At 42.9% G+C, this 118,592-nt stretch overlaps 1 protein-coding gene across 1 annotated transcript; it reads right to left on the bottom strand.

Annotated features, from left to right (window-relative positions):
- Positions 1-9,863: 9,863 nt before the first annotated feature.
- On the bottom strand, positions 9,864-81,565 carry LOC124022034 (CUB and sushi domain-containing protein 3-like). The gene is made up of 3 exons (XM_046337083.1): positions 81,347-81,565; positions 44,473-44,695; positions 9,864-9,975 (listed from the first exon to the last, which is right to left on the bottom strand). The coding sequence occupies exons 1-3, from the start codon at positions 81,522-81,524 to the stop codon at positions 9,864-9,866; spliced, it is 513 nt and encodes a 170-aa protein (XP_046193039.1). The 5' UTR covers positions 81,525-81,565.
- Between the last annotated feature and the right edge of the window lie 37,027 nt (positions 81,566-118,592).

Genomic DNA, 118,592 nt, shown 5'->3' with positions numbered 1-118,592 from the left:
AATAGAGTATTCTATTACAGAATATTCACTACCGAATAGAGTATTCTATTACAGAATATTCACTACCGAATAGAGAATATCTTCAATAACAAGTTCAATGTCAAGTGGCCAACAACTAGCAACACATAGGCAGGTATGAAAATACATTTCTAAGCCCCGTCTGCTACACAATATGTTAGCATCAGAATGTGGTGAAATGTTGAATCAAGCATATGTCTCCCCACACCAGCTTCTCAAACCTCTTTTCAAAGTTAGCTACAGTATATAACTACAAAAGTGAAAGGAATTTGCTCGTAAGGAATAGTTCTGTAATCCTGGCCCGGCCCATTCCCCATTAAATCCAAGAGGAACCATGATTTACTGGTTGGTAATGGTTCTGGTTTAAAGCAAGGGAGGCATTTTGCTAAAATTATAACAATTCAACTCAATTACCTTTTGGTGTATTGAAATACATTATATGGTGATAGAGTCTAAGAATGGATGGATACACAATATGTTAAAGACAAATGTTATGCATTTCTTTCTGATAAAGTCCTATATTGGCCCACAGAAGCCATTCCAAACATGGCCTGTCAGAAGGCAGACTAAAGTTAAGCTGATTTTTTTTTTTAGCTCAAATGTCAAACTGAAAATATGGAAAGTCATCTTTCAGTCGCAACGTTTGCCAAGTTTGAAACAAACACATATAAACACTCATTATAACTCTAGGGGCGTGGCTACGTTTCATGACAAACACTCATTATAACTCTAGGGGCGTGGCTACGTTTCATGACAAACACTCATTATAACTCTAGGGGCGTGGCTACGTTTCATGACAAACACTCATTATAACTCGAGGGGCGTGGCTACGTTTCATGACAAACACTCATTATAACTCGAGGGGTGTGGCTACGTTTCATATAAACACTCATTATAACTCTAGGGCGTGGCTACGTTTCATATAAACACTCATTATAACTCTAGGGGTGTGGCTACGTTTCATATAAACACTCATTATAACTCTAGGGGCGTGGCTACGTTTCATATAAACACTCATTATAACTCTAGGGGCGTGGCTACGTTTCATATAAACACTCATTATAACTCTAGCCATTACGGTTATGGGCGGAGCAGCGTCGTACCAGGCGGTGAGTGTTTTTGGTGAGAAGTCAAATTTCTTCTTGGGCCTTCACCAGGCTGTCTGTGTGGGTGGGACCACCAGTTTGGGTCCGTGATGTACGCTGAGGAACTTAAAACTTCCCCACCCTCTCCACTACTGTCCCGTCGATGTGATGGGGCTGCTCTCTCTGCTGCTTCCGAAGTCCATGATCATCTCCTTTGTTTTGTTGACAGAGTGTGAGGTTATTTTCCTGACACCACACTGGAGGCCCTCACCTCCCTCCCCCTGTAGGCCATCTCGTCGTTGTTGGTAATCAAGCATACCCTGTAGTGTCGTCTGCAACCTAATGATTGAGCTGGAGGCGTGGCGACCACGCAGTCGTGGATGAACAGGAGTACAGGAGAGGGCTGAGAACGCACCCTTGTGGAGACCCAGTGTTGAGGATCAGTGGGGTGGAGATGTTGTTACCTACCCTCACCACCTGGGGGGTGGCCCGCTTAGGAAGTCCAGGACCCAGCTGCACAGGGCGGGGCCGAGACCCAGGGTCCTCGAGCTAACAGACGAGTTTGGAGGGTACTGTATGTTAAATGCTGAGCTTGTAGTCGATGAACAGCATTCACATAGGTATTCCTCTTGTCCAGATGGGTTAGGGCAGTGTGTGAAAAGTGGCGATTGCTGCCTGTGGTCCTATTGGGGCGATAAGCAAATTGGAGTGGGTCTAGGGTGTCAGGTAGATGGAGGTGATATGGTCCTTGACTAGTCTCTCAAAGCACTTCATGATGACGGAAGTAAGTGCTACGGGGTGGTAGTCATTTAGCTCAGTTACCTTAGCTTTCTTGGGAACAGGAACAATGGTGGCCCTCTTTGAAGCATGTGGGGACAGCAGACTGGGAGGAAGGGGATTGATTGAATATGTCCGGTAAACACACCAGCCAGCTGGTCTGCGCATGCTCTGAGGATGCGGCTGGGGATGCCGTTTGGGGCCGGCAGCCTTTGCGAGGGTTAACATGTTTAAATGTTTTACTCACGCCGGCTGCAGTGGAAGGAAAGCCCGTAGGTGTTGGTAGCGGCCATGTCAGTGATACTGTATTGTCCTCAAAGCGAGCAAAACGTGTTTAGTTTGTCTGGGAGCAAGACATCGTGATCCGCAACAGGGCTGGTTTTTCTTTTGTAGTCCGTGATTGGACTGTAGACCCTGCCACATACCTCAGTGTCTGAGCCGCTTAATTGCGACTCCACTTTGTCTCTGTATTGATGCTTAGCTTGTTTGATTGCCTTAAGTGGATGGAATACACTGTCTGTATTCGTCATGTTTCTGGTCACCTTGCCCCTGATTAAAAGCAGTGGTTCGCACTTCAGTTTTGCGGGAATGCTGCATCAATCCACAGTTTCTGGTTGGGAATGTTTTAATAGTTGCTGTGTACAACATCACCGATGCATCTTGTTAGTAAACTCACACACCAAATCAGAGTAATCATCAATGTTGTTGTTCGTCGCAATGAGGAACATATCCCAGTCCACGTGGTCGAAGCAATCTTGAAGCGTGGAATCCGATTGGTCGGACCAGCATTGAACAGACCTGAGCGCGGGAGCTTCCTGTTTTAGTTTCTGTCTATAGGCAGGAGCTTTGTTTTCAGTTTAGTTTCCTTGTTAATATCCCCAGCTACAATAAAGGCAGCCTCAGGATATGTGGTTTCCAGTTTACATAGACTCCAATGAAGTTCTTTCAGGTCCGTCAGGTCAAGTTTGGGGAAGAGTACATTTACCATGATAATGATCGAAGATAATTTACCTGGTAGATAATGTGGTCTGCATTTCTGATTGTGATGAATTTCAAGTCATGTGAACAAAGGACTTGAGTTCTGCATGTTATTATGATCACAACACGCCTCGTTAATCATAAGGCAAACACCCCCGCCCTTCTTCTACCACAGAGAGATGCTTGTTTTTGTCGGCGCGATGCGTGAAGAACCAGGTGGCTGTACCGACTCCGATAGCGTGTCTCGAGTGAGCCATGTTTCCATGAAGCAAAGAACGTTACAGTCTCTGATGTCCCTCTGGAATGCTACCCTTGCTCTGATTTTGTCTACCTTGTTGTCAAGAGACTGGACATTGGCGAGTAGTATGCTCGGGAGCGTTGCGCGATGTGCCCGTCTACGGAGCCTGACCAGAAGACCGCTCCGTCTGCCCCTTCTTCTACGGAGCCTGACCAGAAGACCGCTCCGTCTGCCCCTTCTTCTACGGAGCCTGACCAGAAGACCGCTCCGTCTGCCCCTTCTTCTACGGAGCCTGACCAGAAGAACGCTCCGTCTGCCCCTTCTTCTACGGAGCCTGACCAGAAGACCGCTCCGTCTGCCCCTTCTTCTACGGAGCCTCACCAGAAGACCGCTCCGTCTGCCCCTTCTTCTACGGAGCCTGACCAGAAGACCGCTCCGTCTGCCCCTTCTTCTACGGAGCCTGACCAGAAGACCGCTCCGTCTGCCCCTTCTTCTACGGAGCCTGACCAGAAGACCGCTCCGTCTGCCCCTTCTTCTACGGAGTCGTTGTTTTGGGTCGCTGGCTGGGATCCGATCCATTGTCCTGGGTGGTGGTGGCCAAACAGAGGATCTGATCCATTGTCCTGGGTGGTGGTGGCCAAACAGAGGATCCGATCCATTGTCCTGGGTGGTGGTGGCCAAACAGAGGATCCGCTTCGGGAAAGTCGTATTCCTGGTCGTAATGATGGTGAGTTGACGTTACTCTTATATCTAATAGTTCCTCCCAACTGTATGTAGTAAAACCTAAGATTTCCTGGGGTAACAATATGTATGAGACCTGTATATAAAATACTGAATCAATACAGTAGTATAAGACCTGTATATGAAATACTGAATCAATACAGTAGTATGAGACCTGTATATAAAACACTGAATCAATACAGTAGTATGAGACCTGTACGTAAAATACTATATCAATACAGTAGTATGAGACCTGTATATAAAATACTGAATCAATACAGTAATATGAGTCCTGTATATAAAATACTGAATCAATACAGTAATATGAGTCCTGTATATAAAATACTGAATCAATACAGCAGTATGAGACCTGAATATAAAATACTGAATCAATACAGTAGTATGAGACCTGTATATAAAATACTGAATCAATACAGTAATATGAGTCCTGTATATAAAATACTGAATCAATACAGTAGTATGAGTCCTGTATATGAAATACTGAATCAATACAGTTGTATGAGTCCTGTATATAAAATACTGAATCAATACAGTAGTATGAGACCTGTATATAAAATACTGAATCAATACAGTAGTATGAGACCTGTAAATAAAATACTGAATCAATACAGTAGTATGAGACCTGTACGTAAAATACTATATCAATACAGTAGTATGAGACCTGTATATAAAATACTGAATCAATACAGTAATATGAGTCCTGTATATAAAATACTGAATCAATACAGTAATATGAGTCCTGTATATAAAATACTGAATCAATACAGCAGTATGAGACCTGAATATAAAATACTGAATCAATACAGTAGTATGAGACCTGTATATAAAATACTGAATCAATACAGTAGTATGAGACCTGTATATAAAATACTGAATCAATACAGTAGTATGAGTCCTGTATATGAAATACTGAATCAATACAGTAGTATGAGACCTGTATATAAAATACTGAATCAATACAGTAATATGAGTCCTGTATATAAAATACTGAATCAATACAGTAGTATGAGTCCTGTATATGAAATACTGAATCAATACAGTAGTATGAGACCTGTATATAAAATACTGAATCAATACAGTAGTATGAGTCCTGTTTGTATAATACTTACACTTGACTCATATAGCAGATGCTCTTACCCAGAGCGACTTTTAGTTAGTACATTCATCTTAAGATAACTAGGTGAGACTCAGACAACCACATATCACAGTCAACCCAAACAGAACACTAGGGGTTGCAACCCAAACGAACACTAGGCTGCAACCCAAACGAACACTAGGGGTTGCAACCCAACGTGAATTAGGGGTTGCAACCCAACGGAACACTAGGGGCTGCAACCCAAACGAACACTAGGTTGCAACCTCAAACGGAACACTAGGGGCTGCAACCCAAACGGAACACTAGGGCTGTAACCCAACGAACACTAGGGGCTGCAACCCAACGAACACTAGGTTGCAACCCAAATAGAACACTAGGGCTGCGCAACCCAAATAGAACACTAGGGGTAACAACTCAAACGTGAACACTAGGGGCCGCAACCCAAACGGAACACTAGGGGCTGCAACTCAAACGGGAGCACTAGGGGTTTTAACCCAAACGGGAACACTAGGGGTTGCAACCCAAACGGAACACTAGGGGCTGCAACCCAAACGGAACACTAGGGGTTGCTACCCAAACGGAACACTAGGGGTTGCAACCCCAAACGGGAACATCAGAAGCTGTAACCCAAACGGAACACTAGGGTTGTAACCCAAACGAACACTAGAGGTTGCAACTCAAACGGAACACTAGGGGCTGCAACCCAAATGGAACACTAGGGTTGCTACCCAAACGGAACACTAGGGGCTGCAACCCAAACAGAACACTAGGGGCTGCAACCCAAATGGAACACTAGGGGCTGTAAACCCAAACGGAACACTAGGGGCTGCAGCCCAACGGAACACAACTCCTATTATAGTGCAATTACATTTGACCAGGGCCTTGTTGCACGGAGAGACACAGAGGGGAATAGGGTGCCATTTGGGATGACACCGCATGAGTTATGTGAACAAGTAAATGAGGTAGTTGGCTCAGAGGTCTTCTAGGGGAGAGCTATTTATTTCCCTGTATAGCTAATGACTGTGTAGCTCCTTTGAAGAATATGAGGGTGTGGAGGCACTGTGTGTGTGTGTGTGTGTGTGTGTGTGTGTGTGTGTGTGTGTGTGTGTGTGTGTGTGTGTGTGTGTGTGTGTGTGTGTGTGTGTGTGTGTGTGTGTGTGTGTGTGTGTGTGTGTGTGTGTGTGTGTGTGTGTGTGTGTGTGGCAGTGTGTGTTTTGAGCAACATAAATCTCCCCACAGGAGCCCTGCACCACCATTGCTGGGAATGGCTGGGGTTTCATAGCAGCAGAATTAGTCAACCTCATCACCCACACACACACACACACACACACACACACACACACACACACACACACACACACACACACACACACACACACACACACACACACACACACATCACACAGGGCTAAACAACTTGTAAACACAGCGCGGAGAAAGTTTTCACTAATAGACAACATCCACTGAGATGTCAACAACAAAAACATGAAGTATTTAGATTTACATTATGGATCGACTGTGATCCAGAAACCTGGCTCTGAGGAAGACACATGTCCCGCGCTTATACACTAGATAATAGGTCTGCAGGGGTGCCATTAAAATACAGACACTTCCAAGATAGACACACGTCTTATCAAAGCTACAGTCTATAAGTATAGCTAGCTAACCAATCTCTACAGAAAACTAGCATATACAGTCCATAAATATAGCTAGCTAACCAATCTCTACAGAAAACTAGCATATACAGTATATAAATATAGCTAGCCAACTAATTTCTTCAGAAACTAGCATATACAGTATATACATATAGCTAGCTAATTCTCTACAGAAAACTATCAGATACAGTCCATAAATATAACTAGTTAACCAATATTTTCAGAACTACCACATTCAGTATATAAATATAGCTAGCTAACCAATCTCTTCAGAAAACTATCAGATACAGTCCATAAATATAACTAGTTAACCAATATTTTCTGAGAACTACCAGAATCCAGTATATAAATATAGCTAGCTAACCAATCTCTTCAGAAAAACAACAGTCCATTTCAGGGCAGTATGGAGAAGCACACATTCAGTATATAAAACAGGGGGTTGAGGTAACCAAATCAAATCAAATTGTATTTGTCACATACACATGGTTACAGGTTGAGGCGGTGTAGTTAAAGTGTTTGAGACACTTTAACTAGAGGAGCGGAGACGACAGACGGGAGACAAAGGACTGCCTGAGACACATTATTAACTGGAGGAGAGGAGAGAGAAGAGGAGAGGAATAAGCTTGAGACCCATTAATCAGTATAAACACACTCCAGAGTCGAATTGTTTTTCCTCTGCTCCTTCGATGGATGAATGACAGGTAACACAAATGAGATCCCATCACCTCTCCCTGTGTCCCGAATGGCACCCTATTCCCTCTATAGTGCACTACTTTTGACCAGGCCTCTGTAGAGCACCAATGAGCTAAAATAATATCTGAGTAACTAAGATCATCACTGAGCTAAAAATCATATCTGAGTAACTAAGACCATCACTGAGCTAAAATCATATCTGAGTCACTAAGACCATCACTGAGCTAAAAATCATATCTGAGTCACTAAGACTCATCACTGAGCTAAAATCATATCTGAGCAACCCATCAATGAGCTAAAATCATATCTGAGTAACTAAGACCAACACTGAGCTAAAAATCATATCTGAGTAACTAAGACCATCACTGAGCTAAAATCATATCTGAGTCACTAAGACCATCACTGAGCTAAAATCATATATCTGAATCACTAAGACCAACACTGAGATAAAATCATATCTGAGTCACTAAGACCATCACTGAGCTAAAAATCATATCTGAGTCACTAAGACCATCACTGAGCTAAAATCATATGAGTCACTAAGACCATCACTGAGCTAAAATCATATCTGAATCAATTAAGACCATCACTGAGCTAAATCATATCTGAGTAACTAAGACCATCACTGAGCTAAAATCATATTCCGAGTAACTAAGACCACTCAGAGCTAACCATATCTGAGTCGCTAAGACCAACACTGAGCTAAAATCATATCTGAGTCACTAAGACCATCACCTAGAAACTATGACCTGAGCAACTAAGCACCAACACTCGAGCTAAAATCATATTCTAAGTCACTAAGACCAACACTGAGCTAAAATCATATCTGATCACTAACATTCATCACTGAGCTAAAATCATATCTGAGTCACTAAGACCATCACCGAGCTAAAATCATATGAGTCAATAAGACCACTCACTGGAGCTGGGCACCACATCTGAATCAATGCAAGACCATCACTGAGCTAAAATCATATCTGAGTAACTGCGAGCATTACTAAGCTAAAATCATATCTGGAGTCACTAAGACCATCACTGAGCTAAAATCATATCTGAGTCACTAAGACCATCACTGAGCTAAAATCATATCTGAGTCACTAAGACCATCACTGAGCTAAAATCATATGAGTCACTACACCATCACTGAGCTAAAATCATATCTGGAATCACTAAGACCATCACTGAGCTAAAATCATATCTGAGTAACTGCAGCATTACTAAGCTAAAAATCATATCTGAGTCACTAAGACCATCACTGAGCTAAAATCACAAGAATGAGAGGGGTGGAGAGGATAGAGTAGAGAGGGGATAGAGAGGAGAGGAGAGAATAGGAAAACGGGATCGGGTAGAAAGGGAGGCAGGGGTGAGAGGAGAGGGAGAGGAGAGGAGAGGAGAGGAGAGGAGAGGAGAGGAGAGGAGAGGAGAGGAGAGGGAGAGGGGAGAGGAGAGGAGAGGAGAGAAAATGAGAGGAGAGGAGAAGAGAGGAGAGAAGAGAAGAGAAGAGAAGAGAGAGAGAGAGGAGAGGAGAGAGAGGGAGAGAGAGGAGAGGAGAGGAGAGGAGGAGGAGAGGAGAGGAGAGGGGCTTAGACATAACCTTACTGCCACAGAGGATATCATATTTAGACAGTTCCTGCATTTCTGCTCTACTTCTGCACCCGTTTCATAGAGATGAAAGCACATCCATTAGTTCAGCTAATTCCCTTGCACCATCTGCTGTGTGATATAATATGCACCTCTGGAAAGAGAAATGGTTTGGGACAGAGGGGAAATGTTGAGATCCGGGTCAATGGGACCAAATGTTGTCATAATACATGAGCCAGACAGAGATGAAATGAGAAAATGTTTAGGATGATGTACATTTACACTTTCCGTGGAGATGTAACGTTTCTAATTAAATGCAAATTCAAATTTTGTGACGAAAGACGATAATTTTAACCTCTGAGTATCATTTGACTGAATACAAAAGTTATGTGTGTTTGACCGTGACCATCTCTCTCTCTCTCTCTCTCTCTCTCTCTCTCTCTCTCTCTCTCTCTCTCTCTCTCTCTCTCTCTCTCTCTCTCTCTCTCTCTCTCTCTCTCTGTCTCTCTCTCTCTCTCTCTCTCTCTCTCTCTCTCTTCTATCTCTCTCTCTCTCTCTCTCTCTCTCTCTCTCTCTCTCTCTCTCTCTCTCTCTCTCTCTCTCTATCTCTGTCTCTCTCTCTCTCTCTCTCTCTCTCTCTGTCTCGTCTCTCTCTCTCTCTCTCTACTCTCTCTCTCTCTCTCTCTCTGTCTCTCTCTCTCTCTCTCTCTCTCTCTCTCTCTCTCTATCTCTGTCTCTCTCTCTCTCTCTCTCTCTGGCTCTCTCTCTCTCTCAACTCTCTCTCTCTCTCTCTCTCTCTCTCTCTCTCTGTCTCTGTTTTTCTCTCTCACCTTCTCTCTCTCTCTCCTGAGCGCTCTGCAAAGTCACTGGTAAGCTCTATCTCTCTCCTCTCTCTGTCCTGTTAACCTCTCTGAGAGAGGGGAAGACTCTCTCTCTCTCTCTCTGTTTCTCTCTCTCTCAACTCTTACAAGAAACAACAGTGAATGTTTTTTCTCTCACCTTCATAGAGCCATCTTAAATCCATGAGCGCTTACTGCAAAGTCACTGGTAAGCCGTAGTGAAAATATGGACCCTGTGCTGGTGACGGGAGGTGGGATCTGAAATCCTGTTAACCTGTTGAGAGGGGAAGACAAAAAGGGGGACATCTTAGTTATAATGTGTTTCACTGAATGCAGAAACCAACCTACAAGGTCAAGCAAAACATCACAGCACACTTTTTCAGTTGGAAATTTAATAGAGTAATGTTACATCCGTCTTCTTCTAAATGTGGTTTTAAAGTATTCAGCATGTATGTAGTACAGTATGCAGTATGTATGCAGTACAGTATGCAGAATGTATGAAGTACAGTATGCAGTATGTATGAAGTGCAGTATGCAGTATGTATGAAGTACAGTATGCAGTATGTATGAAGTACAGTATGCAGTATGTATGCAGTACAGTATGCAGTATGAATGTAGTGCAGTATGCAGTCCAGTATGCAGTATGTATGCAGTACAGTAGGAAGTATGTATTACATATGTATGCAGTATAGTATGCAGTACAGTATGCAGTATGTATGCAGTCCAGTATGCAGTATGAATGTAGTACAGTATGCAGTATGAATGTAGTACAGTATGCATTATGAATGGAGTACAGTATGCAGTATATATGCAGTACAGTATGTAGTATGTATGCAGTAAGTATGCAGTATGTAGGCAGTACAGTATATAGTATTATGCAGTATGTATGCAGTACAGTATACAGTATAAATGCAGTACAGTATAATGCATGTATGTAGTACAGTATGCAGGATGTATGCACTTCAGTATGCAGGATGTATGCAGTACAGTAGGAAGTATGTATGCAGTATGTATGCAGTATGTATGCAGTATGTAGGCAGTACAGTATGTAAGTATGCAGTACAGTTTGCAGTATGCAGTAAAGTATGCAATATGCAGTACAGTAGGCAATATGTATGCAGTACAGTATGCAGTACAGTATGCAGTATGTATGCAGTATGTATGCAGTCCAGTATACAGTATGTATGCAGCATGTATGCAGTATGTATGCATTCCAGTATGCAGTATTTATGCAGTACAGTATGCAGTCCAGTATGCAGTATGTATGCAGTACAGTAGGAAGTATGTATTACATATGTATGCAGTACAGTATGCCGTCCAGTATGCAGTATGTATGCAGTACCGTAGGAAGTATGTATTACATATGTATGCAGTACAGTATGCCGTCCAGTATGCAGTATGTATGCAGTACCGTAGGAAGTATGTATTACATATGTATGCAGTATAGTATGCAGTACAGTATGCAGTATGTATGCAGTCCAGTATGCAGTATGTATGCAGTCCAGTATGCAGTACAGTATGCAGTATGTATGCAGTCCAGTATGCAGTACTATTTCTATACCATTAGCTCTATAGAAGGTCAAGTTTAACATCACTTGAGCACTACCTCAACAGTTAGATATATAGTTGCCAGACGCTTCATTGTAACAGCCAGGATTGTCCTACTCTTGGTTTCCTTTAAGTGAGGTATATATTAAGCCATTCATTTTCACAGTGTGGTTTAAGAAGTGTTGCTGACCACACTTTGACTGGTCGTACTCCAAAATCCAATCGACCATTTCAATCAGAGCAAGATCGAAGAGTGAAAACGGGCTGTGGAGAGTGGACAGAACTAACCAGGAATTAGATTGCCGTCGTGTCCTTCAATAGAGAGCCGCGGATATATTTCAACTACCACATTGTTCCGTTTCACAGCATCCCACGTGACCGAGGCTTTTACGGGGTACTTCACATGTAAAGAAAACACCTCTGACCTACAAAAGGCAGTGTTTTTTTGGGAGGCACCCAATTCCCTTTGCACAAAGGGCTCTGGTCGAAAGTAGCACACTATATAGGGAATTAGGTGCCATTTGGGATCCAGTCCCCAAAAACACACTGCCTTTTGTAGGTCAGGGAATTAGGTGCCATTTGGGATCCAGTCCCCAAAAACACACTGCCTTTTGTAGGTCAGGGAATTAGGTGCCATTTGGGATGGATATTGGGTGTAGCTGTTCCACTTACTAAAACATACAGTAAGATTTACCCGAGTATTGCCCTCTCTGACAGTTATGACACAACGTCCATCTAACGTGTGCGGTTGTGTTTGTGGTTATATGACCTACCCATGACTTACCATTGTATTGCATTGTGGGGTATAAGATGCATTGGAAAACAGTTTCTGTCTGACATACCATTGTATTGCATTGTGGGATATAAGATGCATTGGAAAACAGTTTCTGTCTGACATACCATTGTATTGCATTGTGGGATATAAGATGCATTGGAAAATGGTTTCTGTCTGACCTACCATTGTATTGCATTGTGGGATATAAGATGCATTGGAAAATGGTTTCTGTCTGACCTACCATTGTATTGCATTGTGGGGTATAAGATGCATTGGAAAACGGTTTCTGTCTGACATACCATAGCATTGCATTGTGGGATATAAGATGCTATGGAAACTGTTTATATCTGTGGCAGAGAATGCAGCCCAGTGAGAGATAAAGACTGAAGAAACATTACCGAGACTGGTAGTAAAACTAGAGACTGGTATTATAGTACCACTAGAGACTGGTATTATAGTACCACTAGACACTGGTGTTGTAGTAACACTAGAGAGTGGTATTGTAGTAACACTAGAGATTGGTATCATAGTAACACTAGAGACTGGTATTATAGTAACACTAGAGACTGGTATTATAGTAACATAGAGACTGGTATTGTAGTGACACTAGAGACTGGTATTATAGTAACACTAGAGACTGGTATTATAGTACCACTAGAGACTGGTGTTGTAGTAACACTAGAGAGTGGTATTGTAGTAACACTAGAGATTGGTATCATAGTAACACTAGAGACTGGTATTATAGTAACACTAGAGACTGGTATTATAGTAACATAGAGACTGGTATTGTAGTAACACTAGAGACTGGTATTATAGTAACACTAGAGACTGGTATTGTAGTAACACTAGAGATGGGTATTGTAGTAACACTAGAGACTGGTATTGTAGTAACACTAGAGACTGGTATTGTAGTAACACTAGAGACTGGTATTATAGTAACATAGAGACTGGTATTGTAGTAACACTAGAGAGTGGTATTGTAGTAACACTAGAGATTGGTATCATAGTAACACTAGAGACTGGTATTATAGTAACAATAGAGACTGGTATTATAGTAACATAGAGACTGGTATTGTAGTGACACTAGAGACTGGTATTATAGTAACACTAGAGACTGGTATTGTAGTAACACTAGAGATGGGTATTGTAGTAACACTAGAGATGGGTATTGTAGTAACACTAGAGACTGGTATTATAGTAACATAGAGACTGGTATTGTAGTGACACTAGAGAGACTGGTATTGTAGTAACACTAGGGGTGGGTATTGTAGTAACACTAGAGACTGGTATTGTAGTGACACTAGAGAGACTGGTATTGTAGTAACACTAGAGATGGGTATTGTAGTAACACTAGAGACTGGTATTATAGTAACACTAGTGACTGGTATTGTAGAACAACATAGAGACTGGTATTGTAGAACAACATAGAGACTGGTATTGTAGAACAACATAGAGACTGGTATTATAGTAACACTAGAGACTGGTATTGTAGTAACACTAGAGACTGGTATTATAGTAACACTAGAGACTGGTATTATAGTAACACTAGAGAGACTGGTATTATAGTAACATAGAGACTGGTATTATAGTAACACTAGAGACTGGTATTATAGTAACACTAGTGACTGGTATTGTAGAACAACATAGAGACTGGTATTGTAGAACAACATAGAGACTGGTATTGTAGAACAACATAGAGACTGGTATTATAGTAACACTAGAGACTGGTATTGTAGTAACACTAGAGACTGGTATTATAGTAACACTAGAGAGACTGGTATTATAGTAACACTAGAGACCGGTATTATAGTAACACTAGAGAGTGGTATTATAGTAACACTAGAGACCGGTATTATAGTAACACTAGAGACTGGTATTATAGTAACATAGAGACTGGTAGTAACACTATAGAGACTGGTATTATAGTAACACTAGAGACTGGTATTATAGTAACACTAGAGAGTGGTATTATAGTAACACTAGAGACTGTAATTGTAGTAACAATAGAGACTGATATTATAGTAACACCAGAGACTGGTATTATAGTAATACTAGAGACTGGTAGTGTAGTAACACTAGAGACTGGTATTGTAGTAACACTAGAGACTGGTATTATAGTAACACTAGAGACTGGTATTATAGTAACACTAGAGACTGGTATTATAGTAACATAGAGACTGGTATTGTAGTGACACTAGAGACTGGTATTATAGTAACACTAGAGACTGGTTTGTAGTAACACTAGAGATGGGTATTGTAGTAACACTAGAGATGGGTATTGTAGTAACACTAGAGACTGGTATTATAGTAACATAGAGACTGGTATTGTAGTGACACTAGAGACTGGTATTGTAGTAACATAGAGACTGGTATTGTAGAACAACATAGAGACTGGTATTATAGTAACACTAGAGACTGGTATTATAGTAACACTAGAGACTGGTATTGTAGTAACACTAGAGATGGGTATTGTAGTAACACTAGAGACTGGTATTATAGTAACACTAGAGACTTGTATTATAGTAACACTAGAGAGACTGGTATTGTAGTAACACTAGAGATGGGTATTGTAGTAACACTAGAGACTGGTATTATAGTAACACTAGTGACTGGTATTGTAGAACAACATAGAGACTGGTATTGTAGAACAACATAGAGACAGGTATTATAGTAACACTATAGAGACTGGTATTATAGTAACACTAGAGACTGGTATTATAGTAACATAGAGACTGGTAGTAACACTATAGAGACTGGTATTATAGTAACACTATAGAGACTGGTATTATAGTAACACTAGAGACTGGTATTATAGTAACACTAGAGACTGGTATTATAGTAACACTATAGAGACTGGTATTATAGTAACACTATAGAGACTGGTATTATAGTAACACTAGAGACTGGTATTATAGTAACACTATAGAGACTGGTATTATAGTAACACTAGAGACTGGTATTGTAGTAACACTAGAGACTGGTATTATAGTAACACTAGAGACTGGTATTATAGTAACACTAGAGAGACTGGTATTGTAGTGACAATAGAGACTGATATTATAGTAACACTAGAGACTGGTATTATAGTAACACTAGAGAGTGGTATTATAGTAACACTAGAGACTGGTATTGTAGTAACAATAGAGACTGGTATTATAGTAACACTAGAGACTGGTATTGTAGTGACAATAGAGACTGATATTATAGTAACACTAGAGACTGGTATTATAGTAACACTAGAGACTGGTGTTGTAGTAACACTAGAGACTGGTATTATAGTAACACTGGAGAGTGGTATTGTAGTAACACTATAGAGACTGGTATTATAGTAACACTAGAGACTGGTATTGTAGTAACACTAGATACTGGTATTATAGTAACATAGAGACTGGTAGTAACACTATAGAGACTGGTATTATAGTAACACTATAGAGACTGGTATTATAGTAACACTAGAGACTGGTATTATAGTAACACTAGAGACTGGTATTATAGTAACACTATAGAGACTGGTATTATAGTAACACTATAGAGACTGGTATTATAGTAACACTAGAGACTGGTATTATAGTAACACTATAGAGACTGGTATTATAGTAACACTATAGAGACTGGTATTATAGTAACACTAGAGACTGGTATTATAGTAACACTATAGAGACTGGTATTATAGTAACACTGGAGAGTGGTATTATAGTAAAACTAGAGACTGGTATTGTAGTAACACTAGAGACTGGTATTATAGTAACACTGGAGAGTGGTATTATAGTAAAACTAGAGACTGGTATGGTAACATGGTAACCACCATGGTAACTACCATGGTAACATGGTCTCATCAGGTGGTATTTAACTACCATGGTAACATGGTCTCATCAGGTGGTATTTAACTACCATGGTAACATGATCTCATCAGGTGGTATTTAACTACCATGGTAACATGGTCTCATCAGATGGTATTTAACTACCATGGTTACATGGTCTCATCAGGTGGTATTTAACTTCCGTAGTAACATGGTCTCATCAGATGGTATTTAACTACTGTGGTTAACTACCATGGTTACATGGTCTCATCAGGTGGTATTTTAACTACCATGGTTACATGGTCTCATCAGGTGGTATTTAACTACCATGGTTACATGGTCTCATCAGGTGGTATTTAACTACCATGGTTACATGGTCTCATCAGGTGGTATTTAACTACCATGGTTACATGGTCTCATCAGGTGGTATTTAACTACCATGGTTACATGGTCTCATCAGGTGGTATTTAACTACCATGGCAACATGATCTCATCAGGTGGTATTTAACTACCATGGTAACATGGTCTCATCAGATGGTATTTAACTACCGTGGTTAACTACCATGGTAAAATGGTCTCATCAGATGGTATTTAACTACCATGGTAACATGGTCTCATCAGATGGTATTTAACTACCATGGTTACATGGTCTCATCAGGTGGTATTTAACTACCATGGTAACATGGTCTCATCAGATGGTATTTAACTACCATGGTAACATGGTCTCATCAGGTGGTATTTAACTACCATGGTAACATGGTCTCATCAGGTGGTATTTAACTCTGGTCTGACATTTTCCTAATAAAATAGGTCTGTCTCTGGTCTGGCTTAGTAAACAGGGCCCTAGTCAAATGGCCCTCTATTCCCTATGGGCCCTGGTCAAATGGCACCCTATTCCCTATGGGCCCTATTCCCTATGGGCCCTGGTCAAATGGCCCCCTATTCCCTATGGGCCCTATTCCCTATGGGCCCTGGTCAAATGGCCCCCTATTCCCTATGGGCCCTATTCCCTATGGGCCCTGGTCAAATGGCCCCCTATTCCCAATGGGCCCTGGTCAAACGGCACCTTATTCCCTATGGGCCCTATTCCCTATGGGCCCTGGTCAAATGGCCCCCTATTCCCTATGGGCCCTATTCCCTATGGGCCCTGGTCAAATGGCACCCTATTCCCTATGGGCCCTGGTCAAATGGCACCCTATTCCCTATGGGCCCTGGTCAAATGGCCCCCTATTCCCTATGGGCCCTGGTCAAATGGCACCCTATTCCCTATGGGCCCTATTCCCTATGGGCCCTATTCCATATGAGCCCTGGTCAAAAGTAGTGCACTAAAGTAGGGAATAGGGTTCCATATAAGACTTAAGTCAGACAATAACGCCCACTACTTCTCACTGGCCAATCCTCTGTCATTATCTTCCCTCAGAAAAGGGCTCCGTGTGAAAGTGTTATTTCCAATTAGTCATAACATGCTGTTTACTCTTTAAACCAGATCCACAGGGTGGTTTGGACCAACTGGGGGAGTAATTACCGACAGAGCAGAACAGACAGGTACAGAGAGGAGAGAGAGAGAGACAGAGAGGGGGAGAGGGAGGGAGTAAGTGAGAGAGAATGAGAGACAGCCACTCTTCCTTCATTTACCCCATGGTGGGTAGACTACAGTCCCTCTATCTCCATCTACCCCATGATGGGTAGACTACAGTCCCTCTATCTCCATCTACCCCATGATGGGTAGATTACAGTCCCTCTATCTCCATTTACCCCATGATGGGTAGATTACAGTCCCTCTATCTCCATCTACCCCATGATGGGTAGATTACAGTCCCTCTATCTCCATTTACCCCATGATGGGTAGACTACAGTCCCTCTATCTCCATCTACCCCATGATGGGTAGACTGCAGTCCCTCTATCTCCATCTACCCCATGATGGGTAGACTACAGTCTCTCTACCTCCATCTACCCCATGATGGGTAGACTACAGTCTCTCTACCTCCATCTACCCCATGATGGGTAGACTACAGTCCCTCTATCTCCATCTACCCCATGATGGGTAGACTACAGTCCCTCTATCTCCATCTACCCCATGATGGGTAGACTACAGTCCCTCTATATCCATCTACCCCATGATGGGTAGACTACAGTCCCTCTATCTCCATCTACCCCATGATGGGTAGACTTACAGTCCCTCTACCTCCATCTACCCCATGATGGGTAGACTACAGTCCCTCTATCTCCATCTACCCCATGATGGGTAGACTACAGTCCCTCTATCTCCATCTACCCCATGATGGGTAGACTACAGTCCCTCTATCTCCATCTACCCCATGATGGGTAGACTACAGTCCCTCTCCCTCCATCTACCCCATGATGGGTAGACTACAGTCCCTCTATCTCCATCTACCCCATGATGGGTAGACTACAGTCCCTCTACCTCCATCTACCCCATGATGGGTAGACTACAGTCCCTCTATCTCCATCTACCCCATGATGGGTAGACTACAGTCCCTCTATCTCCATCTACCCCATGATGGGTAGACTACAGTCCCTTTACCTCCATCTACCCCATGATGGGTAGACTACAGTCCCTCTATCTCCATCTACCCCATGATGGGTAGACTACAGTCCCTCTATCTCCATCTACCCCATGATGGGTAGACTACAGTCCCTCTACCTCCATCTACCCCATGATGGGTAGCCTACAGTCCCTCTATCTCCATCTACCCCATGATGGGTAGACTACAGTCCTCTACCTCCATCTACCCCATGATGGGTAGCCTACAGTCCCTCTATCTCCATCTACCCCATGATGGGTAGACTACAGTCCCTCTATCTCCATCTACCCCATGATGGGTAGCCTACAGTCCCTCTATCTCCATCTACCCCATGATGGGTAGCCTACAGTCCCTCTTCCTTCAGACTCTCAGCAATGTGGTAGAATAATCAATCAAATGTATTTATAAAGCTCTTCTTACATCAGCTGATATCTCAAAGTGCTGTACAGAAAACCCAGCCTAAAACCCCCAAACAGCAAGCAATGCAGGTGTAGAAGCACGTTGGCTAGGAAAAACTCCCTAGAAAGGCCAGAACCTAGGAAAAAAACCTAGAGAGGAACCAGACTCTGTGGGGTGGGCCAGTCCTCTTCTGGCTGTGCCGGGTGGAGATTATAACAGAACATGGCCAAGATGTTCAAATGTTCATAGATGACCAGCAGGGTCAGATAATTATAATCACAGTGGTTGTCGAGGGTGCAACAGGTCAGTACCTCAGGAGTAAATGTCAGTTAGCTTTTAATAGCTGATCATTCAGAGTATCTCTACCGCTCCTGCTGTCTCTAGAGAGTTGAAAACAGCAGGTCCAGAACACAGTCCCTCTTCATTCACTCTCAGCCCTGTGGTAGAATACAGTCCCTCTACCTTCACACTCTCAGCCCTGTGGTAGAATACAGTCCCTCTACCTTCAGACTCTCAGCGCTGTGGTAGAATACAGTCCATCTACCTTCTGACTCTCAGCCTTGTGGTAGAGTACAGTCCCTCTACCTTTTCAGACTCTCAGCCCTGTGGTAGAGTACAGTCCCTCTACCTTCAGACTCTCAGCCCTGTGGTAGAGTACAGTCCCTCTTCATTCACTCTCAGCCCTGTGGTAGCATACAGTCCCTCTACCTTCAGACTCTCAGCCCTGTGGTAGAATACAGTCCCTCTACCTTCAGACTCTCAGCCCTGTGGTAGAGTACAGTCCCTCTTCATTCACTCTCAGCCCTGTGGTAGAGTACAGTCCCTCTACCTTCAGACTCTCAGCCCTGTGGTAGAGTACAGTCCCTCTTCATTCACTCTCAGCCCTGTGGTAGAGTACAGTCCCTCTACCTTCAGACTCTCAGCCCTGTGGTAGAGTACAGTCCCTCTTCATTCACTCTCAGCCCTGTGGTAGAGTACAGTCCCTCTTCATTCACTCTCAGCCCTGTGGTAGAATACAGTCCCTCTACCTTTAGACTTTCAGCCCTGTGGTAGAATACAGTCCCTCTACCTTCAGACTCTCAGCCTTGTGGTAGAGTACGGTCCCTCTTCATTCACTCTCAACCCTGTGGTAGAGTACAGTCCCTCTACCTTCAGACTCTCAGCCCTGTGGTAGAATACAGTCCCTCTGCCTTGATGTAGCGAGCTAGCCCATGACAGGTAGTCGGGTAGAGACTCAGAGCAACATCTCCGGTTTGGCAGTAACACCGTAGGAGGAGGAGGAGGTTGACCATACCCTATAGAACCCTATTCCCTATATAGTACACTACTTTAGACCAGGCCCTATGGCACCCTACTCCCTTTAGTGCACTACGTTTGACCATACCCTATAGAACCCTATTCCCTATATAGTACACTACTTTAGACCAGGCCCTATGGCACCCTACTCCCTTTAGTGCACTACGTTTGACCATACCCTATGGCACCCTACTCCCTTTAGTGCACTACATTTGACCATACCCTATGGCACCCTACTCCCTTTAGTGCACTACATTTGACCATACCCTATGGCACCCTACTCCCTTTAGTGCACTACATTTGACCATACCCTATGGCACCCTACTCCCTTTAGTGCACTACGTTTGACCATACCCTATGGAGGAAATAGGGAATAGGGTGCCATTTTAGACATACTCTCTGACTCCCAGTCCCAGACAGAGAAGTCTGACTGTCAACACCACACCAACCCAGACAAACACAACAAGCTGGGTGCAGATCGTTGTTGGCAACAGGGGAGAACATAATTTCAGGGCAGAATTGTGTGGGGGGAAGGGGGGGTCCCCTACGGTGAAATCTCAGGAGGAACATTTTGACAAGCCATACTTTTCTTAGCTGTGGGGTGCATGGAGACTCAACAATAGCTAGTGAAATCCCAGAGTGCATTTCTTTTTTAAATTCCACCCCAGAGAAGTTCAGCCCATAACATGTCTAGGGTACATTTTTATCTAACCTTCTCGCTCTAGTTAACGTCGAATGGGATGCAAATGTAGAACCTACAGATGTCAAATAGACGTTACATGAGAGGCTGATAAATCAATGTGTGTGTGTGTGTGTGTGTGTGTGTGTGTGTGTGTGTGTGTGTGTGTGTGTGTGTGTGTGTGTGTGTGTGTGTGTGTGTGTGTGTGTGTGTGTGTGTGTGTGTGTGTGTGTGTGTGTGTGTGTGTGTACGTGTGCGCGTGCGCGTGTGTGCGTGCGTGCGTGTGTGCGTGCGTGCGTGTGTGTGTGTGCATGGACAAGAACAAGCTAGGGAACCAGAGACCTTGTGGTCTTTAACTAGATGGCTTTTAGTAAGTCCTGGACCCACACAGACCCCCACCACTCTGCCCTATTGGAAATCTATTAAAGGACACTGAGACAACAAACTGACTCGTTCATTAAGGAAAATGAACCACTGACCACCTGACAACAAACTGACTCGTTCATTAAGGAAAATGGACCACTGACCACCTGACAACAAACTGACTCGTTCATTAAGGAAAATTAACCACTGACCACCTGACAACAAACTGACTCGTTCATTAAGGAAAATGAACCACTGACCACCTGACAACAAACTGACTCATTCATTAAGGAAAATGAACCACTGACCACCTGACAACAAACTGACTCGTTCATTAAGGAAAATGAACCACTGACCACCTGACAACAAACTGACTCGTTCATTAAGGAAAATGAACCACTGACCACCTGACAACAAACTGACTCGTTCATTAAGGAAAATGAACCACTGTCCACCTGACAACAAACTGTATTGAAATTACCTTTTGTCATACTGGTGTATTGACTGGTGTATTGACTAATGTATTATATAATAATATAATAATATATGCCATTTAGCAGACGCTTTTATCCAAAGCGACTTACAGTCATGTGTGCATACATTCTACGTATGGGTGGTCCCGGGAATCGAACCCACTACCCTGGCGTCACAAGCGCCATGCTCTACCAACTGAGCTACAGAAGGACCGCATTGACTGGTGTATTGACTGGTGTATTGACTGGTTTATTGACTGGTGTATTGACTGGTGTATTGCAGACTGGTGTATTGACTGGTGTATTGCAGACTGGTGTATTGACTGGTGTATTGACTGGTGTATTGCAGACTGGTGTATTGACTGGTGTATTGCAGACTGGTGTATTGACTGGTGTATTGACTGGTGTATTGACTGGTGTATTGCAGACTGGTGTATTGACTGGTGTATTGCAGACTGGTGTATTGACTGGTGTATTGCAGACTGGTGTATTGCAGACTGGTGTATTGACTGGTGTATTGACTGGTGTATTGACTGGTTTATTGACTGGTGTATTGCAGACTGGTGTATTGCAGACTGGTGTATTGACGGGTGTATTGACTGGTGTATTGACTGGTGTATTGACTGGTGTATTGACTGGTTTATTGACTGGTGTATTGACTGGTGTATTGACTGGTGTATTGACTGGTGTATTGACTGGTGTATTGACTGGTGTATTGCAGACTGGTGTATTGACTGGTGTATTGACTGGTGTATTGACTGGTGTATTGCAGACTGGTGTATTGACTGGTGTATTGACTGGTGTATTGCAGACTGGTGTATTGCAGACTGGTGTATTGACTGGTGTATTGCAGACTGGTGTATTGCAGACTGGTGTATTGACTGGTGTATTGCAGACTGGTGTATTGCAGACTGGTGTATTGACTGGTGTATTGCAGACTGGTGTATTGCAGACTGGTGTATTGACTGGTGTATTGCAGACTGGTGTATTGACAGGTGTATTGACAGGTGTATTGACTGGTTTATTGACTGGTGTATTGCAGACTGGTGTATTGACTGGTGTATTGACTGGTGTATAGACTGGTGTATTGACTGGTGTATTGCAGACTGGTGTATTGACTGGTGTATTGACTGGTGTATTGACTGGTGTATTGCAGACTGGTGTATTGACTGGTGTATTGACTGGTGTATTGACTGGTGTATAGACTGGTGTATTGCAGACTGGTGTATTGACTGGTGTATTGACTGGTGTATTGACTGGTGTATTGCAGACTGGTGTATTGACTGGTGTATTGACTGGTGTATTGACTGGTGTATTGACTGGTGTATTGACTGGTGTATTGCAGACTGGTGTATTGACTGGTGTATTGACTGGTGTATTGCAGACTGGTGTATTGCAGACTGGTGTATTGACTGGTGTATTGACTGGTGTATTGCAGACTGGTGTATTGACTGGTGTATTGACTGGTGTATTGCAGACTGGTGTATTGCAGACTGGTGTATTGACTGGTGTATTGCAGACTGGTGTATTGCAGACTGGTGTATTGACTGGTGTATTGCAGACTGGTGTATTGCAGACTGGTGTATTGACTGGTGTATTGCAGACTGGTGTATTGCAGACTGGTGTATTGACTGGTGTATTGCAGACTGGTGTATTGACTTGTGTATTGACTGGTGTATTGACAGGTGTGTTGACTGGTGTATTGCAGACTGGTGTATTGACTGGTGTATTGCAGACTGGTGTATTGACTGGTGTATTGACTGGTGTATTGCAGACTGGTGTATTGACTGGTGTATTGCAGACTGGTGTATTGACTGGTGTATTGACTGGTGTATTGACTGGTGTATTGCAGACTGGTGTATTGCAGACTGGTGTATTGACTGGTGTATTGCAGACTGGTGTATTGACTGGTGTATTGACTGGTGCATTGACTGGTGTATTGACTGGTGTATGGACTGGTGTATTGACTGGTGTATTGACGGGTGTATTGCAGACTGGTGTATTGACTGGTGTATTGCAGACTGGTGTATTGACTGGTGTATTCCAGACTGGTGTATTGACTGGTGTATTCCAGAATGGTGTATTGACTGGTGTATTGACGGGTGTATTGCAGACTGGTGTATTGACTGGTGTATTGCAGACTGGTGTATTGACTGGTGTATTCCAGAATGGTGTATTGACTGGTGTATTGACGGGTGTATTGCAGACTGGTGTATTGACGGGTGTATTGACTGGTGTATTGACTGATGTATTGACTGGTGTATTGACTGGTGTATTGACTGATGTATTGACTGGTGTATTGACTGGTGTATTGACGGGTGTATTGACGGGTGTATTGACGGGTGTATTGACTGGTGTATTGACTGGTGTGTTGACTGGTGTATTGCAGACTGGTGTATTGACTGGTGTATTGACGGGTGTATTGACGGGTGTATTGACTGGTGTGTTGACTGGTGTATTGCAGACTGGTGTATTGACTGGTGTATTGACTGGTGTATTGACTGGTGTATTGACTGGTGTATTGACTGATGTATTGCAGACTGGTGTATTGCAGACTGGTGTATTGACAGGTGTATTGACTGGTGTATTGCAGACTGGTGTATTGACTGGTGTATTGACTGGTGTGTTGACTGGTGTGTTGACTGGTGTACTGACTGGTGTATTGCAGACTGGTGTATTGACTGGTGTATTGACAGGTGTATTGACTGGTGTGTTGACTGGTGTATTGACTGGTGTATTGCAGACTGGTGTATTGACTGGTGTATTGCAGACTGGTGTATTGACTGGTGTATTGCAGACTGGTGTATTGACTGGTGTATTGCAGACTGGTGTATTGACTGGTGTATTGACTGGTGTATTGACTGGTGTATTGACTGGTGTATTGCAGACTGGTGTATTGACTGGTGTATTGACTGGTGTATTGCAGACTGGTGTATTGACTGGTGTATTGACTGGTGTATTGACTGGTGTATTGACTGGTGTATTGCAGACTGGTGTATTGACTGGTGTATTGCAGACTGGTGTATTGACTGGTGTATTGACTGGTGTATTGACTGGTGTGTTGACTGGTGTGTTGACTGGTGTATTGCAGACTGGTGTATTCCAGGCTGGTGTATTGATGGTGTATTGACTGGTGTATTGACTGGTGTATTGACTGGTGTATTGCAGACTGGTGTATTGACTGGTGTATTGACTGGTGTATTGCAGACTGGTGTATTGACTGGTGTATTGACTGGTGTATTGCAGACTGGTGTATTGACTGGTGTATTGCAGACTGGTGTATTGACTGGTGTATTGCAGACTGGTGTATTGACTGGTGTATTGCAGACTGGTGTATTGACTGGTGTATTGCAGACTGGTGTATTGACTGGTGTATTGACTGGTGTATTGACTGGTGTATTGACTGGTGTATTGACTGGTGTATTGCAGACTGGTGTATTGACTGGTGTATTGACTGGTGTATTGACTGGTGTATTGACTGGTGTATTGACTGGTGTATTGACTGGTGTATTGCAGACTGGTGTATTGCAGACTGGTGTATTGACTGGTGTATTGCAGACTGGTGTATTGACTGGTGTATTGCAGTTTATTTCACAGCCACCAAAGCAGGTAACGTTCCTACATGTATCGCTCAAAATAATGGATGAAAAAAACCCATTATACCTGAGACATGATGCATTTCCACACATCCACAGCCTGGCATCAGTGAAATGACACCCATTCACCCATCTTCATTCAAGTGCGTATCCCACCACAATAAAGCCATAATGTCAGCGTGATGAGTAGGGAACCTGAATGTCTGAGCCTGTCTGATCCCGCCGGAGCCGCAATGGTCGTCTAGTTTACAACCCGGCAGCTGAATTACTATGAGGGATGCTGCAACTGATTGCCTGAACACGAGCAGCGCTTTCAAACACCTGAACACACTACACATCAGAGGCGAAACTACCTGTCGCAGAGCCACCGGTCTGATTACTGACTTACTGAGACACAAGCCACAGAGAGAGCAACATGCATGGCCCTAACCCTCTCTTCCTCCCTCTCTCTGTCTTCCCCTCTCTTTATCTCTCTCCCTTCCTTCCTCCCTCCTCTCTCTCTCTCTCTCTCTCTCTCTCTCTCTCTCTCTCTCTCTCTCTCTCTCTGTCTTTCCTCTCTTTACCTCTCTCCCTTCCTCTCTCCCTCCCTCCCTCCCTCCCCCACTCTCTCTCTTCTCCCTCTCTCTCTCTCTCTCTCTCTCTCTCTCTCTCTCTGTCTTTCCTCTCTTTATCTCTCTCCCTTCCTTCCTCCCCCACTCTCTCTCTCTCTCTCTCTCTCTCTCTCTCTCTCTCTCTCTCTCTCTGTCTTTCCTCTCTTTACCTCTCTCCCTTCCTCTCTCCCTCCCTCCCTCCCTCCCCCACTCTCTCTCTTTCTCCCTCTCTCTCTCTCTCTCTCTCTCTCTCTCTCCCTTCTTTCCTCTCTTTATCTCTCTCCCTTCCTCTCTCTCCCCCCCTCTCTCCCCTCTCTCTCTGTCTTCCCCTCTCTTTATCTCTCCCTTCCTTCCCCCCTCCCCTCTCTCTCTCTCTCTCTCTCTCTCTCTCTCTCTCTCTCTCTCTCTGTCTTTCCTCTCTTTCCTCTCTCCCTTCCTCTCTCCCTCCCTCCCCTCCCCCCTCTCTCTCTTTCTCCCTCTCCCCTCTCTCTCTCTCTCTCTCTCTCTCTCTCTCCCTCTCTCTGTCTTTCCCTCTCTTTTTCTCTCTCCCTTCCTCTCTCTCTCCCTTCCTCTCTCTCTCCCCCCTCTCTCTTCTCCCCCTCTCTCTCTCCCTCTCTCTGTCTTTCCCTCTCTTTTTCTCTCTCCCTTCCTCTCTCTCTCCTTCCTCTCTCTCCCTCCTTCCTCTCTCTCTCCCTTCCTCTCTCTCCCTCCCCCCTCTCTTTCTCCCCCTCTCTTTCTCCCTCTCTCTCTGTCTTTCCCTCTCTTTTTCTCTCTCCCCTTCCTCTCTCTCTCCCTTCCTCTCTCTCTCCCTCCCTCCCCTCTCTTTCTCTTTCTCCCTCTCTCTCTCTCCCTTCCTCTCTCTCTCCCTCCCTCCCCCTCTCTTTCTCCCTCTCTCTCTCTCTCTCTCTCTCTCTCTCTCTCTCTCTCTCTCTCTCCCTCTCTCTCTGTCTCTCTCCCTTCCTCTCCTCCCTCTCTCTCCCTCTCTCCCTCTCTCTCTCTCTCTCTCTCTCTCTCTCTCTCCTCTCTCTCTCTCTCTCTCTCTCTCTCTCTCTCTCCCTCTCTCTCTGTCTTTCCCTCTCTTTTTCTCTCTCTCTTCCTCTCTCCCCACTGGGCACACACTAGTTGAATCAACGTTGTTTCCACATCATTTCAATTAAATTACATTGAACCAATGTGGAATAGATGTTGAATTGGCATCTGTGCCCAGTGGGTCCTTCTGTCTCTGTCTCTTCCTTACACACAGAAATACCATAACCCCAAGCACATAGCCCATAACCCCAAGCACATAACCCATAACCCCAAGCACTAATCAAATACCACAAACAAATGGTTCATTGACAGGGATGCAATTCATTTTTGTATTACTTCTGAAACAAAATCTCATTCACCAGACTGGCATTTAATTTATAATAACTATAGTACATTATGTTTACCAGACTGGCATTTAATTTATAATAACTATAGTACATTATGTTTACCAGACTGGCATTTAATTATTAATAACTATAGTACATTATGTTTACCAGACTGGCATTTAATTATTAATAACTATAGTACATTATGTTTACCAGACTGGCATTTAATTATTAATAACTATAGTACATTATGTTTACCAGACTGACATTTAGTTATTAATAAATATAGTACATTATGTTTACCAGACTGACATTTAATTATTTAGTGGTCCTTCTGTAGCTCAGTTGGTAGAGCATGGCGCTTGTAACGCCAGGGTAGTGGGTTCGATCCCCGGGACCACCCATACGTAGAATCTATGCACACATGACTGTAAGTCGCTTTGGATAAAAGCGTCTGCTAAATGGCATATATTATTATTATTATATTATTAATAACTATAGTACATTATGTTTACCAGACTGGCATTTAATTATTAATAACTATAGTACATTATGCTTACCAGACTGACATTTAGTTATTAATAAATATAGTACATTATGTTTACCAGACTGACATTTAATTTTTAATAAATATAGTACATTATGTTTACCAGACTGGCATTTAATTATTAATAACTATAGTACATTATGTTTACCAGACTGGCATTTAATTTGTAATAACTATAGTACATTATGTTTACCAGACTGGCATTTAATTTGTAATAACTATAGTACATTATGTTTACCAGACTGGCATTTAATTATTAATAACTATAGTACATTATGTTTACCAGACTGGCATTTAATTATTAATAACTATAGTACATTATGTTTACCAGACTGGCATTTAATTATTAATAACTATAGTACATTATGTTTACCAGACTGGCATTTAATTTGTAATAACTATAGTACATTATGTTTACCAGACTGGCATTTAATTTGTAATAACTATAGTACATTATGTTTACCAGACTGGCATTTAATTTGTAATAACTATAGTACATTATGTTTACCAGACTGACTTTTAATTATTAATAACTATAGTACATTATGTTCACCAGACTGGCATTTAATTATTAATAACTATAGTACATTATGTTCACCAGACTGGCATTTAATTATTAATAACTATAGTACATTATGTTCACCAGACTGGCATTTAATTATTAATAACTATAGTACATTATGTTTACCAGACTGACTTTTAATTATTAATAACTATAGTACATTATGTTCACCAGACTGGCATTTAATTTGTAATAACTATAGTACATTATGTTTACCAGACTGGCATTTAGTTATTAATAAATATAGTACATTATGTTTACCAGACTGGCATTTAATTATTAATAACTATAGTACATTATGTTTACCAGACTGGCATTTAATTATTAATAACTATAGTACATTATGTTTACCAGACTGGCATTTAATTATTAATAACTATAGTACATTATGTTTACCAGACTGACATTTAATTTTTAATAACTATAGTACATTATGTTTACCAGACTGGCATTTAATTATTTAGTGGTCCTTCTGTAGCTCAGTTGGTAGAGCATGGCGCTTGTAACGCCAGGGTAGTGGGTTCGATCCCCGGGACCACCCATACGTAGAATCTATGCACACATGACTGTAAGTCGCTTTGGATAAAAGCGTCTGCTAAATGGCATATATTATTATTATTATTATATTATTAATAACTATAGTACATTATGTTTACCAGACTGGCATTTAATTATTAATAACTATAGTACATTATGTTTACCAGACTGACATTTAGTTATTAATAAATATAGTACATTATGTTTACCAGACTGACATTTAGTTATTAATAAATATAGTACATTATGTTTACCAGACTGACATTTAGTTATTAATAACTATAGTACATTATGCTTACCAGACTGACATTTAGTTATTAATAAATATAGTACATTATGTTTACCAGACTGGCATTTAATTATTAATAACTATAGTACATTATGTTTACCAGACTGACATTTAGTTATTAATAAATATAGTACATTATGTTTACCAGACTGACATTTAGTTATTAATAAATATAGTACATTATGTTTACCAGACTGACATTTAATTTTTAATAACTATAGTACATTATGTTTACCAGACTGGCATTTAATTTTTAATAACTATAGTACATTATGTTTACCAGACTGGCATTTAATTTTTAATAACTATAGTACATTATGTTTACCAGACTGACTTTTAATTTTTAATAACTATAGTACATTATGTTTACCAGACTGACATTTAGTTATTAATAAATATTAATAAATATATTATGTATAGACTGTTTAAACTGTTTTAACTGTAAAGGCAATATAAAAACAACCTGATGAAGGCCATAGGCTGACACATGTAGTTTTAACTGTAAAGACAATAGAAAGACAACCTGATGAAGGCCATAGGCTGACACATGTCGTTTTAACTGTAAAGACAATAGAAAAACAACCTGATGAAGGCCATAGGCTGACACATGTCATTTTAACTGTAAAGACAATAGAAAAACAACCGGATGAAGGCCATAGGCTGACACGTGTCGTTTTAACTGTAAAGACAATAGAAAACAACCTGATGAAGGCCATAGGCTGACACATGTCGTTTTAACTGTAAAGACAATAGAAAAACAACCTGATGAAGGCCATAGGCTGACACATGTCGTTTTAACTGTAAAGACAATAGAAAAACAACCTGATGAAGGCCATAGGCTGACACATGTCGTTTTAACTGTAAAGACCATAGAAAAACAACCTGATGAAGGCCATAGGCTGACACATGTCGTTTTAACTGTAAAGACAATAGAAAGACAACCTGATTAAGGCCATAGGCTGACACATGTCGTTTTAACTGTAAAGACAATAGAAAAACAACCTGATTAAGGCCATAGGCTGACACATGTCGTTTTAACTGTAAAGACAATAGAAAGACAACCTGATGAAGGCCATAGGCTGACACATGTCGTTTTAACTGTAAAGACAATAGAAAAACAACCTTATGAAGGCCATAGGCTGACACATGTCGTTTTAACTGTAAAGACAATAGAAAAACAACCGGATGAAGGCCATAGGCTGACACATGTCGTTTTAACTGTAAAGACAATAGAAAAACAACCGGATGAAGGCCATAGGCTGACACATGTCATTTTAACTGTAAAGACAATAGAAAGACAACCTGATGAAGGCCATAGGCTGACACATGTCGTTTTAACTGTAAAGTCAATTGAAAAACTAAGGGCTGAAACATAGTTTTTTTTATCAACAAAGAAGCTTCTTTTTTTTTAACTTCCTCTGTCCTCCAAGGAAATGTCCTGTTCTCTTCCGTAAAGCCAGTGGAGACATTGATTTCTTTAATGTCATCTATTTCCAAGGTTTTTCTGATGCAATAATATTTCTAACACTGTTACACAATAGAAGGCAATAAAAATGGCTACTTGCAGCGACAGTCTTAAATTACTTTACTGTTCTGTAGAGCTAAGTGGGGAATCACTTCCAAATTCATAAATACAATTATTAATCAATTATTATTAATTATTTCTATGTGGACCAAAATTACTAATACCTCTAAGTTCAACTTCATTGCAGTGATGGTTGCAAACACTCAATCGGCTGGGGGCACGTAAAAACTCACACGTAACAAAACAATGGGCTTCAATAGAATGAGAATGTATGATAGATTACTCCCTAACTACTGTATACTTCAAACAGAGTGATTACTCCCTAACTACTGTATACTTCAAACAGAGTGATTACTCCCTAACTACTGTATACTTCAAACAGAGTGATTACTCCCTAACTACTGTATACTTCAAACAGAGTGATTACTCCCTAACTACTGTATACTTCAAACAGAGTGATTACTCCCTAACTACTGTATACTTCAAACAGAGTGATTACTCCCTAACTACTGTATACTTCAAACAGAGTGATTACTCCCTACTGTAGACAGGTAACGTGAAACAGAGTGATTACTCCCTAACTACTGTAGACAGGTAACGTGAAACAGAGTGATTACTTCTCTACTGTAGACAGGTAACGTGAAACAGAGTGATTACTCCCTAACTACTGTAGACAGGTAACGTGAAACAGAGTGATTACTTCTCTACTGTAGACAGGTAACGTGAAACAGATTGATTACTTCTCTACTGTAGACAGGTAACGTGAAACAGAGTGATTACTCTCTACTGTAGACAGGTAACGTGAAACAGAGTGATTACTCCCTACTGTAGACAGGTAACGTGAAACAGAGTGATTACTCCCTACTGTAGACAGGTAACGTGAAACAGAGTGATTACTCCTAACTACTGTAGACAGGTAACGTGAAACAGAGTGATTACTCCTAACTACTGTAGACAGGTAACGTGAAACAGAGTGATTACTTCTCTACTGTAGACAGGTAACGTGAAACAGAGTGATTACTCCCTAACTACTGTAGACAGGTAACGTGAAACAGAGTGATTACTCCCTACTGTAGACAGGTAACGTGAAACAGAGTGATTACTCCCTACTGTAGACAGGTAACGTGAAACAGAGTGATTACTCCCTAACTACTGTAGACAGGTAACGTGAAACAGAGTGATTACTCCCTAACTACTGTAGACAGGTAACGTGAAACAGAGTGATTACTCCCTAACTACTGTAGACAGGTAACGTGAAACAGAGTGATTACTCCCTAACTACTGTAGACAGGTAACGTAAAACAGAGTGATTACTCCCTACTGTAGACAGGTAACGTGAAACAGAGTGATTACTCCCTAACTACTGTATACTTCAAACAGAGTGATTACTCCCTACTGTAGACAGGTAACGTAAAACAGAGTGATTACTCCCTACTGTAGACAGGTAACGTAAAACAGAGTGATTACTCCCTAACTACTGCAGACAGGTAACGTGAAACAGAGTGATTACTCCCTAACTACTGTAGACAGGTAACGTGAAACAGAGTGATTACTCCCTAACTACTGGTAGACAGGTAACGTGAAACAGAGTGATTACTCCCTAACTACTGTAGACAGGTAACGTAAAACAGAGTGATTACTCCCTACTGTAGACAGGTAACGTGAAACAGAGTGATTACTCCCTACTGTAGACAGGTAACGTGAAACAGAGTGATTACTCCCTACTGTAGACAGGTAACGTGAAACAGAGTGATTACAACTACTGAGTGAAACAGAGTGATACTCCCTAACTACTGTAGACAGGTAACGTGAAACAGAGTGATTACTCCCTACTGTAGACAGGTAACGTGAAACAGAGTGATTACTCCCTAACTACTGTAGACAGGTAACGTGAAACAGAGTGATTACTCCCTAACTACTGTAGACAGGTAACGTGAAACAGAGTGATTACTCCCTAACTACTGTAGACAGGTAACGTGAAACAGAGTGATTACTCCTCTACTGTAGACAGGTAACGTGAAACAGAGTGATTACTCCCTAACTACTGCAGACAGGTAACGTGAAACAGAGTGATTACTCCCTACTGTAGACAGGTAACGTGAAACAGAGTGATTACTCCCTAACTACTGTAGACAGGTAACGTGAAACAGAGTGATTACTCCCTAACTACTGTAGACAGGTAACGTGAAACAGAGTGATTACTCCCTAACTACTGTAGACAGGTAACGTGAAACAGAGTGATTACTCCCTAACTACTGTAGACAGGTAACGTGAAACAGAGTGATTACTCCCTAACTACTGTAGACAGGTAACGTGAAACAGAGTGATTACTCCCTACTGTAGACAGGTAACGTGAAACAGAGTGATTACTCCCTAACTACTGTAGACAGGTAACGTGAAACAGAGTGATTACTCCCTACTGTAGACAGGTAACGTGAAACAGAGTGATTACTCCCTAACTACTGTAGACAGGTAACGTGAACCTCCCTATTTTACTGCATCACTGATAGACATATCATTTCAACCTCCCTATTTTACTACATCACCTGTAGACATATCATATCAACCTCCCTATTTTTACTACATCACCTATAGACATATCATATCAACCTCCCTATTTTACTACATCACCTATAGACATATCATATCAACCTCCCTATTTTACTACATCACCTATAGACATATCATATCAACCTCCCTATTTTACTACATCACCTATAGACATATCATATCAACCTCCCTATTTTGCTACATCACCTATAGACATATCATATCAACCTCCCTATTTTACTGCATCACTGAGAGACATATCAATACCTATTTATATGTTCACTAATTACAGTAGTAACATACCTGTGTGTCTATATGCTCACTAATTACAGTAGTAACATACCTGTGTGTCTATATGTTCACTAATTACAGTAGTAACATATCTGTCTGTGTGTTCACTAATTACAGTAGTAACATACCTGTGTGTCTGTATGCTCACTAATTACAGTAGTAACATACCTGTGTGTCTGTATGTTCACTAATTACAGTAGTAACATATCTGTCTGTGTGTTCACTAATTACAGTAGTAACATACCTGTGTGTCTATATGCTCACTAATTACAGTAGTAACATACCTGTGTGTCTATATGTTCACTAATTACAGTAGTAACATATCTGTCTGTGTGTTCACTAATTACAGTAGTAACATACCTGTGTGTCTGTATGCTCACTAATTACAGTAGTAACATACCTATGTGTCTATATGCTCAGTAATTACAGTAGTAACATACCTGTGTGTCTATATGCTCACTAATTACAGTAGTAACATACCTGTGTGTCTATATGCTCACTAATTACAGTAGTAACATACCTGCGTGTCTATATGTTCACTAATTACAGTAGTAACATATCTGTCTGTGTGTTCACTAATTACAGTAGTAACATACCTGTGTGTCTGTATGCTCACTAATTACAGTAGTAACATACCTATGTGTCTATATGCTCAGTAATTACAGTAGTAACATACCTGTGTGTCTATATGCTCACTAATTACAGTAGTAACATACCTGCGTGTCTATATGTTCACTAATTACAGTAGTAACATATCTGTCTGTGTGTTCACTAATTACAGTAAAAACATACCTGTGTGTCTGTATGTTCACTAATTACAGTAGTAGCATACCTGTGTGTCTGTATGTTCACTAATTACAGTAGTAACATACCTGTGTGTCTGTAGGTTCACTAATTACAGTAGTAACATATCTGTCTGTGTGTTCACTAATTACAGTAGTAACATACCTGTGTGTCTATATGCTCACTAATTACAGTAGTAACATACCTGTGTGTCTGTATGTTCACTAATTACAGTAGTAACATACCTGTGTGTCTGTAGGTTAACTAATTACAGTAGTAACATACCTGTGTCTGTATGTAGGTTGAATGTGGGTTGGTAAGTTTCTAGCTGCCTGAGGCTCAGTAAGCCTTCTGTTATGTACTGTAATTATCATTATGTGGCACAACTCACACACTACAGCGCTGTCACAAAGACATCCTGGGTCAGCGTCCCAAATGGGCCCCCTATTCCCTACACAGTGCACTACAATTTACCCAGAGCCCTGGGATAGGGCCCTGGTCTAAAGTAGTGCACTATATAGGGAATCGGGTGCCATTTGGGACTGAACACTTCAAAAGTCTTCTATAAAAAGAGTGTGACTAAGACACAAAGAACAATGTTGCTATTTAGAGATAAAGGACGGATCTAGAGGAATCCATCAATAGCAGACCATTTATTTTGTCTCCAATGTTTTAGTCTCGCTGTTTTCCACTGTCGTTGACGAGCACGATTAGTTCTAAGTCTAGGAGAATGCAGAAGTCCTATCAGTATGCAAATGTTGTTGCCTGCATTCACAAAATAGTTACCGCTTCTCCTTGACGATAAGATGAGCAAAAGTACCTAGGAGATTCTAACCAAGGATGTGAACTAACGTAAAATCTATTTTCTATTCAGAAGTTAGACCAGTCGCGGAGCAGCTCGGTCTGCAGCAGACATGGGGGTTAAGTGCCTAACATAGGAGACGATAGGAGATGGCATCTAAGATACTAATGCCAGCAAGAAACCATTTTTTATACTGAGAAACAAATGATGGAGACAACAGACTAACAGTCATTATACTGTTAACAAGACAGAGACAACAGACTAACAGTCATTATACTGTTAACAAGACAGAGACAACAGTCATTATACTGTTAACAAGACAGAGACAACAGTCATTATACTGTTAACAAGACAGAGACAACAGTCTAACAGTCATTATACTGTTAACAAGACAGAGACAACAGACTAACAGTCATTATACTGTTAACAAGACAGAGACAACAGACTAACAGTCATTATACTGTTAACAAGACAGACACAACAGTCATTATACTGTTAACAAGACAGAGACAACAGACTAACAGTCATTATACTGTTAACAAGACAGACACAACAGTCATTATACTGATAACAAGACAGAGACAACAGACTAACAGTCATTATACTGTTAACAAGACAGACACAACAGTCATTATACTGTTAACAAGACAGAGACAACAGTCATTATACTGTTAACAAGACAGAGACAACAGTCTAACAGTCATTATACTGATAACAAGACAGAGACAACAGTCATTATACTGTTAACAAGACAGAGACAACAGTCATTATACTGTTAACAAGACAGAGACAACAGTCATTATACTGTTAACAAGACAGAGACAACAGTCATTATACTGTTAACAAGACAGAGACAACAGACTAACAGTCATTATACTGATAACAAGACAGAGACAACAGTCATTATACTGTTAACAAGACAGAGACAACAGACTAACAGTCATTATACTGATAACAAGACAGAGACAACAGTCATTATACTGTTAACAAGACAGAGACAACAGTCATTATACTGATAACAAGACAGAGACAACAGACTAACAGTCATTATACTGTTAACAAGACAGAGACAACAGACTAACAGTCATTATACTGTTAACAAGACAGAGACAACAGTCATTATACTGATAACAAGACAGAGACAACAGACTAACAGTCATTATACTGATAACAAGACAGAGACAACAGTCATTATACTGTTAACAAGACAGAGACAACAGTCATTATACTGATAACAAGACAGAGACAACAGACTAACAGTCATTATACTGATAACAAGACAGAGACAACAGTCATTATACTGTTAACAAGACAGAGACAACAGACTAACAGTCATTATACTGATAACAAGACAGAGACAACAGACTAACAGTCATTATACTGTCAACAAGACAGAGACAACAGTCTAACAGTCATTATACTGTTAACAAGACAGAGACAACAGTCATTATACTGTTAACAAGACAGAGACAACAGACTAACAGTCATTATACTGTTAACAAGACAGAGACAACAGACTAACAGTCATTATACTGTTAACAAGACAGAGACAACAGTCATTATACTGTTAACAAGACAGAGACAACAGTCATTATACTGTTAACAAGACAGAGACAACAGACTAACAGTCATTATACTGTTAACAAGACAGAGACTAACAGTCATTATACTGTTAACAAGACAGAGACAACAGTCATTATACTGTTAACAAGACAGAGACAACAGACTAACAGTCATTATACTGTTAACAAGACAGAGACAACAGTCATTATACGGTTAACAAGACAGAGACAACAGACTAACAGTCATTATACTGTTAACAAGACGGAGACAACAGACTAACAGTCATTATACTGTTAACAAGACAGAGACAACAGTCATTATACTGTTAACAAGACAGAGACAACAGTCATTATACTGTTAACAAGACAGAGACAACAGTCATTATACTGTTAACAAGACAGAGACAACAGACTAACAGTCATTATACTGATAACAAGACAGAGACAACAGACTAACAGTCATTATACTGTTAACAAGACAGAGACAACAGTCATTATACTGTTAACAAGACAGAGACAACAGACTAACAGTCATTATACTGTTAACAAGACAGAGACAACAGTCTAACAGTCATTATACTGTTAACAAGACAGAGACAACAGACTAACAGTCATTATACTGTTAACAAGACAGAGACAACAGTCATTATACTGTTAACAAGACAGAGACAACAGTCATTATACTGTTAACAAGACAGAGACAACAGACTAACAGTCATTATACTGATAACAAGACAGAGACAACAGACTAACAGTCATTATACTGATAACAAGACAGAGACAACAGTCATTATACTGATAACAAGACAGAGACAACAGACTAACAGTCATTATACTGTTAACAAGACAGAGACAACAGTCATTATACTGTCAACAAGACAGAGACAACAGTCATTATACTGTTAACAAGACAGAGACAACAGTCTAACAGTCATTATACTGTTAACAAGACAGAGACAACAGTCTATACAGTCATTATACTGTTAACAAGACAGAGACAACAGACTAACAGTCATTATACTGTTAACAAGACAGAGACAACAGACTAACAGTCATTATACTGATAACAAGACAGAGACAACAGTCTAACAGTCATTATACTGTTAACAAGACAGAGACAACATTCATTATACTGTTAACAAGACAGAGACAACAGTCATTATACTGTTAACAAGACAGAGACAACAGACTAACAGTCATTATACTGTTAACAAGACAGAGACAACAGACTAACAGTCATTATACTGTTAACAAGACAGAGACAACAGTCATTATACTGTTAACAAGACAGAGACAACAGTCATTATACTGTTAACAAGACAGAGACAACAGACTAACAGTCATTATACTGTTAACAAGACAGAGACAACAGTCTAACAGTCATTATACTGATAACAAGACAGAGACAACAGTCATTATACTGTTAACAAGACAGAGACAACAGACTAACAGTCATTATACTGTTAACAAGACAGAGACAACAGACTAACAGTCATTATACTGTTAACAAGACAGAGACAACAGACTAACAGTCATTATACTGTTAACAAGACAGAGACAACAGACTAACAGTCATTATACTGTTAACAAGACAGAGACAACAGACTAACAGTCATTATACTGTTAACAAGACAGAGACAACAGTCATTATACTGTTAACAAGACAGAGACAACAGACTAACAGTCATTATACTGTTAACAAGACAGAGACAACAGACTAACAGTCATTATACTGTTAACAAGACAGAGACAACAGACTAACAGTCATTATACTGTTAACAAGACAGAGACAACAGTCATTATACTGTTAACAAGACAGAGACAATTATACAACAAGACAGAGACAACAGACTGTTAACAAGACAGAGACAACAGTCTAACAGTCATTATACTGTTAACAAGACAGAGACAACAGACTAACAGTCATTATACTGTTAACAAGACAGAGACAACAGACTAACAGTCATTATACTGTTAACAAGACAGAGACAACAGACTAACAGTCATTATACTGTTAACAAGACAGAGACAACAGACTAACAGTCATTATACTGTTAACAAGACAGAGACAACAGTCATTATACTGTTAACAAGACAGAGACAACAGTCATTATACTGTTAACAAGACAGAGACAACAGACTAACAGTCATTATACTGATAACAAGACAGAGACAACAGACTAACAGTCATTATACTGATAACAAGACAGAGACAAAAGTCATTATACTGATAACAAGACAGAGACAACAGACTAACAGTCATTATACTGTTAACAAGACAGAGACAACAGTCATTATACTGTCAACAAGACAGAGACAACAGTCATTATACTGTCAACAAGACAGAGACAACAGTCATTATACTGTTAACAAGACAGAGACAACAGTCTAACAGTCATTATACTGTTAACAAGACAGAGACAACAGTCTAACAGTCATTATACTGTTAACAAGACAGAGACAACAGACTAACAGTCATTATACTGTTAACAAGACAGAGACAACAGACTAACAGTCATTATACTGATAACAAGACAGAGACAACAGTCTAACAGTCATTATACTGTTAACAAGACAGAGACAACATTCATTATACTGTTAACAAGACAGAGACAACAGTCATTATACTGTTAACAAGACAGAGACAACAGACTAACAGTCATTATACTGTTAACAAGACAGAGACAACAGTCATTATACTGTTAACAAGACAGAGACAACAGTCATTATACTGTTAACAAGACAGAGACAACAGACTAACAGTCATTATACTGTTAACAAGACAGAGACAACAGTCTAACAGTCATTATACTGATAACAAGACAGAGACAACAGTCATTATACTGTTAACAAGACAGAGACAACAGACTAACAGTCATTATACTGTTAACAAGACAGAGACAACAGACTAACAGTCATTATACTGTTAACAAGACAGAGACAACAGACTAACAGTCATTATACTGTTAACAAGACAGAGACAACAGACTAACAGTCATTATACTGTTAACAAGACAGAGACAACAGACTAACAGTCATTATACTGTTAACAAGACAGAGACAACAGACTAACAGTCATTATACTGTTAACAAGACAGAGACAACAGTCATTATACTGTTAACAAGACAGAGACAACAGACTAACAGTCATTATACTGTTAACAAGACAGAGACAACAGTCATTATACTGTTAACAAGACAGAGACAACAGTCATTATACTGTTAACAAGACAGAGACAACAGACTAACAGTCATTATACTGTTAACAAGACAGAGACAACAGACTAACAGTCATTATACTGTTAACAAGACAGAGACAACAGTCATTATACTGTTAACAAGACAGAGACAACAGTCTAACAGTCATTATACTGTTAACAAGACAGAGACAACAGACTAACAGTCATTATACTGTTAACAAGACAGAGATTATAATAACAAGACAGAGACAACAGACTAACAGTCATTATACTGTTAACAAGACAGAGACAACAGTCATTATACTGTTAACAAGACAGAGACAACAGTCATTATACTGTCAACAAGACAGAGACAACAGTCTAACAGTCATTATACTGATAACAAGACAGAGACAACAGTCATTATACTGTTAACAAGACAGAGACAACAGACTAACAGTCATTATACTGATAACAAGACAGAGACAACAGACATTATACTGTTAACAAGACAGAGACAACAGTCATTATACTGTTAACAAGACAGAGACAACAGACTAACAGTCATTATACTGTTAACAAGACAGAGACAACAGTCATTATACTGTTAACAAGACAGAGACAACAGACTAACAGTCATTATACTGTTAACAAGACAGAGACAACAGACTAACAGTCATTATACTGTTAACAAGACAGAGACAACAGACTCAGTCATTATACTGTTAACAAGACAGAGACAACAGACTAACAGTCATTATACTGTTAACAAGACAGAGACAACTGTTAACAAGACAGAGACAACAGTCTAACAGTCATTATACTGTTAACAAGACAGAGACAACAGACTAACAGTCATTATACTGTTAACAAGACAGAGACAACAGTCAGTCATTATACTGTTAACAAGACAGAGACAACAGTCATTATACTGTTAACAAGACAGAGACAACAGACTAACAGTCATTATACTGTTAACAAGACAGAGACAACAGTCATTATACTGTTAACACAGAGACAGAGACAACAGTCATTATACTGTTAACAAGACAGAGACAACAGTCTAACAGTCATTATACTGTTAACAAGACAGCAACAACAGTCTAACAGTCATTATACTGTTAACAAGACAGAGACAACAGACTAACAGTCATTATACTGTTAACAAGACAGAGACAACAGTCATTATACTGTTAACAAGACAGAGACAACAGACTAACAGTCATTATACTGTTAACAAGACAGAGACAACAGTCATTATACTGTTAACAAGACAGAGACAACAGTCATTATACTGTTAACAAGACAGAGACAACAGTCATTATACTGTTAACAAGACAGAGACAACAGACTAACAGTCATTATACTGTTAACAAGACAGAGACAACAGTAACATCATTATACTGTTAACAAGACAGAGACAACAGTCATTATACTGTTAACAAGACAGAGACAACAGACTAACAGTCATTATACTGAACAAGACAGAGACAACAGTCATTATACTGTTAACAAGACAGAGACAACAGTCATTATACTGTTAACAAGACAGAGACAACAGTCATTATACTGTTAACAAGACAGAGACAACAGACTAACAGTCATTATACTGTTAACAAGACAGAGACAACAGTCATTATACTGTTAACAAGACAGAGACAACAGACTAACAGTCATTATACTGTTAACAAGACAGAGACAACAGTCATTATACTGTTAACAAGACAGAGACAACAGTCAACAGTTATACTGTTAACAAGACAGAGACAACAGACTAAGAGTCATTATACTGTTAACAAGACAGAGACAACAGACTAAGAGTCATTATACTGTTAACAAGACAGAGACAACAGTCTAACAGTCATTATACTGATAACAAGACAGAGACAACAGACTAACAGTCATTATACTGATAACAAGACAGAGACAACAGACTAACAGTCATTATACTGTTAACAAGACAGAGACAACAGTCATTATACTGTTAACAAGACAGAGACAACAGACTAACAGTCATTATACTGTTAACAAGACAGAGACAACAGTCATTATACTGTTAACAAGACAGAGACAACAGACTAACAGTCATTATACTGATAACAAGACAGAGACAACAGACTAACAGTCATTATACTGTTAACAAGACAGAGACAACAGACTAACAGTCATTATACTGTTAACAAGACAGAGACAACAGTCATTATACTGTTAACAAGACAGAGACAACAGACTAACAGTCATTATACTGTTAACAAGACAGAGACAACAGACTAACAGTCATTATACTGATAACAAGACAGAGACAACAGACTAACAGTCATTATACTGATAACAAGACAGAGACAACAGTCTAACAGTCATTATACTGTTAACAAGACAGAGACAACAGTCTAACAGTCATTATACTGTTAACAAGACAGAGACAACAGACTAACAGTCATTATACTGTTAACAAGACAGAGACAACAGTCATTATACTGATAACAAGACAGAGACAACAGTCTAACAGTCATTATACTGTTAACAAGACAGAGACAACAGTCTAACAGTCATTATACTGTTAACAAGACAGAGACAACAGTCATTATACTGTTAACAAGACAGAGACAACAGTCATTATACTGATAACAAGACAGAGACAACAGTCATTATACTGTTAACAAGACAGAGACAACAGTCTAACAGTCATTATACTGTTAACAAGACAGAGACAACAGTCATTATACTGTTAACAGTCATTATACTGATAACAAGACAGAGACAACAGTCATTATACTGTTAACAAGACAGAGACAACAGTCATTATACTGTTAACAAGACAGAGACAACAGTCATTATACTGTTAACAAGACAGAGACAACAGACTAACAGTCATTATACTGTTAACAAGACAGAGACAACAGTCTAACAGTCATTATACTGATAACAAGACAGAGACAACAGACTAACAGTCATTATACTGATAACAAGACAGAGACAACAGACTAACAGTCATTATACTGTTAACAAGACAGAGACAACAGTCTAACAGTCATTATACTGATAACAAGACAGAGACAACAGACTAACAGTCATTATACTGATAACAAGACAGAGACAACAGACTAACAGTCATTATACTGATAACAAGACAGAGACAACAGACTAACAGTCATTATACTGTTAACAAGACAGAGACAACAGACATTATACTGTTAACAAGACAGAGACAACAGTCATTATACTGTTAACAAGACAGAGACAACAGACTAACAGTCATTATACTGTTAACAAGACAGAGACAACAGACTAACAGTCATTATACTGTTAACAAGACAGAGACAACAGACTAACAGTCATTATACTGTTAACAAGACAGAGACAACAGTCTAACAGTCATTATACTGATAACAAGACAGAGACAACAGACTAACAGTCATTATACTGTTAACAAGACAGAGACAACAGACTAACAGTCATTATACTGTTAACAAGACAGAGACAACAGACTAACAGTCATTATACTGATAACAAGACAGAGACAACAGTCATTATACTGATAACAAGACAGAGACAACAGTCATTATACTGTTAACAAGACAGAGACAACAGACTAACAGTCATTATACTGATAACAAGACAGAGACAACAGTCATTATACTGTTAACAAGACAGAGACAACAGTCATTATACTGTTAACAAGACAGAGACAACAGTCATTATACTGATAACAAGACAGAGACAACAGTCATTATACTGTTAACAAGACAGAGACAACAGTCTAACAGTCATTATACTGTTAACAAGACAGAGACAACAGACTAACAGTCATTATACTGTTAACAAGACAGAGACAACAGTCATTATACTGTTAACAAGACAGAGACAACAGTCATTATACTGTTAACAAGACAGAGACAACAGTCTAACAGTCATTATACTGATAACAAGACAGAGACAACAGTCTAACAGTCATTATACTGATAACAAGACAGAGACAACAGTCTAACAGTCATTATACTGATAACAAGACAGAGACAACAGTCATTATACTGTTAACAAGACAGAGACAACAGTCATTATACTGTTAACAAGACAGACACAACAGTCATTATACTGTTAACAAGACAGAGACAACAGTCATTATACTGTTAACAAGACAGAGACAACAGACTAACAGTCATTATACTGTTAACAAGACAGAGACAACAGTCATTATACTGTTAACAAGACAGAGACAACAGTCATTATACTGTTAACAAGACAGAGACAACAGACTAACAGTCATTATACTGTTAACAAGACAGAGACAACAGTCATTATACTGTTAACAAGACAGAGACAACAGTCATTATACTGTTAACAAGACAGACACAACAGTCATTATACTGTTAACAAGACAGAGACAACAGTCTAACATAATCTCCCAGAATGCTCGTTAGATTGTTTATGTCTTGAATACTTAATTTTGCTTCCGCTCTTCTTCTCTGAAATAATGCCGTAGTTAGTGTCTGACCTGTGTCTGATTTCAGAGAACTCCAGGCATGCTGGAAATAAATGAGAGGGCATTTTGTTCCTCTGTGCCATTCTTCTGGAGTGTTTCACTATGAGATCTCTGCCACAATAACACCTCATAGCAGGGCTTGGTAATAGAAGTGTCTCATCAGACACTATGAGATCTCTGCTACAATGACACCTCATAGCAGGGCTTGGTAATTTAAGTGTCTAATTCTCTAATTCTCACCTCGTCCGGAAGTGTGCCGGATGTGGGTGTCCATCATACAAAGATAAAAAATCGTACTCCTCTTCCACGGCGAAAGATTGAAAAACGATGTGGATCCTGTTCATCTGTTCCGCTACGATGACCCAGGTACAGTTGGCACCGTTGGGATATCCGTACGGGAAACCTGGGCTTTCTATGGTACCGTTCTGTCCTTTTAACGTCCCTCCACACGTATTTATGAACCCTGGAAAGACAAGAAAACAAAACACCATGAGATCAGACACTCCCACACGTACAGGAAACACATTTCTTCAACACTCCACACGTTACAGGAAACACATTTCTTCAACACTCAACACGTACAGGAAACACATTTCTTCAACACTCCACACGTACAGGAAACACATTTCTTCAACACTCCACACGTTACAGGAAACACATTTCTTCAACACTCCACACGTACAGGAAACACATTTCTTCAACACTCCACACGGAAACACATTTCTTCAACACTCCACACGTACAGGAAACACATTTCTTCAACACTCCACACGTACAGGAAACACATTTCTTCAACACTCCACACGTACAGGAAACACATTTCTTCAACACTCCACACGTACAGGAAACACATTTCTTCAACACTCCACACGTACAGGAAACACATTTCTTCAACACTCCACACGTACAGGAAACACATTTCTTCAACACTCCACACGTACAGGAAACACATTTCTTCAACACTCCACACGTACAGGAAACACATTTCTTCAACACTCCACACGTACAGGAAACACATTTCTTCAACACTCCACACGTACAGGAAACACATTTTGAACGCTCAACACTCAAAAATGTATCCAATACACTGTAGCATTTCCCCAATCCCCTTCACAGTAACACAGATGTTTTGAGACAAACAACAAGTCTGGTAAATTGGTACCTCCAGCTGTTCTGCATTTTCCCCATCCTACCCTCTACCCCCTCTCCTGGTCTGTACCTTCCCCACCCTACCCACTACCCACTACCCACTCTCCTGGTCTGTACCTTCCCCATCCTACCCTCTACCCACTCTCCTGGTCTGTACCTTCCCCATCCTACCCACTACCCACTATCCACTCTCCTGGTCTGTACCTTCCCCACCTTACCCACTACCCACTACCCACTCTCCTGGTCTGTACCTTCCCCATCCTACCCACTACCCACTCTCCTGGTCTGTACCTTCCCCACCCTACCCACTACCCACTACCCACTCTCCTGGTCTGTACCTTCCCCATCCTACCCACTACCCACTACCCACTCTCCTGGTCTGTACCTTCCCCACCCTACCCACTACCCACTACCCACTCTCCTGGTCTGTACCTTCCCCACCCTACCCACTACCCACTACCCACTCTTCTGGTCTGTACCTTCCCCATCCTACCCACTACCCACTCTCCTGGTCTGTACCTTCCCCACCCTACCCACTACCCATTCTCCTGGTCTGTACCTTCCCCATCCTACCCACTACCCACTCAGGGTATTCCTAATACATGCACCAGTCTTCCCTCTTTTCTCCTACTCTCTGCAGGCAGGCTGGCAAAACATCACTGCCTTGACAGATGGGTCAGACACTGGTCAGACTACACTGGTCAGACACTGGTCAGACTACACTGGTCAGACACACTGGTCAGACTACACTGGTCAGACTACACTGGTTAGACTACACTGGTTAGACTACACTGGTCAGACTACACTGGTCAGACTACACTGGTCAGACCACACTGGTCAGACTACACTGGTCAGACTACACTGGTCAGACTACACTGGTCAGACCACACTGGTTAGACTACACTGGTCAGACTACACTGGTCAGACTACACTGGTCAGACTACACTGGTTAGACTACACTGGTTAGACTACACTGGTTAGACTACACTGGTCAGACTACACTGGTTAGACTACACTGGTTAGACTACACTGGTTAGACTACACTGGTCAGACTACACTGGTCAGACCACAAATACTTTGATTATTTGGGTTAGGCTTTGTGGTGGAAAAATGTAATTTCCATTAATTAGGAGATTTTTAATGCACAAACACACACAGTCACATACACACAAAAACACACACACACACACACACACACACACACACACACACACACACACACACACACACACACACACACACACACACACACACACACACACACACACACACACACACACACACACACACACACACACACACACACACACACACTTTGCCTATGACAAGGACAAGCCAAAGCTTAGCTGTTTTATTGAAAGGCAACTCTGCAAATTGTCTATTAATAAAAATCCAAGTGTAATTATGATGCTTTATCCCCCTTCACTGCCTCTCCCCTACAGGAGTAATTACCGTCCATCTTAATTAACAGGTCAATTATGTTGAGGTTTCCATTGTGTTGACCAGAAGACAGATTCTACTGTCTTCTCCCTTGAGATTCCAGTCTAGTTGGGTACCAACTGGCACCCTGTTTCCTCTACTGTGCATTTGGAAAAGCATTCAGACCCCCTTCCCCTTTTTACACATTTTGTTACGTTACAGCCTTATTCTAAAATTGATTGAATTTTTTTTGCCTCATCAATCTAGACATAATAACCCATAATGACATCACAATACCCCATAATGACATCACAATACCCCATAATGACATCACAATACCCCATAATGACATCACAATACCCCATAATGACATCACAATACCCCATAATGACATCACAATACCCCATAATGACATCACAATACCCCATAATGACATCACAATACCCCATAATGACATCACAATACCCCATAATGACATCACAATACCCCATAATGACATCACAATACCCCATAATGACATGACAATACCCCATAATGACATCACAATACCCCATAATGACATCACAATACCCCATAATGACATCACAATACCCCATAATGACATCACAATACCCCATAATGACATCACAATACCCCATAATGACATCACAATACCCCATAATGACATCACAATACCCCATAATGACATCACAATACCCCATAATGACATCACAATACCCCATAATGACATCACATAATGACATCCCAATACCCCATAATGACATCACAATACCCCATAATGACATCACAATACCCCATAATACATCCCAATACCCCATAATGACATCACAATACCCCATAATGACATCACAATACCCCATAATGACATCACAATACCCCATAATGACATGACAATACCCCATAATGACACAATACCCCATAATGACATCACCCCCATAATGACATCACAATACCCCATAATGACATCACAATACCCCATAATGACATCACAATACCCCATAATGACATGACAATACCCCATAATGACATCACATAATGACATGACAATACCCCATAATGACATCACAATACCCCATAATGACATGACAATACCCCATAATGACATGACAATACCCCATAATGACATGACAATACCCCATAATGACATGACAATACCCCATAATGACATGACAATACCCCATAATGACATCACAATACCCCATAATGACATGACAATACCCCATAATGACATGACAATACCCCATAATGACATGACAATACCCCATAATGACATCACAATACCCCATAATGACATCACAATACCCCATAATGACATCACAATACCCCATAATGACATCACAATACCCCATAATGACATGACAATACCCCATAATGACATCACAATACCCCATAATGACATCACAATACCCCATAATGACATGACAATACATAATGACATCCAATACCCCATAATGACATCACAATACCCCATAATGACATCACAATACCCCATAATGACATGCCAATACCCCATAATGACATCACAATACCCCATAATGACATGACAATACCCCATAATGACATCACAATACCCCATAATGACATCACAATACCCCATAATGACATCACATTACCCCATAATGACATGACAATACCCCATAATGACATCACAATACCCCATAATGACATCACAATACCCCATAATGACATCACAATACCACATAATGACATCACATTACCCCATAATGACATCACAATACCCCATAATGACATCACAATACCCCATAATGACATGACAATACCCCATAATGACATAATGACATCACATACCCCATAATGACATCACAATACCCCATAATGACATCACAATACCCCATAATGACATCACAATACCCCATAATGACATCACAATACCCCATAATGACATGACAATACCCCATAATGACATGACAATACCCCATAATGACATGACAATACCCCATAATGACATGACAATACCCCATAATGACATGACAATACCCCATAATGACATGACAATACCCCATAATGACATCACAATACCCCATAATGACATCACAATACCCCATAATGACATCACAATACCCCATAATGACATCACAATACCCCATAATGGCATCACAATACCCCATAATGACATCACAATACCCCATAATGACATCGCAATACCCCATAATGACATCACAATACCCCATAATGACATCACAATACCCCATAATGACATCACAATACCCCATAATGACATCACAATACCCCATAATGACATCACAATACGCCATAATGGCATCACAATACCCCATAATGACATCACAATACCCCATAATGACATCGCAATACCCCATAACGACATCACAATACCCCATAATGACATCACAATACCCCATAATGACATCACATTACCCCATAATGACATCACAATACCCCATAATGACATCACAATACCCCATAATGACAGGACTGTGTCGGGGAACAGATCTGGGGAAGGGTAACAAAACATGTCTTCAGCATTGAAGCTCCCCAAGAACACAGTGGCCTCCATCATTCTTAAATGGAAGAAGTTTGGAACCACCAAGACTCTTACTAGAGATGGCTGCCATGCAAAACTGAGCAATCAGGGAGAAGGGCCTTGGTCAGGGAGGTGACCAAGAACCCGATGGTCACTCTGACAGAGCTCCAGAGGTCCTCTGTGGAGATGGGAGAAACTTCCAGAACGACAACCATCTCTGCAGCACTCCAAAAATCTGACATTTATGGTAGAGTGGCCAGACGGAAGCTACTCTTCAGTAAAAGGCACATGACAGCACACTTGGAGTTTGCCAAAAGGCACCTAAAGGACTCTCACACCATGAGAAACAAGATTCTCTGGTCTGATGAAACCAAGATGTAACTCTTTGGCCTGACTGCCAAGTGTGACATCTGGAGGAAACCTAGCAGCATCCTTACATGGTGGTGGCAGCTTCATGCTGTGGGGATGTTTTTCAGCGGCAGGAAAGGGGAGACTAGTCAGGATCGAGGGACAGATGAAAGGAGCAAAGTACAGAGAGATCCTTGATGAAAACCTGCTCCAGGGCGCTCAGGACCTCAGACAGAGCCGAAGGGTCACCAACAGGACAACGACCTTAAGTACACAGCCAAGACAAAGCAGAATTGGCTTTGGGACAAGTCTCTGAATGTCCTTGAGTGGCCCAGCCAGGGCCCTGACATTAACTCGATCGAAAATAGCTGTGCAGCGACGCTCCCAACCTGAGAGGATCTGCAGAGAAGAATGCAGGTGTGCCAAGCCTGTCATCATACCCAAGAAGAATTGAGGCAGTAATTGCTGCCAAAGGTGCTTCAACAAAGTCCTGAGTAAAGAGTCTGAATTCTTATGTAATTGTGATATCATTTATTTATTTTTTATAAATTTGCTAAATTTTCTAATAACCAGTTTTCTCTTTGTCATTATAGGGGTTATTATGTGTAGACTGATGAGGGGGAAAAACAATTTAATCCATTTTAGAATAAGGCTGTAACCTGACTAAATGTGGAAAAAGAGGACAGAATACTTTCCAAAGGCCCTTTATGTTGACCAGGACCCATAGAGTAGTAGACTACTGTTGACCAGGGTAGTAGACTACTGTTGACCAGGGTCTATAGGGTAGTAGACTACTGTTGACCAGGACCCATAGAGTAGTACTACTGTTGACCAGGGTAGACCAGGACCAGGACCCATAGAGTAGTAGACTACTGTTGACCAGGGTCTATAGGGTAGTAGACTACTGTTGACCAGGGTAGTAGACTACTGTTGACCAGGGTCTATAGAGTAGTAGACTACTGTTGACCAGGGTCTATAGGGTAGTAGACTACTGTTGACCAGGGTAGTAGACTACTGTTGACCAGACCAGGGTAGTAGACTACTGTTGACCAGGGTCTATAGGGTAGTAGACTACTGTTGACCAGGGTAGTAGACTACTGTTGACCAGGGTCTATAGGGTAGTAGACTACTGTTGACCAGGGTTGTAGACTACTGTTGACCAGGGTAGTAGACTACTGTTGACCAGGACCCATAGAGTAGTAGACTACTGTTGACCAGGGTCTATAGGGTAGTAGACTACTGTTGACCAGGGTCTATAGGGTAGTAGACTACTGTTGACCAGGGTCTATAGGGTAGTAGACTACTGTTGACCAGGGTCTATAGTAGACTAGTTAACCAGGACTACTGTTGACCAGGGTAGTAGACTACTGTTGACCAGGGTATAGGGTAGTAGACTACTGTTGACCAGGGTCTATAGGGTAGTAGACTACTGTTGACCAGGGTCTATAGGGTAGTAGACTACTGTTGACCAGGGTCTATAGGGTAGTAGACTACTGTTGACCAGGGTCTATAGGGTAGTAGACTACTGTTGACCAGGGTCTATAGGGTAGTAGACTACTGTTGACCAGGGTAGTAGACTACTGTTACCAGGGTCTATAGGTAGTAGACTACTGTTGACCAGGGTCTATAGGGTAGTAGACTACTGTTGACCAGGGTAGTAGACTACTGTTGACCAGGGTCTATAGGGTAGTAGACTACTGTTGACCAGGGTCTATAGGGTAGTAGACTACTGTTGACCAGGGTAGTAGACTACTGTTGACCAGGGTCTATAGGGTAGTAGACTACTGTTGACCAGGGTCTATAGGGTAGTAGACTACTGTTGACCAGGGTAGTAGACTACTGTTGACCAGGGTCTACTGGGTAGGTGACTACTGTTGACCAGGGTCTATAGGGTAGTAGACTACTGTTGACCAGGGTAGTAGACTACTGTTGACCAGGGTCTATAGGGTAGTAGACTACTGTTGACCAGGGCCCATAGGGTAGTAGACTACTGTAGACCAGGGTAGTAGACTACTGTTGACCAGGGTCTATAGGGTAGTAGACTACTGTTGACCAGGGTCTATAGGGTAGTAGACTACTGTTGACCAGGGTCTATAGGGTAGTAGACTACTGTTGACCAGGGTCTATAGGGTAGTAGACTACTGTTGACCAGGGTCTATAGGGTAGTAGACTACTGTTGACCAGGGTCTATAGGGTAGTAGACTACTGTTGGCCAGGGTCTATAGGGTAGTAGACTACTGTTGACCAGGGTAGTAGACTACTGTTGACCAGGGTCTATAGGGTAGTAGACTACTGTTAACCAGGACCCATAGAGTAGTAGACTACTGTTGACCAGGGTCTATAGGGTAGTAGACTACTGTTGGCCAGGGTCTATAGGGTAGTAGACTACTGTTGACCAGGGTAGTAGACTACTGTTGACCAGGGTCTATAGGGTAGTAGACTACTGTTAACCAGGACCCATAGAGTAGTAGACTACTGTTGACCAGGGTCTATAGGGTAGTAGACTACTGTTGACCAGGGTCTATAGGGTAGTAGACTACTGTTGACCAGGACCCATAGGGTAGTAGACTACTGTTGACCAGGGTCTATAGGGTAGTAGACTACTGTTGACCAGGGTCTATAGGGTAGTAGACTACTGTTGACCAGGGTCTATAGAGTAGTAGACTACTGTTGACCAGGACCCATAGGGTAGTAGACTACTGTTGACCAGGGTCTATAGGATAGTAGACTACTGTTGACCAGGACCCATAGAGTAGTAGACTACTGTTGACCAGGGTCTATAGGGTAGTAGACTACTGTTGACCAGGGTAGTAGACTACTGTTGACCAGGGTCTCTAGGGTAGTAGACTACTGTTGACCAGGGTCTATAGGGTAGTAGACTACTGTTGACCAGGACCCATAGAGTAGTAGACTACTGTTGACCAGGGTCTATAGGGTAGTAGCCTACTGTTGACCAGGGATGAGGGGGAAAAACAATGTAATCCATTTTGACCAGGGTCTGAATAAATGGGAAAAAGAGGACAGAATACTTTCCAAAGGCCCTTTATGGACCAGACCCATAGAGTAGTAGACTACTGTTGACCAGGGTAGTAGACTACTGTTGACCAGGGTCTATAGGGTAGTAGACTACTGTTGACCAGGACCCATAGAGTAGTAGACTACTGTTGACCAGGGTCTATAGGGTAGTAGACTACTGTTGACCAGGGTCTAGTAGACTACTGTTGACCAGGGTCTATAGGGTAGTAGACTACTGTTGACCAGGGTCTATAGGGTAGTAGACTACTGTTGACCAGGGTAGTAGACTACTGTTGACCAGGGTCTATAGGGTAGTAGACTACTGTTGACCAGGACCCATAGAGTAGTAGACTACTGTTGACCAGGGTCTATAGGGTAGTAGACTACTGTTGACCAGGACCCATAGAGTAGTAGACTACTGTTGACCAGGGTAGTAGACTACTGTTGACCAGGACCCATAGAGTAGTAGACTACTGTTGACCAGGGTCTATAGGGTAGTAGACTACTGTTGACCAGGGTAGTAGACTACTGTTGACCAGGGTCTATAGGGTAGTAGACTACTGTTGACCAGGGTCTATAGGGTAGTAGACTACTGTTGACCAGGGTAGTAGACTACTGTTGACCAGGGTAGTAGACTACTGTTGACCAGGGTCTATAGGGTAGTAGCTACTGTTGACCAGGGTCTATAGGGTAGTAGACTACTGTTGACCAGGGTAGTAGACTACTGTTGACCAGGGTCTATAGGGTAGTAGACTACTGTTGACCAGGGTCTATAGGGTAGTAGACTACTGTTGACCAGGGTAGTAGACTACTGTTGACCAGGGTCTATAGGGTAGTAGACTACTGTTGACCAGGGTCTATAGGGTAGTAGACTACTGTTGACCAGGGTAGTAGACTACTGTTGACCAGGGTCTATAGGGTAGTAGACTACTGTTGACCAGGGTCTATAGGGTAGTAGACTACTGTTGACCAGGGTCTATAGGGTAGTAGACTACTGTTGACCAGGGTCTATAGGGTAGTAGACTACTGTTGACCAGGGTCTATAGGGTAGTAGACTACTGTTGGCCAGGGTCTATAGGGTAGTAGACTACTGTTGACCAGGGTAGTAGACTACTGTTGACCAGGATAGGGTAGTAGACTACTGTTAACCAGGACCCATAGAGTAGTAGACTACTGTTGACCAGGGTCTATAGGGTAGACTACTGTTGGCCAGGGTCTATAGGGTAGTAGACTACTGTTGACCAGGGTAGTAGACTACTGTTGACCAGGGTCTAGGGTAGTAGACTACTGTTAACCAGGAGTAGTAGACTACTGTTGACCAGGGTCTATAGGGTAGTAGACTACTGTTGACCAGGGTCTATAGGGTAGTAGACTACTGTTGACCAGGACCCATAGGGTAGTAGACTACTGATGACCAGGGTCTATAGGGTAGACTACTGTTGACCAGGGTCTATAGGGTAGTAGACTACTGTTGACCAGGGTCTAGGGTAGTAGACTACTGTTGACCAGGGTCTATAGAGTAGTAGACTACTGACCAGACCATAGGGTAGTAGACTACTGTTGACCAGGGGATAGTAGACTACTGTTGACCAGGACCCATAGAGTAGTAGACTACTGTTGACCAGGGTCTATAGGGTAGACTACTGTTGACCAGGGTAGTAGACTACTGTTGACCAGGGTCTCTAGGGTAGTAGACTACTGTTGACCAGGGTCTATAGGGTAGTAGACTACTGTTGACCAGGACCCATAGAGTAGTAGACTACTGTTGACCAGGGTCTATAGGGTAGTAGCCTACTGTTGACCAGGGTCTATAGGGTAGTAGACTACTGTTGACCAGGGCCCATAGGGTAGTAGACAACTGTTGACCAGGGTAGTAGACTACTGAACCAGGGTCTATAGGGGAGAAGACTACTGATTGACCAGGTAGTAGACTACTGTGACCAGGACCCAAAGGGTAGTAGACTACTGTTGACCAGGGTAGTAGACTACTGCTGACCAGGGTCTATAGGGTAGTAGACTACTGTTGACCAGGGCCCAAGTAGACTACTGTTGACCAGGGTAGTAGACTACTGTTGACCAGGACCCATAGAGTAGTAGACTACTGTCCCCACCAGGGTCTATTAGTAGACTACTGTGACCAGGGTAGTAGACTACTGTTGACCAGGGTCTATAGGGAGTAGACTACTGTTGACCAGGGTAGTAGACTGCTGTTGACCAGGACCCATAGAGTAGTAGACTACTGTTGACCAGGGTCTATAGGGTAGTAGACTACTGTTGACCAGGTCTATAGGATAGAAGACTACTGTTGACTCAGGGCTATAGGGTAGTAGACTACTGTTGACCAGGGTAGTAGACTACTGTTGACCAGGGTCTATAGGGTAGTAGACTACTGTTGACCAGGGTAGTAGACTACTGTTGACCAGGGTAATAGACTACTGTTAACCAGGGTAGTAGACTACTGTTGACCAGGGTCTATAGGGTAGTAGACTACTGTTGACCAGGGTAGTAGACTACTGTTGACCAGGGTCTATAGGGTAGTAGACTACTGTTGACCAGGGTCTATATGGTAGTAGACTACTGTTGACCAGGGTCTATAGGATAGAAGACTACTTTTGACCAGGGTCTATAGGGTAGTAGACTACTGTTGACCAGGGTAGTAGACTACTGATGACCAGGATAGTAGACTACTGTTGACCAGGGTAGTAGACTACTGTTGACCAGGGTAGTAGACTACTGATGACCAGGGTAGTAGACTACTGTTGACCAGGGTAGTAGACTACTGTTGACCAGGGTAGTAGACTACTGATGACCAGGTAGTAGACTACTGTTGACCAGGGTCTATACGGTCCACCGACTACTGTTGACCAGGGTAGTAGACTACTGTTGACCAGGGTAGTAGACTACTGATGACCAGGGTAGTAGACTACTGTTGACCAGGGTAGTAGACTACTGTTGACCAGGGTAGTAGACTACTGTTGACCAGGGTAGTAGACTACTGATGACCAGGAATAGTAGACTACTGTCTGACCAGGGTAGTAGACTACTGATGACCAGGGTAGTAGACTACTGTTGACCAGGGTAGTAGACTACTGATGACCAGGGTAGTAGACTACTGTTGACCAGGGTCTATAGGGTAGTAGACTACTGTTGACCAGGTCTATAGGGTAGTAGACTACTGTTGACCAGGGCCTATAAGGTAGTAGACTACTGTTGACCAGGGCCCACTATAGACCAGGGCCCACTATAGACCAGGGCCCATGGGGTAATAGATTAGGGAATAAGGTGCTATTTGGAATAGAGTCCGAATCAAACCTCAGGGGAGAAACTCTGATTGTGTGTGTAACTATTGAACAGCCAACAACCAATCAGCGCTGAAATAATTTCACGTGTTCGCTGATGCTGCTAGATACTTGTTGTTGTTTATCCGGGGAAGAAATACGAAATACGAAATGTACGCCAACACATCCCCAAATCCATTGAACAAAGTGTAACTAAGAAGATTAACACATCTCAATGAGGAGCGCACAGGCCAAGGTTGAGTTGTCAAATGAGCTTAAATGATGTGACGCTGTGACTATTCAAAGGTGAGATTACATTATAGTCTCTTGTCCTTAGGGAGAGACTTTAACTCACAGCTCAACCTCTCTCTCTCTCTTCTCTTCTTTTACTCTCCTTCCTCAACCTCTCTCTCTCCTCTCTTCTCTCCTTCTCTCTCTACTGGTCTCTAACCTCTATCCTCTCTCTTTTCTCTCCCAGCCTCAACCTGGTCTCTAACCTCTCCTTCTCTCTCTCTCTCTCTCTCTCTTATACTGGTCTCTAACCTTATCTCTTACAGCTATCTCTCTTCTCTCTCTCACCTCTCTCTTCTCTCTTATCTCTTCTCTCTATACTGTCTTCTCTAACCTTCTCTCTTACTTCTATATAACTCTCTTCTTCTCTCTCTTCCTCAACCTCTCCTTACAGCTCTACTGGTCTATAACCTTCTCCTCTCTCCCCCTATCTGCTCTCCAGTCTATCCTGGTCTTCTAACTCTTTTCTCTTCAGCTTCCTCAACCTCTCTCAGCTCTACTCTCTCCTCTCACCTCTCCTTCTCATCTCTGTCTTCTCTCTCTTTATACTCTCTTCTCTCCCCTCTCTTCTCTTACTTCTCTATCTCTGTCTTCTCTCTCTTCTCTCTCTCTTCTCTCTTCTCTATATCTTCTCTCCCTTCTCTACTTCTCTATCTCCTTCTCTCTCTTACTCTCTCTTCACTCTTCCAGCTATCTGGTCTCCCCTCTCTTCTCTCTCTTCTCTATCTCTGTCTTCTCTCTCTTACTCTCTAACCTTATCTCTTCTCTCTCTCATCTCTTCTCTCTATACTCTCTCTCTTGTCTCTCTTCTCTCTCACACCCAGTCTCTCTGGTCTCTCTCTTTTTCTCTCCTTCCTCAAATCTCACCCAGTTATACTCTCCCCTTCACTCTTTATCTCTCCCTCCCTCCATCTCTGAGTAAGCCATCTATTATGTGCATTTGAATCAGGTTCCTTCTCAACACAGCAGTGAATTAAAACGCTTGTAATGTCTTCCACGCTGGCGTTTCTATAAAACCTTTTGTATCTATAAAAATAAATTGTAAACATTTATCTTGTTTATTCAACTTCAAAGGAAACACATGAAACAGCATTCTGGTCTTTCAGAGGAGAGGACATGCATGAATTCCATGAAGCTGTGTTTTGTGGTACAGTATGTGTTCATTTGTGGGTTAATGGTCTAGAAGGCTTCGTGCTCCTTTCATCCATCACCCCAATAATCTAGATTATAAGAGTTCTCCCTGGGGCAGCCGAAGACACACAAAGACAGAGTCCATAAACCCATCCCTACCACTAAAACATTTCAAATGAAACCGTTATTTGGCCGCGATATTTAAAGGGGAGATATCATTATAGTCTATTGATTTCAAGTATGTGTACACCCAGCTATTCTGGTCTATAACCTTATCCTTACAGCCATATCACACCCAGTTATACTGGTCTATAACCTTATCCTTACAGCTATATCACACCCAGCTATACTGGTCTATAACCTTATCCTTACAGCCATATCACACCCAGTTATACTGGTCTATAACCTTATCCTTACAGCTATATCACACCCAGTTATACTGGTCTATAACCTTATCCTTACAGCCATATCACACCCAGTTATACTGGTCTATAACCTTATCCTTACAGCTATATAACACCCAGCTATACTGGTCTATAACCTTATCCTTACAGCTATACTGGTCTATAACCTTATCCTTACAGCTATATAACACCCAGCTATACTGGTCTATAACCTTATCCTTACAGCTATACTGGTCTATAACCTTATCCTTACAGCTATACTGGTCTATAACCTTATCCTTACAGCTATACCAGCTATACTGGTCTATAACCTTATCCTTACAGCTATACTGGTCTATAACCTTATCCTTACAGCTATACTGGTCTATAACCTTATCCTTACAGCCATATCACACCCAGTTATACTGGTCTATAACCTTATCCTTACAGCTATATAACACCCAGCTATACTGGTCTATAACCTTATCCTTACAGCCATATCACACCCAGTTATACTGGTCTATAACCTTATCCTTACAGCTATATCACACCCGGCTATACTGGTCTATAACCTTACCCTTACAGCTATATCACACCCAGCTATACTGGTCTATAACCTTATCCTTACAGCTATATCACACCCAGCTATACTGGTCTATAACCTTATCCTTACAGCTATATAACACCCAGCTATACTGGTCTATAACCTTATCCTTACAGCTATATCACACCCAGTTATACTGGTCTATAACCTTATCCTTACAGCTATATCACACCCAGTTATACTGGTCTATAACCTTATCCTTACAGCCATATCACACCCAGTTATACTGGTCTATAACCTTATCCTTACAGCTATATAACACCCAGCTATACTGGTCTATAACCTTATCCTTACAGCTATACTGGTCTATAACCTTATCCTTACAGCTATACTGGTCTATAACCTTATCCTTACAGCCATATCACACCCAGTTATACTGGTCTATAACCTTATCCTTACAGCCATATCACACCCAGTTATACTGGTCTATAACCTTATCCTTACAGCTATATCACACCCAGTTATACTGGTCTATAACCTTATCCTTACAGCCATATCACACCCAGCTATACTGGTCTATAACCTTATCCTTACAGCCATATCACACCCAGTTATACTGGTCTATAACCTTATCCTTACAGCTATATAACACCCAGCTATACTGGTCTATAACCTTATCCTTACAGCCATATCACACCCAGCTATACTGGTCTATAACCTTATCCTTACAGCCATATCACACCCAGTTATACTGGTCTATAACCTTATCCTTACAGCCATATCACACCCAGTTATACTGGTCTATAACCTTATCCTTACAGCTATATCACACCCAGTTATACTGGTCTATAACCTTATCCTTACAGCTATATCACACCCAGTTATACTGGTCTATAACCTTATCCTTACAGCCATATCACACCCAGCTATACTGGTCTATAACCTTATCCTTACAGCCATATCACACCCAGCTATACTGGTCTATAACCTTATCCTTACAGCCATATCACACCCAGCTATACTGGTCTATAACCTTATCCTTACAGCTATACTGGTCTATAACCTTATCCTTACAGCCATATCACACCCAGCTATACTGGTCTATAACCTTATCCTTACAGCTATATAACACCCAGTTATACTGGTCTATAACCTTATCCTTACAGCTATACTGGTCTATAACCTTATCCTTACAGCTATACTGGTCTATAACCTTATCCTTACAGCTATACTGGTCTATAACCTTATCCTTACAGCTATATAACACCCAGTTATACTGGTCTATAACCTTATCCTTACAGTTATACTGGTCTATAACCCTATCCTTACAGCTATACTGGTCTATAACCTTATCCTTACAGCCATATCACACCCAGCTATACCGGACCTTAAAGGTAAGTCAGCCAACTGAGAGATCCCCATCAGACTCTCTCTGACTACAGTAGTAGGATACAGTAGATAGATAGTCTTTATACTGAGAGATTCCCATCAGACTCTCAATTCAATTCAATTCAAGGGCTTTATTGGTATGGGAAACATGTGTTAACATTGCCAAAGCAAGTGAGATAGACTATAAACAAAAGTTAAATTAACAATAAAAATGAACAGTAAACATTACACATACAGAAGTGGCAAAACAATAAAGATATTACAAATGTCTTGTTATATATATATTCAGTGTTGAAACAATGTACAAATTGTTATAGAACACACGGGAAAATAAATAAGCATAAATATGGGTTGTATTTACAATGGTGTTTGTTCTTCACTGGTTGCCCTTTTCTCGTGGCAACAGGTCACACATCTTGCTGCTGTGATGTCACACTGTGGAATTTCACCCAGTAGATACGGGAGTTTATCAAAATTGGGTTTGTTTTCAAATTCTTTGTGGATCTGTGTAATCTGAGGGAAATATGTCTCTCTAATATGGTCCTACATTGGGCAGGAGGTTAGGACGTGCTCTCTCAGACTACAGTAGCAGGATAGACAGTTGGAAAGGTCAAGCTTATCTTATAGTGGATTTATCTGTTTCTCTGTTTCTCTGTCTCTGTCTCTGTCTCTGTCTCTGTGTCTCTCATTCTCTGTTTCTCTGTCTCTGTGTCTCTCATTCTCTGTTTCTCTGTCTCTGTGTCTCTCATTCTCTGTTTCTCTGTCTCTGTGTCTCTCATTCTCTGTTTCTCTGTCTCTGTGTCTCTCATTCTCTGTTTCTCTGTCTCTGTGTCTCTCATTCTCTGTTTCTCTGTTTCTCTGTCTCTGTGTCTCTCATTCTCTGTTTCTCTGTCTCTGTCTCTATCTCTCATTCTCTGTCTCTCTGTCTGTATCTCTCATTCTCTGTCTCTCTGTCTCTGTTTCTCTGTCTCTGTCTCTCTGTCTGTATCTCTCATTCTCTGTTTCTCTGTCTCTGTCTCTCTGTCTGTATCTCTCATTCTCTGTTTCTCTGTCTGTATCTCTCATTCTCTGTGTCTCTGTCTCTCTGTCTGTGTCTCTCATTCTCTGTTTCTCTGTCTCTCTGTCTGTATCTCTCATTCTCTGTTTCTCTGTCTCTGTCTCTCTCATTCTCTGTGTCTCTGTCTCTCTGTCTGTATCTCTCATTCTCTGTTTCTCTGTCTCTGTCTCTCTGTCTGTATCTCTCATTCTCTGTTTCTCTGTCTCTCTGTCTGTGTCTCTCATTCTCTGTGTCTCTGTCTCTCTGTCTGTATCTCTCATTCTCTGTTTCTCTGTCTCTGTCTCTCTGTCTGTATCTCTCATTCTCTGTTTCTCTGTCTCTCTGTCTGTGTCTCTCATTCTCTGTTTCTCTGTATCTCTCATTCTCTGTTTCTCTGTCTCTTCCCCCTCCTTTAGTGATACAGGTTAGCACATTAGCACAATGAGAACGGATATCTCCGTGTGATTACCTCTGTCTCAAAACGTCTCCAGAAAACTGATCTCCACAACCAATGTTTCAGTCCCCTTCAGTCTTATTTTCCTCCTAAATACAACAAAACACAGATCCGAAAACGAAGCTCTCCAACAGGAGTGTTTTCTACTCCAGCGCTCAAGCCAATTGATTAAACAGAGGCCAGGTAATCTCACACAGGATCGGTTAGTTAAATACCCTTCAAATAGAATTCACAACTAAAATTAAAAACTGTCATAAAACGATAAGAGTATTGACCATTTCCCCCCCAGTGTAACGGCGTCAATAAAATATTTCACCGTAGTATTGAACGTCTATTGTCATCAGCCCAGATGTCTTTTGATCCCAATTTCTTTTCAAAAATCTTGTGTATCTTGTAGAAATAATACAGGGTAGTAGACGTCAAAGACCCCCAACTCTCCTCAGACAGCCTGTAGTGTAAACTAAAAAAGGCCCCCAACTCTCCTCAGACAGCCTGTAGTGTAAACTAAAAAAGGCCCCCAACTCTCCTCAGACGGCCTGTAGTGTAAACTAAAAAAGGTCCCCAACTCTCCTCAGACAGCCTGTAGTGTAAACTAAAAAAGGCCCCCAACTCTCCTCAGACACCCTGTAGTGTAAACTAAAAAAGACCTCCAACTCTCCTCAGACAGCCTGTAGTGTAAACTAAAAAAGGCCCCCAACTCACCTCAGACAGCCTGTAGTGTAAACTAAAAAAGGCCCCCAACTCTCCTCAGACAGCCTGTAGTGTAAACTAAAAAAGGCCCCCAACTCTCCTCAGACCGCCTGTAGTGTAAACTAAAAAAGGCCCCCAACTCTCCTCATATGTTAGACAGCCTGTAGTGTAAACTAAAAAAGGCCCCCAACTCTCCTCAGACAGCCTGTAGTGTAAACTAAAAAAGGCCCCCAACTCTCCTCAGACAGCCTGTAGTGTAAACTAAAAAAGACCTCCAACTCTCCTCAGACAGGCTGTAGTGTAAACTAAAAAAGGCCCCCAACTCTCCTCAGACAGCCTGTAGTGTAAACTAAAAAAGGCCCCCAACTCTCCTCAGACAGCCTGTAGTGTAAACTAAAAAAGGCCCCCAACTCTCCTCAGACAGCCTGTAGTGTAAACTAAAAAAGGCCCCCAACTCTCCTCAGACAGCCTGTAGTGTAAACTAAAAAAGGCCCCCAACTCTCCTCAGACAGCCTGTAGTGTAAACTAAAAAAGGCCCCCAACTCTCCTCAGATGTCTGACAGGCTGTAGTGAAAACTAAAAAAGGCCCCCAACTCTCCTCAGACAGCCTGTAGTGTAAACTAAAAAAGGCCCCCAACTCTCCTCAGACAGCCTGTAGTGTAAACTAAAAAAGGCCCCAACTCTCCTCAGACAGCCTGTAGTGTAAACTAAAAAAGGCCCCCAACTCTCCTCAGACAGCCTGTAGTGTAAACTAAAAAAGGCCCCCAACTCTCCTCAGACAGCCTGTAGTGTAAACTAAAAAAGGGCCCCAACTCTCCTCAGACAGCCTGTAGTGTAAACTAAAAAAGGCCCCCAACTCTCCTCAGACTGCCTGTAGTGTAAACTAAAAAAGGCCCCCAACTCTCCTCAGACAGCCTGTAGTGTAAACTAAAAAAGGCCCCCAACTCTCCTCAGATGTCTGACAGCCTGTAGTGTAAACTAAAAAACGACCCCAACTCTCCTCAGACAGCCTGTAGTGTAAACTAAAAAAGGCCTCCAACTCTCCTCAGACAGCCTGTAGTGTAAACTAAAAAAGGCCCCCAACTCTCCTCAGATGTCTGACAGGCTGTAGTGTAAACTAAAAAAGGCCCCCAACTCTCCTCAGATGTCTGACAGCCTGTAGTGTAAACTAAAAAAGGCCCCCAACTCTCCTCAGATGTCTGACAGCCTGTAGTGTAAACTAAAAAAGGCCCCCAACTCTCCTCAGACAGCCTGTAGTGTAAACTAAAAAATGCCCCAAACTCTCCTCAGACAGCCTGTAGTGTAAACTAAAAAAGGCCCCCAACTCTCCTCATATGTTTGACAGCCTGTAGTGTAAACTAAAAAAGGCCCCCAACTCTCCTCAGACAGCCTGTAGTGTAAACTAAAAAAGGCCCCCAACTCTCCTCATATGTTGACAGCCTGTAGTGAAACTAAAAAAGGTCCCCAACTCTCCTCAGTTAGCCTGTAGTGTAAACTTGAAAAGGGAAAACCCCCAACTAGAAAGAGTAAGCCTGTTTGTAAACTGACCCTGAAAGATGCCCCTCAACTCTCCTCATTTTTAACAGGAATGTGCAGTGTAAACTAAAAAAGGCCCCCAACTCTCCATTGTTAGAATGCCTGGTAGTCTAAAAAGGCCCCAACTTGATAGAATGGATTGTCTCAAGCCTGAGTAGAAACTAAAAAAGTCCCCCAACTCTCCTCAGATGGATTGACAGCCTGTAGTGTAAATGGAAAAGGCCCCCAACTCTCCTCATAGAATGTTTGACAGTCCTGTTGATAAATGGAAAAAGGCCAACTCTCCTTTGACAGCCTGGATGGTAAACCCAAAAAGGCCCCCAACTTGATCAGATGTTTGACAGTCCTGTCCCATTGATAAATCTAAAAAACTAAAAAAAGGCCCCCCTCCTCAGAATGGATTGTAGTCCAGTAAATTGAAGAATCGAACTCTCCTCATAGTCCAGCCTGTTGATAAACTGGATTGTAGTCCAACTCCCTTGATAGAATGGATTGTAGCCTGTCCCATTGATAAATAAAAAAGGCCCCAACTCTCCTCATAGAATGGATTGGAGTCAGTCCTGTAGTAGAATGGAAAAAGGCCCCCTCTCCTCAGAATGGATTGACAGTCCTGTAGTGATAAACTGGAAAGGCCCCCAGTCTCCTCATAGAATGGATTGTACAGTCCTGTAGTGATAAATGGAAAAGTCCCCCCTTTGATAGAATGACAGCCTGTAGTGAACTAAATAGAATGGAACTGTCCTCAGAACTTTGATAGAATGGATTGTAGTCCAGTCCCTTTGATAAATGGATTGTAGTCCAGTCCCATTGATAGAATGGAAACTAGTCCAGTCCCATTGATAGAATGGATTGTAGTCCAGTCCCTGTTGATAAATGGATTGTAGTCCCCCAGTCCCTTTGATAGAATGGAGCCTGTAGTGTAAACTAAAAGAATGGATTGTCAGTCCAGTCCCTTTGATAAATGGATTGTAGTCCAGTCCCTCATAGAATGGATTGTAGTCCAGTCCCTTTGAAAATGGATTGTAACTCTCCTCAGTCCCTTTGATAAATGGAAAAAAGGCCCCCAACTTGATAGAATGTTTGACAGCCTGTCCCTGTAATAGAATGGATTGCAACTCTCCTCATTGATAGCCTGGAGTGTAAACTCCAAAAGGCCCCCAACTTGATAGAATGGATTGTAGTCAGTCCCTTTGATAAATGGATGGTCCCCAACTCTCCTGATAGAATGGATTGGAGTGTCCCAAATAGAATCGATTGTAGTCCAGTCCTTTGATAAATGGATTGTAGTCCCCCAACTCCCTCATGATAGACAGCCTGTATTGTAAAGTCCCATTGATAGAATGGATTGTAGTCCAGTCCCTCATTGATAGAATGGATTGTAGTCCAGTCCCATTGATAGAATGGATTGTAGTCCAGTCCCATTGATAGAATGGAAAGGCCCCCAACTCTCCTAGAATGGATTGTAGTCAGCCTGTAGTGATAGAATGGAAAAGACCCCCAACTCCCATTGATAGACAGCCTTAGTGTAAACCCATTGATAAATGGATTGTAGTCCAACTCTCCTCAGATGTTTGACAGATTGTAGTCCAGTCCCTTGAAAATGGCCCCAACTCTCAGTCAGCCATAGTGTAAATAAAAAAGGAGTCCAGTCCCATTGACAGAATGGATTGTAGTCCAGAACTAATTGATAGAATGGATTGACAGCCTGTACTAATTGATAGAATGGATTGTAGTCCAGTCCCTTTGATAGAATGGAAAGTCCCCCAACTCCCTTTGATAGACATGGATTGTAGTGTCCCTAAATAGAATGGATTGTACTCCAGTCCCTTTGATAGAATGGATTGTAGTCCTAGTCCCATTGATAGAATGGATTGGAGTCCAGTCCCATTCCTAGATGTTTGACAGTCCCTTTGATAAATGGAAAAGGCCCCCTTTCCTGGATTGTAGACAGCCTAATTGATAAATGGAAAAGTCCAGTCCCTTTGATAGAATGGATTGTAGTCCTGTCCCATGATAAATGGAAAAGGCCCCCAGTCCCTCAGATGAATGACAGCCTGTAGTGTAAACTAAAAAATGGCCCCCAACTCCAGAACTAATTGATAGAATGGATTGCAGACCAGTCCTGTTGTAGAATGGATTGTCCCCCAGTCCCTTTGATGTTTGAATGGATTGTAGTCCAGTCCCTTTGATAAATGGATGGCCCCAACCCTTTGATAGAATGGATTGAGTCCAGTCCCATTGATAGAATCGATTGTAGTCCAGTCCCTTTGATAGAATGGATTGTAAACCAGTCCCATTGATAGAATCGATTGTAGTCCAGTCCCATTGATAGAATGGATTGTAGTCCAGTCCCATTGATAGAATGGATTGTAGTCCAGTCCCATTGATAGAATGGATTGTAGTCCAGTCCCATTGATAGAATGGATTGGAGTCCAGTCCCATTGATAGAATGGATTGTAGTCCAGTCCCTTTGAAGAATGGATTGTAGTCCAGTCCCATTGATAGAATGGATTGTAGTCCAGTCCCATTGATAGAATGGATTGTAGTCCAGTCCCATTGATAGAATGGATTGGAGTCCAGTCCCATTGATAGAATGGATTGTAGTCCAGTCCCTTTGATAGAATGGATTGTCGACCAGTCCCTTTGATAGAATGGATTGTAGTCCAGTCCCATTGATAGAATGGATTGTAGTCCAGTCCCTTTGATAGAATGGATTGTAGTCCAGTCCCATTGATAGAATGGATTGTAGTCCAGAACTAATTGATAGAATGGATTGTAGTCCAGTCCCTTTGATAGAATGGATTGTAGTCCAGAACTAATTGATAGAATGGATTGTAGTCCAGTCCCTTTGATAGAATGGATTGTAGTCCAGTCCCTTTGATAGAATGGATTGTAGTCCAGTCCCATTGATAGAATGGATTGTAGTCCAGTCCCATTGATAGAATGGATTGTAGTCCAGTCCCATTGATAGAATCGATTGTAGTCCAGTCCCTTTGATAGAATGGATTGTAGTCCAGTCCCATTGATAGAATCGATTGTAGTCCAGTCCCATTGATAGAATGGATTGTAGTCCAGTCCCATTGATAGAATGGATTGTAGTCCAGTCCCATTGATAGAATGGATTGTAGTCCAGTCCCATTGATAGAATGGATTGGAGTCCAGTCCCATTGATAGAATGGATTGTAGTCCAGTCCCTTTGATAGAATGGATTGTAGTCCAGTCCCATTGATAGAATGGATTGTAGTCCAGTCCCATTGATAGAATGGATTGTAGTCCAGTCCCATTGATAGAATGGATTGGAGTCCAGTCCCATTGATAGAATGGATTGTAGTCCAGTCCCTTTGATAGAATGGATTGTAGTCCAGTCCCTTTGATAGAATGGATTGTAGTCCAGTCCCATTGATAGAATGGATTGTAGTCCAGTCCCTTTGATAGAATGGATTGTAGTCCAGTCCCATTGATAGAATGGATTGTAGTCCAGTCCTAATTGATAGAATGGATTGTAGTCCAGAACTAATTGATAGAATGGATTGTAGTCCAGTCCCATTGATAGAATGGATTGTAGTCCAGTCCCATTGATAGAATGGATTGTAGTCCAGTCCCATTGATAGAATGGATTGTAGTCCAGAACTAATTGATAGAATGGATTGTAGTCCAGTCCCTTTGATAGAATGGATTGTAGTCCAGTCCCTTTGATAGAATGGATTGTAGTCCAGTCCCATTGATAGAATGGATTGTAGTCCAGTCCCATTGATAGAATGGATTGTAGTCCAGTCCCATTGATAGAATGGATTGTAGTCCAGTCCCTTTGATAGAATGGATTGTAGTCCAGTCCCTTTGATAGAATGGATTGTAGTCCAGTCCCTTTGATAGAATGGATTGTAGTCCAGTCCCATTGATAGAATGGATTGTAGTCCAGTCCCTTTGATAGAATGGATTGTAGTCCAGTCCCATTGATAGAATGGATTGTTGTCCAGTCCCATTGATAGAATGGATTGTCATCCAGTCCCTTTGATAGAATGGATTGTAGTCCAGTCCCTTTGATAGAATGGATTGTAGTCCAGTCCCTTTGATAGAATGGATTGTAGTCCAGTCCCATTGATAGAATGGATTGTAGTCCAGTCCCTTTGATAGAATGGATTGTAGTCCAGTCCCTTTGATAGAATGGATTGTAGTCCAGTCCCTTTGATAGAATGGATTGTAGTCCAGAACTAATTGATAGAATGGATTGTAGTCCAGTCCCTTTGATAGAATGGATTGTAGTCCAGTCCCATTGATAGAATGGATTGTAGTCCAGTCCCTTTGATAGAATGGATTGTAGTCCAGAACTAATTGATAGAATGGATTGTAGTCCAGAACTAATTGATAGAATGGATTGCAGTCCAGTCCCACTATAAATGGATTGTCGTCCAGTCCCTTTGATAGAATGGATTGTAGTCCAGTCCCTTTGATAGAATGGATGGTCGCCCAGTCCCTTTGATAGAATGGAGGAACCAGTCCCATTGATAGAATCGATTGTAGTCCAGTCCCTTTGATAGAATGGATTGTAGTCCAGTCCCATTGATAGAATCGATTGTAGTCCAGTCCCATTGATAGAATGGATTGTAGTCCAGTCCCATTGATAGAATGGATTGTAGTCCAGTCCCATTGATAGAATGGATTGTAGTCCAGTCCCATTGATAGAATGGATTGGAGTCCAGTCCCATTGATAGAATGGATTGTAGTCCAGTCCCTTTGATAGAATGGATTGTAGTCCAGTCCCATTGATAGAATGGATTGTAGTCCAGTCCCATTGATAGAATGGATTGTAGTCCAGTCCCATTGATAGAATGGATTGGAGTCCAGTCCCATTGATAGAATGGATTGTAGTCCAGTCCCTTTGATAGAATGGATTGTCGTCCAGTCCCTTTGATAGAATGGATTGTAGTCCAGTCCCATTATAGAATGGATTGAGTCCAGTCCCTTTGATAGAATGGATTGTAGTCCAGTCCCATTGATAGAATGGATTGTAGTCCAGAACTAATTGATAGAATGGATTGTAGTCCAGTCCCTTTGATAGAATGGATTGTAGTCCAGAACTAATTGATAGAATGGATTGTAGTCCAGTCCCTTTGATAGAATGGATTGTAGTCCAGTCCCTTTGATAGAATGGATTGTACCAGTCCCATTGATAGAATGGATTGGTCCAGTCCCATTGATAGAATGGATTGTAGTCCAGTCCCATTGATAGAATCGATTGTAGTCCAGTCCCTTTGATAGAATGGATTGTAGTCCAGTCCTCATTGATAGAATCGGGTTGAGATCCAGTCCCATTGATAGAATGGATTGTAGTCCAGTCCCATTGATAGAATGGATTGTAGTCCAGTCCCATTGATAGAATGGATTGTAGTCCAGTCCTCTTGATAGAATGGATTGGAGTCCAGTCCCATTGATAGAATGGATTGTAGTCCAGTCCCTTTGATAGAATGGATTGTAGTCCAGTCCCATTGATAGAATGGATTGTAGTCCAGTCCCATTGATAGAATGGATTGTAGTCCAGTCCCAAATAGAATGGATTGGAGTCCAGTCCCATTGATAGAATGGATTGTAGTCCAGTCCCTTTGATAGAATGGATTGTCGAAATCCAGTCCCTTTGATAGAATGGATTGTAGTCCAGTCCCACTTGATAGAATGGATTGTAGTCCAGTCCCTTTGATAGAATGGATTGTAGTCCAGTCCCATTGATAGAATGGATTGTAGTCCAGAACTAATTGATAGAATGGATTGTAGTCCAGAACTAATTGATAGAATGGATTGTAGTCCAGTCCCATTGATAGAATGGATTGTAGTCCAGTCCCATTGATAGAATGGATTGTAGTCCAGTCCCATTGATAGAATGGATTGTAGTCCAGAACTAATTGATAGAATGGATTGTAGTCCAGTCCCTTTGATAGAATGGATTGTAGTCCAGTCCCTTTGATAGAATGGAATGTAGTCCAGTCCCATTGATAGAATGGATTGTAGTCCAGTCCCATTGATAGAATGGATTGTAGTCCAGTCCCACTTGATAGAATGGAATCTAGTCCAGTCCCTTTGATAGAATGGATTGTAATCCAGTCCATTTGATAGAATGGATTGTAGTCCAGAACTAATTGATAGAATGGATTGAGTCCAGTCCCTTCTATAGAATGGATTGTAGTCAGTCCCTTTGATAGAATGGATTGGGAGTCCAGTCCCAAAGAATGATTGTAGTCCAGTCCCTTGATAGAATGGATTGTATAGTCCCTTGATAGAATGGGCTTGTAGTCCAGTCCCTTTGATAGAATGGATTGTAGTCCAGTAACAGTCCCTTTGATAGAATGGATTGTAGTCCAGTCCCTTTGATAGAATGGATTGTATCCAGTAACATTGATAGAATGGATTGGAATCCAGTCCATTTGATAAATAACCACCCAAATAGAATGATTGTTGTCCAGTCCCATTGATAGAATCTATCTATAGTCCCTTTGATAGAATGGATTGTAATCCAGTCCCTTGGATAGAATGGATTGTAGTCCAGTCCCAAATAGAATGGATTGTAGTCCAGTCCCATTGATAGAATGGATTGTATAGTAACTTAGAATAGAATGGATTGTAATAGTCCATTGGGAAATGGAACCACCCAATACAATGACTTCCAGGCTACTTGAGGAATGGATTGTATATAACTTTGATAGGGATGGAATCCAGTCCCATTGATAAATAACACCCAAAACAATGACTTCAGGCTACTGTGAAAAGGAAAACGTTTCCCAGATTGATCTAAGATCTGACACACACCACACACAAATAACACCACAAACAATGACTTCAGGCTACTTGAGGAATCTATCATATAACTTAGAATTCAGGGCTCTGGAATATTCCATTGGGAAATAACACACCAAAACAATGACTTCTAGATCATAGATATGAGGAATCATCAAATAAGTACAGACATTCCTGGGCTCTGGAATGATTCCACCTTGGGATCAGCTGTTGCCCCAAAACAATCCAGTTCTATGACTAGCTATGAGGATATCTATCTATATCCTTAGAAAAAAGGGCTCTCAGATATGTCCTTGGGAAATAACCTTCCAAAACAATGACTTCAGGCTAAACACTGGAACAAATCAAATCTATTTATAACTTCGAATCAGGGCTCTGGAATATCTCCATTTGCTGTCAGAAACCCAGCCTAAAACCCCAAATCAGCAAGCAATGCAGATGTGAATACGGTGGCTAGGAAAAGGACATTACTGACTTCAGGCTGAAAGGCCAAAACCTAGGAAGAAACCTTGAGAGGAACCAGGCTATGAGGGTGTGGAGATTATAAACCTAGAGAGGAACCAGGCTATGAGGGGTGGAGACCCATAAACCTAGAGAGGAACCAGGCTATGAGGGCGTGGAGACTATAAACCTAGAGAGGAATCAGGCTATGAGGGGTGGCCAGTCCTCTTCTGGCTGTGCCGGGTGGAGATTATAAACCTAGAGAGGAACCAGGCTATGAGGGCCTGGAGATTATAAACCTAGAGAGGAACCAGGCTATGAGGGGTGGAGATAAATAGAGAGGAACCAGGCTATGAGGGGTGGAGATTATAAACCTAGAGAGGAACCAGGCTATGAGGGGTGGAGATTATAAACCTAGAGAGGAACCAGGCTATGAGGGAGAGGAGATTATAAGAGAGAGAGGAACCAGAGAGAGGGGTGGAGACTATAAACCGAGAGAGGAACCAGGCTATGAGGGGTGGAATTAGGAGACCTAGAGAGGAAGATAGAGACAGGCTATGAGGGGTGGGAGTCCTCTTCTGGCTGTTCCGGAGTGGAGATTATAAACCTAGAGAGGAACCAGGCTATGAGGGGTGGAGACTATAAACCTAGAGAGGAACCAGGCTATGAGGGGTGGGCCAGTCCTCTTCTGGCTGTTCCGGGTGGAGATTATAAACCTAGAGAGGAACCAGGCTATGAGGGAGGAGCCAGTCCTCTTCTGGCTGTTCAGGATGGAGATTAAAACAGAACATGACCAGCAGGGTCAGATAATAATAGATCACAGTGGTCGAACCTCACGAGTCACTAGAATGTGTAGAGAGACAGAGTAAGATATTCCATTGGGAAATAACACCCAAAACAATGACTTCAGGCTACTTGAGGAATCTATCTATATAACTTAGAATTCAGGGCTCTGGAATATTCCATTTGAAGAGAGAGAGAATTTCTCCCAATGAACTCAAGATCACAACAGAGATCTGAATATCTCTACTGAACAAGGACATTACTGAGACGTTGAGAGAATTTGGCCAGTCAGTGAGTGTGAGTGTGACAGAGTGTGTGAGAGTGTGACAAAGAGAAAGAGAGAAGAGAGTGTGTGAGAGAGACAGAGAGAATGAGTGAGACAGAGAGAATGAGTGTGAGACAGAGAGAATGAGAGAGACAGAGAGAGAGTGTGAGTGTGTGTGTGAGTGTGTGTGAGAGAGAGAGTGAGAGAGAGAGAGAGAGATAGAGAGACAGAGTTGCTGAGTGAGTGAGTGAGTGAGTGCTGAGTGAGTGATATGAGTGAGTGAGTGATCCTGAGACAGTGAGTGAATGAGTGAGTGAGTTGATGAGTGAACAGAGTGAGTGAATGAGTGAATATAAAGAAATAAGAGAGAGAGAGAGAGAATGAGAATAGTCTGAATATAACACAGAGACACAGAGACAGAGACAGAGACAGAGACAGAGATAGAGACAGAGACAGAGACAGAGACAGAGACAGAGACAGAGAGACAGAGACAGAGACAGAGACAGAGACAGAGACAGACACCTCAGACAGAGACAGAGACAGAGACAGAAGAGGACACAGAGACAGAGACAGAGACAGAGACAGAGACAGAGACAGAGACAGAGAGAGGAGACAGAGACAGACAGAGTCTGAATATAACACAGTAATACAACACTGCTGCATCATATTAGACAGTACATCCTGGACAGTAATCAGTTGAATTGATAAAATCCGAACCTAAATCAGTTGAATATAAAGAAATAAACAGAGGACACTTTGACAATAGTCTGAATATAACACCTCAGGACACCTCAGGACACCTCAGGACACCCTCAGGACACCTCAGGACACCTCAGGACACCTCAGGACACGTTGACAATAGTCTGAATATAACACCTCAGGACACCTCAGGACACCTCAGGACACCTCAGGACACGTTGACAACAGTCTGAATATAACACCTCAGGATACCTCAGGACACCTCAGGACACGTTGACAATAGTCTGAATATAACACCTCAGGACACCTCAGGACACGTTGACAATAGTCTAAATATAACACCTCAGGACACCTCAGGACACGTTGACAATAGTCTGAATATAACACCTCAGGACACCTCAGGACACCTTGACAATAGTCTGAATATAACACCTCAGGACACCTCAGGACACCTCAGGACACCTCAGGACACCTCAGGACACGTTGACAACAGTCTGAATATAACACCTCAGGACACCTCAGGACACCTCAGGACACCTCAGGACACGTTGACAACAGTCTGAATATAACACCTCAGGACACCTCAGGACACCTAAATATAACAGGACACCTCAGGACACCTCAGGACACGTTGACAACAGTCTAAATATAACACCTCAGGACACCTCAGGACACCTCAGGACACCTCAGGACACGTTGACAACAGTCTAAATATAACACCTCAGGACACCTCAGGACACCTCAGGACTCCAGTCAGGACACCTCAGGACACCTCAGTTGACAACAGTCTAAATATAACACCTCAGGACACCTCAGGACACCTCAGGACACGTTGACAACAGTCTAAATATAACACCTCAGGACACCTCAGGACACCTCAGGACACCTCAGGACACGTTGACAACAGTCTAAATATAACACCTCAGGACACCTCAGGACACCTCAGGACACCTCAGGACACGTTGACAACAGTCTAAATATAACACCTCAGGACACCTCAGGACACCTCAGGACACGTTGACAACAGTCTAAATATAACACCTCAGGACACCTCAGGACACCTCAGGACACCTCAGGACACGTTGACAACAGTCTAAATATAACACCTCAGGACACCTCAGGACACCTCAGGTCTAAATATAACACCTCAGGACACCTCAGGACACCTCAGGACATGATAGCCCAAATAAGCAGTATGATTCTTCACAGTGAGATGTTTCATGAAACAATAAATTATCCATCTGCTATTTGTGCATTTACATAACGGAAAATATTTGAAATATTGTCTCGTGCAATGTGTTGTTTTTGCTAGCTGAGATGAGTGAGATTTGTTATGTTTAATAAACTATCAACAATCAAATCTGTTGTTAAGAAAATCTGTGTGTGTATGAATAATTTTTAATCTCTGTGAGAGTGTGAATGATTATTAATCTGTCTGTGAGAGTGTGAATGATTATTAATCTCTGTGAGAGTGTGAATGATTATTAATCTGTGTGAGAGTGTGAATGATTATTAATCTCTGTGAGAGTGTGAATCATTATTAATCTCTGTGAGAGTGTGAATGATTATTAATCTCTGTGAGAGTGTGAATGATTATTAATCTCTGTGAGAGTGTGAATCATTATTAATCTCTGTGAGAGTGAATCATTATTAATCTCTGTGAGAGTGTGAATGATTATTAATCTCTGTGAGTGTGAATGATTATTAATCTCTGTGAGAGTGTGAATCATTATTAATCTCTGTGACAGTGTGAATGATTATTAATCTGTGTAGAGTGAGAATGATTATTAATCTCTGTGAGAGTGTGAATCATTATTAATCTCTGTGAGAGTGTGAATCATTAAATACCCTTTAATCTGTCTGTGTGTGAATGATTGTTAAGATTGTCAGTGTGAATGATTTTAATCTGTGTGAGTGTGAATGATTTTTAATCTGTGTGAGTGTGAATGATTTTTAATCTGTGTGAGTCCAGTGAATGATTTTTAATCTGTGTGTTTATGAATGATTATTAATCTCTGTGTTTCTGGTGTGAATGATTATTAATCTGTGTTTCTGTGAATGATTTTTAAGAGTGTGAGTGTGAATGATTATTAATCTCTGTGAGAGTGTGAATGATTATTAATCTCTGTGAGAGTGTGAATCATTATTAATCTCTGTGAGAGTGTGAATGATTATTAATCTGTGTGGGTGTGAATGATTATTAATCTCAGTGTGAATCATTATTAATCATGTCCATCTCTGTGGGAGTGAATGATTATTAATCTTTGAGAGTCCTGATTATTAATCACTGTGAGAGTGTGAATCATTATTAATCTCTGTGGGAGTGAATGATTATTAATCTTTGAGAGTATGAATGACTATTAATCTGTGTCCAGTGTGAATGATTTTGAATCTGTGTATGTGAGAATCATTATTAATATGTGTACGTGAGAATGATTATTAATCTGTGTAGGTGAGAATGATTTTTCTCAAACTTTAATCTCCAGGTTTGTTTATTACATCTCATCTATAATTGTTCCGTTTAAATACCCTTTAACTGCAGTTTGATTTCATGTTTATTTGTTGGCGTTAATTTCCTGCCTGATACTTTGTTTGGTAACATTAAACATACGGTTCAGCCAGATCCAGTGAAGCTGTTTACAAATGGCCCTTTTCTGATTTATCTCCACAAAGACATTATCTCAACTGGGTTTCTGGCTGGATCCCATTATCTAAACTGAGTTTCTGGCTGATTCCAAGGGAGAGGTGAAATCCATCACAGAGAATAACAGCAGCTGGGCTGTTGTTCTGTAAGGGAGTCCACTGGTCCATCAACACCTCATCTCCAGTCCTGACTCCATACAACACCTCATCTCCAGTCCTGACTCCATACAACACCTCATCTCCAGTCCTGACTCCATACAACACCTCATCTCCAGTCCTGACTGGTACAACACCTCATCTCAGTCCTGACAACACCCTCATCTCCAGTCCTGACTCCATACAACACCTCATCTCCAGTCCTGACTCCATACAACACCTCATCTCCAGTCCTGACTCCAGACAACACCTCATCTCCAGTCCTGACTCCATACAACACCTCATCTCCAGTCCTGACTCCATCCAACACCTCATCTCCAGTCCTGACTCCATACAACACCTCATCTCCAGTCCTGACTCCATACAACACCTCATCTCCAGTCCTGACTGCATACGACACCATTTAAAATGTCTGATTTGTTTACTTCATTTCTGAATATTGTTTATTTCACTTGCTTTGATAATGTAAACATACGGTTCCCCATGCCAATGAAGCTCACTTCAAAAAGTATTTGATTGATTTTAATTGAAAGAGAAGAGATGGTTCCTCAACATGGTGATGAAGAAAAAAGATGGTCTTGACTATATGCAAGGGAGCTTTTAGATCCACCAAGGAGCAGTGTGAAGGGAGAAGAGATGGTTCTCAACATGATGTGAAGGGAGAAGATGTGGTTCCTCAACATGATGTGAAGGAAGAAGAGATGGTTCTACCATATGGTGTGAAGGGAGAAGAGATGGTTCCTCAACATGGTGTGAAGGGAGAAGAGATGGTTCCTCAACATGGTGTGAAGGGAGAAGAGATGGTTCCTCAACATGGTGTGAAGGAGAAGAAGGGTGTGAAGAGATGGTTCTTCAACATGGTGTGAAGGGAGAAGAGATGGTTCTACTATATGGTGTGAAGGGAGAAGAGATGGTTCTACTATATGGTGTGAAGGGAGAAGAGATGGTTCTACTATATGATGTGAAGGGAGAAGAGATGGTTCTACTATATGGTGTGAAGGGACAAGAGATGGTTCTACTATATGGTGTGAAGGGACAAGAGATGGTTCTACTATATGGTGTGAAGGGAGAAGAGATGGTTCCTCAACATGGTGTGAAGGGAGAAGAGATGGTTCCTCAACATGGTGTGAAGGAGAAGAGATGGTTCCTCAACATGGTGTGAAGGGAGAAGAGATGGTTCCTCAACATGGTGTGAAGGGAGAAGAGATGGTTCCTCAACATGGTGTGAAGGGAGAAGAGATGGTTCCAACATCAACATGGTGTGAAGGGAGAAGAGATGGTTCCTCAACATGGTGTGAAGGGAGAAGAGATGGTTCCTCAACATGGTGTGAAGGGAGAAGAGATGGTTCCTCAACATGGTGTGAAGGGAGAAGAGATGGTTCCTCAACATGGTGTGAAGGGAGAAGAGATGGTTCCTCAACATGGTGAAGAGAAGAGATGGTTCCTCAACATGGTGTGAAGGGAGAAGAGATGGTTCCTCAACATGGTGTGAAGGGAGAAGAGATGGTTCCTCAACATGGTGTGAAGGGAGAAGAGATGGTTCTACTATATGGTGTGAAGGGAGAAGAGATGGTTCCTCAACATGGTGTGAAGGGAGAAGAGATGGTTCCTCAACATGATGTGAAGGGAGAAGAGATGGTTCCTCAACATGGTGTGAAGGGAGAAGAGATGGTTCCTCAACATGATGTGAAGGGAGAAGAGATGGTTCCTCAACATGGTGTGAAGGGAGAAGAGATGGTTCTACTATATGGTGTGAAGGGACAAGAGATGGTTCTACTATATGGTGTGAAGGGACAAGAGATGGTTCTACTATATGGTGTGAAGGGACAAGAGATGGTTCTACTATATGGTGTGAAGGGAGAAGAGATGGTTCTACTATATGGTGTGAAGGGACAAGAGATGGTTCTACTATATGGTGTGAAGGGAGAAGAGATGGTTCCTCAACATGGTGTGAAGGGAGAAGAGATGGTTCCTCAACATGGTGTGAAGGGAGAAGAGATGGTTCCTCAACATGGTGTGAAGGGAGAAGAGATGGTTCCTCAACATGGTGTGAAGGGAGAAGAGATGGTTCCTCAACATGGTGTGAAGGGAGAAGAGATGGTTCCTCAACATGATGTGAAGGGAGAAGAGATGGTTCCTCAACATGGTGTGAAGGGAGAAGAGATGGTTCCTCAACATGGTGTGAAGGGACAAGAGATGGTTCTACCATATGGTGTGAAGGGAGAAGAGATGGTTCCTCAAGATGGTGTGAAGGGAGAAGAGATGGTTCCTCAACATGGTGTGAAGGGAGAAGAGATGGTTCCTCAACATGGTGTGAAGGGAGAAGAGATGGTTCCTCAACATGGTGTGAAGGGAGAAGAGATGGTTCCTCAACATGGTGTGAAGGGACAAGAGATGGTTCTACCATATGGTGTGAAGGGAGAAGAGATGGTTCCTCAACATGGTGTGAAGGGAGAAGAGATGGTTCCTCAACATGGTGTGAAGGGAGAAGAGATGGTTCTACTATATGATGTGAAGGGAGAAGAGATGGTTTCTCAACATGGTGTGAAGGGACAAGAGATGGTTCTACTATATGGTGTGAAGGGACAAGAGATGGTTCTACCATATGGTGTGAAGGGACAAGAGATGGTTCCTCAACATGGTGTGAAGGGAGAAGAGATGGTTCCTCAACATGGTGTGAAGGGAGAAGAGATGGTTCCTCAACATGGTGTGAAGGGAGAAGAGATGGTTCCTCAACATGGTGTGAAGGGAGAAGAGATGGTTCCTCAACATGGTGTGAAGGGAGAAGAGATGGTTCCTCAACATGGTGTGAAGGGAGAAGAGATGGTTCCTCAACATGGTGTGAAGGGAGAAGAGATGGTTCCTCAACATGGTGTGAAGGGACAAGAGATGGTTCTACTATATGGTGTGAAGGGAGTAGAGATGGTTCCTCAACATGGTGTGAAGGGACAAGAGATGGTTCTACTATATGGTGTGAAGGGAGAAGAGATGGTTCCTCAACATGGTGTGAAGGGACAAGAGATGGTTCTACTATATGGTGTGAAGGGAGTAGAGATGGTTCCTCAACATGGTGTGAAGGGACAAGAGATGGTTCTACTATATGGTGTGAAGGGAGTAGAGATGGTTCCTCAACATGGTGTGAAGGGACAAGAGATGGTTCTACTATATGGTGTGAAGGGAGTAGAGATGGTTCCTCAACATGGTGTGAAGGGACAAGAGATGGTTCTACTATATGGTGTGAAGGGAGAAGAGATGGTTCCTCAACATGGTGTGAAGGGACAAGAGATGGTTCTACTATATGGTGTGAAGGGAGAAGAGATGGTTCCTCAACATGGTGTGAAGGGACAAGAGATGGTTCTACTATATGGTGTGAAGGGAGTAGAGATGGTTCTACTATATGATGTGAAGGGAGAAGAGATGGTTCCTTAACATGGTGTGAAGGGTGGTCCTTCTGTAGCTCAGTTGGTAGAGCATGGCGCTTGTAACGCCAGGGTAGTGGGTTTGATCCCCGGGACCACCCATACGTAGAATGTATGCACACATGACTGTAAGTCGCTTTGGATAAAAGCGTCTGCTAAATGGCATATATTTTTTTTTATATTTAGATGGTTCTACTATATGATGTGAAGGGAGAAGAGATTGTTCCTCAACATGGTGTGAAGGGAGTAGAGATGGGCTCTACAGCCACTTGAGAGATGAAGAACCTGAGGGGCAGGATAATCCCTGCTCTCCATGAAGATAGTGTATAATTACACAGACAAACTGCTCTGGTTTACATAATCACACTACAGCTAGCTAGCTACAAGTCATCGTGACAGTCCCCCCCCCCCCACACACACACTCTCTTCTCCACCTCTCTCTCTCCATCTTTCTCTTTCTCTCCCTCTCTCTTCTCCACCTCTCTCTCTCTCTCTCCGTCTCTCTCTTTCCCTCCCTCTCGATCACTGAATAGATTAACCCACTCCCAGATTACTGGTAATTATTTGCTGGAGCTCAGGGAGGAACTTGCTTTTCCTTGTTAAGCCCCGTGGCATTGGTCCCACTCCCAACCACAGAGAGCGAGAGAGAGAGAGAGAGAGAAAGAGAGAGAGAGAGAGAGAGAGAGAGAGGTAGAGAGAGAGAAAGAGAGAGAGAGAGAAAAGGACAGAGAGAGAAAAAGAGAGAAAGAGAGGTAGGGAGAGAAGAGAGAGAAGAGAGAGAGACAGAGAGAGAGAGAGAGAGAGAGAGAGAGAGAGAGAGAGAGAGAGAGAGGAGTCAGAGAGAGAGAGAGAGAGAGAGAGAGAGAGAGAGAGAGAGAGAGAGAGAGAGAGAGAGAGAGAGATAGTCAGATGGAGTCAGAGAGAGAGAGAGAGAAAGAGAAATTGAGAGAGAGAGAGAGAGAGAGAGAGAGAGAGAGAGAGTCAGATGGAGTCAGAGAGAGAGAGAGAGAGAAATTGTGGAGTCAGAGAGAGAGAGAGAGAGAGAGAGAGAGAGAGAGAGAGAGAGAGAGAGAGAGAGAGAGAGAGAGAGAGAGAGAGAGTCAGATAGAGTCAGATAGAGTCAGAGAGATAGAAAGATAAATTGAGAGAGGGAGAGAGAGAGAGAGAGTCAGATAGAGTCATAGAGATAGAGAGATAGAGAGAAAGAGATAGAGAAGATGGCCCAGCAGAGATGGATATGGGTGGCCTGTCCTGCCCTTGGCTTCATGCTAGCTGGACCATCTTCCTAATTCAAGGTGCTCTCCAGACCCCTCTAGGTAATGCAGTCATGCATCACCAAATCTGCATCAAGTGTCAATCCAGTAGCTGTAGGGCTGTTTGAAGTCTCCTCTCTCTTCTCCTTCTCTGTCTTGTCTTTCCAATGTGGGTGGTGATGAAACCCTGATGGAGGCAGGCAACACATTCATCCACCCCCAGTAGACAGACAGCAGAAATGACTGCAGGGGGGGGGGGTCCACATGTACACTGGTATCTGCATTATACTGTATCAGGATCACAACGCATCTCAGAGAGTATGGAGTAGCTACGGGGGTTAGTGAGGATCATATTTCATCCGCTCTAGAAGTGAGTAAGGAGTGAAACTCAGTGATGTAAACTGGACTCATTGTAGATAATGTTGTTGTTGACATAATGCAGACGGAAGCATGATGAAGTGTCACGGATACACATGGAGTGGCAAATTAGCTTGCCCTTGATCTTTATTCATTACATTATAATACGCAGATTATAGAAAATATAATATATTGTCCAACATTTGCGGATGAACAATATGCCTCTACGCGCAACAATTAGTTTAGGTGGAAAAAAACAAGGTGTGTTTTTGTTGATGTTCAAAAGTGGGTAAAAATTAAATTTGCTGATGTGGCATGAAATGGGTTTGTCAACCAAATAGCAGATGTCGAGAGAGTCTCGTTTAAATAGGCTCATTTTCCTGCCTCCAAATACAACATGTTAATCTGTAGCCTACCACCGCAACACACCGTAGGCTGTGACATAGCTTCTTTATTTATATATTACATACACACGAGCACGAGACAATTCCCCCTAGCAGGTAACTAGATAGTCTCAAAGTTGTTGTTTTTCAGAAATAAAGATTCACCCATTCGTTCTCTAATTGTATAATATCGGGCCATTCACTCTAAGTGGTCGCGGCGTCACTATCAGCATACTAAACAGCGCACCTAAAGTCAACCTGGAGGCGCTGGCAGGTCTGTGACCAACATTCAATACTTTGGTTTCATATCGTTGTTCATGAACCTACTTCACGACCCCGTAAAGGTACTTAACCAGAGGGGTTCAGGAGGAAACGCACGAGATCCACAAGACTAAACCCCGCAACAACAACAAAAAGAGCACAAAATGACCCATCATGTAAAATGTGGTTATTGTAAGTTAATAATAAAAAACATCGTGATGTATTATATTACAAAACTGCAGTGCATGGTCGTTACTCAAGTCAGTCACAATCCACGAGTTACTAACCCAAGCAGCTCACGTGCTATTCGGATGAGTGTACTGCAAGAATATCTATCGAGACTCCGCTCAAAGCCTGCATTGAGCGCAGCCGAAGAAAAATGCGTCCCTGGCTCTCCATCCAAAACCCCTTGCATTTTCCGCGCACGTCCATAAAGCTACAATCGATTTTCTCCCGGAACCAAAAATAAAACAGAACCAGAAGAAATACTGCAATGACGTACCTTTCACACACGAGAACATCATTGAAAACATGAGATTCCAGAATATAATTCCAGTTCTAATCCTCATGGTTCTAGATTGAACTAAATCCGTCCGGCAGCATTTAACGCTTCTTCTATTGATCATGTCAGATAGTTCGATAGATCCCGCGCAGTATCCGTCTCTATGCACAGTTTTCATATTTACAACTAAACGTGTATTTAGGTTGGGAAGTAATTCCTTTTCAGCCAGAGACAGCAATCCGTAGTGCTATGCCAAACGCTGAGAACGAAGCTAAAAGTGAACAGTGGATTTTAGGAGAGCACAGCAGCGGCAGCAACCTTGATGTGGACTCAACCATCTCGCCGAGAGGGGCATCAAGTATAATCTCTGGTGTGTTCTTGTCTATCGCTGTATCTCCCTGCACCTCGCTGCCTCGCTGCCTCTCTGCTCTGCTCTGCTCAAACGCGATGGAAAGCTGTGCTTTAGGATGCTGCCGTATCAATCGGGCCATTGAACTGGACTCCGTGCATTTGCAAGCTGCTGAACAAATCATTACCTCAATAGAAACCCCAATACAAGCACACGTGTATAAAACCAATGAGATATAATGGGAGCGTGTTGTTTTGGGGGCAGCTGGAAGGTATAAAGGCTTGTGACAACAATGTCATTCTAAAAACAAACCCGCCTGCTAGGCAACAGCAGAACTATAATTTATTGTCGCTGATGAGAATCACATTTGCAATACAAAGACGAGATGATTATTGTAAGGAATGCTGAACTGCACGAGGCAAGAGTTCTTCTGCCCTCTGCAGGTTTTAGTAGTCACTTTAAACAGGAAGTGAATGCTGTGATTTAAATCGTCTTAACTGAAACACCAAAATATTCCATCATTCGTTGTGAGGGTTTAGCCTATTTCTATGACGCGTTGGGAAGAAAAGTCTGTTCGTCTGATGCCTTTAACGTGTTAATTTAACGTTTTAGTAGCTTGAAAAGTTATAAGTGAATGAAACGAAGTGAATCTGAGTTATTGTTAAGTACATGCTGGGCTTTACTTCTGGCCATAAAGCAACACAATCTCACATTCAATTCGTGCAAATTTGTACAAAAAACTATTTCAGCAGATTTCGTGCATTTTTCTTTGTGTTGTTGCATTTCTGTGTGGCTTCATTCCTATGAAAAGACTCGAATTTTTGTGCTACTTAATTTGGTAGGAAAATACATTTTGGGGGGTTATTAGATACTATGGTGTTCTAAACTTTTTAATGTTCCGCATCTATTTATGTATATAAAGAAAAGTGTAAACAACCCAATATTGTTAATCAACCAGATTGTCACCAAAACAGTTATAATATAATAGTAGCCTTACATTGTAGCTTTCTTTTCATAAACACCAATACTGCTTTCTATGCTTGTTTTCACAGCTTAACTTAGTGGTTAGAATGCAGCTGGTTAGAATGTAGCCTAGTGGTTAGAATGTAGCCTAGTGGTTAGAATGTAGACTAGTGGAGCCTAGAATGTTAGAATGTAGCTAGTGGTTAGAATGTAGACTAGTGGTTAGAATGTAGTGGTTAGAATGTAGACTAGTGGTTAGAATGTAGACTAGTGGAGTGGGTTAGAATGTAGCCTAGTGGTTAGAATGTAGACTAGTGGTTAGAATGTAGCCTAGTGGTTAGAATGTAGCCTAGTGGTTAGAATGTTGGACTAGTGGTTAGAATGTAGCCTAGTGGTTAGAATGTAGACTAGTGGTTAGAATGTAGCCTAGTGGTTAGAATGTAGACTAGTGGTTAGAATGTAGACTAGTGGTTAGAATGTAGACTAGTGGTTAGAATGTAGACTAGGTTAGAATGTAGACTAGTGGTTAGAATGTAGCCTAGTGGTTAGAATGTAGACTAGTGGTTAGAATGTAGCTAGTGGTTAGAATGTAGACTGTGGTTAGAATGTAGACCTAGTGGTTAGAATGTAGCCTAGTGGTTAGAATGTAGACTAGTGGTTAGAATGTAGACTAGTGGTTAGAATGTAGACTAGTGGTTAGAATGTAGACTAGTGGTTAGAATGTAGACTAGTGGTTAGAATGTAGACTAGTGGTTAGAATGTAGCCTAGTGGTTAGAATGTAGCCTAGTGGTTAGAATGTAGAGCCTAGTGGTTAGAATGTAGCCTAGTGGTTACTAGTGGTTAGAATGTAGACTAGTGGTTAGAATGTAGACTAGTGGTTAGAATGTAGACTAGTGGTTAGAATGTAGCCTAGTGGTTAGAATGTAGCCTAGTGGTTAGAATGTAGACTAGTGGTTAGAATGTAGACTAGTGGTTAGAATGTAGCCTAGTGGTTAGAATGTAGACTAGTGGTTAGAATGTAGACTAGTGGTTAGAATGTAGACTAGTGGTTAGAATGTAGACTAGTGGTTAGAATGTAGACTAGTGGTTAGAATGTAGACTAGTGGTTAGAATGTAGACTAGTGGTTAGAATGTAGATAGTGGTTAGAATGTAGCCTAGTGGTTAGAATGTAGCCTAGTGGTTAGAATGTAGCCTAGTGGTTAGAATGTAGACTAGTGGTTAGAATGTAGACTAGTGGTTAGAATGTAGCCTAGTGGTTAGAATGTAGACTAGTGGTTAGAATGTAGACTAGTGGTTAGAATGTAGACTAGTGGTTAGAATGTAGAGACTAGTGGTAGTGGTTAGAATGTAGCCTAGTGGTTAGAATGTAGCCTAGTGGTTAGAATGTAGACTAGTGGTTAGAATGTAGACTAGTGGTTAGAATGTAGACTAGTGGTTAGAATGTAGACTAGTGGTTAGAATGTAGCCTAGTGGTTAGAATGTAGACTAGTGGTTAGAATGTAGACTAGTGGTTAGAATGTAGACTAGTGGACTAGTGGTAGAATGTAGACTAGTGGTTAGAATGTAGACTAGTGGTTAGAATGTAGCCTAGTGGTTAGAATGTAGACTAGTGGTTAGAATGTAGACTAGTGGTTAGAATGTAGACTAGTGGTTAGAATGTAGACTAGTGGTTAGAATGTAGACTAGTGGTTAGAATGTAGCCTAGTGGTTAGAATGTAGACTAGTGGTTAGAATGTAGACTAGTGGTTAGAATGTAGACTAGTGGTTAGAATGTAGCCTAGTGGTTAGAATGTAGACTAGTGGTTAGAATGTAGACTAGTGGTTAGTAGACTAGTGGTTAGAATGTAGACTAGTGGTTAGAATGTAGACTAGTGGTTAGAATGTAGCCTAGTGGTTAGAATGTAGACTAGTGGTTAGAATGTAGACTAGTGGTTAGAATGTAGACTAGCCTAGTGGTTAGAATGTAGACTAGTGGTTAGAATGTAGACTAGTGGTTAGAATGTAGCCTAGTGGTTAGAATGTAGACTAGTGGTTAGAATGTAGACTAGTGGTTAGAATGTAGACTAGTGGTTAGAATGTAGACTAGTGGTTAGAATGTAGACTAGTGGTTAGAATGTAGCCTAGTGGTTAGAATGTAGACTAGTGGTTAGAATGTAGACTAGTGGTTAGAATGTAGCCTAGTGGTTAGAATGTAGACTAGTGGTTAGAATGTAGCCTCGTGGTTAGAAGGTAGCCTCGTGGTTAGAATGTAGCCTAGTGGTTATAATGTAGACTAGTGGTTAGAATGTAGCCTAGTGGTTAGAATGTAGACTAGTGGTTAGAATGTAGACTAGTGGTTAGAATGTAGACTAGTGGTTAGAATGTAGCCTAGTGGTTAGAATGTAGCCTAGTGGTTAGAATGTAGACGAGTGGTTAGAATGTAGACGAGTGGTTAGAATGTAGACTGGTGGTTAGAATGTAGCCTAGTGGTTAGAATGTAGACTAGTGGTTAGAATGTAGCCTAGTGGTTAGAATGTAGCCTAGTGGTTAGAATGTAGCCTAGTGGTTAGAAGGTAGCCTCGTGGTTAGAATGTAGCCTAGTGGTTAGAATGTAGACTAGTGGTTAGAATGTAGCCTAGTGGTTAGAATGTAGACTAGTGGTTAGAATGTAGACTAGTGGTTAGAATGTAGACTAGTGGTTAGAATGTAGCCTCGTGGTTAGAATGTAGCCTAGTGGTTAGAATGTAGACTAGTGGTTAGAATGTAGACTAGTGGTTAGAATGTAGACTAGTGGTTAGAAGGTAGCCTCGTGGTTAGAATGTAGCCTAGTGGTTAGAATGTAGCCTAGTGGTTAGAATGTTGGACTAGTGGTTAGAATGTAGACGAGTGGTTAGAATGTAGCCTAGTGGTTAGAATGTAGACTAGTGGTTAGAATGTAGACTCGTGGTTAGAATGTAGCCTAGTGGTTAGAATGTAGCCTAGTGGTTAGAATGTAGACTAGTGGTTAGAATGTAGACTAGTGGTTAGAATGTAGACTAGTGGTTAGAATGTAGACTAGTGGTTAGAATGTAGACTAGTGGTTAGAATGTAGCCTAGTGGTTAGAATGTAGACTAGTGGTTAGAATGTAGCCTAGTGGTTAGAATGTTGGACTAGTGGTTAGAATGTAGACGAGTGGTTAGAATGTAGCCTAGTGGTTAGAATGTAGACTAGTGGTTAGAATGTAGACTAGTGGTTAGAATGTAGCCTAGTGGTTAGAATGTAGCCTAGTGGTTAGAATGTTGGACTAGTGGTTAGAATGTAGACGAGTGGTTAGAATGTAGACTAGTGGTTAGAATGTAGACTAGTGGTTAGAATGTAGCCTAGTGGTTAGAATGTAGCCTAGTGGTTAGAATGTTGGACTAGTAGCCAAAAGGTTGTAAGATCATAAGCTGACAAGGTAAACAAATCTGTCCTTCTGCCCCTGAACAAGGCTAGTTAACCCACTGTTCCCCTGAACAAGGCTAGTTAACCCACTATTCCCTGAACAAGGCAGTTAACCCACTGTTCCCTGAACAAGGCTAGTTAACACACTGTTCCCCTGAACAAGGCAGTTAACCCACTGTTCCCCTTAACAAGGCAGTTAACCCACTGTTCCCCTGAACAAGGCAGTTAGCCCACTGTTCCCCTGAACAAGGCAGTTACTGTTCCCACTGTTCCCCTGAACAAGGCAGTTAACCCACTGTTCCCTGAACAAGGCAGTTAGCCCACTGTTCCCCTGAACAAGGCAGTTAACCCACTGTTCCCCTGAACAAGGCAGTTAACCCACTGTTCCCCTTAACAAGGCAGTTAAACCACTGTTCCCCTGAACAAGGCAGTTAACCCACTGTTCCCCTTAACAAGGCAGTTAACCCACTGTTCCCCTGAACAAGGCAGTTAGCCCACTGTTCCCCTGAACAAGGCAGTTAACCCACTGTTCCCCTGAACAAGGCAGTTAACCCACTGTTCCCCTGAACCAGGCAGTTAACTGTCACGCCTTGGTCATTGTATTTTGTGTTTTTGTTATATGTTTGGGTAGGCCAGGGTGTGACATGGGTTTATATGTTTATATGTAGTGCTCCCAGTCTGCCCAGTGCTCCCAGTCTGCCCAGCGCCGCCAGTCTGCCCAGCGCCGCCAGTCTGCCCAGCGCCGCCAGTCTGCCCAGCGCCGCCAGCCTGCCCAGCGCCGCCAGCCTGCCCAGTGCTCCCAGTCTGCCCGGCGCCGCCAGCGCCGCCAGTCTGCCCAGCGCCGCTAGTGCTCCCATTCTGCCCAGTGCTCCCAGTCTGCCCAGCGCGCCAGTCTGCCCAGCGCCGCCAGTCTGCCCAGTGCCGCCAGCCTGCCCAGCGCCACCAGCCTGCCCAGCGCCGTCCGTCTGCCCAGTGCCGCCAGTCTGCCCAGCGTCGCCAGTCTGCCAGGATCCGCCAGAAGTGCCAGTCTGCCAAGATCCGCCAGAAGTGCCAGTCAGCCATGATCTTCTAGATCGGCCAGACAACCAGAATCATCCAGTTACACCAGCCAGCCAGGATTTACCGGAGCCTACTACCTGCCTGAGCTTCCTCTCAGTACTGGGCTTCCTCTCAGTACTGGGCTTCCTCTCAGTACTGGGCTTCCTCTCAGTACCGGGCTTCCCCTCAGTACCGGGCTTCCCCTCAGTACCGGGCTTCCCCTCAGTACCGGGCTTCCCCTCAGTCCCGGGCTGCTTCGGTCCCCAGCTGTCCCTCTGTCCTGAGATGCCCTCTGTCCCGAGCTGCCCCTCTGTCCCGAGCTGCCCCTCAGTTATGTGGGGATCTGGGTGAGGACTATTAGGCCATGGTCGGCAGAGAAGGTGGATGATCCCAGGACGCTAAGGGGAGGAACTAGGACATTAATGGAGTGGGGTCCACGTCCCGAGCCAGAACCGCCACCATGGACAGACGCCCGCCCGGACCCTCCCTATGCTCTTGAGGTGCGTCCGGGAGTCCGCACCTTAGGGGGTGCTTTCACGCCTTGGTCATTGTATTTTGCGTTTTTGTTATATGTTTGGGTAGGCCAGGGTGTGACATGGGTTTATATGTTGTATTCGTATTGGGGTTTGTATTATTTGGGATCGCGGCTGATTAGGGGTGTGTCTAGTTAGGCTTGACTGCCTGAGGCGATTCTCAATCAGAGTCAGGTGCTTGTCGTTGTCTCTGATTGAGAACCGTATTTAGACAGCCTGACTTTCGCTTTGTATTTTGTGGGTGTCTGTTCCTGTCTCTGTGTTGTATTCACCAGATAGGCTGTAATTAGTTTCTCGTTTCGTTTGTTGTTTTCGTATTTCAGTTATTTCATGTACCGTCTTATCATTCATTAAAGTCATGAGTAACCTACACGCTGCATTTCGGTCTGACTCTCTTCTTACAACAGACGAACGTCGTTACAGAAACACCCACCACTCACAGACCGAGCAGTGTGTTAACTGGCAGAAGCTAAAGGAGGACGTTATGGAAGGTAAAGACATGGAGTATACGACGTGGGAAGAATTCGACAGGTGGGCGGCCGACCCAGAGAGAGTGCAGGCGCCCGCCTGGGATTCGCTTCAGCAGTGCGAAGAGGGCTACAGGCTAATGGAGTCAAAAAGGAAAACACGGCGACGCAGAGCGAAAACCGAAAGTAACGGGGGAGAGCGCAGAGAGAGAGTGGCTGAGTCAGGAGTCAGACCTGAGCCTACTCTCCCTGTTAATCGTGAAGAGCAGTTGCAGTGGGAGAGGCTGCACCACTTGGAGATTTGGACATGGGAGGAGGAATTAGACGGAAAAGGACCCTGGGCGCAGCCGGGAGAATATCGCCGTCCCAAGGATGAAATAGACGCGGATAAAGCGGAGAGGCGCAGGTATGAGGAGGCAGCACGGCGACGCGGTTGGAAGCCATCTTATCATTCATTAAAGTCATGAGTAACCTACACGCTGCATTTCGGTCTGACTCTCTTCTTACAACAGACAAACGTTGTTACATTAACCCACTGTTCCCCTTAACAAGGCAGTTAACCCACTGTTCCCCTGAACAAGGCAGTTAATCCACTGTTCCCCTTAACAAGGCACTTAACCCACTGTTCCCCTTAACAAGGCAGTTAACCCACTGTTCCCCTTAACAAGGCAGTTAACCCACTGTTCCCCTTAACAAGGCAGTTAAACCACAATGTAATACCACCCAACATGATGTAATACCACCCAACACGATGTAATACCACCCAACACGATGTAATACCACCAACACGATGTAATACCACCCAACACAATGTAATACCACCCAACACGATGTAATACCACCCAACACAATGTAATACCACCCAACACAATGTAATACCACCCAACACGATGTAATACCACCCAACTAACCACCCAACACAATGTAATACCACCCAACTAACCACCCAACACAATGTAATACCACCCAACACGATGTAATACCACCCAACACAATGTAATACCACCCAACACAATGTAATACCACCCAACACTATGTAATACTACCCAACACAATGTAATACCACCCAACACAATGTAATCCCACCCAACACAATGTAATACCACCCAACACGATGTAATACCACCCAACACAATGTAATACCACCCAACACAATGTAATACCACCCAACACGATGTAATACCACCCAACACGATGTAATACCACCCAACTAACCACCCAACACAATGTAATACCACCCAACACGATGTAATACCACCCAACACGATGTAATACCACCCAACACGATGTAATACCACCCAACACGATGTAATACCACACAACACGATGTAATACCACCCAACACGGTGTAATACCACCCAACACTATGTAATACCACCCAACACGATCCACCCAACACGATGTAATACCACCCAACACTATGTAATACCACCCAACACGATGTAATACCACCCAACACTATGTAATACCACCCAACACGATGTAATACCACCCAACACGATGTAATACCACCCAACACTATGTAATACCACCCAACACGATGTAATACCACCCAACACGATGTAATACCACCCAACACGATGTAATACCACCCAACACTATGTAATACCACCCAACACGATGTAATACCACCCAACACTATGTAATACCACCCAACACGATGTAATACCACACAACACTATGTAATACCACCCAACACAATGTAATACCACCCAACACAATGTAATACCACCCAACACAATGTAATACCACCCAACACTATGTAATACCACCCAACACTATGTAATACCACCCAACTAACCACCCAACACAATGTAATACCACCCAACACAATGTAATACCACCCAACACGATGTAATACCACCCAACACTATGTAATACCACCCAACACGATCCACCCAACACGATGTAATACCACCCAACACTATGTAATACCACCCAACACGATGTAATACCACCCAACACTATGTAATACCACCCAACACGATCCACCCAACACGATGTAATACCACCCAACACTATGTAATACCACCCAACACGATGTAATACCACCCAACACTATGTAATACCACCCAACACAATGTAATACCACCCAACACAATGTAATACCACCCAACACTATGTAATACCACCCAACACTATGTAATACCACACAACACTATGTAATACCACCCAACACAATGTAATACCACCCAACACAATGTAATACCACCCAACACAATGTAATACCACCCAACACAATGTAATACCACCCAACACTATGTAATACCACCCAACACTATGTAATACCACCCAACTAACCACCCAACACAATGTAATACCACCCAACACAATGTAATACCACCCAACACGATGTAATACCACCCAACACTATGTAATACCACCCAACACGATGTAATACCACACAACACTATGTAATACCACCCAACACAATGTAATACCACCCAACACAATGTAATACCACCCAACACAATGTAATACCACCCAACACTATGTAATACCACCCAACACTATGTAATACTACCCAACTAACCACCCAACACGATGTAATACCACCCAACACTATGTAATACCACCCAACACTATGTAATACCACCAACACGATGTAATACCACCCAACACGATGTAATACCACCCAACACGATGTAATACCACCCAACACGATGTAATACCACCCAACACGATGTAATACCACCCAACACGATGTAATACCACCCAACACTATGTAATACCACCCAACACGATGTAATACCACCCAACACGATGTAATACCACCCAACACGATGTAATACCACCCAACACAATGTAATACCACCCAACACGATGTAATACCACCCAACTAACCACCCAACACGATGTAATACCACCCAACACAATGTAATACCACCCAACACAATGTAATACCACCCAACACGAGTTAATACCACCCAACACTATGTAATACCACCCAACACGATGTAATACCACCCAACACGATGTAATACCACCCAACACGATGTAATACCACCCAACACAATGTAATACCACCCAACACGATGTAATACCACCCAACTAACCACCCAACACGATGTAATACCACCCAACACAATGTAATACCACCCAACACAATGTAATACCACCCAACACGATGTAATACCACCCAACACTATGTAATACCACCCAACACAATGTAATACCACCCAACACGATGTAATACCACCCAACTAACCACCCAACACGATGTAATACCACCCAACACAATGTAATACCACCCAACACTATGTAATACCACCCAACACGATGTAATACCACCCAACACGATGTAATACCACCCAACACGATGTAATACCACCCAACACGATGTAATACCACCCAACTAACCACCCAACACAATGTAATACCACCCAACACGATGTTGAGAAACAGAATGCTTCCACCACTAGATCAATGTAATACCACCCAACACTATGTAATACCACCAACACGATGTTGAGAACAGAATGCTTCCCACCACTAGATCACATAAGCGGGACGTGAGTGGGACGTGATCCCAACGCTGCCACCAATGTAGCGGAAGGAAGTGAAAGCTGCAACAGGGACTGTAACCAGGGCTCATACGTGACAAAATGAGCTGCAAACAGGGACTGTAACCAGGGCTCATACTTGACAAAATGAGCTGCAAACAGGGACTCTAACCAGGGGTCATACTTGACAAAATGAGCTCCATTGTTGCCCTGAAAGCCTAGTATTACTCTGGGCAGAGGCAGTAGGCCTACAATGCTGGCCTATGCCTTGTTACAACAGCCTGAATACTGTATATAACATGATTGACACGACTGTAATAATCATCATGTTTCGGCCTTTGGAAGTGCCATAAGTGTAAGCCAACATAATTCATTATTTTACATGAACCTGTTTAACTGCATTGATATGTCTTAATTGATTATAGAACAGACTCGTTATAGATATGTCTTAATTGATTATAGAACAGACTTGTTATAGATATGTCTTAATTGATTATAGAACAGACTCGTTATAGATATGTCTTAATTGATTATAGAACAGACTTGTTATAGATATGTCTTAATTGATTATAGAACAGACTCGTTATAGATATGTCTTAATTGATTATAGAACAGACTCGTTATAGATATGTCTTAATTGAACAGACTTATAGATATGTCTTAATTGATTATAGTCCAGACTCGTTATAGATATGTCTTAATTGATTATATAACAGACTCGTTATAGTTATGTCTTAATTGATTATAGAACAGACTCGTTATAGATATGTCTTAATTGATTATAGAACAGACTCGTTATAGATATGTCTTAATTGATTATAGAACAGACTCGTTAGATATGTCTTAATTGATTATAGAACAGACTCGTTATAGATATGTCTTAATTGATTATAGAACAGACTCGTTATAGATATGTCTTAATTGATTATAGAACAGACTCGTTATAGATATGTCTTAATTGATTATAGAACAGACTCCTTATAGTTATATCTTAATTGATTATAGTCCAGACTCGTTATAGATATGTCTTAATTGATTATAGTCCAGACTCGTTATAGATATGTCTTAATTGATTATATAACAGACTCGTTATAGTTATGTCTTAATTGATTATAGAACAGACTCGTTATAGATATGTCTTAATTGATTATAGAACAGACTCGTTATAGATATGTCTTAATTGATTATAGAACAGACTCGTTATAGATATGTCTTAATTGATTATAGAACAGACTCGTTATAGATATGTCTTAATTGATTATAGAACAGACTCGTTAGATATGTCTTAATTGATTATAGAACAGACTCGTTATAGATATGTCTTAATTGATTATAGAACAGACTCGTTATAGATATGTGTTAATTGATTATAGAACAGACTCGTTATAGATATGTCTTAATTGATTATAGAACAGACTCCTTATAGTTATGTCTTAATTGATTATAGAACAGACTCGTTATAGATATGTCTTAATTGATTATAGAACAGACTCGTTATAGATATGTCTTAATTAATTATAGTCCAGACTTGTATTTCTGATCATGTCATTTTAATGAACAATTATTTATTTTTTTTCTTTAAAGGACATTTCTAAGTGACCCCAAACTTTTGAATGGTCGTCTATATCCAGAGGAGATGTTCAGTAGATGGGAGAAACGATATTCACCACATTAAGTCCTTGAATTTTGACTCCTGTCACTGAAAATATGGTGAATTTCATTATTACCATAAAGCCAGCCGGGAGGGAGCCCATATAATATAACATATAATATAACAGGTAATATGATAAAGCAGTGCAGTAATTGGGTACTGTCCGTGGTGCTGAACTCAGAGAGACTGGGTACTGTCCGTGGTGCTGAACTCAGAGAGACTGGGTACTGTCCGTGGTGCTGAACTCAGAGAGACTGGGTACTGTCCGTGGTGCTGAACTCAGTGAGATTGGGTACTGTCCGTGGTGCTGAACTCAGAGAGACTGGGTACTGCGGGGTGGTGGCACCGGGATCCTCATCTCTCCCAAGTGGTCATTCTCTCTTTCTCCCCTTACCCATCTGTCTATCGCCTCCTTTGAATTCCATGCTGTCACAGTTACTAGCCCTTTCAAGCTTAACATCCTTATCATTTATCGCCCTCCAGGTTCCCCTCGGAGAGTTCATCAATGAGCTTGATGCCTTGATAAGCTCCTTTCCTGAGGACGGCTCACCTCTCACAGTTCTGGGCGACTTTAACCTCCCCACGTCTACCTTTGACTCTTTCCTCTCTGCCTCCTTCTTTCCACTCCTCTCCTCTTTTGACCTCACCCTCTCACCTTCCCCCCCTACTCACAAGGCAGGCAATACGCTCGACCTCATCTTTACTAGATGCTGCTCTTCCACTAACCTCATTGCAACTCCCCTCCAAGTCTCCGACCACTGCCTTGTATCCTTTTCCCTCTCGCTCTCATCCAACACCTCCCACACTGCCCCTACTCGGATGGCATCGCGCCGTCCCAACCTTCGCTCTCTCTCCCCCGCTACTCTCTCCTCTTCCATCCTATCATCTCTTCCCTCCGCTCAAACCTTCTCCCACCTATCTCCTGATTCTGCCTCCTCAACCCTCCTCTCCTCCCTCTCTGCATCCCTTGACTCTCTATGTCCCCTATCCTCCAGGCCGGCTCGGTCCTCCCCTCCCGCTCCGTGGCTCGATGACTCATTGCGAGCTCACAGAACAGGCTCCGGGCAGCCGAGCGGAAATGGAGGAAAACTCGCCTCCCTGCGGACCTGGCATCCTTTCACTCCCTCCTCTCTACATTTTCCTCCTCTGTCTCTGCTGCTAAAGCCACTTTCTACCACGCTAAATTCCAAGCTTCTGCCTCTAACCCTAGGAAGCTCTTTGCCACCTTCTCCTCCCTCCTGAATCCTCCGCCCCCTCCCCCCCCTCCTCCCTCTCTGCAGATGACTTCGTCAACCATTTTGAAAAGAAGGTCGACGACATCCGATCCTCGTTTGCTAAGTCAAACGACACCGCTGGTTCTGCTCACACTGCCCTACCCTGTGCTCTGACCTCTTTCTCCCCTCTCTCTCCAGATGAAATCTCGCGTCTTGTGACGGCCGGCCGCCCAACAACCTGCCCGCTTGACCCTATCCCCTCCTCTCTTCTCCAGACCATTTCCGGAGACCTTCTCCCTTACCTCACCTCGCTCATCAACTCATCCCTGACCGTTGGCTACGTCCCTTCCGTCTTCAAGAGAGCGAGAGTTGCACCCCTTCTGAAAAAACCTACACTCGATCCCTCCGATGTCAACAATTACAGACCAGTATCCCTTCTTTCTTTTCTCTCCAAAACTCTTGAACGTGCCGTCCTTGGCCAGCTCTCCCGCTATCTCTCTCTGAATGACCTTCTTGATCCAAATCAGTCAGGTTTCAAGACTAGTCATTCAACTGAGACTGCTCTCCTCTGTATCACGGAGGCGCTCCGCACTGCTAAAGCTAACTCTCTCTCCTCTGCTCTCATCCTTCTAGATCTATCGGCTGCCTTCGATACTGTGAACCATCAGATCCTCCTCTCCACCCTCTCCGAGTTGGGCATCTCCGGCGCGGCCCACGCTTGGTTGCGTCCTACCTGACAGGTCGCTCCTACCAGGTGGCGTGGCGAGAATCTGTCTCCTCACCACGCGCTCTCACCACTGGTGTCCCCAGGGCTCTGTTCTTGGCCCTCTCCTATTCTCGCTATACACCAAGTCACTTGGCTCTGTCATAACCTCACATGGTCTCTCTTATCATTGCTATGCAGACGACACACAATTAATCTTCTCCTTTCCCCCTTCTGATGACCAGGTGGCGAATCGCATCTCTGCATGTCTGGCAGACATATCAGTGTGGATGACGGATCACCACCTCAAGCTGAACCTCGGCAAGACGGAGCTGCTCTTCCTCCCGGGAAGGACTGCCCGTTCCATGATCTCGCCATCACGGTTGACAACTCCATTGTGTCCTCCTCCCAGAGCGCTAAGAACCTTGGCGTGATCCTGGACAACACCCTGTCGTTCTCAACTAACATCAAGGCGGTGGCCCGTTCCTGTAGGTTCATGCTCTACAACATCCGCAGAGTACGACCCTGCCTCACACAGGAAGCGGCGCAGGTCCTAATCCAGGCACTTGTCATCTCCCGTCTGGATTACTGCAACTCGCTGTTGGCTGGGCTCCCTGCCTGTGCCATTAAACCCCTTCAACTCATCCAGAACGCCGCAGCCCGTCTGGTGTTCAACCTTCCCAAGTTCTCTCACGTCACCCCGCTCCTCCGTTCTCTCCACTGGCTTCCAGTTGAAGCTCGCATCCGCTACAAGACCATGGTGCTTGCCTACGGAGCTGTGAGGGGAACGGCACCTCAGTACCTCCAGGCTCTGATCAGGCCCTACACCCAAACAAGGGCACTGCGTTCATCCACCTCTGGCCTGCTCGCCTCCCTACCACTGAGGAAGTACAGCTCCCGCTCAGCCCAGTCAAAACTGTTCGCTGCCCTGGCCCCCAATGGTGGAACAAACTCCCTCACGACGCCAGGACAGCGGAGTCAATCACCACCTTCCGGAGACACCTGAAACCCCACCTCTTTAAGGAATACCTAGGATAGGTTAAGTAATCCCTCTCACCCCACCCCCCCTAAGTTTTAGATGCACTATTGTTAAGTGACTGTCCCACTGGATGTCATAAGGTGAATGCACCAATTTGTAAGTCGCTCTGGATAAGAGCGTCTGCTAAATGACTTAAATGTAAATGTTAAAATGTCCGTGGTGCTGAACTCAGAGAGACTGGGTACTGTCCGTGGTGCTGAACTCAGAGAGACTGGGTACTGTCCGTGGTGCTGAACTCAGAGAGACTGGGTACTGTCCGTGGTGCTGAACTCAGAGAGACTGGGTACTGTCCGTGGTGCTGAACTCAGAGAGACTGGGTACTGTCCGTGGTGCTGAACTCACAGATACTGGGTACAGTCCATGGTGCTGAACCCAGAGAGACTGGGTACTGTCCATGGTGCTGAACTCAGAGAGACTGGATACTGTCCGTGGTGCTGAACTCAGAGAGACTGGGTACTGTACGTGGGCGGAACTCACAGAGACTGGGTACTGTCCATGGTGCTGAACCCAGAGAGACTGGGTACTGTCCATGGTGCTGAACTCAGAGAGATTGGGTACTGTCCATGGTGCTGAACTCAGAGAGACTGGGTACTGTCCGTGGGGCTGACATCACAGAGACTGGGTACTGTCCGTGGGGCTGACATCACAGAGACTGGGTACTGTCCGTGGTGCTGAACTCAGAGACTGGGTACTGTCCGTGGTGCGGAACTCAGAGACTGGGTACTGTCCATGGTGCTGAACTCAGAGGGACTGGGTACTGTCCGTGGCGCTGAACTCAGAGAGACAAAGCATTGGAGAATAGTAAATGGACACTATTCAGCACCTATAGAACCTTCTAATAGAAGATCCTGGTTCCAGCTATTCAGCACCTATAGATCCCTCTAATAGAAAGCTATTGATGCTTGGCCATGATGCTTTTCCCTTTTAGGATGTTTCGGCAGATTGCTCACCCTGTTTCTACTGTAAAGATGGCGTCATGAGGAAAGGTAAAGGAACGGCGCTGTCTGTTCCTAATAGGGCACTACCCTGGGCAAAAGTGGTGCACTAAATCGGGAACAGGGTGGCATTAGGGACACATGATGTCAATTTACCAGTCACTGTGATCCATGAGGGGGCTCACGAGAACATGTCGGAACAACTGGCCTGACTCCCTGCCTGGTGATGAACAACTGGCCTGACTCCCTGCCTGATGATGAACAACTGGCCTGACTCCCTGCCTGTTGATGAACAACTGGCCTGACTCCTGCCTGTTGATGAACAACTGGCCTGACTCCCTGCCTGTTGATGAACAACTGGCCTGACTCCCTGCCTGTTGATGAACAACTGGCCTGACTCCCTGCCTGATGATGAACAACTGGCCTGACTCCCTGCCTGATGATGAACAACTGGCCTGACTCCCTGCCTGTTGATGAACAACTGGCCTGACTCCCTACCTGTTGATGAACAACTGGCCTGACTCCCTGCCTGTTGATGAACAACTGGCCTGACTCCCTGCCTGTTGATGAACAACTGGCCTGACTCCCTGCCTGTTGATGAACAACTGGCCTGACTCCCTGCCTGTTGATGAACAACTGGCCTGACTCCTTGCCTGTTGATGAACAACTGGCCTGACTCCCTGCCTGGTGATGAACAACTGGCCTGACTCCCTGCCTGGTGATGAACAACTGGCCTGACTCCCTGCCTGATGATGTACAACTGGCCTGACTCCCTGCCTGTTGATGTACAACTGGCCTGACTCCCTGCCTGGTGATGAACAACTGGTCTCCTGTTCTCCTCTGCCTGGCAGTTAAAGCGTCATGTTAACTACAGGGCAGTCTCTCTGCAGTAGTCGGCTGTAGTCTGCTCCAGAGCTAGTGTTAACAACCATTACTTCATCCACTCTCTAGCTACTGTATCCCTGGAGAGGTGAACTCCTGGATCACACATATCTGATTAGCCAGGAGAGAGAGAGACAGAGAGAGAGAGAGAGAGAGAGAGAAAAGAGAGAGACAGAGAATGAGAGAGAGGAGACAGAGAGAGACAGAAAGAAAGAGAGAGAGACAGAGAGAGAGAGAAAGAGAGAGAGAGAGACAGACAGAGAAAGAAAGAGAGAGAGAGCGAGACAGAGAGACAGAGAGAGAGAGACAGTGAAAGAGAGACAGAGAGAGAAAGAGAGAGAAAAGAGAGAGAGAGAGAGAGAGAGAGAGAGAGACAGAGAGAGACAGAGAGAAAGAGAGAGAGAGACAGAGAGACAGAGAGAAAAGAGAGAGAGAGAGGCAGAGAGAGACAGAGAGAGAGAAGGGCTGTAATGGAGACAGGGAGGGGAGAGAGAGGGGGGAGGGTAGGGATGAGGGAGATGTGTTTGTGTCACTGTGTACGTGTTTGTGTATGCACGTGCCCCAATGTGCCTGTCAGAGAGATTTGGAGAGATGTGTTTTCCAGGGGGGGTCATGGGGGCTCGTGTCTGCCTGGAGGGAGTCAGAGCAGGCCTGTAGGGGGGCTAGAGCGGGTCGGCTGCGCCCCTTGAGGGGAGCACAGAGGTGGGATTAGCTGGTTTATCCTGGTTCTAACCTGGTCCCTGGTCCTGTCTGTCAGTCATATGTAGCCTGTGTTTCTCTCCTGTCTGTCAGTCATCTGTAGTCTGTGGTTCTCTCCTGTCTGTCAGTCATCTGTAGTCTGTGGTTCTCTCCTGTCTGTCAGTCATCTGCTGTAGTCTGTGGTTCTCTCCTGTCTGTCAGTCATCTGCTGGAGCCTGTGGTTCTCTCCTGTCTGTCAGTCATCTGTAGCCTGTGGTTCTCTACTGTCTGTCAGTCATCTGCTGGAGCCTGTGGTTCTCTCCTGTCTGTCAGTCATCTGCTGTAGTCTGTGGTTCTCTCCTGTCTGTCAGTCATCTGCTGTAGCCTGTGGTTCTCTCCTGTCTGTCAGTCATCTGCTGGAGCCTGTGGTTCTCTCCTGTCTGTCAGTCATCTGCTGGAGCCTGTGGTTCTCTCCTGTCTGTCAGTCATCTGGAGCCTGTGGTTCTCTACTGTCTGTCAGTCATCTGTAGTCTGTGGTTCTCTCCTGTCTGTCAGTCATCTGCTGTAGCCTGTGGTTCTCTCCTGTCTGTCCGTCATCTGTAGTCTGTGGTTCTCTCTTGTCTGTCAGTCATCTGGGTTCTCTCTTGTCTGTCAGTCATCTGCTGGAGCCTGTGGTTTCTCCTGTCTGTCAGTCATCTGCTGGAGCCTGTGGTTCTCTCCCTGTCTGTCAGTCATCTGCTGGAGCCTGTGGTTCTCTCCTGTCTGTCAGTCATCTGCTGTGGTTCTCTAGCCTGTGGTTCTCTCCTGTCTGTCAGTCATCTGCTGTAGCCTGTGGTTCTCTACTGTCTGTCAGTCATCTGTAGTCTGTGGTTCTCTCCTGTCTGTCAGTCATCTGCTGGAGCCTGTGGTTCTCTACTGTCTGTCAGTCATCTGTAGTCTGTGGTTCTCTCCTGTCTGTCAGTCATCTGCTGGAGCCTGTGGTTCTCTACTGTCTGTCAGTCATCTGTAGTCTGTGGTTCTCTCCTGTCTGTCAGTCATCTGCTGGAGCCTGTGGTTCTCTCCTGTCTGTCAGTCATCTGCTGGTCTGTGGTTCTCTCCTGTCTGTCAGTCATCTGTAGTCTGTGGTTCTCTCCTGTCTGTCAGTCATCTGTAGTCTGTGGTTCTCTCCTGTCTGTCAGTCATCTGCTGGAGCCTGTGGTTCTCTCCTGTCTGTCAGTCATCTGTAGTCTGTGGTTCTCTCCTGTCTGTCAGTCATCTGCTGGAGCCTGTGGTTCTCTCCTGTCTGTCAGTCATCTGTAGTCTGTGGTTCTCTCTGTCTGTCAGTCATCTGCTGGAGCCTGTGGTTCTCTCCTGTCTGTCAGTCATCTGTAGCCTGTGGTTCTCTACTGTCTGTCAGTCATCTGCTGGAGCCTGTGGTTCTCTCTGTCTGTCAGTCATCTGCTGGAGCCTGTGGTTCTCTCCTGTCTGTCAGTCATCTGCTGGAGCCTGTGGTTCTCTCCTGTCTGTCAGTCATCTGTAGTCTGTGGTTCTCTCCTGTCTGTCAGTCATCTGCTGGAGCCTGTGGTTCTCTCCTGTCTGTCAGTCATCTGCTGGAGCCTGTGGTTCTCTACTGTCTGTCAGTCATCTGCTGGAGCCTGTGGTTCTCTCCTGTCTGTCAGTCATCTGCTGGAGCCTGTGGTTCTCTACTGTCTGTCAGTCATCTGTAGTCTGTGGTTCTCTCCTGTCTGTCAGTCATCTGCTGGAGCCTGTGGTTCTCTCCTGTCTGTCAGTCATCTGCTGTAGTCTGTGGTTCTCTCCTGTCTGTCAGTCATCTGCTGGAGCCTGTGGTTCTCTCCTGTCTGTCAGTCATCTGCTGTAGCCTGTGGTTCTCTCTCTGTCTGTCAGTCATCTGCTGTAGTCTGTGGTTCTCTCCTGTCTGTCAGTCATCTGCTGTAGTCTGTGGTTCTCTCCTGTCTGTCAGTCATCTGCTGTCCCTGATCTGTGGTTCTCTCCTGTCTGTCAGTCATCTGCTGTGGTCTCTCCTTCTCTCCTGATGTCAGTCATCAGCTCTCCCTGTGGTTCTCTCCTGTCTGTCACCATCTGATATCTCCCTGATACATCTCTCTCTCTCTGATGAAAACACCACAGACATCTCCTGATACATCTCCCTTCTCTCTGATGAAAACACCACAGACATCTCCTGATACATCTCCCTCTCTATCTGATGAAAACACCACAGACATCTCCCTGATACATCTCCCTCTCTCTCTGATGAAAACACCACAGACATCTCCCTGATACATCTCCTCTCTCTCTCTGATGAAAACACCACAGACATCTCCCTGATACATCTCCCTCTCTCTCTGATGAAAACACCACAGACATCTCCCTGATACATCTCCCTCTCTCTCTGATGAAAACACCACAGACATCTCCCTGATACATCTCCCTCTCTCTCTGATGAAAACACCATAGACATCTCCCTGATACATCTCCCTCTCTCTCTGATGAAAACACCACAGACATCTCCCTGATACATCTCCCTCTCTCTCTGATGAAAACACCACAGACATCTCCCTGATACATCTCCCTCTCTCTCTGATGAAAACACCACAGACATCTCCCTGATACATCTCCCTCTCTCTCTGATGAAAACACCATAGACATCTCCCTGATACATCTCCCTCTCTCTCTGATGAAAACACCATAGACATCTCCTGATACATCTCCCTCTCTCTCTGATGAAAACACCACAGACATCTCCCTGATACATCTCCCTCTCTCTCTGATGAAAACACCACAGACATCTCCCTGATACATCTCCCTCTCTCTCTGATGAAAACACCATAGACATCTCCCTGATACATCTCCCTCTCTCTGATGAAAACACCATAGACATCTCCCTGATACATCTCCCTCTCTCTCTGATGAAAACACCACAGACATCTCCCTGATACATCTCCCTCTCTCTCTGATGAAAACACCACAGACATCTCCCTGATACATCTCCCTCTCTCTCTGATGAAAACACCATAGACATCTCCCTGATACATCTCCCTCTCTCTCTGATGAAAACACCATAGACATCTCCCTGATACATCTCCCTCTCTCTCTGATGAAAACACCATAGACATCTCCCTGATACATCTCATCTCTCTCTGCATCTCTGTTAGTTTCCATTCCCTTGGTTCTGTCAGAGCTCTGGTTTCTGTTCGTTTCCATTCCAGAGCTTCTGTCAGAGCTCTGGTTTCTGTTCGTTTCCATTCCAGAGCTCTGGTTTCTGTTCGTTTCCATTCCAGAGCTCTGGTTTCTGTTCGTTTCCATTCCAGAGCTCTGGTTTCTGTTCGTTCCATTCCAGAGCTCTGGTTTCTGTTTGTTTCCATTCCAGAGCTCTGGTTTCTGTTCGTTTCCATTCCAGAGCTCTGGTTTCTGTTTGTTTCTATTCCAGAGCTCTGGTTTCTGTTCGTTTCTATTCCAGAGCTCTGGTTTCTGTTCGTTTCCATTCCAGAGCTCTGGTTTCTGTTCGTTTCCATTCCAGAGCTCTGGTTTCTGTTAGTTTCCATTCCAGAGCTCTGGTTTCTGTTTGTTTCTATTCCAGAGCTCTGGTTTCTGTTCGTTTCCATTCCAGAGCTCTGGTTTCTGTTCGTTTCCATTCCAGAGCTCTGGTTTCTGTTTGTTTCCATTCCAGAGCTCTGGTTTCTGTTCGTTTCCATTCCAGAGATCTGGTTTCTGTTCGTTTCCATTCCAGAGCTCTGGTTTCTGTTCGTTTCCATTCCAGAGCTCTGGTTTCTGTTCGTTTCCATTCCAGAGCTCTGGTTTCTGTTAGTTTCCATTCCAGAGCTCTGGTTTCTGTTAGTTTCCATTCCAGAGCTCTGGTTTCTGTTCGTTTCCATTCCAGAGCTCTGGTTTCTGTTCGTTTCCATTCCAGAGCTCTGGTTTCTGTGGTCTGCGTGAGTCATGCTGGATGAATCTAACCTCATGGTGGTTCTTATTATAGGTGGCACGCCCCCATCCGTTTCATTTCTATTCATGACCCCTTCATTACAGCCCCGTCTGTGTCAGACCACTGATGAAAACCCCACGTTAAGTTCCTTTACTTCCTTCCTCCATATCCACCCACGACATCCCTCCTCAGCCACAGATTTATTTATTTTTTAATTAAAAAAATGTTAAGTCCCTTTCTCAGTGAGAAACTACCTCTGACTTCCTTCATACTGGACACACAGACCTGAAAACGGTGTCCACAAGTTCATCTGACTTCCTTCATACTGGACACATCGACCCTCCTCAACCCGTAGATAAAGACCAGCATGTTATGTCCCTCCTCAACCTGTAGATAAAGACCAGCATGTTATGTCCCTCCTCAACCCGTAGATAAAGACCAGCATGTTATGTCCCTCCTCAACCCGTAGATAAAGACCAGCATGTTATGTCCCTCCTCAACAACCCGTAGATAAAGGGCAGCATGTTATGTCCCTCCTCAACCCGTAGATAAAGACCAGCATGTTATGTCCCTCCTCAACAACCCGTAGATAAAGACCAGCATGTTCTGTCCCTCCCTCCATCCATATATCATGTTATGTCCCTTCATCCGTATCCATCCTCAACAACCCGTAGATGTGGAGTCTCTGTCCCTCCCTCCTCCTGAGTCTCTCTGTTTCCTCTCAATTTGGTATTGAACACTCCTGAGTCTTTCTGTTTCCTCTCAGTTTGGTATTGAACACTCCTGAGTCATTAGGTTTCCTCTCAGTTTGGTATTGAACACTCCTGAGTCTCTCTGTTTCCTCTCAGTTTGGTATTGAAAACTCCTGAGTCTTTCTGTTTCCTCTCAGTTTGGTATTGAACACTCCTGGGTCATTAGGTTTCCTCTCAGTTTGGTATTGAACACTCCTGAGTCTCTCTCTGTTTCCTCTCAGTTTGGTATTGAACCTCCTGAGTCTTCAGGTTCCCTCTCAGTTTGGTATTGAACACTCCTGAGTCTTTCTGTTTCCTCTCAGTTTGGTATTGAACACTCCTGAGTCATTCTGTTTCCTCTCAGTTTGGTATTGAACACTCCTGAGTCATTCTGGTTCCTCTCAGTTTGGTATTGAACACTACTGAGTCTTCAGGTTCCCTCTCAGTTTGGTTCCTCCTCTCTTTGTTTCCTCTCAGTTTGGTTTGAACACTCCTGAGTCTTCTCAGTTTGGTATTGAACACTCCTGAGTTTCCCTCTCAGTTTGGTATTGAACACTCCTGGGTCTTCAGGTTCCCTCTCAGTTTGGTATTGAACACTCCTGAGTCTTCAGGTTCCCTCTCAGTTTGGTATTGAACACTCCTGAGTCTTCAGGTTCCCTCTCAGTTTGGTATTGAACACTCCTGAGTCTTCAGGTTTCCTCTCAGTTTGGTATTGAACACTCCTGAGTCTTTCTGTTTCCTCTCAGTTTGGTATTGAACACTCCTGAGTCATTCTGTTTCCTCTCAGTTTGGTTTCCTCTCAGTTTCCTCTCAGTTTGTATTGAAGGCGGAAAGAAACACGATAGAGAGAAGGAGAGGGGAGAAAGCGAGGGGGTAGGGAGGGACAGAAATGGGGAGAGGGAGGGAGACTGAGTAAGATAGAGAGGGGATGGAGAGAGAGAGATGGAGATAGAAAGAGGGGATGGAGAGAGAGGGGGTGGAGGGATGGAGATGGAGAGAGAGCAATAGAGAGAGAGAGAGAGAGAGAGAGAGATAGAGAGAGAAGGAGAGGGGGGAGTCGAGAGAGAGATGGGGAGATCGAGAGAGAGATGGAGAGAGAGGCTGAAAATCTGTGGGAGAGAAGGGAAGAGAGCAGCAGGGAGCAGGGATAGAGAGAACAGCAGGGAGCCAACCAAAGCACAGAGGAAAGATTGACCCAATACATGTTAAAGATGACTGACACGCTGAGTCACCAACACTTTGAACAGACACAATTATAACTTAATAAACCAGAAACCTTTTACTGAGAGCTCTTTATATTTCAATACGTCAGTAATGCACTCAGGTGAGAAGCCAGGCAGTGTCCTAAATGACACCCTAATTCCCTTCTTTTGACCAGGGCCCATAGGACACTACTTAGGGATTAGGGTGCAATTTGTGACAGGAGCACAGGGTCTCCACAGACAATTGCTTTCTGGAGGTGAGAGTTCTAGCGGTTCTGGTTTCAAACAACGTAACATACAGACATACTTCAACGAAATGTGGGACAATGGAACGGGCAATATGTTTGATAAACCCATGAGCAGATTGAGATAAGCCTGCTGTAACCCTCAGACATACGTGGTCATATTAAAGGTACTAGCAACCATAGGAATACACATACATAGAACGTTACCTGACCACGGCTAACCTGACCATGGATAACCTGACCACGGCTAACCTGACCAGGGCTAACCTGACCAGGCTAACCTGGCTAACCTGAACCTGACCAGGCTAACCTGACCAGGGCTAATCTGACCACGGCTAACCTGACCAGGGCTAATCCCAACCACGGCTAACCTGACCAGGGCTAACCTGACCACGGCTAACCTGACCAGGGCTAACCTGACCAGGGCTAACCTGACCAGGGCTAACCTGACCACGGCTAACCTGACCAGGGCTAATCTGACCAGGCTAACCTGACCAGGGCTAACCTGACCAGGGACGGAAGCCTGACCAGGGCCCACGGCTAACCTGACCAGGGCTAATCTGACCACCACGGCTAACCTGACCAGGGCTAATCTGACCACAGCTAACCTGACCACGGCTAACCTGACCAGGGCTAATCTGACCACTAACCTGCTAACCTGACCAGGGCTAATCTGACCACGGCTAACCTGACCACGGCTAACCTGACCACGGCTAATCTGACCACGGCTAACCTGACCACGGCTAATCTGACCACGGCTAACCCAGGGCTAACCTGACCACGGCTAACCTGACCAGGGCTAATCTGACCACGGCTAACCTGACCACGGCTAATCTGACCCTGACCAGGCTAATCTGACCACGGCTAACCTGACCAGGCTAACCTGACCAGGGCTAATCTGACCACGGCTAACCTGACCAGGGCTAACCTGACCAGGGCTAACCTGACCACGGCTAACCTGACCACGGCTAATCTGACCACGGCTAATCTGACCAGGGCTAATCTGACCAGGCTAATCTGACCAACCTGGCTAACCTGACCAGGGCTAATCTGACCACGGCTAACCTGACCACGGCTAATCTGACCACGGCCTGACCTGACCAGGGCTAACCTGACCGGTGCTAACCTGATGATCACACAGACACAACCCTTCATAACAATGCCTGGTGCCCTTCTAGTCCTTTAGGACTCCTGGACACAACTCTGGTGCATACTGGGGCAGCAGGTACCCTAGTGGCTAGAGTGTTGGTGGAACGGCCGTTGTTGGTGGGAGAAGGTGAGGACAAGGTGCAGCGTGGTCCATAATTATTAGAATTAACACGGAAATAACACAACTAACAAAGAGAAACGACCAGAAAACAGTTCTGGCTGGTGCAGACACACAACAGGAAACAGTTCTGGCTGGTGCAAACACACAACAGGAAACAGTTCTGGCTGGTGCAAACACACAACAGGAAACAGTTCTGGCTGGTGCAGACACACAACAGGAAACAGTTCTGGCTGGTGCAGACACACAACAGAGAAACAGTTCTGGCTGGTGCAGACACACAACAGGAAACAGTTCTGGCTGGTGCAGACACACAACAGGAAACAGTTCTGGCTGGTGCAGACACACAACAGGAAACAGTTCTGGCTGGTGCAGACACACAACAGGAAACAGTTCTGGCTGGTGCAGACACTCAACAGGAAACAGTTCTGGCTGGTGCAGACACTCAATAGGAAACAGTTCTGGCTGGTGCAGACACTCAATAGGAAACAGTTCTGGCTTCTGGGTGCAGACACACAACAGGAAACAGTTCTGGCTGGTGCAGACACACAACAGGAAACAGTTCTGGCTGGTGAAAACAGGCTCCCTAAACACTCAATCAGGGAAACGATTGACAGCTGCCTCTGATTGAGAACCATACCAGGCCAAACAAGATATTCCCCTGAACAGGCTAGTTAACCCACTATTCCCCTGAACAAACTAGTTAAACATTCCCTGGTGCAAGGCTAGTTAACCCACTATTCCCCTGAACAAGGCAAGTTAACCCACATTCCCCTGAACAAGGCTAGTTAACCCACTATTCCCTGAACAAGGCTGGTTAACCCACTATTCCCCTGAACAAGGCTAGTTAAACTATTCAGCTGAACAAGGCAATTAACCCACTATTCCCCTGAACAAGGCTCAGTTAACCCACTATTCCCCAAACAAGGCTAGTTAACCCACTTAACAAGGCTAGTTAACCCACTATTCCCCTGAACAAGGCTAGTTAACCCACTATTCCCCTGAACAAGGCTAGTTAACCCACTATTCCCCTGAACAAGGCTAGTTAACCCACTATTCCCCTGAACAAGGCTAGTTAACCCACTATTCCCCTGAACAAGGCTAGTTAACCCACTATTCTGAACAAGGCTAGTTAACCCACTATTCCCCTGAACAAGGCTGAAGTTAACCCACTATTCCCCTGAACAAGGCTAGTTAACCCACTATTCCCCTGAACAAGGCTAGTTAACCCACTATTCCCCTGAACAAGGCTAGTTAACCCACTATTCCCCTGAACAAGGCTAGTTAACCCACTATTCCCCTGAACAAGGCTAGTTAACCCACTATTCCCTGAACAAGGCTAGTTAACCCATTTCTGAACAAGGCAAGTTAACCCACTATTCCCCTGAACAAGGCTAGTTAACCCACTGTTCCCCTGAACAAGGCAAGTTAACCCACTATTCCCCTGAACAAGGCAGTTAACCCACTGTTCCCCTGAACAAGGCTAGTTAACCCACTATTCCCCTGAACAAGGCAAGTTAACCCACTATTCCCCTGAACAAGGCAGTTAACCCACTATTCCCCTGAACAAGGCTAGTTAACCCACTATTCCCCTGAACAAGGCAAGTTAACCCACTATTCCTAGGCCGTCATTGAAAATAAGAATTTGTTTATTAACTGATTTGCCAAGTTAAAATAAAATAAAAATATTGGACTCTCTTCGGGTAACATCAGTCCAACATTCCTTCCTGGTTCCAATCTCAGCCGTTCCATGGCAACCAACTGCTGGTGTCTGTTCTTTGATCATGTTCACAGTAAGCATGAAAATCGCAGCACAGTGCAGAATTTTAATCAAAATGAATGAGGACAAAATTGTCTCTGGTTGCCCGAAAGACATTCGAGTGTGAGTGCTGCTGCATATTGATTGCAGAGCGTGATTGAATGGCATCTGAATAAGGCTTACCAATGACACACAGTTCTAAAATACGAACGTTCCCGGTGTTCAAAATTTACTCCGACTGTGTTTAATCACCAAATTGGAGACAATCAATAAATGATTTGCATGTTCCCCACTGTGTGTAACCTTTCAAGACAAATTAGAACAGTCTTGTTCTTTTGAAAGACGATATCTCAATCAAATGATATAGTTCTGTTGTTGTTGTTGTTATTTTAAGAGGGGTTATTTCCTCCTCCACTAGAGGAAAGAGAAGGTAAGGGTGAAGATAACAGTATTAGAGAGAGAGAAGGGGAGAGAGAGAGAGAGAGAGAGAGAGAGAGAGAGAGAGAGAGAGAGAGAGAGAGAGAGAGTAACAGAGAGAGAGAGAGAGAGAGAGAGAGAGAGTACAGAGGAGAGAGAGAGAAATAACAGAGAGAGAGAGAGTAACAGAGGAGAGAGAGAGTACAGAGAGAAGAGAGAGAGAGAGAGTAAATAGAGAGAGAGAGAGTAACAAAGAAGAGAGAGAGAGAGAGAGTAACAGAGGAGAGAGAGAGTAGAAAGAGAGAGAGAGAGAGAGAGAGAGAGTAACAGAGAGAGAGAGAGAGCGTAACAGAGAGAGAGAGGAGAGAGAGTAACAGAGAGAGAGAGAGAGAAGAGAGAGATAACAGAAAGAGAGAGCAACAGAGAGAGAGAGAGAACAGGGAGAGAGAGAGTAACAAAGAGAGAGAGAGTAACAAAGAGCGAGAGAGAAACAAAGAGAGAGAGAGAAACAGAGAGAGAGAGAGAGAGTAACAGAGAGAGAGAGAGAAAGAAAGCAGAGAGAGAGAGAGTAGAGAGAGAGAGAGAGAGAGAGAGAGAGAGAGAGAGAGAGAGAGAGAGAACAGAGAGAGAGAGAGAAACAGAGAGAGAGAAACAGAGAGATAAACAGAAAGAGAGAGAAACAGAGAGAGAAACAGAGAGAGAGAGAGAGAGAGAAACAGAGAGAGAGAAACAGAAAGAGAGATAAACAGAAAGAGAGAGAAACAGAGAGAGAGAGAGAGAAAGAGATTGTAAGTTTAGCTACTCTGTCAGAGGCTTCCAGCTGGTCTAAGAGGATGTGAGCAGAGACAGAGAGACAGGCTCTCTTCCTCTCTGAAGTGTAGGGGTACATCCCAAATGGCACGCTATTACCTGTGTAGTGCACTACCTTAGAGACCACACAGAAACAGAGACACAGACACACAGAGACACAAACAGAAAGACAGAGAAACAGAGAAAGAGAGAAACAGACACACACAGACACACACACACAGAGACACACAGAGACAGACACACACACACACAGAGAGAGAGAGTAACACACACACACACACAGACACACACACACACAGACAGAAAAGTGGAGACAGACAGCCAGATTCTTTATCTCTGTGAAGAGGAGAGATTAACAGAGAGAAAGCTGAAGGGATTGTAACTCTCTGACTCCGTAACAAATGAATGACTCTGAGGGGATTGAGGGAGAGACTCCATCCAAATGAATGACTCTGAAGGGGATTGTCCTCTCTGACTCCGTCCAAAAATGACTCTGAGGGGATTGTAACAGAGAGTCCAAATGAATGAGTAACAGAGAGAGAGAGAGTAACAGAGAGAGAGAGTAACAGATGAATGACTCTGAAGGGGATTGTCCTCAGAGACTCTGTCCAAAGAGAATGAAACTGAGAGAGAGTCCTCTCTCAGAGGGATGAGAGGAGACAGGGGAGATTGTCCTCTCACTCCATCCAAATGAATGAGAACTGAGGAGGGATTGTCCTCTCACCTCCAAAATGAATGAGTCTGAACAGAGGGAGAGAGGGACAGAGAGAGAGTAACAGAATGAATGAGAGTAACAGAAAGAGTCCTCAGAGAGAGAGTCCAAAGAGAGAGAGAGAGAGCGTAACAGAGACTCTGAGAAATGAAGAGTCTGAGGGAGTTGTCCTCTCTCAGAGAGTCCAAAAGAGAGAGAGAAGGGATTGTCCTCTCTGAGAGAGTAACATGAGATGAAACAGAAGGGGATTGTCCTAACAGACTCTGTCCAAATGAGATGAGAGAGAGAGAGAGAGATTGTCCTCTCTCAGAGAGTCCAAATGAATGAGAGAGAGAGAGGGAGAGAGATTGAGAGAAACAAAGAGAGAGGGACAGAGGGATTGTCCTCTCTCCTCCGAGAGAAAGAGAGAGAGAGTCTGAGAGAGAGAACAGAGAGAGAGAGGGGACAGAAAGAGAGAGAGAGAAACAAAGAGAAGAGAGAGAGAGAGAGAGAGGAGAGAGAGAGAGAGAGAGTGAGAGAAAGAGAGAGTCCGTCCACAGAGAAGAGAGAGAGAAGAGAGAGAGAGCGTCCTCTCTGAGAGAGAGTCAGAGAAATGAATGAGAAACAGAGAGAGAGAAACAGAGAGACAGTCCAGAGAGAGAGACAGACTCCATCCAAATGAATGACTCTGAGAGAGGATTGTCCTCTCTCTCAGAGAGAGAAATGAATGAGTCAGAGAGAGAGAGTCTCTCTCACAGTCCAAATGAATGACTGAGAGGAGGATTTGTCCTCTCTCACTCCGTCCAAATGAATGACTCTGAAGGAGATTGTCCTCTCTCACTCCAGAGAATGAGAATGACAAATGAGAGAGAGATGTCCTCTCTCACTCCGTCCAAATGAAAAGAGAGAGAGTCTGAGGAGAGAGTAACAGAGAGAGAGAGAGTAAAGAATGAGAAGGGAGAGTAACAGAGAGGAGAGAGAGAGAGAGAGTCCTCTCTCACTCCGTCCAAATGAATGAGAGGGAGAGAGTCCAAATGAATGAGAGAGGAGAGTGACAGAAAGAGAGAGAGATCTAGAGAGAAATGAGAGTCTGAGTAACTCTCTCACTCCGTCCAAATGAAGAGTCTAGAGAGAGAGAGATTGTCCTCTCTCACTCCGTCCAGTAACAGAGAGAGAGTCAGAGAGGAGAAACAGAGAGATTGTCCTCAGAGAGAGAAATGAATGAGGACAGAGGGACAGAGAGATTGTCCTCTCGAGAGAGAGTAACAGAAGAATGAGTCAGAGGGATTGTCCTCCTCCTCCGTCCAAATGAATGAGAAGGGAGAGTCCTCAGAGAGAGTAAAGAATGAATGAGTAACAGAGAGAGGAGATTGTCCTCTCTCAAGAGAGTAAATGAATGAGAGAGTAACAGAGAGAGATTGTCCTCTCTCAGAGAGTCCAAAGAATGACTCTGAGGGAGAGAGGGATTGTCCTCTCAGAAATGAATGAGTAAAAGAGAGAGGAGTCCTCTCTCAGTCCAAATGAATGAGAAACAGAGAGGGAAACAGGAGAGAGAAACAGAGAGAGAGTCCAAATGAGAGAGACTCTGAGAGGTGTATCTGTTTAGCTACTCTGTCCATCAGGCTTCCAGCTGGTCCAAATGAATGAGCAGAGACATACAGACAGGCTCTCTCCTCTGTCCAAATGAATGAGTCTGAGGGTACATCCCAAATGGCACGCTATTACCTGTGTAGTGCACTACCTTTGAATGGAACACAATGGGCACCACACACACACAGTAGTGCTCACACACACAATAGGGCCCTGGTCACAACACACACACATAGGGAACACACACACACACACACACACACACACACACATGCCCACACACACTCGGACACACCAAAAGTGGAGACAGACAGCCAGATTCTTTATCTCTGTGAAGCTTGGAGAGTTCCTGTGGCTTATAGAGCTGAAGGGGATTGTCCTCTCTCACTCCGTCCAAATGAATGAGTCTGAGGGGGATTGTCCTCTCTCACTCCGTCCAAATGAATGACTCTGAGGGGGATTGTCCTCTCTCACTCCGTCCAAATGAATGACTCTGAGGGGGATTGTCCTCTCTCACTCCGTCCAAATGAATGAGTCTGGGGAGGGTTGTCCTCTCTCACTCCGTCCAAATGAATGAGTCTGAGGGGGTTGTCCTCTCTCACTCCGTCCAAATGAATGACTCTGAAGGGGATTGTCCTCTCTGACTCCGTCCAAATGAATGACTCTGAAGGGGATTGTCCTCTCTCACTCCGTCCAAATGAATGAGTCTGAGGGGATTGTCCTCTCTCACTCCGTCCAAATGAATGAGTCTGAGGGGATTGTCCTCTCTCACTCCGTCCAAATGAATGAGTCTGAGGGGATTGTCCTCTCTCACTCCGTCCAAATGAATGAGTCTGAGGGGATTGTCCTCTCTCACTCCATCCAAATGAATGACTCTGAGGGGGGTTGTCCTCTCTCACTCCGTCCAAATGAATGACTCTGAGGGGGATTGTCCTCTCTCACTCTGTCCAAATGAATGAGTCTGAGGGGATTGTCCTCTCTCACTCCGTCCAAATGAATGACTCTGAGGGGGGTTGTCCTCTCTCACTCCGTCCAAATGAATGACTCTGAAGGGGATTGTCCTCTCTCACTCCGTCCAAATGAATGACTCTGAAGGGGATTGTCCTCTCTCACTCCGTCCAAATGAATGACTCTGAGGGGGATTGTCCTCTCTCACTCCGTCCAAATGAATGACTCTGAGGGGGATTGTCCTCTCTCACTCCGTCCAAAGTAGTGGTCTAAAGTAGTGCACTATATAGGCAATAGGGCCCTAATCTATAGTAGTGCTCTTTATAGTAAATTGGGTTCTGAGAGAGAGAGAGAGAGAGAGAGAGAGAGAGAGAGAGAGAGAGAGAGAGGGAGGGAGGGAGGGAGGAAGGAAAGAAGGAAGGGAGGGAGGAAGAGAGGGAGAGAGAGAGAGGTCTAGGGAGGGAGGGAGGGAGGGAGGGAGGGAGGGAGGAGGGAGGGAGGGAGGGAGGGAGGGAGGAGGGAGGGAGGAGGGAAGGAAGGAAGGAAGGAAGGAAGGAAGGAAGGAAGGAAGGAAGGAAGGAAGGAAGGAAGGAAGGAAGGAAGGAAGGAAGGAAGGAAGGAAGGAAGGAAGGAAGGAAGGAAGGAAGGAAGAGAGGAAGGGATAGAGGGATAGAGGGAGAGAGGGAGAGAGGGAGAGAGAGAGAGAGAGAGGGGAGAGAGAGGAGGCAGTTACTATCTCCAAGTCCAGTCCTCTAGACCAATCGACTGAAGGACCTTGACCTCTCTGACCAATGACAAGTCTCAGAAGGCCTTCAGAACCTGGCAGAGAGCCAAGGGTAGTTGGAGAATATCTCTGAACCCTATTCCCTATGTGCCCTTCTTATGACCAGGGCCTATTGGGATTAGGCTGCCATTCGGGTCAAAGCTATTCAGTTCAGACTCAGGAACAAAATAAATCTAACCTCATAAATATCCCCAGACATGTTCATCATTTAGATCAAGGACTGTAGAAAGAGATGGACTGGAACATGTTTATCATTTAGCTCAAGGACCTTCACTTCCTGGAGTTGGTAGTAGTATAATGATACTGTTACCTTCACTTCCTGGAGTTGGTAGTAGTATAATGATACTGTTACCTTCCTGGAGTTGGTAGTAATATAATGATACTGTTACCTTCACTTCCTGGAGTTGGTAGTAGTATAATGATACTGTTACCTTCACTTCCTGGAGTTGGTAGTAGTATAATGATACTGTTACCTTCCTGGAGTTGGTAGTAATATAATGATACTGTTACCTTCCTGGAGTTGGTAGTAATATAATGATACTGTTACCTTCACTTCCTGGAGTTGGTAGTAATATAATGATACTGTTACCTTCCTGGAGTTGGTAGTAATATAATGATACTGTTACCTTCCTGGAGTTGGTAGTAGTATAATGATACTGTTACCTTCACTTCCTGGAGTTGGTAGTAATATAATGATACTGTTCCTGGAGTTGGTAGTACCTTCACTTCCTGGAGTTGGTAGTAGTATAATGATACTGTTACCTTCACTTCCTGGAGTTGGTAGTAGTATAATGATACTGTTCACTTCCTGGAGTTGGTAGTAATATAATGATACTGTTACCTTCACTTCCTGGAGTTGGTAGTAGTATAATGATACTGTTACCTTCACTTCCTGGAGTTGGTAGTAGTATAATGATACTGTTACCTTCACTTCCTGGAGTTGGTAGTAGTATAATGATACTGTTACCTTCCTGGAGTTGGTAGTAATATAATGATACTGTTACCTTCACTTCCTGGAGTTGGTAGTAGTATAATGATACTGTTACCTTCCTGGAGTTGGTAGTAGTATAATGATACTGTTACCTTCACTTCCTGGAGTTGGTAGTAATATAATGATACTGTTACCTTCCTGGAGTTGGTAGTAGTATAATGATACTGTTACCTTCCTGGTGTTGGTAGTAGTATAATGATACTGTTACCTTCCTGGTGTTGGTAGTAGTATAATGATACTGTTACCTTCCTGGAGTTGGTAGTAGTATAATGATACTGTTACTTCCTGGAGTTGGTAGTAGTATAATGATACTGTTACCTTCCTGGAGTTGGTAGTAATATAATGATACTGTTACCTTCACTTCCTGGAGTTGGTAGTAGTATAATGATACTGTTACCTTCACTTCCTGGAGTTGGTAGTAGTATAATGATACTGTTACCTTCTGGAGTTGGTAGTAGTATAATGATACTGTTAACTTCCTGGAGTTGGTAGTAGTATAATGATAATGTTCACTTCCTGGAGTTGGTAGTAATATAATGATACTGTTACCTTCACTTCCTGGAGTTGGTAGTAGTATAATGATACTGTTACCTTCCTGGAGTTGGTAGTAGTATAATGATACTGTTACCTTCACTTCCTGGAGTTGGTAGTAATATAATGATACTGTTACCTTCCTGGAGTTGGTAGTAGTATAATGATACTGTTACCTTCCTGGTGTTGGTAGTAGTATAATGATACTGTTACCTTCCTGGTGTTGGTAGTAGTATAATGATACTGTTACCTTCCTGGAGTTGGTAGTAGTATAATGATACTGTTACCTTCCTGGAGTTGGTAGTAGTATAATGATACTGCTACCTTCACTTCCTGTAGTTGGTAGTAGTATAATGATACTGTTACCTTCCTGGAGTTGGTAGTAATATAATGATACTGTTACCTTCACTTCCTGTAGTTGGTAGTAGTATAATGATACTGTTACCTTCACTTCCTGGAGTTGGTAGTAGTATAATGATACTGCTACCTTCACTTCCTGGAGTTGGTAGTAGTATAATGATACTGTTACCTTCCTGGAGTTGGTAGTAGTATAATGATACTGTTACCTTCACTTCCTGGAGTTGGTAGTAGTATAATGATACTGTTACCTTCCTGGAGTTGGTAGTAGTATAATGATACTGTTACCTTCACTTCCTGGAGTTGGTAGTAGTATAATGATACTGTTACCTTCCTGGAGTTGGTAGTAGTATAATGATACTGTTACCTTCACTTCCTGGAGTTGGTAGTAGTATAATGATACTGTTACCTTCCTGGAGTTGGTAGTAATATAATGATACTGTTACCTTCACTTCCTGGAGTTGGTAGTAGTATAATGATACTGTTACCTTCACTTCCTGGAGTTGGTAGTAGTATAATGATACTGTTAACTTCCTGGAGTTGGTAGTAGTATAATGATACTGTTACCTTCCTGGAGTTGGTAGTAGTATAATGATACTGTTACCTTCCTGGAGTTGGTAGTAATATAATGATACTATAATGTTACCTTCACTTCCTGGAGTTGGTAGTAGTATAATGATACTGTTACCTTCCTGGAGTTGGTAGTAGTATAATGATACTGTTACCTTTCCTGGAGTTGGTAGTAATATAATGATACTGTTACCTTCACTTCCTGGAGTTGGTAGTAGTATAATGATACTGTTACCTTCACTTCCTGGAGTTGGTAGTAGTATAATGATACTGTTACCTTCACTTCCTGGAGTTGGTAGTAATATAATGATACTGTTACACTTCCTGGAGTTGGTAGTAGTATAATGATACTGTTACCTTCACTTCCTGGAGTTGGTAGTAGTATAATGATACTGTTACCTTCCTGGAGTTGGTAGTAGTATAATGATACTGTTACCTTCCTGGAGTTGGTAGTAGTATAATGATACTGTTACCTTCCTGGAGTTGGTAGTAGTATAATGATACTGTTACCTTCCTGGAGTTGGTAGTAGTATAATGATACTGTTACCTTCCTGGAGTTGGTAGTAGTATAATGATACTGTTACCTTCACTTCCTGGAGTTGGTAGTAGTATAATGATACTGTTACCTTCCTGGAGTTGGTAGTAGTATAATGATACTGTTACCTTCCTGGAGTTGGTAGTAATATAATGATACTGTTACCTTCACTTCCTGGAGTTGGTAGTAGTATAATGATACTGTTACCTTCCTGGAGTTGGTAGTAATATAATGATACTGTTACCTTCACTTCCTGGAGTTGGTAGTAGTATAATGATACTGTTACCTTCACTTCCTGGAGTTGGTAGTAGTATAATGATACTGTTAACTTCCTGGAGTTGGTAGTAGTATAATGATACTGTTACCTTCCTGGAGTTGGTAGTAGTATAATGATACTGTTACCTTCCTGGAGTTGGTAGTAATATAATGATACTGTTACCTTCACTTCCTGGAGTTGGTAGTAATATAATGATACTGTTACCTTCACTTCCTGGAGTTGGTAGTAGTATAATGATACTGTTACCTTCACTTCCTGGAGTTGGTAGTAATATAATGATACTGTTACCTTCACTTCCTGGAGTTGGTAGTAATATAATGATACTGTTACCTTCACTTCCTGGAGTTGGTAGTAATATAATGATACTGTTACCTTCACTTCCTGGAGTTGGTAGTAGTATAATGATACTGTTACCTTCACTTCCTGGAGTTGGTAGTAATATAATGATACTGTTACCTTCACTTCCTGGAGTTGGTAGTAGTATAATGATACTGTTACCTTCACTTCCTGGAGTTGGTAGTAGTATAATGATACTGTTACCTTCCTGGAGTTGGTAGTAATATAATGATACTGTTACCTTCCTGGAGTTGGTAGTAATATAATGATACTGTTACCTTCCTGGAGTTGGTAGTAGTATAATGATACTGTTACCTTCACTTCCTGGAGTTGGTAGTAGTATAATGATACTGTTCACTTCCTGGAGTTGGTAGTAATATAATGATACTGTTACCTTCCTGGAGTTGGTAGTAATATAATGATACTGTTACCTTCCTGGAGTTGGTAGTAGTATAATGATACTGTTACCTTCACTTCCTGGAGTTGGTAGTAATATAATGATACTGTTACCTTCACTTCCTGGAGTTGGTAGTAGTATAATGATACTGTTACCTTCACTTCCTGGAGTTGGTAGTAGTATAATGATACTGTTCACTTCCTGGAGTTGGTAGTAATATAATGATACTGTTACCTTCACTTCCTGGAGTTGGTAGTAGTATAATGATACTGTTACCTTCCTTCCTGGAGTTGGTAGTAGTATAATGATACTGTTACCTTCACTTCCTGGAGTTGGTAGTAGTATAATGATACTGTTACCTTCACTTCCTGGAGTTGGTAGTAGTATAATGATACTGTTAACTTCCTGGAGTTGGTAGTAGTATAATGATACTGTTACCTTCCTGGAGTTGGTAGTAGTATAATGATACTGTTACCTTCACTTCCTGGAGTTGGTAGTAATATAATGATACTGTTACCTTCCTGGAGTTGGTAGTAGTATAATGATACTGTTACCTTCCTGGAGTTGGTAGTAGTATAATGATACTGTTACCTTCCTGGTGTTGGTAGTAGTATAATGATACTGTTACCTTCCTGGAGTTGGTAGTAGTATAATGATACTGTTACTTCCTGGAGTTGGTAGTAGTATAATGATACTGTTACCTTCCTGGAGTTGGTAGTAGTATAATGATACTGTTACCTTCACTTCCTGGAGTTGGTAGTAGTATAATGATACTGTTACCTTCACTTTCACTTCCTGGAGTTGGTAGTAGTATAATGATACTGTTAACTTCCTGGAGTTGGTAGTAGTATAATGATACTGTTACCTTCCTGGAGTTGGTAGTAGTATAATGATACTGTTACCTTCCTGGAGTTGGTAGTAATATAATGATACTGTTACCTTCCTGGAGTTGGTAGTAGTATAATGATACTGTTACCTTCCTGGAGTTGGTAGTAGTATAATGATACTAGTTATAATGATACCTTCACTTCCTGGAGTTGGTAGTAATATAATGATACTGTTACCTTCCTGGAGTTGGTAGTAGTATAATGATACTGTTACCTTCCTGGTGTTGGTAGTAGTATAATGATACTGTTACCTTCACTTCCTGGAGTTGGTAGTAGTATAATGATACTGTTACCTTCCTGGAGTTGGTAGTAGTATAATGATACTGTTACCTTCCTGGAGTTGGTAGTAGTATAATGATACTGTTACCTTCACTTCCTGGAGTTGGTAGTAGTATAATGATACTGTTACCTTCCTGGAGTTGGTAGTAATATAATGATACTGTTACCTTCACTTCCTGGAGTTGGTAGTAGTATAATGATACTGTTACCTTCACTTCCTGGAGTTGGTAGTAGTATAATGATACTGCTACCTTCACTTCCTGGAGTTGGTAGTAGTATAATGATACTGTTACCTTCCTGGAGTTGGTAGTAGTATAATGATACTGTTACCTTCACTTCCTGGAGTTGGTAGTAGTATAA

This window comes from Oncorhynchus gorbuscha, unplaced genomic scaffold (genome assembly GCF_021184085.1).
Source record: "Oncorhynchus gorbuscha isolate QuinsamMale2020 ecotype Even-year unplaced genomic scaffold, OgorEven_v1.0 Un_scaffold_1271, whole genome shotgun sequence".
NCBI classification, from domain to species: domain Eukaryota; kingdom Metazoa; phylum Chordata; class Actinopteri; order Salmoniformes; family Salmonidae; genus Oncorhynchus; species Oncorhynchus gorbuscha.
This window is presented reverse-complemented; position numbering and strand designations above follow the sequence as displayed.

Bases quoted from the DNA above. Each gene is read 5' to 3' on its own strand.
- LOC124022034 (XM_046337083.1), bottom strand. From the start codon at position 81,524: ATGAAAACTGTGCATAGAGACGGATACTGCGCGGGATCTATCGAACTA. The intron at 44,696-81,346 runs GTACGTCATTGC...TTGTCTTTCCAG, and splicing joins GATGTTCTCGTGTGTGAAAG to GGTTCATAAATACGTGTGGA. The intron at 9,976-44,472 runs GTGAGAATTAGA...CCCTCTCAACAG, and splicing joins CCGGCACACTTCCGGACGAG to GTTAACAGGATTTCAGATCC.